Consider the following 142297-nt stretch of genomic DNA (forward strand, 5'->3'; position numbering starts at 1 on the left):
GAGAGAGAGCAGTCACGCTTCTCTGTACTGCTGGAAGGACAGAAATAAAGGCATGTAAATACATTTCTGTCTGTCTCTCCCCCCCCCCCCCGGGAATGGAGGGGAGGAGTGGTGTGTTCTTCTCACGTTAAGAAGGATCGCCGATTGAGATCTCGCCTGATCTTGCAAACAGGGAGGTCAACAAGGATTCAAGCCGGGCACCTGGAGGGTGGCCAATTCCTCTGACTTTTGGTTGACCATGAAGTCCAGTCACAGACGACTCTGGGGTTGCCGCTCATCTCGCTCTATAGGCTGGGGGAGCCGGCGTTTGTCCACAGACAGCTTCCAGGTCATGTGGCCAGCATTTCTAAGCCGCTTTTGGCAAACCAGAGCAGCTTCCCACTGCAGTGGTACCTATTTATCTACTTGCATTTTTTGGCATGCTTTTGAACTGCTAGGTGGGCAGGAGCAGGGACCGAGCAACAGGAGCTCACCCCGTCGCGGGGATTCGAACCACGATCTTCTGATCGGCAAGCCCTAGGCTCTGTGGTTTAGACCACAGCGTCACCCGCGTCCCTATTATTATTAAATAGGTTGGCCCTGTTTTCATTGGAGAAATGTTGAATGGTATGTGTACATTGACTAGTGAATTCGGGATCTGGAAAGGGGTTGAGGGGTTGTTGACAATGCAGGGCTGTTAATGTTTGCTTGCAATGCTGTTTCTTTTAGCCCAGGAAAGGAGAGGGATCAGGGAATCTGTACCTAAGATGACAGTGGACATCTATTTCGCTGTGCCTGAACAGGACATCTGTATGCACATAGCACATACACTTCATGTGCAGAAAAGCAAGAAGCACCAAGCTTGCCTTCTAAAGCTAAAGAGCTATTGAGAACAAAGTTGTAACAATTACATAAAGAGGCATACAGAAGAGCCTTTTCTGTTTTCTAAAAGAATTTTTAAAAACAAACCCACGGACATAGAAACATAATATCATTTCTTCCACCCATCTTTTTCATTTCGTTATCTTTCAGTAACTACCGCATTTCATCATTTAGCTGAGAAATTGGATGCCTTGGGGCTTGGCTTTTATCACGCACTAATAAAATGAAGAGAAACAGACCTTTTAAAAATAATCACCCAAATAGAGCCTGTCAGTAAGCATTAGATTCAGATGTGGCATCTGCTCAAAAAGGTTATGTTGCATTAGAATACATTAAGCTTATCTCATTCACTTCATGCAGGTAAAGTTGCCTATTGTTTACATATTTTCAGATTTCGGCAGGCACATTTTGGTTATTTTGCACTTTTAGAAAAATGCTGATAGGCTGAGAGATACTTAAACACTAGTAAAATATATGTTCCTAAAAGGCATGCCCAACTGGTAGATGGTCAGAGCCGTTTTGATTACACAAGAGACTATTTATCTCCATAGCTTGCTTTCTAAAGTCACAATCCTATATATACTAATATATCCTATATGTACTAATGCATGCTTACATGCCCTTAAAAGCTATAAGAGCTAAGCACAGGCTCTCCGTTTTGCACCTTCAATTCGGAATGCATTCCTTTGACCAACGATTGCCAACGTGCTATAGATGCCTTATGTGAAGAGCCAATGTGGTGTAGTGGTTAAGAGCGGTAGTCTCGTAATCTGGTGAACCGGGTTCGTGTCCCCACTCCTCCACATGCAGCTGCTGGGTGACCTTGGGCTAGTCACACTTCTCTGAAGTCTCTCAGCCCACTCACTTCACAGAGTGTTTGTTGTGGGGGAGGAAGGGAAAGGAGATTGTTAGCCGCTTTGAGACTCCTTTGGGTAGTGATAAAGCGGGATATCAAATCCAAACTCTTCTTCTTCTTCCATATATTAATGGACTCTAACGCCTGTCAGGCCGACACAGCATGGCCAATGGTCAGGGAAGATGAAAGTTGTAGTCCAACATCATATGGAAAGCACTACATTGGGTATCCTTGACCCAGTGGTGTGGCGTGGGCTGCTAGTGCCCGGGCAAGGTAAGTATTGTGCCCTGTAAGCTGTAGTTCCTGGTGGCAAGGGTGGCGAAGAAGGGTCTTCCCAGCAGAGAGAGGGAAGCTGGGGAGGGGACAGCAGCTGTGGTCGATTATATTATTTATTTATTTATTTAATGGAATTTTTACACCACCTCCTTCACACACACTTTTTAAAATGCACCATGTTCTGTATCTGATGGTGTGAGGCATCTCATTTGGTACTTTTGTGTGATACAGCCTGCATTTTTTTCATTTGTCAAATCACAAAGAAAATTATGTTCCTTGAGGGTTCTAGTAATAAGAGATAAAAATTTGAAATTTGGGAGGTAAAATAAATAAGGATAAAGTAGTAGGATACGAATTTGCTGAACTAATTGTTAAAAAGGGATATAAAAAAGGGAGGCGTGAGGAAGTCAGGAAAATAAGTTAATTGAAGATGAATAATTGGAAAAGAGTGATCTGTGTTTTTCTTATTCTACTTTTTGAGTGTTGATTGTCTTTTTTTGTTTTCTTGTTAAATGTTTGTATTTTATGTATCGTGAAAGTTTGTATTGTTGTGTTTTATATTTTCTTTGTGTTTTTATTGTTTTATTTTTCTATTGTTAAACTTAATAAAATATCATTTTTTAAAAAAATTATGTTCCTTGCTATTTAATAGTCATCCCAGTAATTATTTCAATGATTTTGGTGTACTTTTTGTTATGTATGTGTACATTGTATGCAGTCTTGGGTCATGCCTGAACCCATCTACACTTCACTTTTCACAGCTTGTCTCTTTCTCTCAGATGGATCTTCCCTTTTAAATACCAGACAGGTGGTGTGAGACCAAGATAGGGTGGGAAAAAACCTATTACACAGATGGATGTATCTATTTATTGCAAAGCACACAGGGTTTGTATTTCTCTGAACCGCTGAGGATTGTTTGTTTTATAGGTCACAAGAAAAGACAGCGCAAGTCATCTTTCAGCTGCCCATAGTCTTAGGAGGATGCCAGAATAACCCCATTTGTTCCGATGCTCCAGTTTAAGGAATAAGTTGACTTAAGCATCATAAGGAAAGAAATGGGTGCTTTGGTTTTGGACAGATATCTCTCAGTTTGTTTGAATGCCAATTAACACAACACAACACTGAAAGCACTGGAGTCATGAAACTGATTTTGGGCACACAACAAAGCGGTAGCTCCTGCAATGTATGTCTTAGCCAAATTCTTATAACGTGTACAGATATTTTAAGAGCTCAACACGACAGTGATCTCTGTTCCACAAATCTGTATCAGTTTTATCTCACTTAAACTTCCATGTAATTCCCCCCAAGAATTCTGGGAATTGTTGCTCAGTGAAGGTACTGAGAATTCTGTTAGCTAGAGATATCCCTAAGCCAGTGTGGTGTAGTGGTTAAGAGCGGTAGTCTTGTAATCTGGTGAACCAGGTTCGATTCCCTGCTCCTCCACATGCAGCTGCTGGGTGACCTTGGGCTGGTCACACTTCCCTGAAGTCTCTCAGCCCCACTCACCTCACAAAGTGTTTGTTGTGGGGGAGGAAGGGAAAGGAGAACGTTAGCCACTTTGAGACTCCTTAGGGTAGTTATAAAGCGGGATATCAAATCCAAATCCTTCCTCTTCTTCTTCTTCTTTTCATAGAACTACAAAGTTCTCTGCAGGGAAAAGAACAGGGTATTAAAAACCAGTTTGGATCTATAAGTGTAGATGTGCCCTGAAAGTTGATGGTGTGCTAAGCTGCCTTTGAATATTGAAAAATTAGCATTCGGATACACAATTTCCCTGACTTAACCCACATTTTAGTACATTTCAAAGAATATGTGAATTTGAGCTTTGGTGCTCAGTATAGTGGCATCTGCAGGATGTTATGAAGAGCACATAAAATAACATATCTTTAACCTCAGAGTTGGTCCGTGTTTATTCCTCAATCTCTCCCAGCAAAATTGAAGTCAATTGTGTAGCTCTGAGCAGATGTGATTTCAAAAGAAGTGCCTAGATATATACACACTTGGAAACTGCATGAAAGGGAAGCACATGAGAGGCAGTCAGGTTTCTATGGTAGAGAAAGATTGGATTCTCATGACTTTTTAAAAAGAAATCAATGCAAGGGAAATAACTTTTTGAGTAGATGTACGTATGTTGAACCAATATTGTGAATTAATCCAAATGTTCTGGAATGTGCTCCAAACCAACTTGTGATAAGATCATTATCATTAGTCAAATGGACTCAGTAATGGACTGTATCAGAGCCAATAGGTAAGGTAAAAAACAAAAAGTAAAGGACCCCTGGACAGCTAAGTCCAGTCAAAGGTGACTATGGGGTTGCGGCGCTCATCTCACTTTCAGGCCAAGGAAACCATCATTTGTCCACAGACAGCTTTCCGGGTCACGTGGCCAGCATGACTAAACCACTTCTGGCACAACGGGACACCGTGACAGAAGCCAGAGCTCACGGAAACGCTATTTAGCTTCCTGCCACAGCAGTACCTATTTATTTACCTGCACTGGTGTGCTTTCAAACTGCTAGGTTGGCAGGAACTGGGGCAGAACAATGGTAGCTCACCCCATCACACGGATTCGAACCGCCGACCTTCTGATCAGCAAGCCCAAGAGGCTCAGTAGTTTAGACGACAGCACCACCCATGTCCCTCCGTAATGGGCTGTTTCAGAGCCAATAAGCTGAAGCTGAATCCTAGGAAAACAGAGGCCCTGTGGGTGCTTCTGAGGTTTGGGAGATTGGTCAATTGTTCAGGATGGGGTTGCACACCCTCTGAAGGAATGAGCATGGAGCTGGCTTGTGGGCACTGCTTAAACTTTGTGTCTTCTCAGGTGTCTTCTTTGCCCAGGAATGCCTTTACTAGATACACTCATATCAGATAAACGTGTTCTTAGACAGGGATAGCTTGGTGATCATGGTCCATACATTGATAACTTCTGGGCTTCAGTACTGTAATGCCGTTTATGCGTGGCTGCCTTTGAATGTAGCCCAGAGGTTAAAGGTAAAGGTAAAGGGACCCCTGACCATTAGGTCCAGTCGTGGCCGACTCTGGGGTTGCGGCGCTCATCTCGCTTTATTGGTCGAGGGAGCCGGCGTACAGCTTCCAGGTCATGTGGCCTGCATGACTAAGCCGCTTCTGGCGAACCAGAGCAGCGCACGGAAACGCTGTTTACCTTCCCACCGGAGAGGTACCTATTTATCTACTTGCACTTTTACGTGCTTTCGAACTGCTAGGTTGGCAGGAGCAGGGACCGAGCAATGGGAGCTCACCCCGTCGCAGGGATTCGAACCGCCGACCTTCTGATCGGCAAGTCCTAGGCTCTGTGGTTTAACCCACAGCGCCACCCGCGTCCCAGCCCAGAGGTTAAACGAGTGCAAAACATTGCTGCTAGTTTGTTGTCCTTGGCTGCTGGCTGCCACTTTCCTACTTTTTAAGCAGAGGTTGGATGGCCGTCTGTCTTGGACGCTTTAGTTGAGATTCCTGCATTGCAGGAGTTGAACTAGATGACCCTGGGGCGGGAGGTCCCTTCCAACTCTACGATTCTAATGTCCCTATTCAGGTAGATGCATGGTTGTAAGAGAGCAGGTGGCGCTGCGGTCTGAGCTACTGAGCCTCTTGGGCTTGCCAGTCACAAGGTCGACGGTTCAAATCCCCACAACGGGGTGAGCTAACATTGCTCTGTTCCAGCTCCTGCCAACCTAGCAATTTGAAATCTGTGTACGTTGCTGTCTGTGGACAAACACTGGCTCCCTCGGCCTGAAAGTGAGATGAGTGCCGCAACCCCATAGTCGCCTTTGACTGGACTTAACCATCCAGGGGTCCTTTACCTTTTTCAATTTAGATACATGGTTATACTACTTGTATATAAAACTTTGATTGGTTCTGAACTAGGAATAGAGGAAGGAGTGATTCCATTCACATTTAAAGATAAATTTACCTAATTCACACAGTCCAAAACAATACGAAACACAGCCATCCTTTGAAAATCCGCACCTCTCTGAATTTTGCAATGCAGCAGCTAAAGAACATGTACAAAAATGCATATACAGTGGTACCTCAGGTTAAGTACTTAATTTGTTCCGGAGGTCCGTACTTAACCTGAAACCGTTCTTAACCTGAAGCACCACTTTAGCTAATGGGGCCTCCCACTGCCGCCATGCCGCCGGAGCCCGATTTCTGTTCTCATCCTGAAGCAAAGTTCTTAACCTGAAGCGCTATTTCTGGGTTAGCAGAGTCTGTAACCTGAAACGTATGTAATCTGAGGTACCACTGTATACTAGAGTGAAGTGTGCACCACAATGAATATATTAGTGAAAATAACAGAAAATGCATTCTATCAGGGACAATTGCTTGTACAAGGGTGTATAATAGTAAAAACCGCAGACAAAATTTGTGTTTGTTGTTGTTAATTAATTACTCTTTGATACATAAACTTCAGCTCCCAGGATGCTTTGGGATGGGGAAATGTGCTGTAAATGTATGGTGTATACGCAGCCTGAATTCCTTGAGCAGCCGTACTTGGCAGTGTCAGTGGTATAAATTAAAGGAGCCACTATCCAATGCAACAAAATGGCCTCCAGTTTTTTCTTCTTCTTAAAACTGTAGTATCACAGTGACTGTTTTATGTATAGCCAGAAGCTACTGCCCCTATAACAGGGAGTGCGGGACCATTTACATATTATTTTGCTCTCCCCTTAGTGCTTAATACTGCCATAGAGGATTATTTTCAAATATACTGAACCATCATGAGAAAAGCTACAGGTCCAGTGAGTGTCATCCCAGGTGCCTTGAAAAGAATCAATCGACTTCTGAATTTCTCCTACCAATTATTCTTCCTCCGGGAAACTCAGGACAGTAAAATAAAACAACATCAAAGTCGGTTAGAAGGGTTAGCTGCTTATAAGTCACCTCTGCTGTTTCATAAAAATCCTTACCTGTTCCTTTAGGGGGGGGGGAATGCAATTTAATGACAAGAGAGCTGTAAATTAAAATTTTAAAACCTGAAGTAAAATTCAGAAGGGATATCTCCAGTCTTCCTTACATAAAAATTTCTGGGACACAGAGGTCAGGCTGCTGGCTTCTGTTTTTAAATGAGACCTGAGAGTGACTCCTTCTCTGTCTCCCTTTTGTAATAACTATAAGCCACACTCCTGTGGTAATATAATATATAGTTTTTAATTCAAGGCTTTCCTAGCTTCTACGTTTATTAATTTGGGTTGATGAAAGACATTGCAAGCTTTCGACTTATTTCTGAATATTGCCATTTTCCACCCTCGTTATTATTGTCACCACCTGACATTTACATCTCGCCTTTCCTCCAAGGAGATCAAAACAGCGCCTCTGATCCTCCCCTCCTCCATTTTGTCTCCACAACAACCTGGTGAGGTAGGCTTAGCTTATGTATCACAACTGGCCCAAGGTCACCCAAAGAGCTTCATCACAGAGTAGTGATTTGAACCTATTTCTTCACAGTCCTAGCACAGATCTACACTCATGGTTTTTAACATTAAGGGAGGGTTAAGGAATGGTTTTGATAACACAGGTCCTAGTTTTTACGTTCATAATGCGTTATTGCCTTGTTTTTTTATTGCTTAAGTTTTAATCTTTTTATGCTGTTATATAGGTAAAACTCTGCTCATATGTCCCTATGTAGTGTTTTTCCTTTTTTTACTGTATTCAAACTCCGACCCCACTCCAATGGTATTCGAGGGGTGCAGATAACAAAGGACAGGGACGCAGGTGGCACTATGGTCTAAACCACTGCGCCTCTTGGGCTTGCCGATCAGAAGGTCGGCGGTTCGAATCCCCATTGCTCGGTCCCAGCTCTTGCCAACCTAGCAGTTCGAAAGCACACCAGTACAAGTAGATAAATAAGTACCACTGTGGCGGGAAGATAAACGGCTTTTCTGGTTTCCGTCAGGGTGTTCCGTTGTGCCATAAGCAGTTTTGTCATGCTGGCCACATGACCCGGAAAGCTGTCTGTGGACAAACGGCGGCTCCCTCAGCCTGAAAGCGAGATGAGTGCCGCAACCCCATAGTCACCTTTGACTGGACCATCCAGGGGTCCTTTACCTTTTTTTTACCTTTATAATAAAGGACACAGAGTGAGGGAGGAAGAATTAAAATGTGACACCAGAGGGCGGAGCAGAGCAACCAGCAGGGAAAGAAACAGCGTTTGGGGGAAGTGGCGTAACCAGGTATTTCTGACATTTGACCAAAAATTTTAAAAAGCCAATGTAAAAAAGTTTTAATTAACAAATATGTCCTGTGACATTTTAGAACAACATATCTAATAATGTCCTTATAGGGGGAAATAATGTTAAACAGGTCTGTGTAGATCCAGCCCTAGTTTGACATAGTAACCAATGCACCACACTGTAAAGATCTGTAGACTTGGATGTCGGTCTCATTAACAGTCCAATGCGGATTATTAGAATTACTTATGTAATGGAGTGCTCTTCCAAGGCTATGGCATAATGCCATTCTGTAATGTTATTTGATATAACAGTCTTTAAGAAATGCTTTTCAGATGTCATTCAGGTCAACAGTATGTGATTTTCATGGCATCGCTTCTGAACTTGCCGCCTTCTGTGCCTCGAACAGGACAGAATCCTAAATAAGGTGCAGAAGCACCTGTGCGGTTTCAGGTGTAACCGGATGAAAGAAGGGAGAAAGGTGACCTCCAGAACAAAGCACTTTGTAGTGGATTCCAGGGGAAAATATGGAGCCTGAAAGAAATTGCTGAATGTGACTACCTCGCTGTTATAGAACTTTTGCTTTCTTTAAAACGTCACACATGGCCATCCTCTGTTTGGTTCAACAAACAAGATGGCCTGGAACAGAGGTAACCAAATAATTCAATTTAGAGGTCTATATACTAGGCCTTGTTCAATCTCCAAGGTGATATTTCTGTCACAAATCTGAGGCTCTTGGCTATCATTTCAAAGTTGGCGCAAAGCCTTATGCACAGGGAAACGTGTCTGGAAGAATGAGACCATGTTTGACCCTGCCAACATGAATAAGGAAAAGAAAATAGCTACGCATAAAGTTTCTGTGTATGTTTTCAAATTTAGTGGGGCTTACTTCTTGAGAAGAAATCCTCCCAGTCCGTCAAAGTGTCCCTATTTTCCAGGGACAGTCCCAAATTCACAGAAGCCGTCCTGGTTTCTGATTTGATTTCCATATTTTCCTTAGGACAACCCTATTTTCATTGGATAAATGTTGGAGGGTATGGAATTACGTGATCCCCAAGCTAAGGAGATGAGTAACTATACCAACTTTAGAAGACATCTGAAGGCAACCCTGCATACAGAAGTTTTTTAATGTTTAATGTTTTTTATGTTTTCTTTATATGTTGCAAGCCGCCCGGAGTGGCTGGGGCAACCCCAACAGATGGGCGGGATGTAAATAATCAAGTTGTTGTTGTTGTGGAATAGGATGTCTCTATTTTCATCGAAGATAATTGTCAGCGTTCAGTGACACTTTCCAGACAGGCAAAAGCCCTCGAGAAGGATGTGAAGCATCAAAAAGGAGGTGAAGCTAGGCCAGTGAGAAGTGTGGCTTGGGGAGAGTCCCAGGGGCCAGATAGAGATGCTTGGAGGGCCACATTAGCAATGGCATAGCGTGGGTTGCCAGTGTCCGGGGCAAGGCACAAAAAAGCTGAGGCATCACCATGGGGAAGGGGGCTAGCATGTTGCTGTGGGTCCTTCTCTTCCATTTTTAGAGCAACCTCTGAGATGCAGGCTCTCCCGAGAGGTACCAGATGTGGACTCCAGCGGCCCAGCCACAGCCCCTTCTGCGCTGCAGCTCACCCAACACCAGCGACTTCATTTCTCCGTAACACACCCAAAGGAAGCTCTGCTGGTCTGGCCCAGGAACTGGTGCGCTGCCAGCCAAGGCCCACATGGTCGTCACTTTGTCTGCACCAGGTGCTCCAGTGGTGCCACTCTGTGCCTGCAGCTGCCTGCTCCCATACAAGGGCCTGGGCTGGGGGCACTGTGGGGGTCCCGGCCACCTCCATCCCCAAGCGGGGGCAGGAGGAAGCCAAGGGGGCCGTCCGGCACAGCAGCAACCCATTGCACCTGGTAGTAATGTCAGCCATGGCATGAAACACATGTGGTGTGTGTAGCCTGCGAGAGAAAAATGTGGACCTGAGGCACTGAAGGGGGCAGACAGTAAGAGGGGGGCTCCGCTCTGACAGGGGAGGGCCTGGCCAGCCCCCTGCTCCCTGCTTGCCCGGAAGATTGGTGCACTGTGCACACCACATGTTGACAGGCCAGGAAAAGAAGCCACCTTCCTCCAGGTTTTGCAGAACCTTCGGGATTGCTGTGGCCCAGTGGTATAGCGTGGGTTGCGCCCCTATGAATTTTGCACCCGGGGCAAGCGCCCCTGTGGCCCCCCACAGCACACCACTGCATGTTGGGGCCCCAAACCCGAGGTTCTCCACACCTATCCAGGCATAAAATGCTTCCTGTTCCAGTTCAGCCTTGCTTTTTGCTTGAAAAACATGGTCTTCCTGAACTCTGGCAGATTCTTGTATCCTTGTTTATTTTTTGGTTCTGGCTTGTGCATCGATCCTGACTCCTGCCTTGCCCTTCAGGTCTGATTTGCTCTTTGGAACTGATTTCCGGCTTGTCCTACATCAGGGGTCAGCAACCTTTTTCAGCCTTGGGCCAGTCCACGGTCCCTCAGACCATGTGGGGGGCCGGAATATATTTTGAAGAAAAGAAATGAATGAATTCCTATGCCCCACAAATAACCCAGAGATGCATTTTAAATAAAAGCACACATTCTACTCATGTAAAAACACACTGATTCCTGGACCGTCTGCAGACCGGATTTAGAAGGTGAATGGGCCGCATCCGGCCCCCGGGCCTTAGGTTGCCTACCCCGTCCTACATCTTCTCACTTGAGACTGCTTTCTCCAGAGCAGCAACGGTGGTATTATCCAGGGAAAACAGGCAGCTCTCAGGAGTCATCCTATGTCTGAAAAATATGCGAAGCAGACCGCTTGGATTGGGGTCTCGGAGGGAACGGTTGAAGCCTTTGTGAACAAGTCACTTCCCATTGTAGCGGGTGCCACGAACCAAGAAGAATTCTGTCATTTTGTTCTGCTTTCCATTGCAAGGACAGAATGTCAAGCTTTTGGTATTTACAGAGCTGCTGGGGGACGTGGCAGAAATTGATTCCCAACTTCCTGTGAAATATTTTGAGCAGGAGCTGGCTGGATTTGTGAAAGCGGGGAGCCGCTCTGCGCTGCAGAAGAAAATGTCAGCGATGGTGGCAGAAGTCAAAATGGCTGAAATAACATTTGCACAGCAGCTAACGAGAGAAAAAGGATTTCGTGTGACATTTGGGCTTTTTGACACATAATTGACACAGTAATGCCAAACATGCTGGCTAATGCTCTGGCTCTTGGGCAGAAGCAATTGGGCCCAAAATTGCAAGTCACATTTCCGGCCTTCACAGGGCCGCAAATCCTTCAAGAACTTGGTTGGTTTTTATGGCTATCAAATGACATTTCTCTGTAGGAATGTTCAAGAGCTCACTAGCTTACATTGGTGCTAATAACAGGATGAAAGAGAGCCATGTGTGGAAAGGGATTCTCCTTTTAATGAAGAGATTGCTACCTTGGTTTGACACTGAAAGCAGTTTAAAATGACAAAGTCAAACAAAAAATAGCTAGCTTTATTGCTCAGATGTTCTTTTCACACTCGTGGAATGAATTTGTGAAAGCAAAGTGGAATGGTGCATTGTTTTTTAATATATACAAAAGCGCATATCGCTTATAATAAATAAATACAAACAACAAAGTGATGAACGGTATAAAATCATAACCTATCCTAAAAGTACAAGGAGAAGGGGACGACAGAGGATGAGATGGTTGGACAGTGTTCTCGAAGCTACCAGCATGAGTTTGACCAAACTGCGGGAGGCAGTGGAAGACAGGAGTGCCTGGCGTGCTCTGATCCATGGGGTCACGAAGAGTCGGACACGACTAAACGACTAAACAACAACAACAATCCTAAAAGTACAATAAAACACCAGAATAATAAGTTTGGAATCAAAGGTGCATGGTTGGGCAACATTTCAGGAAAGTATGTTTAAACAAAAATGTTTTGAGTACGTGCTGAAAACTTTGCACGTTTGACACCTTCCTGATATCAATAGGGAGGGAATTCTATGATTTCTCTTTGTATTCGCTGCATTTACAGGGTCCCAGGTGGAATCTAAACACATATTAAAAAAACGCTGTGAAAATGCTCTCTTAAATTTTTTTTGAAAAATATATTGAATTTGCCATGAGCTCACCATCGCCATCTAGTGTCACATTGTATAATGCACTTAAAACGTTATATTTGCAGCTGTGTAGCTGAGTCCCCAGATTGCATGCTTTGTGCGTACAACTTGTATGAATCCAAACTTTGTGCATACAGGGGCAATGAAAACAAGTGGAGCACAAGGACATAGGAAGCTACCTTATGCCAGGTCATATGCTTCTAAATGATTTTATATTGCCATGTTATAACCTTAAAAACTTTACTCATTTATCAATAAGTATTACAACAGCAGCTGCAGTGTGGGTTTATTGCTAGGTCTGCAGGACATGCACAGTGGTCCATGCCAAATTCCCCAAATTATGCAAAATTATCAAAGCCAAGCAAGTTCAGCTGGATTTACTGAATACAGCTGTATAATACAGTCATACCTCAGGTTGTGTAACGGAGCATGTTACTTCCAGGTTTCGCTGCTTGCGCATGCGCAGGCGCTCAAAATGCTGTCACACACATGTGCAGAAGCGGCGAAAAGCGACACGCGCACGTGCAGACGTGCCATCGCTGGTTACATTTGCTTCTAGATGCAAACGGGGCTCCGGAACGGAACCCGTTCACATCTAGAGGTACCACTGTAATAATAATAATAATAACAATATGCAGTGAAGATCCCAAATCTCACTAATTCTCCAAATTTACCGGTAATCTTTTAACTAAGACATTCTAGCAGATCTGTTAACAGCCCACACAAGAAACCACCACACTGCAGTATTTTACTTATTTCATAAAAATGTATAAACCGCTTGATTGTAAAAATCCTCAGAGCAGTTTACAAAAGGAAACATGACTTTAGACATTATAATACAGGGAAACATTTAAATGTATTTTGCAACAGGGAGGATACATACTATTTGGATCTTCCAAAACGAATGCTGCCATTTTAGCAGAGTCTATTCTTGCAACGGCAGCAAAAAATGCAGTAGGTTTTAAAATTCATGTGATGGAGCATCTTCTCTGGCCTTCTTAAGCAGCACAGTCTCCCTGGGAAGAAGCTGGGGATAATTCTGCCTTCAGGACTAATATTTTCCGCAAGCAGCTGGTTCAAGTCTACATCTTCCCTACCAATTCACTGTTGTTTTTGCATCTCCTGCAAGCGCCAGCATCTCTGCTGTCAGATTTTCTAACACTGCAGCCTTGTTAATACTACTTACAGGACCTGCACTTTTTCAGCAGGGGGGCGGTCCACTGTCCCTCAGACCTTGTGGGGGCCAGACTATATTTTGAATGGGGAAAAAATGAACGAATTCCCACAAATAACCCAGAGATACATTTTACATAAAAGGACACAGCATTCTATGCAAGAGCACCGGGCAGGCCCTACAAATAACCCAGAGATGCATTTTAAATAAAAGGACACATTCTACTCAGGTAAGGCATCCCCCCCACACCGACTCTCCCCTCCCTTCTCCACAGCACCAGACGAGCCCCAGTGGCTGCTTACCTGTGTCTTGCGAGTGGCAGGGGCTGGCGGCAGCGGGACAATGAGCGGCATGTGAAAGGGCTCTGGAGTGGGGCTGGCACCAGCAAAGCCCAGCCCCCTTTCTCTTGGCTCTAGGCAAGGTGGGGAGAAGCCAGGAAGAGGGAGGGAGGAGGCGGCGCTGAACGCGCTCGCTGGCGCAGCCTGAACAATCAGATCCACGCCGATCCACGGGGGCGATTCGCGGGCCGGATCCAGACGGTAACTGGGCCGGATCCGGCCCCCAGGCCTTAGTTTGCCTCCCCGTGTGAAATATACTCAGAGTCGCAAAGTGATTTCATGCTCTTTATTCAGCTCATAGTGGTGAGGAGGAATGAATGAAAGCCCCCTCAAAGTATCTGCTTTATATACATTATTTACACAATGGGCTGCACATGATTGGCTAATTCCGGAATTCTACTGTAAGCCAATCAGGTTGTGGATTCACTTCTATCTGGAGCATGATTGGGTAGTTCCTGCCAACCAATCATACTGCTGCATTGTTCTAGGACCAATCAGACTGCTGCATTCTGAATCCTATTGTTCTAGGACCAATCAGACTGCTGCCTTTTGGATCCTATTGTTCTAGGACCAATCAGACTGCTGCAGTTTGGATCCTATTCAACTCAGTACATAACACCATGCATTAGGCAGTTGAATGTGCATGCAGCCTCTGTCCATTTCCCCAGGCACTGGAAACCCACAGTATGCCACTGCGTACCCTTCAATATTTTCTACTACGTAACTGGTCTGATCTTCATAGAACTGGTTCTTTCTAAAAGTCACCATGCTTTGCAAGCTGAGCCAAGGCTGCTGCCTTGTTTATGCAGGCATGGCCCCTCTCTTCATTGCAGTCAAGAATAGGTTTCTACGCTAAAGAGAAACCTCCCGAATCCTCAAAAAGACATTTTGTTTTTGCTTTTTACAATAGGTAAAAGGCATTTACATTCTATTAAATAATTAAGCAATCACTTTAAATCTGGACTGTTTCTTATTTGTTAAAAAAAATCTTTAATAAGATATTACGGCATAAACATTTTTAGGCATATGAATATTGCCCTCGCTGGAGACAGAACACTGGGCTAGCAGCTGTTGTGGCTTTTTAAAGTACTATTAGTCGACTGCCTCCTAAGCAGAATATTGGAACATGATTTGATATTGGTTCACAGGTGACATCTACTTATTTCTTTAATTCTACTTCTCCGAAGCTCTAAGCTTTCGTTTAGGAGACAGATAGAGCTTGCGACTAAAAGGACATGGCTCTCCAGCCCTCTAGTGGCTCTTGATACTAAGTGCAGCACGTTGGCCTCTAACCTATTTGCTTCTTTAAGTCTAAAGGTGAATGCCTGGCACTCCTTTTTAAAAAAAACCCTCTATAAACACTACCAACACCACAGTTTTCCTCAGGGGGCTTCCTAAGAAGTAGCTGTTCCTGCAGATTGCCGTTGATTTGATGGACTATGAAAACTCAGGAGAAACTGCCAAATTTATCAAGCCTGAACTGGCACATAAAGTCAGATTGTTTGACAAAAGAAGTCATGTGAAAGCCATTTTCGGGGAAACATTTGACAAGCTGACAGAGCTTTCTTTGAAGATGTACTGGGCAATGTTACTCAGGGATAAAATGGTGGTTGTGTTGTAAGAACTGCTGTCAGCTCTGGTCTCTGAATGCTGCTTCTCAAAAACTGCTGCTGGGTGCAGTTCAACCTTTGCAAAAATCCCGCAGATCACAGGCAAAAGGCATCCTCACTGTCACTTTGGTTTTATAGGAAAACTATGTTTATTAGGTTGACCTATTCTATGACACACCTCAAGCCTTAAGGCATATCATATAATAGGTCAAGTCAATTAGACTTAAGGTCTTCAACATTCAAGTTGATGCAACCAAGCTTAGCCAATGGGTGCCTTCAGATGACGAAACTTCCACCAGCCCTGGCCGCCACAACACAATTCAAAGTGTTGGCGCTGACCTTTAAAGCCCTAAACAGCCTCGGCCCAGTATACCTGAAGGAGCATCTCCATCCCATCATTCAGCCCGGACACTGAGGTCCAGCTCCGGGGGCCTTCTGGCGGTTCCCTCACTGCGAGGTTACAGGGAACCAGGCAGAGGGTCTTCTCAGTGGTAGTGCCCACCCTGTGGAATGCCCTCCCGCCAGATGTCAAGGAAATAAACAACTTTCTGACTTTTAGAAGACTTCTGAAGGCAGCCCTGTTTAGAGAAGTTTTTAATGTTTGATGTTTTATCGTGTTTTTAATATCCTGTTGGGAGCCGCCCAGAGTGGCTGGGGAAACCCAGCCAGATGGGTGGGGTATTATTATCACCAATTTTTATAGATTTCCACACAGGAAGTGACTTTTGTGTAGAAATGTTTAATGCATGAGGTGACCTTGTAGTCACTTGTCAGATGGTCTTGGTGATGGCTAAGCACAGGTTCTGAATGCAGTAATCCAAGTCTAACAATTGACTATGGAAGCTTGGTGAATCTTTATATGAGAAGAGATGTTCACAGGAGTCACTGGGCAATTTTAGAACCATGAACTTTTGATTCAGCCTCAGCACCTTTCCAGGGAAGGACAGAACTACATAATCAAGGACAGAACTACATAATCAGCCCATTTTCTGTCTCATGCCCCTGCTCTGCAGCCAAGGTAGATGTAATCTTCCTTCTCTGAATCTTGGTGGAGGCTTTTTAAATGTAGTTAAGGAGACTGTAATTACTTTTACATTGATTTAAAGGAAATGTATTATCTCGGTCAGACTTTTAGTTCAGCTTTGAGGTCTCACAAGGCCCACCAGCTGTTAACATCTTTTAGCTTTCATGCCAGGTTTATAAAATATTAAAACTCTACTATGGGGATTCTACTTCTTAAATGATCAATATCCCTAACTCCTTATTGTTCATCTCTTGCTCCTTGAAGAATTTAATCATCTTAATTTATGCCTTTAAACAAGAATGGCATGGTTCCTTTGTCCACTTTCAATAATGTATATTTATGTAACTATACATGTGTGTACCTAATTTATGTTTTATATAAGTATTGGGGGGGGTAAAAAAAAACCAAAAACCTGCATTTTCATCACACATAGTCCATGGCAACCGAAAGCCAGCTGGAATATTTAAAAGACAGACACTGCTTCTGGAAGATTCTCAGACACAAGTTTGGGAAAGTCTCCAGAACCAGAGATTCCACAGCTGGTATATGTGTATATGATATGAACAGCACTAAAGATGTAACTAAACATTGCAAAGGGGAAGAGAGGAGAGGTGTTAAAATACCTTTTTTTGGACTAGGTTCATATCTAATTAAAAGGAGAGCCACTGCCAGTCCAAGTCGATAACACTGGTCCAAATGTACCAGTACAGTGGTACCTTGGTTCTCAAACTTAATCTGTTCTGGAAGTCCGTTCAAAAACCAAAGCATTCCAAAACCAAGGCACGCTTTCCCATAGAAAGTAATGCAAAACGGATTAATCTGTTCCAGACTTTTAAAAACAACCCCTAAAACAGCAATTTAACATGAATTTAACGAGACCATTGAGCCATAAAATGAAAGCAATAATCAATTTACTGTATTATAAAATAATTAAGACAGTATTGTAGATGATAAAAATAAAAATTACGTTTTTTTTCTTACCTTCATTGATGACAATCATTGTTTGGATGGGGGGGGGGGCTTTAATCCATTTCTGCAGTCACACAATCAATCAATCACTCAGTAGCTGAACTGGGTTCCACACAGTCACAAAAACAAATTAACCGAAATAGCCTCATAAACAAAAACACAAAATAAATAGCAAAAACAAAAGCGCCAAACTTAATCCGTTCTGGAAGTCTGTTTGACTTCTGAAATGTTTGAAAACCAAGGTGCAGCTTCTGATTGGTGCAAGCGCCCCAGACACATTAGCCGACAGCTGCATCGGATGTTCAGCTTCCGAAAAATGTTCGAAAACCAGAACACTTACTCTGGGTTTTCGGCATTTGAGAACCAAAGTGTTTGAGTACCAAGGAGTTTGAGAACCTGGGTACCACTGTAACCCAATTCAGTTATAAGGTAGTTTTATATACTCAAACTGGGATGCTACTGAAAATGGCAACCCTGTGTTGAGTCACGCTGTCACCGTTGGGTACAGTATATTGCATGTCTTGATGTCATTATGCTCAGCGACAGCCAGTGATGTTGAATGGGAGCAGGGAATTGAAAAGAGTATTAGGTTCATTCTACCAGATGTTATGTTAGGGTGCTGGAGTGACGCAACTTGGGGTCGACATTTTTTTGTAACAGCTCTACCTTTCTGTTTGGAAACTTTTAGTTTCGTCCTGGTACATACTTGCTTTGCATTATCTGCCCTTATAAAATATATACCTGTGGTATATAAATTCAATAAATAATCCTTAATATTTTTCAGAGAACACATAGGTCTACAGACCTCCCCAGATTTACAGAAGCTGTCCCGGTTTCTCATTTGATCCTGGAATGTCCTGCTTTTCCTTAGGACATCCCTATTTTCATAGGGAAAATGTTGGAGGGTGTGGAGTTATCAGACCACCAAGTCATCTGAAGGCAGCTGTGTATAGGGAAGTTTCTTAATGTTTTATATTTTTATGTTCTTTTATATGTTGGAAGCCGCCCAGAGTAGCTGGGGCAATCCAGTCAGATGGGTGGGGAATAAATAATAAAGTTGTTGTTGTTGTTGTGGAATAGGACGTCCCTCTTTTCATCAGAGAACTATTGAAGGCATGGGTCTATCATAATCACATCAAACATCACTTCATCTTGGCACAATGCACTAGGAATGCATGCTGTGCCAAATTTATGGCAATGGCACATTTCATATACCCTTTAACAGCTCTGATAGAATCTGGAAGTAAGAATTGTTGGAGGAAATGTGGAGTGATGGGAAATGTATTGTCATATGTGGTGGGATTGTCCGTTAGTTAATGAATTTTGGAAACAGATTGGTATAGAAATATCGGGAATTGTGGGTAGGAAGGTGGGAATATCTAAATTAATGGTTCTTATTAGTCTGAGTAGCACCGAGTTAAAAACAAAAGAGGAATGTAAAGGGGTAAAATTGATGGTAGCTGCAGCCAGACAGGTTATAGCAAGTAATTGGAAAAATGCAGAAGCGCTAGGGGTGAACCAATGGAGGAAAAAACCTGAATAATATTATAATTTTAGAACATCTAACTGTGAAGATACACAGAATGAAAGGGTTTAAGATCAGTGAGAAAGAGGAGGATTGGTTGAGAAGATATTGAATTATTTGGGTAGGTTTGAATAATTTGGGGCAATTAAAATGTTAAAAGTTAAATAAACCTTGTGGATGGAGGAGTGTTAACGTATATAAAATTGTACATATGGTTGATTTGAGTATGTTATTATTGATGATGTATACCCAGCCGCCTGGGAGGTTTCACTGTTTGTGTTTGGTTGTTGGTAAAAAATAAAAATTTAATTTTTTTATATATATAAAAAAAAAGCTCTGGGATATGGTTCTAAGGAAGGCATCAGCTCTTGATTCCTGCCTGTCATGTAAAGTGAATGATTCCTCATTCTAGAAGGGTGCCAGCCCTAATCACACCCAAGCAACCCTAAGCAACATAGTGCATGCAGAAGCATGGAGAATCCCCAGCGATAAGGTCATCAAGCCATAGCAGTGCTCCGCTGACCTCCTCCCTAAGCAAACCTTTCAAGTGAATTCTGCTTTGAAGAACTCTACAGCCTTTGCAGTTCCATCAGATTCCCAGCTGGCTTCTTTCAAGGACATAGCCGAAGACAAAATTTTAACAAACGTGGCCGACCCAGCATAACTATTATCTTTACCGAGATAAAATGTCACAGCCGTGAAGCCCCTTTGAGAAAGATGTGTTTGACAGCCTGGAGTCGGAAAACCTATCAGAGCAGAGCCACAATAATATTTAGGTGAATCGTCCTCCTTTACAAGAACAGCAACACCTTTCTTGCCAATCAACACCTGCCCAAATGGAGACATCCAAGCTTCATTCAAATTATGAATTGGGGGTAAGGTGCTTAATCTGTATAGTGAACCTGCTAAAAACTCTGACAGTGGATGGCTATGGATGGCTATTCGGAAGTTCATTGAATTCAGTAGAATTCACTCCTAACTAAGCGTGCATGGGACCTCAGCCTTACTTACATACAGTGGTACCTTGGGATACATACGCTTCAGGTTACATACGCTTCAGGTTACAGACTCCGCTAACCCAGAAATGGTGCTTCAGGTTAAGAACTTTGCTTCAGGATGAGAACAGAAATCGTGCTCCGGCGGTGTGGCAGCAGCAGGAGGCCCCATTAGCTAAAGTGGTGCTTCAGGTTAAGAACAGTTTCAGGTTAAGAACAGACCTCCAGAATGAATTATTTAACCCAAGGTACCACTGTAGTTTCCATTTAAAATACGATGTTACTACCAGCCCCTAAACGTACATACAACATCAGCAAACCAGTGAAGCAACAGTCTAAGATCCACATTGCTTTTATGCACTTGGGTTGGCGCATTGTATTGTTGGGAATTCCATTCCACCCTTACGGCAGATATGTGGGATTGTTACATGTCACATGTCTGTTTACATTCCAGCACAGATTGCTGGAGTCCTGTGAGCAGAACATCTGCTCTGTATTGCTTTTGTTTTTCTCTCTCTCCGAGAAGAATGACAAGGAGCGAAGTCATGTTTTCTTTGTCCTGATTTATGTACAATAAACGTAGTCTGGTATCCACGCCTTGAGTCAGATCTGTTGTATGTTTACTCTGCTGAGTAATGTGTGCTCTTACATACACAGCAGCATGAGTCACAGGCGCACGTCGGAGGAGGACTGATGGATCTCCACAGCAGCAAGGCTGAGAAGGGAGACGCTCCGGCTGTGGCCAAGCCAGCTGGCTTTCCATCCCACAATTCCAACATGTTGTTGTTGATGATGATGATGATAATTTATTTATACCCCACCCATCTGGCTGGGTTTCCCCAGCCACTCTGGGCAGCTTCCAGCAGAATATTAAAGCACAATAAAATATCAAACATTAAGAACTTCCCTAAACAAGGCTGCCTTCAGATGACTTCTAAAAGTCCGATAGTTGTTTATTTCTTTGACATCTGATGCGAGGGCATTCCACAGGGTGGGCACCACTACCGAGAAGGCCCTTAGAAATGAGCCTTAGAAATGGCACAAATGGGAAATCATTAGTGAAGGCTGTTAGGGCTACTAACATTTACATTATAGACTTCATAAGTAAATAATAATAATAATAATAATAATAATAACAACAACAACAACAACAACAACAACAACAACAACAACAACAACAAACTCAGAGAGGATAGCACAGAGTCCATTAGTTAGCTACGAAGCCCATACTGCATTAATGTTCCATCTCTGGGCAACACTGCATGTTAAACAAGTTTATATGCCAACTTGCTTTGCTATGTCTGTAACCCCTGATGGATCATTGACAACCAAAGCTTGATGCAGGATTCCAAAATAATAGAAATTATAATGCCACTTGAGCAGATTTATGGGATAATTAGGCATAAAGCAGTACTAGGGGTGATCTTATGGGTTAGCATTCATGTATTTAGGAAGTCGGTGGCATTTCTCACACCCAGTGATATTCTCTTCTGGAAAAATAGGTGTCAGTACTCAGTAGGAAGTTGTTACAGTAAGCGCCACACTGTTTAACAACAACAAAATAGGTGCTGGTATTGCGTATCCTTGGGTGCCTCCGATAAAAAGCACAGCCCACGCCTCCCCCAGCAAAATTGAATGCCCAGTCAATCATCTAAATGTCTTGAAAATATTAGTAATTGTGACTAGAAAGTATCTTGTTAAGTGCTGGCTTGGATTTGATGCTCGTTAAACTTCTAAACAGCAGTTCGAAAGCACCCTTAAGTGCAAGTAGATAAATAGGTACCGCTTTATAGCGGGAAGGTAAACGGCGTTTCCGTGTGCTGCGCTGGTGCTGGCTCACCAGAGCAGCTTCGTCACGCTGGCCACGTGACCCGGAAGAGTCTTCGGACAACGCTGGCCCCCGGCCTCTTAAGTGAGATGAGCGCGCAACCCCAGAGTCGGTCACGACTGGCCCATACGGGCAGGGGTACCTTTACCTTTACCTTTAAACTTCTAAACTGTATAATGCACTTAAATTTTAGATCATAAAATGTTCAGAGTAAAATTACTTCGGGAGTGCAAACAGTCAGAGTGACTGCCATGCTCCTGTGCACATAGATAGTAGTGAGAAGTAAACGCCGATTTAATGTAGTCAACTTCCACCTTAAGATAAAATCAACTTTTTGAGTTCCATATGGAGTTAGCATGCAGCAAATTAAAAAATACTTTCAAAACCTCCGTTATCTGCTTTTGACACCTCAAGTCCAAAATTGCACTTTCTTTCCAAATAGACAATATATGCAAATAGCAACCTTTTTATTCAGTATCTGAATCTTTTGAAGGTACCTCGGACGATTCACAAAGACGGAATGACATTCTACAGTTCCCAAGTCAGGCAAAAAAATTACAACAGCAGGGTGGACATTGTCTACTGAAAACTCAAAATTGGCCTCAGGTATGTTGAACATCGGGCCACCCCAGAACAAATTTCTCATTGTCTTCTTACGTCTCTGATTTCATGCCACTGAAATAAAAAGAAAGCCAGTTTGCTAGGATCACCTGACAGGTTAATCATTCTGCTACTAGTTCGATTGAAGCATGTTGAATAACAAGGATTGTATCTGAAGAAGTGTGCATGCACACGAAAGCTCATACCAAGAACTAACTTAGTTGGTCTTTAAGGTGCTACTGGAAAGAAAAAAAAAATTTTGTTTTGACTATGGCAGACCAACACGGCTACCTTTCTGTAACAAGGATTGCTCCCGTCCATGACAACTGCTAACCTCATACACATGAAAAGCCCACCACAACTGATACTTATGGCTATATATGTTTTAAAACATTGAACTATAGTTATAAAGTAGATACACCAATCCTCTGAAATTTCCAGAACTAAATGGTGAAAAACCAACCATATTTAGAGAGTGGGAGGGAGTAACATTTAAATAGGCTTCTTGAAAAAATACAGAGAGAGTGGAAGACTACTTTTACGTGAATACAGTGGCACTTTATTGAATTTACTCATTATATTATTGGGTTTTCAGTTATTGTACTTTACTACCTGCATGTTCTTGCTAAATGTCTCGTGGCATAAGCACCTGTCATTATAACGGATGCACCACTGTACTATAGAGGAATTTTAAATATTAAATGTATTCTGTAATCCCATTTTGATTTTAATTAGCTGACATATAGCAGTTCTACATTTATTCCTGAGTTTGCAAGGAAAATAAAGAATTCATTGCTTCTAAACTGTTTTCTTCGTTCCGTTATTGTAAGCCCAGGATATGCATCACACAGGGACATTTGCTCAATGAGAAGCGATCTCATATATATATGTGTTTTCAGTAACCAATTTAAGGACACAGGCTGCTTCATCAGTGACAAAACCAAAAAAACTACTGACACTATTGAGACAGCTGAAGTTTTAGTACAAAGAACTATACAGAAATATCTTCTCAGCAAGGGAATATTACAACAGAATGCAGAGCAGTTATTATACCCAAAGATAGATACAAACAAAAACTAGACTATTGTTCATTTTAGCAGAGGGCTATTGGGACGACAAGATAAGATTAATTGAATCATTTGCGAGTTTGACAATAGGATGACACAGCTAAACTAATTAGGCAAGTACAGAAAGGCAACTGGAGGATAATTAGCAAGTGTATTAATTTAGCAAAGGAGATATCTCATTTTAAACAAAGACATTGATACTGCCTTAGTGTACGATGGAAAAAGCATTTTCAGATTTTAAATTAATGTTTTCCATTTCTCCTGAAGGACTTGAACCCAAATCTAATGAACTCAAAAAACCCTCTACTGATTACGAACCCATTTGGCACCATCGACCCAAAGCTAAGCATTGTCAAGTCCCATTGATTTCAACAGAAGAGTTTAAAGCACATACTTTGCCTCCACCCCAACTGAAATTAAATGGGACTTGAAAACCCTTGACTTTGGCTGGATGGTGGCTGCTGTGAGCAAGTTGGCTAAAGTGGCTTTGTACATGCTATGCATGCATTTAGCATAATCTGAAAATTGCTCTCACAAACTGGGAAGATACGCTACCATGATATGGTCAGTGCATTAGTTGTGCTCACTTCTTTTTTTTTAATAAATTTTTTTATTGATTTTCCAACATGAATTAAACACATTACAATTCACAATACATAGACAAACAAACATATAAACACGTATAATTTCATAACCTCTTTTTCTTAAGCCCAATTTCAGCGACTTCCCCATGCCTCCCTTTTCTGCATCCCTGTTTTAAACTTTTTCAGCAACCCCTGATTTCAATTAACTTATAATTCAGTTTCTTTAATCCTTCTTCTCTTACCCAATCATTTACCGCTGCAATTCTGTTTTACATTACCCATGACATCTTAGCACTCATTAATTTTACAACAGTTCTTAAGATAAACTTTGTATTTCTTCCAATCTTCTTCCACCGTCTCTTTCCCTTGGTCACGGATTCTGCCAGTAATCTCAGCCAGTCCCATGTAGTCGATCACCTTCGTCTGCCACTCTTCCAGTGTGGGTAGTTCTTGTGTCTTCCAATACTTTGCTAAAAGAACTCTTGCTGCTGTTGTGGCATACATAAAAAACGTCCTATCTTTCCTTGACACCAATTGGCCTACCATGCCCAGGAGAAAAGCCTCTGGTTTCTTATGAAAGGTGCACTTAAGAACCTTCTTAATTTCATTATAGATCATTTCCCAGAAGACCTTAATCCTTGGAGTTGTGCTCACTTCTATCTGGATAGCTCAGTTGGCTAGAGCATTGTGCTGATAACGCCAGGTTTGCAGGTACAATGGGATGACTGCATATTCCTGCATTTCAGGGATTGGACTAGAATCTAGATGGTCCTCAGGGTCCCTTCCAACTCTAGGATTCTTGCTGAAACACCTTGACAAAGGGTTGCAAATGCTTATTGATATAAAAATCAATTAACCTGAAAGAGCTACCCTTAAGCTGCTTCTATATGTAAGATATCTAAACAAACCCAAAACAAAAAATATGTTCATTTTTGCACCCAGAAGTTTAATTTGCCCAATTGTTGACTCTGGCTTCCATTTCTTGTACAGTGGTACCTCTGGTTGCGAACAGGATCCCTTCCGGAGCCCCGTTCACAACCTGAAAGGAATGCAACCCGCGCCTGCTCGTCTGCGCACACGCGTTGCGATTCGCCGCTTCTGCGCAAGCGCGTGACATCATTTTGTGCATCTGCGCATGTGCGAGTGGCGAAACCTGGAAATAACCCTTTCCAGTACTTCTGGGTCGCCGCGAGACGCAACTTGAAAAGACGTAAACTGAACTGAACGTAACAAGAGGTATGACTGTAATCGTTTAGGTTCTCAACCTAGAGTCTATCTCTACATAATTTTAACCTACCATAGAAGCATTCTGTAACTCCGTGCCAACACTCAATCATTTATTAGTGTCAAAAATATGGCCAATTTTCCAAGATAATTTTTTCCAGCTGGCCAGCCTACAGGACGCAGAACAGCAGTGCGTTCTAAGTGCCAAGCAGTGAAAGCCTGCTCCAAAAGTAGGGAACAGTTAACACATCCAGCCAATTCTGCCTTTTTAACCATTTGTGCTTCTTAAAAACAATTGTTTTAGACATACAATATAATAGGAAACATTTAACAGTATGCCAAGACTCATGAAGAGTTGTAGTGCGATGTAAATTTTACGTATGCTAATGCCAGATACTGCTACTTGGGTTAGCAGTCCAAATTCCAGATTCAAATGAAAAATATATATGTTGAAAGAACAATAATCTAAAGTCCAATGGCCCAAACCTAATATGGAGTAAAGCATGATTATGTCTACCTTTTGCCAGGCTTTGGGCGATCAGATCCCTCACACGGTGGCAGAAATGACTCAGAAAAACAGAGAAGAGTTCTTACCAATTAGTTTATTCAATAATCATAGCGAGAGACAAAGGAATGAGGTCTCTCTCTGGAAATAGCGTTGCTCCAAGGAAAGTCCCACCCCACTACATCGTCCCTTCACCCCTGCATCAGTTACCGTATTTTTCGCTCTATAAGATGCACCAGACCATAAGACGCACCTAGTTTTTGGAGGAGGAAAACAAGAAAAAAAGATTCTGAATCTTAGAAGCCAGAACAGCAAGAGGGATCGCTGTGCAGTGAAAGCAGCAATCCCTCTTGCTGTTCTGGCTTCTGGGATAGCTGCGCAGCCTGCATTCGCTCCATAAGATGCACACACATTTCCCCTTACTTTTTAGGAGGGAAAAAGTGAGTCTTATAGAGCAAAAGGTACGGTAATTTGAGCTTTCTGCTTCTGAGCTTTCTGTTCTACTACCCTCAATGCCTGCCTGGTCTTGGGAGGGGGGTCAGGAATGCTTTCCAAGGACACTGAGTCTGTCAGCTCTCTCTCCCCGGTGCTTCTTCTTCCTGCTGTTCCTCTTCTAATATTTCCCAGCTTCTCCACTCTGCAGCCTCTGAACTATGCCCTTCTGCAAACCACTGTTCTAAATCTATACCATCCTCCTGTTCTCAGGAAGGTTCAGGAGAAGTGGGGGGCGGTCCCCACCATTCCTCCTCAGTCCAGACTCAAGCAGCTTTAAGCCAATATCTCTGACATTTAGACATGGCTATGTGTTTTCACTTGCTGTGTTTTTCACTTGCTGTAACCTGCCCTAGGTTTTTATAGTGAAGGGAAGGCATGAAATCAATTTGACAACAGAATTCTAACTAAATGGACCTTTGTTCTAGTCAGTGCTATTTTTCTAGAAAACGTGGTGCCGGAACTCGCCATGAACACCTCCCTTGTTCTCTTAGAATGGGCACTGAGTTCCAGTGAGTACCAGCTGAAAGCAAAGCCCTGGACTAGTTGAGCAGGACTCTCCTTATGTTACTTTATGCCACAGAAGTCAATAGATGTCCTTTTGGGTGGGACAATCTCAGTCTAGGGGACTGCCATGGTTAGTCATCCAGGTGCCCACATGCTGTATATCTTTACATGCAATAAATCCATGGCTCTCGGGATTTTGTGACAGAGAAGCCAAATGACGTTTGTTCCTTTAGCATTCTCACCTTTTGGCAGTGGGCTGCCATATGTCCTACTTTTCAAAATCTTGCCTAGAATTAAGCTACTACAATCATGTTATGTTATGTATGGTACACCACTAAAAACTGGACTTTGAGTGATGCTGTTGAATGAATGATATGTATGCATCTCAGAAAAGCAGATTTTATTGTCCAGGTGTCTGCATGTGAATTTATGCACCTTCATATGTGTCAATTGAGATCATAGAACAAATCAACATCAGGATTAAAGGAAATTTTTCTTTAGTGCTCTACTCCTGTAAGAAACATGAAAGTATGGTTGCTTTCGGGCACCTGTTTGACAAGAATACTCAAAAAAGCATAGTAATGTTTTGGAGCCAAAGGCTGGGGAGAGAAAGAACAGAAACAGAACAGAACAGAAATAGGCTGCAACTCTTATTCTAAGGCAATGATAGTGCTCAGCTCATCTACTTAGTAAATGAAGGGAGGAATCCCACCCTGATTTAAATTTGGATCACTGCTTGCTGTAAACAGGGTCAATACCTGCAGCAACATCATGTGATCAGCACCAGGGCACCAGAAGAGTCCTGCAGCATCAGACCATAAGTCTACCTAGTGGCCAACCAGATTTCCTCAAATTTATATGGGTAGACAAGGGAAATACGAGTCATGTACCCCACATTGACAGCAGAGAGATGATCCTAAAGCTGTCTGTGACACTAGAGTAAACACTATCACAGCCAAAAGATTTAGTCAATCTACCGTAGTTGATGGCGGGAGTCAGGAACCACTGTGTGCCAGCCAGCATGTAGAAAGAGGGGTAAAGGGCCACAGGTGGCACTGTGGTCTAAACCACTGAGCGTCTTGGGCTTGCCAATCAGAAGTTCGGTGGTTCAAATCCCCGCAATGGGGTGAGCTCCCATTACTCTGTCCCAGCTCCTGCCAACCTAGCAGTTCGAAAGCACACCAGTGCAAGTAGATAAATAGGTACTGCTGTGGTGGGAAAGTAAACAGCGTTTCCGTGAGCTCTGGTTTCCATCAGTGTCCTGTCACGCCAGAAGCAGTTTAGTCCTGCTGGCCACATGACCCGGAAAACTGTCTGTGGACAGACGCCAGCTCCCTCAGCCTGAAGCAAGATGTGCGCCACACCCTCTAGTTGCCTTTGACTGGACTTAACCATCCATTTACCTTTTACTTACTTAGAGCAAGTTGGTTAGCTCATGTGCCTTCAGATAATGCCCTAATGAATTTATTGTAGATACTCTTGGCACATTCTTTGATGAAATCATTTCGTTTCCCTCTCCCTACGTTAGATTTATTTTGTTATTTACTTGTTTTTTATTTGTTTTCTGAACCATTAGGTCAATACAGGCTTCCTTGCTTTGCAGAACAAACTACTCCAACTCAATATGCTCACACTAAAACACACACCACATTTTAAAATTAATTTGGACATTTGATATGCCCCCGTGCTTTTGGTTTAATGGTTTTTGAATGCATTTGCCGCTGTGAGTGACAAGAGATTTCTTTTAACAAACAAAATATAAAAAAATAATCCATTTTGTAGAACCTTTTGTGACAGAGGGCTTTAAGCAAGCTTTTGCAATCAGAAGATTTCTAATAAGCATGTGGGAAATTTTTACCTATGGTACTGGTCCTCTACATTTCAGAATGAAACTTAATAGGACATTTCCTCCACTGACTTTCCTTGACAATCCTATGTTTCACAGTTGTGGTGAATGAAATAACAGTTGAGAAATAACTTGACCCTGGGTTCTCTACCTCCCAGCACTTAGAGTCACAGACCATGAAACTAAGTTTCAGTGCTTAGTGAAACTGAACTGATTTAATTCCTAACTGGCAGAAAAGGAGGACTAGACCAGAGGTCAGCAACCTTTTCCAGCCATGGGCCAGTCCCCCGTCCCTCAGACCATGTGGGGGGCCGGAATATATTTTGAAGGGAAAAAATGAACGAATTCCTATGCCCCACAAATAACCCAGAAATGCATTTAAATAAAAGCACACATTCTACTCATGTAAAATCACCAGGCAGGCCCCACAAACAACCCAGAGATGCATCTTAAATAAAAGGACACATTCTACTCATGTAAAAACACGCTGATTCCCGGACTGTCTGCGAGCCGGATTTAGGAGGTGATTGGGCCGGATCCTACTCACAGGGCTTAGGCTACCTACCCCTGGACTAGACATATTAAATATTTAGGTTCTTTGGAGCCATAAATTCTGGGTAAAAAAATAAGAGTTCATCTGCTAAAGATTTCATAATACATCATTACTCTGCCACGTTTTTGTAAGCATGAAGGTTTTCTTAGTGTCTTAAACAGTGTAATCCTATCCAACCCTACTCAGAAAAAAAAGCCTCATTGACTTCAATAGGACATACTTCCAGATTAGTGTGAATAAAATTGAAGCCTTAAATAGTTTAGCAGCAGACTGCAATTTTGTAGCACATCCATTTTGTTAATTCTGTTGAAAGTTAAAATGTAACAAACATCAAACATTGCAGTATGTGAAACTACATTGAACAATATTATTTGGTTGATTCCAGGATGCATTATCCTATGCATAGTAGATTAGATGTAAAACCAGCTGTAAGTGTAAGGCATGTGTATGGGATTGTAGCTTTCATTATATAAAGATGTTTATAGCACAGTCCTAAGGATGTTCACCGTATACGTACTTAAGCCCATGTCCAATGGGATTCACCCCCTACCTAGTGTGTTTAGGTGTGCAGTTCATAGATATAATATTGGGACGCGGGTGGCGCTGTGGGTAAAAGCCTCAGCGCCTAGGGCTTGCCGATCAAAAGGTCGGCGGTTCGAATCCCCGCGGCGGGGTGCGCTCCCGTTGCTCGGTCCCAGCGCCTGCCAACCTAGCAGTTCGAAAGCACCCCCGGGTGCAAGTAGATAAATAGGGACCGCTTACTGGCGGGAAGGTAAACGGCATTTCCGTGTGCTGCGCTGGCTCGCCAGATGCAGCTTTGTCACGCTGGCCACGTGACCCGGAAGTGTCTCCGGACAGCGCTGGCCCCCGGCCTCTTAAGTGAGATGGGCGCACAACCCTAGAGTCTGTCAAGACTGGCCCGTATGGGCAGGGGTACCTTTACCTTTACCTTTTCATAGATATAATAGAATCAGAGAGCTGGAAGGGATCCTGAGAATCATCTAATCCAGGCATCCCCAACCTGCGGCCCTCCAGATGTTTTAGACTACAACTCCCATGATCCCTAGCTAACAGGACCAGTGGTCAGGGATGATGGGAACTGTAGTCCAAAACATCTGGAGGGCTGAAGGTTGGGGATGCCTGACCTAATCCAACCCTCTGCAACGCAGAAATATGCAGCTGTATTTTTTTATTTTTTTTTGCAAAAGAAGGTTCAGAATTTGAGGACTATCTGGGCATTATTGCTAACCATGAGCTTGAAATTCTGAGAACATCCTGGAACAGCCAAAAAAACAACCCAACATTCTATTCTATTCTGCTACTAGATCAACTTAATTATGCATGTTTACACAAACCGAATACATTATCAAAATTACAGAGAGTAGGGAAATTATTTTATTCAACAGCCCAGCCATAAACATGCTTATGCAGAAGTAACTTCAACTGAGTTTAGCAGAACTTGCGTCTGAGTAAACATTCTAAGAATTTGGATGCAAGTTAATCAGATTTCATTCTACCCCTTTCATTAGATTGAACGATAATTGCAACCGTTTAAATACTCTTCTTAACAGCAACCCCCAAAGTAGATTAGGAATTCTTTCCTAACTGCAGATGGATGGGGAAAGAAAGAGCTATTTAATGGGCGAGACTGAACATAATTAAGTGGTGTGTGTTGGGATTAAATAATGATGATGATTCTAATTTCATACATGCATTGATGAGATGTGAACTGGCTGTAACTATTCAGGAAAGAAATTTTGGAGTTGTGGCTGATAGCCCTATTTTGTATTTTTATGCTGTGAACCGGCCTGAGATCTTCAGATAAAGGCAGTAAACAAATTTAATAAATAATATGAAAAGCTCAAATTTGTGTGGACTCTTTGTTCTGTCTTGTAACAGAATTATTATTATTATTATTATTATTATTATTATTATTATTATTATTATTATTATTATCATTATTTCCAGGTGGCTTACAAATTCAAAACAAATAAAAAAAAGTCCAGTAGCATACCCAGAACAAACTTAGTTGGTCTCTAAGGTGTTACTGGACTTTTATTTATTTATTTATTTCGACTGTGTCAGACCATCACGGCTACCTACCTGAATCGAGAATAAAAACAAGAATGGCTAAAAACACAGAAAGAAACTAAAATTAGTTTTCATTTTCATTTCACTTTTAATTTTATACTGCTTTTCTATATAACTATACCCAAGGTGGTTTTCAGCATCAACAAAATACACAGTAAAGAACACATGCCTAATAATAACCTGATCCAATACAGAAAGTCATTCTAAAACATAATATTCAACAATATTAGAATAGCATAACATGGACAGTTCAACGCTGACAGAATTAAAATTACACTATATATACATCTATGAGTAGATAAATAAATATTCCTGTCTTTGTGCACCCATTTCCCAATACAATCCTATGTATGTCTACTCAGGAGAAGCAAGTTCCAATGATGTCAGTAAGAATCTCATTTTTGCATTTCAACCAGTTGTTTCCATATAATTGGGTCTCCAGCTACAGAACTACATTTCCCATGGTCCCTTACCGCTGAGCCCGCGAGCTAGGGATCATGGGAGTTGTAGTCCAAAATAAAAAGAGCTGGAGGAACTCAAACCTCCCTCCGAACATCCGGACCAATCGTTTCTTCCCCCGCCCAAGCCTCAGAAACGCGGCTCGCGTTGCCTGGCGCTGCGGAGCTTCAGTTTAGCACATTGCGCGTGCGCCTGGCTCCGTTGGTAACTTCTGGGCGCCGCGAACCATAGAGAAGAACGAAGCCGGTGCGCACGCGCGGCCGGTAACCCACGAAGCGCTTAAAACGCCCCTCAGTCCCCGGGCCCGGTTTGCCATGTCAATAAGGCGAAGGGGTCGCTCCTGCCTTGCCTTCCTGTGAGGCCTGACTGGCCTTCAAGACCTGGGTTTGCAGCGGCAGCGCCATGCCTCTTGAAGAAATAAGGGGCTCCTTCAGGGTGTTTGAAAACTCTCTGCGGGGAAGCCTCCAAAAAGTTGGTTTCGAGCATTTGCAGGTGGGCTGTGACTGCGCCAGCAAGTATGTCCAGGTAAACTCCTCCTCCTTATTATTATTATTATTATTATTTATTTATTTATTTATTTATTTATTTATTTAATTTCCAAATATATTTTATCACATTTCTACAGATCCCGCATAGAATTCCAATTATTTTGTGTGTGTGTGTGTGTAAATGTATATATGTTTATCTCTTTCTCGACATATCGACTTCAGGTAAAGTGTTTTTTAAATAAAAAATTCCAAATATATTTTATTAAATTTCTACGCATTCCACATAGAATTCCAATAATTATGTGTGTGTGTGTGTGTGTGTGTGTGTGTGTATCATAGAATCATAGAGTTGGAAGAGACCACAAGGGCCATCGAGTCCAACCCCCTGCCAAGCAGGAAACACCATCAGAGCACTCCTGACATATGGTTGTCAAGCCTCTGCTTAAAGACCTCCAAAGAAGGAGACTCCACCACACTCCTTGGCAGCAAATTCCACTGTCGAACAGCTCTTACTGTCAGGAAGTTCTTCCTAATGTTTAGGTGGAAGCTTCTTTCTTGTAGTTTGGATCCATTGCTCCTTGTCCGCTTCTCTGGAGCAGCAGAAAACAACCTTTCTCCCTCCTCTATGTGACATCCTTTTATATATTTGAACATGGCTATCATATCATACACACACACACACACACACACACACATGCATATGCATGTATCTCTCCTCTCTTTCTGTCTCGACATAACGACTTCAGGTAAACTTTTAAAAAGTTTTTTTAAGGTTAAGAACAGACCTCCAGAACGAATTAAGTACTTAACCTGAGGTACCACTGTAATAGGCTTTATGTTGCTGCATATTTCTAGGAGAGACTGATGTTATGCTCAATTTTTGCTTGTGGGCTTCCTGTAGACATCTGTTTCATCACTGTGAGAACAGGATGCTAGACTAGATAGGCCTTCCGTCTGATCCAGCAGTGCTGTTCTTAGGTTATTTAATTAATATTTTATTGTTTCATAAAACTTACACACCGCTTTATTGGTAAAAACAACAACAACCCCCAAAGCTGTTTATCACTAGGTTAGTGCTGAGCAAGATCTAGTGACATTCTCAGCGACAGTTGCTTCAAATTTTCTTTTATGCAATAGTTTTGCCTGCCTTCTTTCTGTGGCCATCAGTTTCTTATAGATTTAATTTGGGTTCCATTAGTTGAACACTCCTGAGACTTGCTCCACTGATCTTCCCTGCCCTAAGGATGTGAAGGCTCCCATATATATGTGAACCACTCCTGATTTGTAGACGTTTTAAGCAGAAAAACTTGTAATTTTAAGTGCACTTCTCAATCACTTAAAAATTGTAACAAGGTACAGTGATACCTCGGTTTTCGAGCATCTCGGAAGCTGAACGATTTGGTACCCAAATTCCAAAAACCCAGAAGTAATTGCTTCCCTTTTTGAACACGTCTCGGAAGTCAAATGGTTTCCGCTGTGTGTTTTTCTATTTTTTCCATTGACTTGGCCAGCTGCCCTTTGCTCCTCAGTTGTCGAATATTTCGAAAGTCCAACAGTCTTCCGGAACAGATTACATTTGACAACCGAGGTACATACCACTGTACTTGTGAATGTTTATTTTATTTATTAAATTTGTATACTGCTCCCTGTCTATTCTCACTTCCTTTTTGGAGACATGGTAGCCCTACTCTGATAGTCAGATCCTGAACAAGCTTACTTGAAAGTAAGTCTTAACTGAGTGTTGCTAAAATTAAAAATATCCTGTGCTTTGTCTTATCTATATAGTCATAGCATGCTCTCTCTTTTTAGCATTGCTTTTTTATTACTGGAACCATTAGTAAACTTGGAAGAAAAATATAGATGGCTTGGGAGCTTTTCATTTAAGGCATAAACTTAAAAAAGTGTTGTGATAAAAAAATTTCCAGTCTGGTGACTTAATGGAGTTCTTTTTTCTTATAAAAGAATCAATGGAGTCTTCCAGATTTATGGACATTTTTCAAAAAACTGGAGGAACTGCACCACAATGTAACTTTTCTTTTTTACTTCCTCAACATAAAATCAGCACAGTTTGCAGCAATAATTTTCAGCTGTCTAGTAGCTGTTTCAGAACAAGGAATATACGCATTGTGTTGCTCCATCTGTGGCTACAAATGTGTTCTAAATTCAAGTGCTTAGTGCTGGTGGTACATTAGGCCTCTTGTATAAACTTTACAGAGTAGAACACATGAGACCAGTCTTCTTCAAATGTTTGCTTTAATTTGATGATGATGATGAATTTAATTTTAAAGCCTTTTATCATTACTGGCACTTGGGGATGTAAGCTGAGAATAGTACTGTTAAACTTGAATTTTGTATGCTGTGGAAAAAAGCTTTTCAGCGAGAGCATGCAATTCAGTCATCATTACTGTTTCTTTGCTACTTTTATCTCCATGTACAGCATAAAGCCAAATATTGTATTTTCCCGTCACAGCAAACTGAGGATTACAAAAGAAAAAATCAATACAACCTTTTACTCTTTATGTAGGGTAAAATGGAGGTTAAACAGCTGTACTGTTTTTAACACTGATTGGGAGCCGCCCAGAGTGGCTGGGGAAACTCAGCCAGATGGGCGGGGTATAAATAATATATTATTATTATTATTATTATTATTATTATTATTATTATTATTATTAAAAAGACTCGTGAATTTTTGTGATGTCAGGTATTTTTAATTCACACTCTTTTCTCCAGGAATACATTTTATCTGTAGTGCATGAAGATCACAGTAGTTATCTTCATACATTGGAGACATTCCTTGGATGCAGTGCTTCAGGAGAGGCATGGAGAGTGTAAGGAGGTCCAAGGCTCAATATCAGTTTTCTATTAATAAGCTGCAGTTTGGGAAGAGAGCTTTTTGACAATGACTGTCTGGCAACATATCAGTGTTTCAGCTGCCACTTCCACCTTCCTTCAGTGAGGCATGGAGAACGGTTGTAGGGTATACAGTGTGTCTTCTGCTTGGATTGAAAGCCACATGTTGCAAAAAGGGCTGCATCCTTCTTTCTTTCTTTTTTAACTGTGGCCACACCTCCCAGCATGCACGTCCCATCCTCCTGCTGGGGATTCAAGAGTGAACATGGCCCTCTGGTCAAGAAAAGTTAGTCACTTGCTAAGGGGGACATTTAAACAACCAGTGTTCAAAATTAGCCAGGTGCATTTTGTACCTGGTTTTTGACCACCTGTGACCAACTGAAGCTGCCTGGGCACCAGGATGGTGCCTGACATCTCCACCATCTGGAGGTGCATGCCTAGGGATAATTAGATCTTGACTGTTTTCACACACTCACACCCCACCCTGTAGAATTCTATCAGATTTATTTTATCTGCACTATCAGAATGAATTTCAGGAACCAAAATGCTTTTTCTGTGCAGCTTGAGCAGGAGTAGTCACCATTAGGAAAAAGAGGTCTGAATAGGACCTGGATCAGGTGACTTTTCTTCTTTAAGTTCTTTAAGTTCTTAACTTAGCTCAAGGTTATCATCTGAACTAGCCAGATGTTTAACTGAGAATTAATCACAGTTGGTCCATCATTTGAAAAATCAGGCCTTTGAGCTGTCTTACCCCAAAATAGTAACTAGACATTTCGTTTTGGCAACTGTAACGTTGGTTTAAGAATCCATTTGGCATCTAGCTTATATATATCTGAGTTTCTAACACTGCTGATGGCATGTGACACCCTTATTAAAACATCTGCACTGGCTGCCCATCTACTACTGAGCCAAGTTCAAAGTCTTTGTGTTAATTTACAAGGCCCTGTACAACTTAAGTCCAGGGTACCTTATGGGTCACCTAAACCCTTATATCTTAGCTTGTTTACTAAGATCATCTGCAGGAGAGTTGTTCTTTATCCCCCAAGTTGTCAAGGCGCATCTGACAACAACAAGAAACCAAGCGTTTAGTGTCATCAGCCCAGTCCTGTGGAATGTATTGGTACAGGAATATAATCTATGGCTGATTTCTAAAATAGATATGGGGCACCGAGGTGAAGGTGGGGGGGAGAATGCCGTTTAAAGTTGTTAAAGATCACTGCCACAGTTGGTTTGTGTTCAAAGAGAGGCCATTTCTCGTTGCGCTGCCGCAAAATATATGTTCAGTACTCCATTTGATTGTGATAGATAATTTCCTCCGAGGAAACTTGCCTCATGGTGAGGAGAGAATTTAATGCATCTGAAAGCTGCCTGAAGAAGCAAACAAACTAGGTGACTGTGAAGGGCTGGCACAAAGAACGCGGTTAACAAGGAAACTAGCTCTTGTTAATTTGACAGAAGCAGTTATTGGGGCATCTGCTAATGTGCCAGGGATTGCTCTGGAGGACGCACATCTGCTTTCTACCTGGAAGCAGCTTTCAAATATATTATGATGATCACAGTGGTTGTACTGCATATTTACTGTTGTTCAAGTGTGATTGCCGTGTAATACATAGGCTCAGAACAGACAAATATATCCTTGGTGTACAAGCAGAGATGCCAGAGGAAAAAAGGCAAGTTGTAATTCAGGCAGTTTAATACACAGGTCTGTTAACTACTCCTGACTCCTTCAGCTGTGTATAACATGTGCAGCATTCAAGAAATTCCGCTATTCTTGAGAGAGACAAAGAATATGCCATGTATCAAGCCAGGGGAGGAAAATTATTTCCGGATCTGGCCCACATTCTGAATTGGCTAGCTTGGAGCATCCCCACAGTTGCCTTGCTCTTTTGCAGTACTCCTAAGTGGTGTTGGAAGCTCATATATAAGCTAGGTGCTAATGGCTCCTTAAACCAGGGTTACAGTCGCTGAAACAGAATGCCTATTTGCCGTTTTGGGGACAGACTGATTGACAGTCGTCGTTTCTGTACAACTTTTTGGTTCCTGAAATTCGTTGTGCGGCTAAAGTATCACAGATAGAATTCTGCAGGATGTGTTGCTAGTACAGTGGTACCTCGGGTTAAGTACTTAATTAGTTCCGGAGGTCCGTTCTTAACCTGAAACTGTTCTTAACCTGAAGCACCACTTTAGCTAATGGGGCCTCCTGCTGCTGCCGCCACGCTGCCGGAGCACGATTTCTGTTCTCATCCTGAAGCAGAGTTCTTAACCAGAGGTACTATTTCTGGGTTAGCGGAGTCTGTAACCTGAACCGTATGTAACCCAAGGTACCACTGTATGTGAAAGCAGTCAAGATCCAAGGATCCCCAGGTATGCACCTCCAAGATAGTGCAGACATCAGGTGCCATCCTGGCACCCAGACATCTTTATTGGTCACAAGTGACCGACAGCCAGTTGCGAAACACGCCTGGCAAATTTTGAACACTGCTCCCAAGTACAAAGTGAAACAGATCTGCAGGGACCATATTTGCCCACTCTTCTGCCCCAAGGTTGGGATGAAAGGCTGGGCGCATCATGATCCGCAGAGAGCAGTGGAAAATTCACCATGGCAAGCTTAAAACTGTGGACTTTTGGTTGGTCTATCCTGAGAAATCATAGAATCTTAGAGTTGTATAAAATCTTTATTTTTTTTTAAAGAATGATAGAATCATACCATTGCAAGGGACACCTAGGGTCATCTGGCCCAACCCCCTGCAATGCAGGAATCTCAGCTAAAGCATCCATGACAGATGGCCATCCGACCTCTGCTTAAAAGCTTCCAAGGAAGGAGAGACCAAATGTAGAAGCTGTTTGGAGCCCAAATTTGTGGCATTGTTATGCTTATGTGATGCTCTGCTGAAGAAAGGGGAGATGATTTTTACACACTGCCCCCCAAAATTTGCTCTAGATTGTTGGGGGACCCTCCAGAACAGCATGGCTAGGTTTTGCTAGTCACTACAGAGTGAATCAGCAAAAATTAATTCCCTTGGACTTCGTTAAGTGGGAACTGCTGGGCAAATGTTCCTCCCACAAATGGAAGGAGCCTTTCCATTCACAGAACAATGACTCTAGATCCAGCCCAATGATTTTTAAAGATATTTTCTATAACAGTATTGAAACACGACACAGTTTGACAAACCATTTGGTTACATGAGAACTGCTCATGTAAATAAATAAACATTTACTGAATTTAAAACACCAAACTCCTTAAAAGTTAAAGGCTGCCATGGCATAGGTTCAGATGGGCCATATTTTTTCATATGCACAGGAATTAATCCTTAGTTGAGAGAGGGGGATATGCAGAGCAAGAAAGAGCAGTATTTCGGGCATTCAGGCTGAAAATTCTTGGGCATTTGGGCTGAAAATTCTTCGGCAAAAAGTGTGTAGACGGCTGGGGGCTCCTGCGCTAGACCCGCATCCTAACATCACAGTGTGCAATTAGGTGTGTACATTCTATTCAAACTGTCCTGCTTTGAGTGGGAAGGTCTGGAGTGGGCTACAAAGGACATTAAGCTGACCTGGTTAAAAGCCTGTTAACACACAGGAGCTCTGGTAATACAGCAGTGTTTCCCAAACTTGGGTCTCCAGCTGTTTTTGGACTACAACTCCCACCATCCCTCACCTGCTAGCTAGGGATGATGGGAGTCGAACAACAGCTGGATACCCATGCTTGGGAAACACTGTAATACAGGATCCCTGACTGTGGGGAAGCTCCTAAGCCAGGTATGAAGAACCTGTGGCCCTCAAGATGTTACTAAACTATACCTCCCATTGTCCTTGGCAGTTATTGGCTGGGGGTGATGGAAACTGTAGTTCGGCAATTTCTGAAGGGCCACAGATTCCCCACCTCTGCTCAAGACTTGTTCGACCAAACGTGCTTAAAAAGTCCCTTCACTTTCCCACAGGGATATTGGAGTATGGGGCTGGCACAAGGGTTGGGAATGGAGACTAAACACCTGAGGAGGGTTTAAGTTTGTCATGTTTTATGCAGAGCACAAATGAATATGGGATGTAGTTGGAGTGGCCACCATTCAGCTGGAAGACTAGCTTTTGTTGGTCAGCTGCAAACCATAAAAATGAATGTTGCCATTTATTTGGAAGTTATTGAGGATTCTCTTGAGAGACACAGGACTCTCTGTTCTACCAACATTCTTTGGTCCAGAAAGTAGTGGACAGATATTGAGTAGTTGGTCCCGCCATGCTTCTCCATTTGCAAAAGGAGACTGATGATTGACTGCTCAGGATTGCAGTTAGGTTGTTAGATACAGATGAAGAAAGCAATTATAGGTTTGTATATTTTATGAAGCACTTCGTTAATTGTTCTGCCACTGTAAAACCTGATGCGATGCTGCTGTTGTGGAGATATTGCACATAATCCGAAAGGTCTGGGTCAAGTAATGAATATGATTGATATTTTCTATTGGAAATATTTTCGACTTGCTAATTAGGACCCCCTCCTCCCCAAATTTCTCATTTCAGGGAACAGTTGCTGCTTCCTATCCATTAAGTAAAGTGGGAAACGGGACATCTTTCTTCAAGATTATACTTCAAGGTATTTTAACATATAGTTTTTGGTTGTACTACTTGTGCTCCACAGGCAAAAGTTGTGGGACTGTAATAATGGGGATAATAACAGATATAGTGGAAGATCTAAAAAAACAACAACCCAGTGTCATATGCTTTTACAAATGGGAGAGATGATTTATTTCAGGAGGCATCTGGAATTCTGAAGTCGAAGTATTTTGCAAATTATAATATTATTATTTATTTAACCTACCGTTCACTTTTTAAACCAAGTACCTCAAACCACTTTACAACAGAAAAAGAATAACAAATACAGTAAAACTAACATGACACTAAGAGAGCAAAATCTGAAGCATTCATATTTTTGAAAAAGGAAGGTCTAAAACATCCCATCCCACTAAAGGAGACCATGGATTATCAAAAACTAAAGGCCTGCTGAAAAAATAAATGCTTTTGCCTGGGCCTAAATAAATAATGGTGGCTCCTCCCTTGGGAGAGCATTCCATAACTGGGGAGTCGAGACTGAGAAGCCTGCTCTTTTGTCAATAGCTCCCTTGCAGGGGGCACACAAAGATGGGCCTTGAATGATAAGCTGTTGCTCTGGGTTGGTTCATAGGAGGAGAGGTGGTCCTGGAGTTACTGGGGTCCTGAGTTGTGGAAGGCTTTATAGGTCAAAACCAGCACTTTGAATCAAGCCAGGAAATGAATTGGAATCTTGCCATCTCACTGCTGAATTCGGCACCTGCTGTAATTTCCAAACCATCTTCAAAGGCAGCCCGACATATTATGCGTTGCAGCCGTCTATCCTAAAAGTTACCAGAGCATAGACAACAGAGGCTAGGCCTTCCTCTACCCTTTTTAAAAATTCACCATCCTTATCATACATCTTGTCTTTTGATGTTGGTCCTCGCCAGCAAGGTTATCTGGACTTTCAACTACAACCCGCTGCTGTGTGCTTCATTGATTGCCTAGTAGACTAGAGCTCATTTTGTGGTCCTTACTCTGGCCTTTCGGGAGCTGCCTTATGTACAGAGATTCCCCCCCCCCTTAGTTTCATAGCTCACAGGCATGAGTGTATTTTAATGTCCCTGGCCTCTCAGCATTTGCGATACCCTTGTGAAATCAGAGCTGCAAGGCTTTCCTTTAGTATATTCAGTTAAATGTTACAGTGTCACTGTTCCTGTGTGTCTTTCAGAGTCAGAAAACCCATGTTCTAAGGCCGGTGCTATCAATACTTATATGTTTGGGAAGTTGGCAGAGGATTGTGCCAGCGTTGTACATCAAGGGGTAAATGCTTTTATTTCTTTCATTCTTAGATGTTTATTTCTTCTTGTGAACTGTTTTTCTACTGATCTTGTTGACCTAAGTGTGTTTACACAATCAATGCATGCGGCTGCCTTTTTGACCGGGTTAAGGTGCTGACTGGTGTTCAAATGAGTAGCCTCTGTGGCCCGAAATCCCTGGGTGCTATTCACCCACGCATTTCGTGTATTAAAGCTGTGTTTGTGTTCCTTTTCGTCACTGGAATCTGATATAGTACTGTTTGCTTGAACAGCACTATGGCATCACCTAATGGCAAAACAGAAAGAAACACCTCTTCAAAATAGTACTCTTTGTCTTCCACCTCAGTGACAGGGAACCAGATGTTGTCGGATTCCAGCTTCCATCAGCCCCAGCCAACATGACCAGTGGTTGGGGAGGAGCACAAGTTTCCAAGCCTTGCTGTAGTTACTTACATACCCAACAGGTCACTGAGATCTGCTCTGCAGGACAGTTTTTCCTTCAAGGCCTATAGATCTCAGAAGCCTGCTCCACAGTAATGCATAGCAGGTAAATTTACAGCGTCTGAAAGCCAGCAGGGCGCATTTTGCTTAACGTCTGCACCATTTGGAGCTGCATGCCTTGGGATCCTTGGATCTCAACAGTTTTCACACACTAGCAACACATCCTGTAGCATTCTATCTGTGATATTCTAATGGTGCAATCGGAATGAATTTCAGGAACCAAAAAGTTGTATTGAAAAACATGACTTTTGATCCGTCTGGCCCCCCAAATGGCAACTAGACGTTCTGTTTTGGCGACTGTAACTCTGTCTTAAGGAGCCATTTGACTCCCAGCTTATATATTTGAGATTCTAACACTGGTTAGTGGGGCTGCCTGCTCCATGGAAGAGCATTCAGCAGACACCCATTATCTACACTTTCTGGAACAACTGGGGTTGCCTTTAAAACTGTTTTCCAGCTTTAACTACCTGACTTTCTATTTAGCCTCTCTTTCTGAAGTCCAGTATGAGCCATGGGTGGTCTTCAACTAAGTTCTAAGTAGACCCACTGAAATTACTGTCCATGACTAAGTTAGGTCTATTGATTTCAGTAGGTCAACCCCAAGAAAACTTCACTTACTTACTTACTTATTGAATTTATATACCGCCCTATACCCAGAGTTCTTAGGGTGGTTCACAGAAAAGATCATAATATATAAAATCAAAAGAAGAACAATAACCCAATAACACCCCCCCCCAATAGAGCCACATTTCAAAAGGGTATTGAATAGCTGAACACCCCTTTTCCCCCTAAATGCCCTTTATAAGTAAACATCTTAAGACTAGTTATCTGCCCAGTTGAAACTGTTAATTACCGGTCATGCCTCTGTCATTCTATTTAGTCCCCCCCCCCCATTTGTAATGAGCAGCTTTGCTTGCTGACTTTTATCCCAGCACAGCAAAAGATGTGTAAAAGGAAAAAAGAAAAGAAAAAAAAGGACCCTGTGGTAGTGGTGGTCTACCTGCCAGTATTATAGTATAGATTGGGCACTGCGAAATGATTTCAAGTTAACTCTTCTACCACATCGTTTAAAGTGTCTGAAACTTAATTAGCGCTTTGCGCCCTTCTTGATAAAAGGAGAAGTAGTAAAACAAGGCCCAAAGCACCAATTAGGAGATCACAGAGATCAGTACTGAGGACCTGTACTGGAAACTACAGCCCTTGAGCTGGAAACTTCAAACAGAGTTGAACTAGCAACAGAATATTCACACCTCCCTTGTGACTTGAGCCGTGGTTATGTGGACTTGTGCGTGTGGTTTTTAAGAGGCTTACTATGAATATGATAGAGGGAGGATAATCTCAGTTCCTTTAAAAAAACTCAAAATTTAGTGATCAGGCCATTTTAGCAAGCCTGTTGAACTTTCTTTCTTTCTTTTTAAAAAAGTCATTGATTTAAATAGTAAATTGCAATGCAAGGAATTTGGGGTTCCCCAATGGGAGACATAAACGGTAACATAGGAGAGTATATGCATATTGTTGCTCCTATGAATACCACTATTTTCAAAAAATTACAGTATATAGCACCAAATGTGCTTGATGCTTGCATATTAGGCATATGTAGAAGATATACCTGTGTTATGAATTTCTGTATTGGTAATGGGTGCATTTCATAATTTAGTGTTAAGAGCAAAAGCACCATTCTTGGTGTAAAACTTAATAAATTATTAGATTACATTCTGAACTGCTTCATTCTGCAGCAGTCTAAAATTTATCCCCATTAAATTGGGGAATTTAGTCTAGTCAGCTGTCCAATCCTGACTTGGCAACCAAATTCCAAAATAACTTGTGCGTGCAGTAACATCTCAAAATGCTGGAACGGGAATGAAATATCCAGGAGCATAGCTCTTTTGGTTTGCAACTTACTTTACACCAATTTTAGAAATGTACATTGCAGTTCTGTGTGTGGCTTTTCGGAACATATGCCCTGTTGAGTTCATTGGAGATTCCTCCATTCATTCTTTCAATTTCTATGCTGCCCATCATCTGAGGATCACAGGGTGGTTTACAGTATTAAAACACAAAAATACAAACTGTGGAAACAAGCAAAAACAACACACACACCCCAGTTTAAATGGCCAGATTGTTTAATTAGCCAAAGGCTCAACAAAAGACAGCTTAAAATTGCTTCTTTGAAATATCAAGCAGATATTGTGCCTGAGTTAGGTGCCTTTTTGATAACTAAGGAAGATTGTCCACAAATGCTTAAGGTTTTCCCTCCCCATTTCTTAAAGGCAGGTTGTGGTTCATATGTAAGAAACTTTACCCATGGATTTTTTAGTTGTTTTGTTACAGAGTTATTTCTCATTTTTTATTGAAAGGAAGATGGAACAGTGGCATAACTAACTCCCCTGCCCCCCTCCCAAAATGGTGGTACAGAATAAAATTCATTGCACCCCGGTCATTCCATTGCACATTAAGCTTTGTTGGAATTTGTTCTAATCCTTTTTAAACAATTGAATCTGTCTGTATCACTTAAGTTAGCAGTCTCCCACCCACCCTGGAAAACATTAAGGTTTGGGGTTTTCAGTCATTTAAAAGAATATCATCAGAGACTGCTGAAGTAGCAAAAAGAGCAATCATAGTGCCGCAGTTTGCTAAAAACTCAGCTTTAATCAGAAAGCTCTTTTATTTATTGTAATCAAATAAACACACGGACAAAAGACATGCAGTAAAAGCTAACGGGAGTGTTGTTGGTACAAGATTGAATGCAAAAAATGAAGCGCTGAGGCTAAAATGCTTCTCAGGAAGAGCACATCCATCTGGAAGTACTTAGGGGGCACAGGCAAAATTGAGACGGCACTTTAAAACTCAGACAATGCCAGAAATAACTAAGGTAAAGGAGCCTTTAACTTGCATTGCAATTCCCTGTGCTCAGTTTCATTTTCTCAGGTATCTAGCTTAGTTTCCCTGCCTGTCAGTAGTGCAGTCTATCAACCTTCTCTTTCACCCCCTCCCTGCTTCCATGTGAGTTTGCCGGGTAATAAGCTGAGGGATGAGAGGCAACGTGGATAGCTCTCTTTCCTCTTTCTTTCTCTTTAACCTGACTGCTAATGGTCTAATAACTGCTGACATCTGCAATCTTAGATGGCAAGTGCTGCATGCAGAAAATCCAGTACCTTTAACTTCTTCACTGCTGAAAGATATCCAGCTGCTCACTCAGAGCAAGCAGGTGGATCTGGGCCAGCACTGAAAATGTTAATATACAGGGCATTTGACTCTCAGAAAGGGAGAGAGAGAGCACTTAAATCTAGCCACCAGCTTGGCTTGACTTAACTAGAAACAGCATTGTTGCTGTAACTCCTTTGAGTCAATAGGGATAAACAAGGTGCTATGTTTGGACATAACAAGAAAGCAGTGAAACAGTCTTTCAGTAGTTTGATACCTTGCTTCTTAATTGCTTTTCTACTAAAGAAGGCTGACCCTGAGAAAGCCACAGTTCACATACGGTTTTCTAAACTTAGCAAGGACCCAAAGCCTGTCCCGTCAATAATTTTACCTGTCCAAGGCATGCTGAAATGAATATAGCTGTGCACTTTTCCAAAAGTTGCAGTTGGTGCTGGTGCAAGGTAATTTTCTGGGCGATCCTGAGCTAGGAAAGTAAGATCTTCAAGCAGTAATTAAAATTTGGGGCTTGCCTTTTGAAAGTTATGTCCATGTTTCTTAGTAACTTGGGAATACAATTATAGAATGTAAATGTATTCTCTACACATTTTCTGTTTAAGTTCGCAGGCTAGGAACCTGTGGCCCCTCTGGCTGTTACTGAACTACAGTTCTTTTCATCCCCGCTCATGCTGTCTGGGATGATTGGAGGTGGAGTCCAAGAACATTTGAAGGACCGCAGATTCCTCTCCCTGATCTGCATAGTCAAAAATCTATTTGAATGATGTGTTAATTTAACAGTTCTGCAGTTTGTTATTCATTTCCCAATATCATCAATATAAATGATATGTTACTACATTTGATTTTGATTATTCAACACGCCAGTCTTTGAGAGTGATAGTTCATTAACATTTGGCAAGAGAATGCTACCTGGCACGGATTGTAGTTGGGCGTCCAAAAACATCTGCCAAGCTACAGGTTTTCACACTTGCTTTAGATAATGGGTGGAGGTTTCTCTTTCCTGTTCTTGTTAAAAGTGAGCTTTAAATACCATATGCTCCCCAATTAGTGTTAGAAATTCAGATATATAAGCTAGGTGCCAAATGGCTCCTTAAACCAAGGTTACAGTTGCCAAAGCGGAATGCCTAGTTGCCATTTTGGTTCCTGAAATTCATTATGATTGTGCAGATAAAATGTAACTGATAGAATTCTGGAGGATGTGGTATTAGTGTGTCAAAACAGTCAAGATCCAATGATCCCCAAGCATCTACCTCCAGATGGTGGAGCTGTCAGGCACCATTCTTTCACCCAGGCATCTTCACTTGGTTGCAAGTGGCCAATAGGTGCTAAATGTGCCTAGCTAATTTTTTTACTGGAAAAACAAATATGAAGTGTTTTGTTTAAGCCCTCTGTGGTATAAGTATATATTGAATTTTGTGTATACCACCATCCCTCTGTGGAGTTGGAAAACCTAAGTAAATACTCTATGGTAGTTTTTGTTTTGTGAATGGTGCCATGGACCCCCTGGGTGGGATTTGCATAGCCATTGGGGTCCGCGGACCTCCAATCAGGAACCACTGCTCTATCATATCCCCCCATTTTTATTTTAAACTAAAAATATGCAACCCTCCTGAGTCTCCCTTTGCCATGTTGGATAGATCAGATAGGGACCTCATAATAACAGAATCAAGTAATAGTGATTTGTTAACTATTCTTTCTGATTTGGGCCACTAATCGGAGAGAGTGAATTTTGACTATGTTGTACTGAAATGAATCAGATTTCAGTGTAGAACTTATATTGATTTTAGTGGGGTGCATTTACCTAACTTTATGTAGATTACATCCCCTTTCTGACATTAGCTTCAAAAAAACATGCACAGAAAGAGTTTATCCTTTGTCACTTTCCTGTAGAAATCAGAAAATGTGTGTATGTGTTTTACTTTTCCAGTTTGAATAATAACTTTCTACACTATTTATTCTTGCAAACTGATACATAACCTCCACCCCCAATCTGGGACTATTTTATGCTAGTGTTATTCCATTATTGCTTCAGCTTAGATTTCAAATCACTGACATTTCTTTTTTTAAAAAAAAAACAAAACCCCCACACTACTTAAAAATGCTATAATGGAAAGTGCCATTACAAAAGTCAGTCTCCATAAAATGACATCTTTTGACGTTAACGTCAGTTTGGCTGTTGAGCAAATACCTTATTTGTATAGGAGGAAGCAGAGGGATTGCAGTAACTATTTTTCTTTCTGATTTATACAACTGGCAAAGAGACCTTTTAGAATTGAGTTTTGCACTCATCTCAGAATTTTTATAACAAATATCTTCTATAAGTGACTTAGATTTTTCATCACCTTTCAAGCTATTTGAATTTTTCAGCTTGCTAATATTGTTTTGTTGGAAGAGTTGTTGGTTTTTTACCCTAATCTTCACAGTACCAAAAAGGCCATTTTGCTCACTCCAGTAGTCAGAAATCAGAAACCAGTTCTTCGGTGCATTTTTCAAAAAGTGCCATTTAAGTTCCATATGATCGATCCTCTTGATTTATCAACTTCTTGTTTGTCACAGATAAAATATTTAGCTACTCTTTTGTTATGTAAATACTGGCAACATTCAGACCATGAAGCTTTGCCCCATTGCCCTAGTCTTATGAAAGATGAATTGTAAGTTTTCGTAATGCAACATTTAAGTTCACTGATGACCTGCAGATCATTGGAACACCTGTGTATGCTAAAATATGTAATTAGAATCATAGAATTGTAGAGTTGGAAGGGACCGCAAGAGTCATTTAGTCCAACCCCCTGCAAATGCAGGAATCTCAAGAATTAATTTTAAAATGATTGATACCATTTGATTTTTGACAGTGGGTAATATCTAATGCTCAGGGTAGATTCATTAAAATCTATAGATAGGTCCATTGATTTTAGTGGGTCTGCTCCAAATATGATTAACATTGAATATTCCCCCATGCAATTCTTGATTTAAACTATTTCGATGGAGATCACTTAAGGCCTTTGTTTTCCCCAAACACTATCCCTACTAAAGTTAATGACACATTTCAGTGGAAATTTTAGACCTGTACATAAATATTTCATATTGAAACTTTGGTTGCATCATACCTTTACATTTTTCTTTTCTTTTCCAGAGGCTTTCCTAATCAGCAGGGATTTGTCATATTTTCTGAAGATCCAGGGAAATGTTTCATCAAATGATCTGATCACTAAGGACTCCGAAAATATGATAACTAATAGCAATAATGATGCATGTTTCTCTCTCTATAGGACATCATGGTGGTAGCTGGATTCAGCATGGCTAAGTCCACCAGTGAAGCTGATGGGCATTGCTGTCGGCTAGAAGTCTCTGACGAAGCTGGGTCAACTATTTATGTATGTTTTTCAAGCTTTTCTTCTCTCCCTTCACTCCAAAACTTTCTTAATAAGAGAGTCTGAGAGGCTGTGGATTACTAAAAAGCACATCAAGGTCTGCTTTAAAAAGATAGAAGAACTTTACCATTCAGCATACTAATAACTGGGATTCAGAGAAAACCCTTGGCTACAGCTGAGTGTCTAAGGGGGCTTTAGACTTGCATTCGTGTATCAAACAGCAACCCACCAGAAATCTTAGAATTGGAAAGGGACCACACGGGTCTTCTAGTGCAACTCTCTGCAATGCAAGAATATTTTGCACAATGTGGGGCTCGAACCCATGACCTTGGGATTAAGAGTCTCATGCTTTACCAACTGAGCTATCTCTGGTGATAAAGAATCAGATGGCAGCAATCATAGAGTTCATGGCATGTGGAAAACTATTTTTGATACTGAACAGGGTTTCTAAGCAATCTGACACACTACGCGGGCGGCTGCTGCCCAAAGGGAAGAAAGTTAGCATTACTCAAATGCCTTAAAATGTGTGTAGCTGATACAGCTCTGTCTCTTTAGCAGTGTTTATAGGGTAGTTTTGGAAATGTGGCACTGTGGGTTAAATCATAGAGCCTAGGACTGGCTGATCAGAAGGTCGGCGGTTCGAATCCCCGCGATGGGGTGAGCTCCCGTTGCTCGGTCCCTGCTCCTGCCAACCTAGCAGTTCGAAAGCACCGCAAAAAGTGCAAGTAGATAAATAGGTACTGCTGCAGCGGGAAGGTAAACGGCGTTTCCGTGCACTGCTCTGGTTCGCCAGAAGCGGCTTAGTCATGCTGGTCACATGACCCGGAAGCTGTACGCCGGCTCCCTCGGCCAATAAAGCAAGATGAGCGCCACAACCCCAGAGTCGGTCACGACTGGACCTAATGGTCAGGGGTCCCTTTACCTTTACTTTAAAGTCCTATTACTTCTCTCTTTCTCTACATAAAAATGTAAGGCTGCCATTGCTGGGCCTCCATTGGAGGATTTGTAGAGCCACATCACAATCCTGGATTTGCATGATGTTGGGGCAGGGGAGCAAACACGAGGCAGGATTTAAGATGGAGTTTTAAAGAACAACAAAAAGTTTGAGTAAAACAGAAATAGAGGGACACAGAGGAGCTGGGGCAGGTAAGGGGCTTGAAGGGGCTGTGAAGGGAGTGCAGGGCTTGAGGGAGGGGAGCTGCAGAGCTAGAGAGGCCAGAGTTGCTTTGTGGGAATGGGGAGGCTGAAGGAGGCGATGGCGGATTCGGGTGATGAGGTATGAAGGGAAGGATGGGACTAGCAAGGAGGGTGGCAGCAGCAGGGAGCTGGGTAAGCAATGTGAGCAGGGGCAGAAGCATATATATTTACAATGGTACCTCTAGTTACGAACTTAATTCGTTCCGGAGGTCCGTTCTTAACCTGAAACTGTTCTTAACCAGAGGCGTGCTTTCGCTAATGGGGCCTCTTGCTGCCGCTGCACAGCCGGCACATGATTTCCATTCTAATCCTGGGGCAAAGTTCTCAACTTGAGGTAACTGGCCTGAAAGCGAGATGAGCGCCACAACCCCATAGTTGCCTTTGACTGGACTTAACTGTCCAGGGGTCCTTTACCGTATATGCACACACCCCTGGGAGAGTATTGGATGTTGCTGTGGGAACCCTAACTATTATGACTTGGGCCTATAAATCCAGTTGTGCTGTATTGAAGTACCATATTAACCTGAATATAAGCCGCACCTTTAAAATTGGAGGGGGGAAAGGAAAAACCACCCAAATATAAGCTGCTCCATTCCTCACTGCTCCTGGCTGCATACTTGGGGGGGGGAGCCATGCTGCATTGCCGGTGGCCTTTCCCCTTCCTTGCTGTCTCCCTTCCTGGCCTTGGGGGAAGGACGGGGGACTATGCGTGGGGCGGGCGCCGCTTTGTCACACTGTTTGCCCCACACTCCTGGCTGCATACCGTAAGGTCGCGAATATAAGCTGCACTTTAACTTTTCACAGTCGGAATTTGGGGGAAAAGTCAGGCTTATATTCAAGCCAATACGGTAGTAGCAATCTATAGTGATGCTGCTTTAGTTAAGGGGGAAAGGCCCCTTGCCAGATTTCCAATAGTATTAGCCTTGAATTGACATAGACTTGGAAAGTTTGAGATTGTGCTGAGTTGGCAGAGTACAGCGTATCTTTTTAATGCTTCGTGTCGTTTCTCTGGGATAGCAAATATGCTGTAAATATATTTACATAGTGATAGCTTTGTTTTGGAGAATGGATAAGAGAACTAATATTTCTATAAAGTCAATGGATTTTAGCTCTCATCTCAAAAAGTCATGTTACCATAAGCCCGTCTTATAGTACTTGGAGGGATGGTTTTTGTAATTTGTGTAGAATATTTGCCAAACTGAAAGGCAACTCGGATATTACAGCTAAACAACTAATTCTGCATGCCCAAAGAGAGATAAATTTCTCTTCAATTCATCATGTACTCTCTTGAACCTAATGTTTAGTTCATTATTTGCTGTGTAGTTAATTATAATTAGGATATGGTTGCGGCATGCCTTTATCAGCTATATGACAATCAGAATGTCAGAATGGTGAAGCTCCCTCAACATTTCCTCTCCACCTGTCGAGGGAGCTTCACCAGGTTGGGTGTTGGATAACTAGGTTGAAATTCCTTCCCTAACCTGGTGCCTTCCATATATTTTGGACTTGCATCATCCCCAGCGAGCACAATCAGTGGTCAAGGATGATGGTAGTTGTGGTCCAAAATGTTTTGTGGGCACAAGGTTAGGGAAGGCTATTAGTCATATTTTATTTTTATTAACATGGAACTTCTCACAAACCCTTTTTGAGAAAAATGAAAGGCACATGTGCTGTTTGCTGCCACCAATGAAAAGTTCATTTTAGATTGGAATTAAAGACCTAATCATGCTGTATTAGCTTAGCAGTATGAACATTAGGAGAACCTTTATTTTTAAAATGATTCTTACAGTTGCATGTATTCCTGGGGTTTGCATCTTTAATTTCCTGGGAGCACCCTGTGATGTTTTCTACAACAGTAATGTGTAACTTAATGAAAGCAGCCAGATTTTAATCATTTCATTGTTTTAAAAAGGCACTTGTGCAAGTCTGTTCTTACAAACGTTATTTCATTTAAACCAGGATTCATTCACCAGGGCTAAGCTATTTTCAGTGCCAGGGTTCAGCCATGGAACAGTTAACACGTGAAGTGAGTTTAAGGGCTTATCCACGTTTACCCTTTGCCCCTCTCTTTCCAGGGTAAAGTAAGTGTGGATCAGCCGTAAGTGTATGCAGAATCTCCACTGGGTGACCACAACCAGCTTACATACACCTGAAGGTCCCCATAAACAAATAGTCTGATATAAAGGCAGTCCGGAATTCTAGCGCCTCTTACTTTGGGAATTGTTGATGTTGGTTAGAGAAGCCACATGTTATCCTTTCATAAGATAAAACCATGAATACTGGGGGAGTTGGAAAACCACCAATAGCAGTGTGAAGCCTGTTTTGGCCCTTTGCCTGCCTGACAGACAGGTAAGGGTAGCCCCTAAAGTAGTTTTTGTTTCTAAACAATACAGATACAGTAAGGGTGGGATGGAGAGTTAAGGGAAGCAGATTACAGTTTGCAAGGTGCGGGGGAATGACAAGGGAATACTACAGCTACAGTCAAGTTGACCTGAGTTTAGGCATGTACTTAAGTGAATGCATCCCAGATGTCCAGATAAGTGTCTGCTGCTCAAAGTAAACTGCCTGTTCAAAAGTAGAAAGGATTTGGAAAAGGGATTCTCTCTCTGTTGAAGGATTTGGCTTCACATTCATGTGCGCCCATAAGATCCAGTTTGCTGTTTTACAATTCACAAAGCACAAAATATAGTTTGGGGAATGTAGGCATCTGTGAAGTTCAGTGAAGTCCCTAAAGCACAGTAATCATTCAGGCAGCTGGATAAGACATGCCTATCTCTAATACGATAGTGATTAAATTGGCACCAATGTAAAATCAATACCATAACTTGCACAAATCTTAAATGCTATAAAACGTATGAGTCCAGTATGAATACTCGTGTATTATCTTTATGAAATGTATTTAGCGAGGAGTGAAAACCTTGGGCAGAATTCCGTTGACTACAGATAGTGTTGCCACCTCTTTTCTGGTCTTGCCCTTGCACCTATCGGAGCAGCCTGAAACAATTTTGAGTAAATAAAGCTTTTCTTAAGATCAGGAGAAGGGCCAGTAAAAAAAGAGGCAGCTCTAAGTACCCAAGGATAAGTGGTTTTGACAAATGCAACTGAAAGATGAAAAATGAGATGCACACATTTTGTATAAAATTTAAATTTGAAATTCTTGAGGGATTCTCATTTGTGCCATTGCAGGCTGGGGTAGTTTTGAAGTCACTTTGTTGTTTTGTAGATAAAAATGAAGAGGAAAATTAAAACCAGAGAAAGCACCCACCAAGTAGGTATTCTGTTACTATATCTTTGTAGCATTGAGTGTTAAAAATGCTGATAATAAATTAATTCATATTATTTCTTAAAGACTTGTTTTAAATTGAAAGTGGATCCACGTGGCAGTGCAAAAAATAATAATACTATGGTTTGTTGTGTCGTCCAAACCTCGACCATGATTTGTTTTCAAACAAATCACTGTCTGGGTTTGTATCACATGACAAGCCATAGTATGGCTTGTTTGAGCTCTGTGGATGGGAAGAATTCATTCTGCGGCCAGCATGGCAGAATAAAGGCACATCCATTATTAACTCATAAACGAAGCCAGGTAAACTGGCTTGTCATGACATGCAAACTAGGTCCTAGGAAGCCATAGAGTACATTTGTGCAGTATGTTTTATAAAATACAGAAATTTAAATTACCAAGGGAAGAATTATCCCTCAATCTATCCCAGTACAGCCTGGGAACCTTTAGGAATATTTTAAATCCTACCCATTTGATCTGCCCTTTTGAGCTCAGGGCTAAGTTGTGAAAGGATGGAGGGGTTTTAGTGAATTTTCTTTACTCCAGTTTTATTTTGATATTGGCCATAATAGAAATGTGCATTATTAAACTATTCTGTTCTGTTAGTTTGTGTTTTTTTATACTAACACCAAATATTTGAGATAAAGTAGTCTATAAAAATATAAATGTTTGTTGATTAGAATTGTTGGTTTACATAAATATTTAGGTAGCATTTGCTATATGTTTGACATAAGACAATTCACTTAAATTGCAATGTAATAAAAATGCATACCTTTATTATTTCTATCTTTTAAGTTACCTATACATAATAGATTAACTTCCAGCATATATTTGTTCAAAGAACAAAGAATGTCCATCTTAAAATATTGGAATAAAAAATCTGAAATGATCCTTATTGTCTTCCAGTTTGTTCTAACAATCTTCAGTTCTGTTTTTCTCCGCAGGTGTGTACTAGGTCTTCCAATACAATTACTGGTTCAGAAACTGTAGCCATGGTAAGTTTTGTTTTGGTGTTTCTTTTATTTTTGTTTTAAATTGCAGAAGGCATCGCGAGTTCAGTGCCTGAAACAAGTTTTACAGCAACTTTAAGATGGTCTGTAGAAATGGCTATAGATCTCAAAATAATTTTGCATTAGCTGCTGTAGGGAACACAATTACAAAAGGAATAAGGCAGAGAATAGGTGTCCAGAAATTTTGAATAAATCCAAACACATGCTAGGTTTCCTCCTTTGGACATCTCTCTTTATACTGTGAGGCTGGGAATGCTTTATGATTGTGTTTTCCAGCTACTTTAATTTGTCTTACGTATATAGAAAAATTCTTTTCAAGCAGCCCCACTAAATAAAAAAATACACCAGGCTGTAGAGGCTCAGAAACTCTGGCAAGTGTGCTAATTTCCTGAACATCTTGGAGGTGGTCTGCAAGTATTATGACTGTTATTAGGCTAGCCAGCAGAACAAGGTGATGACAGAAATAATTAAAATGCCTGTGGCACCTTCTGCTGGTTGCTGGAGAAAGTACAAAAATTCATGTGTTCCAACAGCCTTTCCAAAACTTTATTAAAGCAAATTTGCTGTATCAGGAGAGGGCAACATTGTAGATTTTTTGACATGTGTACAACTGGTTGGCAAGATTCTATACTCACTAGGGCCAGACTGAAATTCTAATGTGTCAAAAATCAATTGGCAAAGATCTAAAATCAGTTGGCTTTCTCATTCTATATGTTGGACCCATGTGTTTTCTCTTCTCATGTAAGTAGCTTACACACTTATTCCAACCACAGAATGTACAGCAAATGGGTTTTTTAAACATCCTGTGAAATGATCAATCAACATGTGTGATAACTATTCAAACTATGGAAATTAATCAGGGGTATTGTACTAGAAACATTTAACTTAGGATTGGACCCGGTGGTTTTTTTCTGTTAAACTATACAGATGGTTTAGTTATACAGCAACATAAGGAATCTGTGTCATTGTATGGTGTTGGCAACAATAATTTTGTTGGCAGAAAAATGGAGATCAGCAACGATACCAACCATTAATAAATACAGAGAGAAAATGTAGGAATTTGCTTCAATGGCCAAGCTAGCTTGTTATGTCAGAGAACATAACAAGATGAATTTGCAACAAATGAGTAGGTGCTTATTAAATATAGGAAGGATTTAATCAAAAGATGTTGTGGTTTTACACTGTTTTGAAGTTTGGTTTGTTGAGGATAGTTAAACAAATTATTTAATTTATTCTTGTAGGTTATGTTATAGGTTCTGGTCTCTTTCTTTCCTTCACTTAGATTAATGCGTTTTGAAATAATAAACAAATTTGTATCTGCAAACGTTTTATAGCTTTAACTCTGCAGTTGTACTATTTAAACTAGAAAAGCAAAAAAAGCTAGTGTTTCTGGAATGGTCTGATATTTGCCGTTTGCCAGGAAATAACACTTGGCTGTCTCATAAGAAGAGTTCTGCTGGATCAGGTCCGCAACATATATAACAGTCCTAGCTTGCAGCAATTGATAGCCTTATATTCCATGAATCTGTCCAATCCCCCTTTAAAACCACCCAAACTGGTGGCTGTCTGCCTCTTGTGAGAGCAAATCCCATAGTTTAATTATGTACTGTATAAAGAAGCACTTTCTTTTTTCTGAGCTGAATTTCCTAACATTTGGCTTCATTGGATGGTTCCAGATTCTAGTATGAAAATAGTCACACACACCAACATCATTTTATACATCACAAAGCATATTCACTCCCCGCTCACCTTTTCTGTACAGTAAAAAAAAAAAAAAAACCCAAATTGTTATAACCTTTCCTTATAGGGGAATTCTTCCAAAGGAGGAAGGAGTATTCTGATGGAATGACCAGTAGCAAAGAAAAATGTTTTCTTTGATGTTCATAATGGACCTGATATCTAGGCCCTGTACATAAAGAAAGTTTTGGCAAAAGAGAAGAAGAGAGAGAAGAAGAAGCTTGCCACTTGAAAATAGCTACAGAATTTGACTTGAATGTGATCACTTTCTGTTTTGTCTTGTTAGTCTGTTGCCCCCAGCTATACATACACCCCTCTGAATCTTGTTAAAGGCGGGACTATTGTCAACCTCTATGGTGCTGTGAAATTCTTCAAGCCTCCATATAAATGCAAAGGAACAGGTATGTATTATTAAATATATAAAACTCACAAAGTGTTCTGCTTTTAAAAAAATGCTCATAGCAATATGAGCAAGAAGTCGATTATGGGTCATTGTATGATTTCTGATCGGCTTGCCGAAGGTCGGCGGTTCGAAACGGGGTGAGCTCCCATTGCTCGCTCCCTGCTCCTGCCAACCTAGCAGTTCGAAAGCACATCAAAGTGCAAGTAGATAAATAGGTACTGCTCCGGCGGGAAGGTAAATGGTGTTTCCATGCGCTCCTCTGGTTCGGCAGAAGTGGCTTAGTCATGCTGGCCACATGACCTGGAAGCTGTCCGTCGGCTCCCTCGGCCAGTAAAGCGAGATGAGCGCCGCAATCCCAGAGTCATCCACAACTGGACCTAACAGTCAGGCGTACCTTTACCTTTATGATTTCTAATAAACTGCTCAATGCTTCCTGGATGCTTGGATTCCTGCACAGCAGCCTTTCTCAACCTGTGGGTCCCCAGATGTTGTTGGACTACAACTCCCATCATCCCTGAGCTCTGGCCTTGCTAGCTAGGGGTGATGGGAGTTGTAATTCAACAACATCTGGGGACCCACAGGTTGAGAACCGCTGCTGTAAAGAATGCTTGCTCAGATTCACCTTGGTGAGCCACCTTGGTCTGTTCCACTCTTTCAGTAGCTTCTTTTATGACATTCCCGCGTCAACTTTTGGGTTCAGTGCTGTGTGCAATTGTGCACATATTGGTCGCGCCTAAAATGGGGTTTGCCTGTTGTGCTCAGTATTATCACTAACTCCAAATCAAAGATTGGAAATGGGAGCTTGTTGTATTGTAACTTGGAGTTTATAGTGGTTAGGGCAGATGAAACCCTGACCATGGTTAGCTTTGAAAAGGAAAGAAATTCATGCTAGCGTGGCTAGGAAATTAGGCAGCCCAATGTCTTCGGCAATAGGTGAAAGTTTTATTCATTTGTGGAGAAGCTGTGGAAACCTCCCTATTCATTGCACACCATTTGATGCAACGGTGAAAAACTCAAGAGAGATTTCTTTGCTCTTTGGGGTTGACAAATAGAGGAACATAGTCTTTGGTCATGGTGTTTGAAAATGGATCTGCTTCCTTCACTTCTTTTGTTTAAAAATGAACATGACTTTAGTCGCACAAACCCAACATAGTTTGTGGTAATGGTATTTAAACATAAAACTGTTGGAAATATTGAAAGATAAGTGTTTTCACATCCCAGTTAAGGAAAAAAAAATGAATAAAGCACCATGAGGTACAATAATTTATATGTCAGACCTTTAAAAAATGGATGGGGTAATTAAATTTGGTATCAAGAACTGGTAATGGTCCATCTGTTATTACAGATATTACACCATATGCTTTGTCTATTTTTCCACAAAATGAAATTAAAATGAATATCATTAGTTTCATCTCATATTCACTTATAAACTAAAATTGTATTGCAGGCATGAACCTGGAAAATAATGTGTCTGCTCTAATTTTGGAGGGAATGGAGCGATTTGCATATTGGTCGTTAGTTTTGTGATAATTTGAGCTGATGATAGAAGGCTTACTGTCATAGAAAGAACTTTCTAAACTGGTCAACTTCTTTCATAATGGTGATCTTGTATCTTGGCAAGGCAGACTGTGGCAGTAATGAAAATTACTTTTATCCAGAATTCCCAGGAAACTTTTTTTTTTTTTAAGTGAACCCATCTTATTCCTTTTGGGGAACAAAAGCAATACTTCTGTAGGTGATACGTTTTACAAACAATTTGTTAAGTTTGACCATTTGAAGAAATAGTTGTGCTGGGTTTTGTTTTGTTCTTTTTTTTTTTAAGGCTGACTACCTTCTTGTGATGGTAACCCTTTCTTTAATGGATTTCTTTAGAATGATTCAAGATCTTGTAAAACTGGAATGAGTTGCGTTGTAGCTTGTAAATTTCGTAAAAAGCCCACTTATCTGTTCCGCCATCATTGGATCACTGGGGTACTCATAAAGCACATCAGCTATTGCCATCTATCTCTTTTTGAATTAAATTTAGGAATAGAAATAGATTTAAAATAGATGTTTGAAAAATAGTGTTGCCATTATTAGGACACAATGATCTGCTTCAAACATAATGCTAAACCATAGCTTTAGCACTGTGTGAACCCTCCCTAGCAGCTTAACTATGGTTTGTTTCCTGACAACAATCTGAAGCCATGGTTTGCTGATTACCGTATTTTTCGCTCGATAACACGCACCTGACCATAACACGCACATAGTTTTTAGAGGAGGAAAACAAGAAAAAAAAATTCTGAATGAAACAGTGGATGTATCATTTTTGTGCTTCATGCTGCGGCCACAGACATGTGATTTGACGGTGAGTTTGGGGTAGCCCAATGCAAAGATCCTGAGGATCCATGTGGATCCATGCTTTGTAACCACGTTTTTGCACCATTGCAGCCCCAGGCAACAGTGGGTGCGTGATTTTTTTGGTGCAGGCTGTAGCCATGGACATGCTATGTGATCTGATGGTGAATTTGGGGTGACCCAATGCAAAGATCCTGAGGATCCATGTGGATCCATGCTTTGTAACCACGTTTTTGTACCATTGCAGCCCCAGGCAACAGTGGGTGCGTGATTTTTTTGGTGCAGGCTGTAGCCATGGACATGCTATGTGATCTGATGGTGAATTTGGGGTGACCCAATGCAAAGATCCTGAGGATCCATGTGGATCCGTGCTTTGTAACCATGTTTTTGCACCATTGCAGCCCTGTTTTTGCATCAGATCATTGCTATGTGATCTGATGGTGAATTTGGGGTGACTCAATGCAAAGATCCTGAGGATCCATGTGGATCCGTGATTGGAACCACGTTTTAAGTAGGGAGGGAAGGAAAAACATAGAAGCGACAAGGAGAGGGGTGTGCAGAGAAGCAGCTGGCTAAGAATGCAGGAGAGGGGTTTTACCGGAGGGAGGAAAGGAAGGCAAAAGTCCCCCCCCCACAAGCCAGCCAGCTCTCTCTCTCTCTCTCTCTCTCTCCCCCCCCCCCAACCTGCATGTTGCCTTCGAGTCCCAGACGCACGGAGAGGAATTAGAAGGACGCTCTGCTTGCCTGGAGGGGAGGGGTTTTCTCTGCTCTTTGTTCCGTTTGAGCAAACACAGTAAGGAAACAGAAGAGGGTGGGCAGTAAGACCCTGAGGCAGAATGCAGGAAAGCAGCAACTTCCTCCTTTCCTCCCTTCTCCGGACGATTTGATATTTGCCTGATTTATGCCTTCACTCGCGCTTGTCAGCTCCAGGGACCACACATTCGCTCAATAACACGCACAGACATTTTCCCTTACTTTTTAGGAGAAAAAATCTGCGTGTAATAGAGGGAAAAATACGGTATTTACAAACCTTCGTTTTTGTGAATTATGATCTGGTGCTATGTGTGAATGCAGCACCCTTCCTTAACCATGTTTGTTTGGCGAGCGTCTCAGGTGGTCAATCTATAAAGGAAGGAGTTTAGTAATTGGAAAACAAACTAAATTTTGGAGAAATAAGCATACTTGCCTGTTTGTGGGACAACTGTGGTTTCACTCATGGTTTGTTAAGCAAACCATGGCTTAGTGTTATGTGTGAACAAGGCCTCCATATCTTATATTGTGTCTGTGCTGTTCTCCTATGTAGTTTGTAGAAGATTAAGAAAAAAGTATGTAAAGCCAAATACAATTCTGGTGTACAAGTTATATCAATATGGTTAACATTTACTAGTTCTTTCTGTATAGGAATTGTCTTCCTGTAGCCAAGATGAAACTTTTAGATTCTTATACTTCAGCATCTTTTGATGCTTAGTTATGCTAGGTCTGTAGGTTTGAGAAAACTGCATTCACTGTGAGATTTTCAGTCTTTAATTTTAATAGGGATATTTTTTCCCCTTTTGGAGAGCTGCAGAGAGCTGAAAAGATTATGATTTTCTATCCTTTAGGATATTGCAGAAGGTGTTGCTGATTTTTAAAATGTTATTTCTGGATAGGCAGATATCCTCTTATTTCTCTTTCCTCACCACTTGTAGCTTTTAAATGTAAAATGGTCAAAACCAAAAGGGCATGTAGACAATCACTTGCAGAAAGGGCACTTCTCGACTGAAGATATCAAATGGAAATTTAAAGTTGGCAACCCCCTATTAAGATATCTGAAGACTTCACAGCTGATGGTAGAAATTTTAATCCATGAAATGGCAATTGGATCCAGGCTAGGGTCTCTAATGACATAGAAGTAACTGTATCTCCAACTACTGCTGTGAGGGTTTAATATTTCCCTGTTCCCTCTTTTGCAAGTTAAGCCAAGCAAGCTTACAGTAGCTGTTAAGTAATTTTTTGTCAGGTGTTACAACTTACTGCTTAAAGTCATTTCCATAGGTTGGTTTTTTGGTTTTTTTGCCATTCTCAAACAATGCTATTACAATTAAATTATTTCATGGTAGCATAAATTTGCGACTTGCTACAGAATAAACTAACTTAACCCAATTGATCTAAATCACAGACAATACAACCTGTAACTCTACAAAAGCCCAAACTTGTTATCGGTGGGAAGTCCACTGTTCTAAGTAAAAGGGCTTCGAATAAAGAAGATTTGAATATGGAATAAAGATGAACACTCACTTCCATTGAATTGATTGGTAAAAATACATAGATCAGCAATGGCTTGCAATTTGGTGTGGAGCTGCTACACTGACTTCCTGAGTCGCTGCTGCTTACTGGAAGGGCGATGTAATAGGAAAGTTGGCATGATCAGCAGAACCCATCCTGTCACCTTGCTCATGCTGGTAAGCAACTGTGATCCACTTGCTCGAAAGCTAGCATTGCAGATCGATCCCAGTTGGGAAGCTGCTTCTGGCATACATGTAAAACTGTAGATGTCTTATTGGTCTCAGTGGAAAGGCCCATAGAGGTTGGAAATAGAACATGTATTTTCATCTTTGCATATATGTACAGTGGTGCCTTGCAAGACGAAATTAATTTGTTCCGCAAGTTTTTTCGACTTGCGATTTTTTCCGTCTTGCGAAGCACGGTTTCGGGAAAGTTTTGGAAAAGCTTCAAAAATCACCAAAGTCTTCAAAAACCTCAAAAAAGGCTACCACACCGCGTGCTATGAGTTGCTCCTCGAAGTCAAGTCGCAACTGTATTAACGGTGTTAAGAAAAAGGAAACAAACTTGCAAGACGTTTCCGTCTTGCGAAGCAAGCCCATAGGGAAAATCGTCTTGCGAAGCAACTCAAAAAACCAAAAACCCTTTCGTCTTGCGAGTTTTTTGTCTTGCAAGGCATTCGTCTTGCGAGGTACCACTGTATGCATGTATTTTCAAACTGCTATAGCAAAACTATTAAAGTTTCTCTGTTTTTGGTGTGCTTGTCTACCCTGAAATCCATTCTGGATGTTTCCTAAATGGAAACTGCACCAGGTGTGTCATTCAAAGCTTCTTTAGCCACTAAAATACTAAATGTAGTTTGTGTTTCTTGTGTTACTGATTTCCATGTTGAATAGCATTTTGGACTTTCAATCTGTCTTGTGCTAGGGGCCATTTCATGCACTTTAGAATGTCTTTCCTAGAATATGTGCTTTCTCAGGGAGAAGTGTTTTGGGAAACATGTGTACCTATGACATACATCTTGCCTTATATTGTATGTGTGTGATAGGTGTATTAGAGAGTTCAGTGTCCCCCACTCACATATATGGAAGACCTATTCTAGTAAGTGTATGAACTAGACTCCCAGCACTGGTGGGTTTCACTTAATTTCCATACAACATGCCAGGATACTTTCAACATTTAGAACCAGGACATGGGTGGCGCTGTGGTCAAAACCACTGAGCCTCTTTGGATTGCTGATTGGAAGGTCGGCGGTTCAAATCCGCATGACAGGGTGAGCTCCTGTTGCTTTGTCCCAGCTTCCGCCAACCTAGCAGTTCCAAAGCACGCCAGTGCAAGTAGACAAATAGGTACTGCTGTGGTGGGAAGGTAAATGGTGCTTCTGTGCGCTCTGGTTTCTGTCACAGTGTCCCGCTGTGCCAGAAGCGTTTTAGTCATGCTGGCCACATGACCCGGGAATCTGTTGGTGGACAAACCACCGGCTCCCTCAACCTGAAAGTGAGATGAGTGTCGCACCCCATAGTCACCTTTGACTGGACCTTGAAAAATACAATTTCATATGCAGTAACAAGCCTAAGTGGATATAACTATTCCAGTCACCTGATGTGATAAGGTACCTGGGAGAGGCTAACTCCCTATATTCCAAATCATGAGATAGATTTTAACTAACAATTAAGGCATGAGAACATGATCTACAGACGGAGAGCAGTATACAAATATAATAATAATAATAATAAATAATGGTTGGAATCTTCATTTGGCTTTAGGTCTGTGAGCCATGCAAGCTTGTTTGCTTTCAAGTTGTTGTTTTTTTCTGCAATCCCACATGTTTTGAAACAAAAATGTAAGGTGAGATTATTAGAGCGCTAGGAAGAGCCTTCAGGCTATGGAAAGAAAGTCACCTTGGAGATGCATTCTATCCAACACATTATAAAAGAATATGGTAGAGTGAATTTTTATAAGCATTTGTTGTACTTCAGTGCCAGATTTTGGTAATCCATGAGGATGTATTAGCATTAGTTTTGCACTGTTGAACTGACACGGTTTCTCTCCTTAAGCGATGGCGAGATCCCATGTTTTGTGAAAGTATTTTACACTGTGTACTGTCTTGCTTGTCTGAACTGAGATAACCCTGTAGTGACGCACAGAGCTGTAACTTGAAGCAGCCTGTATATTTGTCGAGTTTTGAAAATATTAGATTTCAATTTGAGTTACCTTAGAACTTGTAGATCTTGCCAGCATGCAATTTTTCACCTTTTTAATTAAAGTGAGGTACACAGTATATAGGTTTAAAACAAGTTGTCAGATTTTAATGAGCTTGCTAAAATGTATTATTCCTACTTGCTTTTTACACCTCTGTGGCACACTTAACTGTACTTTGATGCTATTTCCTGAAGATAATTTGCAAAGTTAAACAAGCAGCTAATTCAGTATCATACTTCTTAGGCGTTGTTTCTCGGGACTAATCCTTTGAGAATAGTTTCTTTACAGTAAGTAAAAAATTAAACTAAAATATTTTTTGTAGTATTAGCTGTTGGCTGGTTTTTTTTATATAAAGATATTTATTGAGATTTTACAAAAACATAAGTTTACAAAATAGAAAAAAGTCATATAGAAAAAAGAAAAAGATACAAAAAAGAGAACATAGAAAAATACATTAAAAAGAAAAAAAGAATAAAAATACAAAATACAAAAAACAAATAGCTAAAAAAGAATTAAAAACAACTCCGTTTTTTGTAACTTTAAACTCATTAGCTTGTTTCCTTGGCCTCCTCACACCTCCCCTTTTTGTATTCCCATTTAAATAATCAAATCAGCAAATCCTTACCCTCTTTCGTTTATCTTAACTCTATATCTTAACATATTATAACTCTATATTTTCATCCATTATCAATTCATTTTTGCATATTCTTATTAACTTTGTTGCTAATGCCACTTATTTTCAATCCAACATCATTTTAACATTCATTAATTTTACAATGTTTCTGAAGATAGTCTTTAAATTTCTTCCAGTCTTCTTCCACCAACTCTTCTCCCAGGTCTCGGATTCTGCCAGTCATTTCCGCCAATTCCATATAGTCCATCACCTTCATCTGCCACTCTTCCAGGGTGGGTAACTCTTGTGTCTTCCAATACTTTGCAATAAGTATTCTTGCTGCTGTTGTTGCATACATAAAGAAAGTTCTATCCTTCTTTGGCACCAATTGGCCGACTATGCCCAGGAGAAAGGCCTCTGGTTTCTTCAGAAAGGTATATTTAAATACCTTTTTCATTTCATTATAGATCATCTCCCAGAAAGCCTTAATCTTTGGGCACGTCCACCAAAGGTGAAAGAATGTACCTTCATTTTCTTTACATTTCCAACATTTGTTATCGGGCAAATGATAGATTTTTGCAAGCTCGACTGGTGTCATGTACCACCTGTATATCATTTTCAATTAGCTGTTGGCTTAAAGCGCCTCATTGGAACTATTCCCTAACTATTTGTTGAACATGACATTCCTGTCTCAAAGTTAACTCATTTATACTGTAATCCTAGAGTGTGTTGTGCAATGGTGGCAGAGAATTACAAATAAGTATTTGTAATATACACTGTAGACTATTATATTCATGGCTTCTTTGATTAAAGGCTTGGCTTAGAGATACTAGCAGGCCTTGCAATAAAACTACAAAGCAATTTGCACTTAATCTTACAGAGGAAATTAGGTGAATTGCTCAAGATTGTTTCTAATACCTAACAGAAAGTTTAATTTTTCAACTCTTTACACATTAAGATGTAGTTAGCACTATTTAATCCAAAAATGTTAATGGTTTCCAGTATGATGGGCAAATCTAGTAAACTATATCGAAACTTGGTGTTGTTTTAGCCCAAAGGTTATACAGTGGTACCTCGGGTTAAGTACTTAATTTGTTTTGGAGGTCTGTTCTTAACCTGAAACTGTTCTTAACCTGAAGACCACTTTAGCTAATGGGGCCTCCTGCTGCTGCCGCGCCGCTGGAGCACGATTTCTGTTCTCATTCTGAAGCAAAGTTCTTAACCCGAGGTACTATTTCTGGGTTAGCGGAGTCTGTAACCTGAAGCGTATGTAACCTGAAGCGTATGTAACCCAAGGTACCACTGTATGTTGTTTCTGCCAGAGCCTGTAGAAATAATAGATTTGTCCTTTGCATTAGAAATTCGTTTTTTAAAGGATGGTGTCCTGAATATGAAAATTGGCATCGATACCCAATACTTTTATGGACTGTAGTGCTTAGAGGATCAATGATTGGGCAAGCGCTAACTAGGCTTTAGGAAGGAGGCGGGAGAACTCTAGGAACCTGGCAGAGTCCTCAAGCTTCCTTCCCAAAGCCCAGTGCCTCACTTTCCCAGCTTTGGGAAGACACCATGAGGGCTAGGGCATCAAAAGTTGCTGAGGGCTGCCAGAAAAGGGATTGAGGGCTGCTTGCAGTCTGAGAGCAATGTTGGACCACTCTGGGTTAGACTATTAGACTAAAACCTGGAACAGGGGTCAGCAAACTTTTTCAGCAGGGGGCCAGTCCACTGTCCCTCAGACCTTTTTTTTGGGGGGGGTGGACTATATTTTGAAGAGAGAGAAAAACACGTATTCCTATGCCCCACAAATAACCTAGAGATGCATTTTAAATAAAAGCACACATTCTACTCATGTAAAAACATGCTGATTCCCAGATCGTTCGCGGGCCGGATTTAGAAGGCGATTGGGCTGGATCCAGCCCCCGGACCTTAGTTTGCTTAGCCATGACCTGGAACACCTTCAAATCTTCAATCTGCCTTGAAACTCACTGGGTGACCTTCAGCCAGTCACCATCTCTCAGCCTAACCTAACTCACAGGATTATTGTGAGAATAACTTGGAAAGAGGGGCACCTTGAAGGAAATGTGGAATATAAATGTTATAATAGTAAGATATTTTTAGATGTTTTTATTGTATTTTTAATTAGTTTTTTAAAAAATCACTGATGCCTTTGCTGCTGTGTGCTCCTTTGAAAGGAAGGGCAGGATATTAGTGTATTAAAGTTATAAGAATTTTGCAGAACATACATGTTTCTCCCGACTGTTCGGTCTTCTTAAGGGGATTGAAGATATGTATCAATGAGGGTGTGCTCCGAACTTATTATAGATTTGAGTGCTGATAGAATCATAGAGTTGAAAGGGACCCCATGGGTCATCTTAATTCAACACCCTGAAATGCCTCTGTCTAAAGTCTAAACAGCCTGTTGCTTCTTACTCTGCATGAATAGGAAGTGGTTTAAGCCATTTGCCCTTTTAATATGGCTGTTTTAAGTGAGGGCAAAGCTAAGCAAAAGGAGACTTGCCACACAACTGGCAATTATTAGCTCTCCGGAGACTAACACCTAAGCTAGATTTGAAGAAATGGAGCAGTACCGAATGAAAATTGGACTGCATGCTAGGCAATCATTCCTCCTTGCCTCATGTCACAGAAGAAAGTGTCGTTGTCACCCTTGGCCAATTAAAGGGTTGGCTGACCATTGTACTTGATACCTTGAATTTAAATAAAATACTTTCTCTTCAGTGTTAAGATTTGTTAGTAATTTTATGAAAGTTTCAAACCCATTCACATCTGTAGACATGTCAAGATTACTGAAAATGCATGCGCTTTTTAAATATAGGTAGGTGTAAAATTTCTGGCATGGGTCATCTTAGGAAATTGTATTTCTTTCTTAAAAGCATATGGAATCCTATAATCTCATCCCTGAATTTATTCTCATGATGTTACCTGACATCATGATCCTTTATGTATTATTCTGTGCTTTTAGAAGTATGGTGCCAACTTTTTTACATCTATATTTTCTCCTTTACAGATTATTGCTCAGTGATAACCATTGTGGACCAATCGGATGCCAAGCTGATATGTTCACTTTTTAATGTAAACAGAGATGCCCTTCCACAAATCTACAAAAATGGTGACATTGTTCGATTTCACAGAATAAAGGTACCTTTGCTGTATTTACCATTCATTGTAGGGAGGTATCCATTTCTGTTTCTTCAGTTTTTGTCATCATATTTATCATGGACTTCTAATACTGAAGGTTGGTCCTTTCACATATCAGGTTATGTGGTGCATTTCCAAACAGACCAGGTTCTTTTACATGCTGCGGAAGATGGAGGAGACTTAGGTAGGTAAGAAGCAAGAGGAGCTAGAGGATTTGTTGTACAAAGAGGTCTTTGCAACCATGTTTCAGGAATGCCTGTCAGGGAATCCCAGTCTGTATTCCTTGGCCAGATACCCAAATATATTCTGTATTTGAAGGTACCTTCCCAACATCAAGCCCTGAGTATCCTGTTTGTTTTGTAATCCGGTCAAATGCAGAAGCAGTGCTACCATCAGTTGCCTTTCTGCCTTGGAATCTTGAATCCAACAGATTTGCGACAGTTTGAATTGGATGGCAGCAAAATTAGGCTGGTCTGTATAATCTCCCAGTCCTTTAGGTTCGGAAACAGATACTCCAAATATGCCAATGAGAGGAAAGCCACAAGCAAGGAAGGCATTGAACCCTTCTTCCTTCTCTTGTGACAATGCCCTCCCAAGTGGTAGAGGTACATCTTGCTTTCGCAATTTAGAGTTGTACTGTGTGTAGCGTTATAATAGAGGAATTATAATGAGCTGATAAATTGCAGAGTCTTAAGTCCCCACTTATGCCATGGTTTCTTTCCAGGCCCCTGTGCACATAAGCGACAATCGCATAAGTGGGGAGCACCCTCTAAAAAGCCTGTAAACACCCATTTTTCCTGCCCTCCAACTCTCTCTCCTGCTCTCTCTCTAATCCAGACCAAAATAGCTAGAGTTGAAGTTCTAGGGCTGGCTGGAGGATGTGTAGGAAAGTGGCTGTGGCAGCTGCTGTGCTACCCCATGCGCCAGCTGTTAGGCGGGGAAGCTGAGCAGCCTAAACAAAGCTACACTGCACCTCAGGGGCTTCCAGTTTGGGGCTTCTTTCACCTTCACTAGTGCCCTCTTCAGGCTCTGGGGTGGGTCTTCTCGTGAACCACAAGGACTCCAGCACTCCCGCCATTTCCTGGTATGAATTCCTATCCATTAATTTATTTCCCGATGCACAAGCCAATGGCGCATAAGTGTATGTATGCAGTTTCAGAAATCCCTTTGCTCATCATTCTAAAATAAAGTATTTCATAATAATAATAAAAAATCCACTTTAGAAAAAGAAAAAGACTTGGAGGGAAGTGGGGCAGGAAAAGAAACATTGCACCAACCCTAACCCTTCCATTCCCATAACATTGGATATAACCCAGAATTTAAGGCACAATGAAAGAAAACGCAACTTTGTTTTGTTGCTTTTAAATGGCAACAAATGTTGAACACTTTTAAAGCAGGGTGCTACACTTCATTTTTCTGTTCCGTTACAGTTCACATATTGTGTGTTCTTTATAAGAGAAGCAAAACATTTACAATAAATTGAGTTCCACCCATTAGCTCAACCACAATTGTTTGAATAAGAGCATGTGGAAAGCAGAAAAATATTTGCCAGCTTTCCTGCTGTGTTTCTAAATGTGTAGCTTTGGTCACTTCAAGGCAGTGGTATCTGGTTATGTATCTTGCAGCCATTTATCTGAGAGTACAATTTAGCTGCGGTCAGGGTTCAACTGGCAGCCAAATTTAGAATAGTAAAAGTTTAATTAAGCTACTTAAATATTATAGTTTTAAGCTGCCTAAGTAAATTATAATTTTCCTTCTTTTCAGTGCCTGAAAGTTACACGTAAAATATCTGCCCATTATTTCAGTTAATTAATGTGCTTCCAAGGCAAAATCTTTTTTTCTGTAATAGAATTTCTTCTTATCCCATTATCACACATGATCGTAAATCGCAATTAGAGCCAAACATTCCATTTTTAAAAGTACCTAGATTGGAGTGTTATTTAGTATGTTTTTAAATGTATAGCTTTAAATATGTTAATCCCAATCTATTGAGAAAGTTTCATTTTCTGGGATTCAGAACATTCTTCTTGCAATGAAAAATAAAAGGTTTACTTTGTCTTTAGTACATATATTTCTGAATGTCTTGTTTTTGTTTTTTTTAAAAGTCTATACAGTCGTACCTTGGTTCTTGAACAGAATGCGTTCTTGGAGTCCGTTCGACTTCCAGAACTGTTCAGAAACCAAGACGCAGCTTCTGATTGGCTGCAGAAGCCATGCCAGATGTTCGGCCTCCCAAAAATAGTTCGAAAACTAGAACACTCCCTTCCGGTTTTTTGTCATTCGGGAGCTAAAACGTATGACTTCCAAGGCGTTTGGCAACCAAGCTACAACTGTATTAGCTGTGATGGCTTGGTTGTGGGTTTGACTGCATGAGTTGTCCCTTCGTGTCAGTAAATTCTGTAAAATGCTTAACAGTAGCACCATAGATTGGTAGACCATTGACCCAGCTTGCTCAATAGGGTCTACAGTTTCCCATGGTCTCAAACCAAAGTCTCTTCCAACCCTACCTGGAGCTGGGACCTTTTGCATGCAAATCCCTGAGCTATGTTTCTTTATGTTACGTTCATAAGGCACATGTAATTAAGGTGGTATCCTTTAGCAGCGAAAATTGCAAGCTGCAAAGCCCTTGGTTAAAATATTGCCTCAGCTCTGACCTTGCTAGCCTTAGGGAAACCGTGCTCTCTGAACCTATAATTATTTCTCTTTCAAAGCTAACAGGGTTCTGTTCTGGCCCCATCAACTTCTCAAAATATAACTTAGCATTTTCACCTGTGTAATAAATTAAGTTTTAGTGTTTGTGTGTGGATATTCCACTTTAAAAGCACCACAGTAGTTTTGTGGGGTTTTTTGTGGTTTTTTGCTGCTACTATATCAAAACAAACAAACAAACAAACAAACAAACGCTCTGGCCTGTACCAAAAACAAATAAATCACAAAGCACTGCAGGGCGTCTATTATACCCCAGAAGTAAATTTTACCTTACGGGTTTAGTTCTGCTCCAGGTTGCTTTACCTTGATACATGAGTTAGTATTTTGCCACTGCAAATTTGCTGCACTGATTTCTTATGTGCAATGTGTGTGGGAGGGAGGGGAGGTTCGGGGACAAGAGCTTATTAGGTTAGGGGTTGCCAGTGTGAACATTGGTCCATCTTGCTCAGTGTTGGTCCATCTTGCTCTGACTACCAGTAGCTCTCCAAAGTTTCAGACAGAGGTCTCTCCCAGCCCAAGCTGAAGATGCCAGGGATTGTCTGCCATCTGTGCCGCAGTAACCGCCAGGGGAAAGGTAAAGGGACCCCTGACCATTAGGTCCAGTCGTGACCGACTCTGGGGTTGCGCGTACAGCTTCCGGGTCATGTGGCCAGCATAACTAAACCGCTTCTGGCGAACCAGAGCAGCGCAGGGAAACGCCATTTACCTTCCCACTAGAGCGGTACCTATTTATCTACTTGCACCTTGACGTGCTTTCGAACTGTTAGGCTGGCAGGAGCAGGGACCGAGCAACGGGAGCTCACCCCGTTGTGGCGATTTGAACCGCCAACCTTCTGATTGGCAAGTCCTAGGCTCTGTGGTTTAACCCACAGCGCCACCTATGTCCCAACCGCTAGGTTAGATTACTGCAGTGCATTATACGTAGGGCTGCCTCTGAAGACAGTTCGGAAACCTCAGCCAGTGCAGAATTCAGCAACGACATTGCTCACCAGGGCAAGACGGTATACAATGCTCCTGGCTCAACTGCACTGGCTGTTAATTAGTTCCCGAGCCCAATTCAAAGTGCTAGTTCTGACCTGTGAAGCCTTAGATGGCTCAGAACTGCAATACCTCAAGGACCACTCCTCTCCATAGGAACTGATCTGGACCTTGCAATCATTCTCTGAGGCCCTTCTTCATGTGCCTCCTCCACAGGAGATCCTGTAAATGGCAACAAAGAACTGGCCTTTTCTGCAGTGGCCCCTCGTTTGTGGAATGCTCTCCCTGAAATTTGGCTGGCACTTTCATTATACATCTTTAGGTGCCAGGCAAAAACTTAACATCCACTACCCTCTTAAATGTGTTGGAGGGGTATTGTTTTGTCTTGTTCTTGTTTTTATTATGCTTTTTCTGTTTTTTATATTGCATTTCTATGCTGTGAACCGCCCTGAGAACTATGGATGAAGGGCAGTATACAAATTTAATAAAGAAAAAATAAATTGGGACCGTCTACATGCAAGGCAGCTGCTCTTTTACTAACCTATGGCCTTCCCCTGTCATGCTTATTAATTTCAGTAGGGCACTGGGCTCCTTTGGGAAGGGAGGGCAGGGGGAAAAGAATACAGTAAGGGAATTGTGCAAACTCTGAGTGGGTTTTGACAAGCGTCTTGAGAGGAGAAGAGATGTAGCTCTACACACGTGTCTAGAGAGTCAGTTCGAACCAGGAGGCAGCAAAAGGGGGCAATTTATTTCAAATCTTATTGTCGCAAATAAATACATAAAGTTGATGAAACAAGACTTTGCTTTTTCTTGGTCAGTATACACTCCTGAGCGGTAATAGAATATATTGCTGAAGTCAGCTGAAGAATCAGAAGCTACCCATTTATCACAGCTTCACAATATTTGTTAGAGAAGCTGCTTTTTTGTTTTCTTTCTTTAACTATGTCAGAGATTGGGAGTAAGGGAGAGAGTTTACCTAGTTTACTTTACCTAGGAGTTAATTAATTTTAAAACTGCTATGTTTCTTTGAATATCATCTTTGATACTTTTTTTGAAAAATTAAAATATTCTGATCATTTGTTTATTAGAGTGGTCATGTATGAGTCAGTAATATCGGCCTTCTGAAGCTTGGGCACCCTTAGTAATTGACACACATTTGCTCACCCAACCATTCTGTACTATCCAGCAAATGACCTTCATAAAATACTCCTTACCATGCATTTGAAGCTTGAATAAACTGCAACGAGTTCACACCAAATAAGTTAGCAGTGTTTTCATTAGAGTCACATACATTCAAATTAAGGTTGGGACTAAGTAAAAAAGTAAAGGACTTCTGAAATTCTAAACCCAGTCAAAGGCAACTATGGGGTTGCAGCGCTCATCTCACTTTCAAGCCGAGGGAGCTGGTGTTTGTCCACAGACAGCTTTCCGGGTCATGTGGCCAAACCATGACTAAACCACTTCTGGCACAATGGGACACCGTGACGTAAGCCAAAGTGCATGGAAACGCCGTTTACCTTTCCTCCACAGTGGTACCTATTTCTCTACTTGCACTGGTGTGCTTTCGAACTGCTAGGTTAGCAGGAGCTGGGGCAGAGCAATGGGAGCTCACTCCGTCACGGGAATTCAAACCGCCGACCTTCTGATCTGCAAGCCCAAGAGGCTCAGTGGTTTAGACCACAGCGGCACCTATGCCCCCACCCGTTTGGGACTAACCTCCGGTTTGCATGGGTTGGATTCCACTTGGTGCACCCCAAGAATGTTGGGCAGCGGAGCGCTTTGCCGATCTCATATCTTGAAAGTTGAGAGTCAGGCTTTTCAAATACATGCCTGTTACAAAACAATGTGTTCAAAGATGGATGGACTGGTGTTCATTGCTTTCTAAGCTGGTACATGTCTTTCATCTTGTAATTTGCGATAATTAGTTCAAACGCATGTGATAATCATCCTACATATTGGCTTTCCCCCCACTGAGTTCTAAAAGCAGTACACTTTTATTTTTCCTTACGGCGTTGCCTTTTTGTTCTTGTTGCCTAGATCAAAGAGTTCAGCGGGCAGTTGCAAGGGATTAGCAGCAGTGGATTTGCAGCACTTACCTTTGATGGCACTGTAGGAACATCAGTGGTTCCTCGAACGTCCAGCAAATTATTCACATTTACAGATGAAGACAGAAAAACAATAGAAGACTTGCGCATTTGGGTGGCATCTAATCTTTTAAACTCTGCAGTCGCAGCAAAATTGTCTGGCATCCAGCCGCCTATGTATTTTGATCTCACTTGCCAGCTTGTAGGAAAAGCAAAACTCGACGGATCTTCCTACCTTCTCAAGGTTCGCTGATTTCCCCGCTCCCCCAAAAATGTGTTAATTCAAAAGCTCTTTCGTGTTAGTATAAAGGTAGTACGTTATAACTAATGCACAGTAAGTTTTCTCCCTTCTTAGCAGCACTGCCAAGAACCAAACAATACTTTCTACTCCTAGAGCTGCTATATTTGAATCTTGACATTGGAACTCTGTCATTAGATCAGTATGGGAAATTTATATGTATCTGGTGGTTTTTGCACATTTAACTTTCAAGTTCATGCCTTCGAACTGTCCTGGGAATGTTTGGCAAGGAGCAGAGGGAATAAGGGAAAGAGCATGGAGATTCAGCTGACCTCTAGAGAGTGTATTCTTGGCCCCTAAGAAAATGGTGGTGAACCTCTGTCTTGTAGGCCTAATTTGGCCAGGAATCCAAACCTCACCTGCAGACAGATAACTTCAGAGGACCTTGCTTTGGTGCAAGTCATCTGATTGGCTTTGACAGCAAGCCCCTTTTGAAGGTATCGCCTGACAGCCTAATGACATCAAATGATGGACAAGCGGGCAGCCCCTAACCACCTGTCAAAAATAGCTGGAGGAGGATGGCCAGATTCTCATCCAACCCTTGGACTGAGAAAAGGTTCCCCAAACCCTACCCTAAGAGGAATGGTTCAGCCAGCCATGCTTTACACGAATATAAGAAGCCGTAGTATTTGTTTTCACTGACTGGCAGTTTTCAGTAAGGACTCCTACCTGGTGCTATAAGGAGATGGTAGGAATTGAACCTAAGATCTTCTGCAGGGAACACATGTGCTCTGCCACTGAGCTATCGCTCTCCTTTAGCTTAATGTGTGAAGTATTTGAGCAGAACAATTCGTTCTCCCATCCACCACCTTTCTTCAAATCGTTTGTAGGGCGGGCAAGCATTGATCCAAATTGAAACCCTGGTGTAAGGAGAGGTACATAGGAATAACCCTTTGTCTTCCAGTGCAGACTGGATCATGCAATTAAAATTGCACTTGAAGGCCATGTGACTGGTGTAACATGTAGTTTTCCCATGAGATGCCACAAAACATCAGATGCATGTTGCACTGTGGGTGACTGACCACATTCAGTGCTCTGTTTCTGTGTTTTGGAACATTAACCTGACACATGCAGAAATTCCAGCATTTTCAGTGGTGATAGCCTCATTATTTGGGCATACATTTGAAAATTTCAGTACAGTCATACCTCTCCTCACAAACGCTTCATGTTGCATTTTTTCGGGTTAAGAACACGGCAAACCCGGAAATGTTTACTTCCAGGTTTTGCCTCACGCGCAGAAGCATTCTGCGTGGTTCACACATGCGCAGAAGCGTTCTGTGTGGTTTGTGCATGTGCAAAAGCACTCTATCGCACTTTGCACGTGCGCTGAAGCACTGCTCTGGTTGCGAACTTTTCAGGGTGCAAATGGCACCCCAGAATGGATCATGTCCGCAACCAGAGGTACCACTGTAAAAGATAAATTAAAAAAGGAATCCAGTGCTTGGCTCTTCAAACCAAAAGTTGTAAAGTACAGAGGAGGGGAGGCCGAAATTTTGCTTTGCTGAATGATTACTATTGATTAGATTATTAGGGTATTATATCCATTGTGTCAATGGATATTTTTATTCTGAAATTCACAAATGACCATTCCAATGAATAAGGGGGGAAATCAAACAAGATGCAACCAGGGATTTATTAACTGCTGGGGTTTATGTACTTTTAAAAGTAAATAAATTTGTAGGAACAAACAGCAGAAGATAAATACAGTTATCTAAAAGAGGTAATAATTTTGGAGGCAGGGGAACAGAGAAACCCATGAAACCCGATTAGTTAATTTTTACTTCACAAACACACTGAAGGTAATGTGATTAAAAGCTTATTTTTCCTTGTGTCTGGTCACATCACAGTGCTGGATAGTCCTATCACACTTTGTTTGAACTGGTAAATTGAAATATTGTAATGCTTAGGTAAGAGATGACCTTCCCTTCCCTTTGAAAATGCAACTTATTAAAAACTGGAATTATCACTAGCAAGATAAAAAAATATGGTTGAAAAAATATTTTGCAGGTCCTTTCTGTGTATATATTATGCATGTTCTAGTTATCTTTTTGGCTTCATTTTCAAGGTGAGATCCTAAGGGCCAAGTGTTTCCTTCCATGTGTTCACTGGAAGTTCTCGCCACCAAAGTTCTTTCCTGTACAATCATCTTGTAACCTAGAAATAAGACCCCCAGGAACCACACAAGGGCCTTCAGTCAGAAGTTGAAAATAGGGAGATTTCCCACACATGCATGGAAGGGAGCACTTAAGGTCTGTGTTCACAGATAGCACATACATGCATCTTTTTGATTGGGCAGAATGTTCACATCATGACACTGTTCTTTGCCTTTTGGCTAAGATCAAGTGTGGTATCATAACCAGATGATGTCCATTATTTGGATTGTTGGTCTTCATGACTTTATGACTCAGAAGATCCAGATAGTTGTAAGGGGATTACATAAAGCCAGTCTTCCCAAAAAATGTATTTATTGTATGAGGAATGTTACAATAGCAATACTAGCAATTATTTTTGTTGTTGTTATTTTATTTATACTCCACTCATCTGGCTGGGTTTCCCAGGAATATTAATATTTTAGGAGCTTATCACATTTTGAGAAATGCTACTTGAATAGGTGATTCATTCATTATTTAAAACCATTTATATTTCACTTTCAAACTAAAGAAAAATGATCAATTAGTCAGCCAAGTCTTTGTGTAATCTTGGTCCAGAAAAGCCAGGAAAGTGCAAGATGTATCCTTTGGGGCCAGTCTTGCACTAGCATTTTTAGATCTCTGCTAGACACGCCAGCAGCCTTCTCTGATTCCACCCTGTTGCCAACACTGTTTCAACCCTCAGCGCAGTGAGTTGGGGTGAGATCTGGTGAAGCCAGAATCTCAAAGCTCCTCATGACCTTCACAAAAGATAGTGAGATCAGAAGGGCCAATAAAACCTACTTCTCCACAATTTTGTGATTCTAAGCACAGTTAGTTCAAAGTGAACTCAGTTGGCTTTGGTCAACCCTTTTAAAACAAATGTTCTTAGAATTGCAGCCTTAATCTGGGAAAATAAAAAAGTTCCAGTTTTTTTTTAAATTCTTTTTATTAATTTTCAATAACCAAACAAAGGAAACAGATAAACAAAACAAAAAAGAAATAACACAAACGTTCCAGTTTTAAAAGGAGAATGAATTTTGTTTCATACCAGGTATGGGATGGCACAAAATGTCCCTTTTCGTATTGGAAGGTGGTTGTTACAGAAGATGACCTTGAAGGTGACAGTATTCTCATTCATCGACTAAGAAACCTGATAGTGGATGTTGTCGTTTACGATAATCATGTGCAGTTGGCAAAATCACTGAAGGTAAGTCCTCAGCAGTGCTTTACGTTATGTGTGTGATCTTACCAGAAGCTAGCTACCCAGCTCTATATTTATTTAAATTGTGTACTTTTATCTTGTTTAATCCTCCTAGTAAGTCAAACCTTCTAACCCACCCCCCACCCACAAAAGACTAATTGCTTTAATATGCCACATATAAGTGGTCTCCTAATTAAGCAGCTTTATTCCAGATATTGTGGTATCATGCAGTTGTGAACATATGCGAAATGTCTTCTGTGACTTTAAATTATTTCTTGTAAATGAGATAAAACATAGTTTAATTTGTAGTCCCCATTATAAGCAATATTTTTATGCTCTTTAAAAGCCTATTGCTCATTAAAACTGCCATTAATAACTGCTTGAATGTGCAGTCCACCATTTCTTAAGTGGCTTTGCAATATTGATAATTTTCAAGGAAGGAGAACAGTTTTAACTAACGTTGCTGAAGTGTATCTTGGCAATTTTGTGCTCAGCCGCCTGTCCTTAGTTGCTCTAACCTGCAGAGCTTAGTATACTCCTCGAAGGCATTTAGCCTGCGCCAGAATGTCGAACAGGCTAGATCAATTCTGGCTGCAAGAGAGAGGAGGCCCAACTTGGCTCTGAGGTGGGCTGCTGGTGTCCCACAGGAAAGCCCCCAAATCTGCCTCATAAATTTATTTTGTGGGATCTCTATTTCAGATTTAACACCAGTTCCCCATATCTCAGCCCCGTAGAGCATTTGGGCCATGATTTTAGAGACAAAGCTCTTAATAGCTGGGTTGATTAGCTGCCTGCCATTTGAATGGAAGGACCTATATAACTGCCCAGTAGAATGGCCAGATATTAGCTTAATTGCTTCCAGATGGGGTTTCCATGATGACTTCCCATCAATAAGTAATCCTAGATATTTAAATCTGGGTACTTGTTCTAGGGTGTGACCGTCTAGAGTTCACCTGGACTTGGTAGTCCTCTTGCCAAATACAGTGACCTTGGTTTTATCGTTAATTTTTAGTAGATGCTCAACTGTCCAAATTTAACCAACATCCTTTAAAATCTGATTTTGTTCTAAGATAACAAAACTTAAGTCGTCAGCCTAGAGCAGATTTGGCACTTTACGATTCCCAAGGGTGGGGGCAAAAAAGGAGGGGATGCCATATCAAGGATTATTTGTATAGTAATTAAATTGGAAGGGTGCCAGTATACATCCTTGTTTGACACCTCTGTTAGTTAGAATTGCCTGTGAGACGGCGCCTTAGAGGCCCAGTCTGACTTGCATGAGGTCCCCTCAATGCAGTTGATGAGTCAGAGAAGTCTTTTATCAATATTTGAATGCCCCCCCATATGGTTATTCCATATAAATACTTCCTATGTACAGACTATCCTTGCAGCTTAATGGTAAGATGCTTCTCATTATACATGTCAGAGCTCTGTATTAAGAATTCCCCGAGACCTCCAGGTATAGGGCGGTATATAAATTCTATTATTTATTATTATTATTATTATTATTATTATTATTATTACTACTACTACTACTACTACTACTACTACTACTACTATAACAACGACAACAACAGCAACAGTAATAATTCCAAACATGGACAGAGAACGCTGGAAGGGATAGAAATTATACAGCCCAAAGAAAAGCCATTTGCTTCCTTTCTCTGTCCTCAAATTTCAAATATCTTTAATACGGTCAGTGACCAGGAAGCAATTTATATATAAAAAAAATGACATTAAAAGTAGTATTGTGCTACAAATAACAGTAGAAATATGGCCAATTCACTGTCCTCTCTTCTCCCAGGGCCTTAGGCAAGCTGCCCCAGTAGGCTCTGGCCAGTGGCGTAGCGTGGGGGGTGCAGGGGGGGCCGGCCGCACCGGGCGCAACATCTGGGGGTTAGGGTTAGGAGGCGCAAATCCACGGGTTAGGGGGCGCAAATTACTTGCCTTGCCCCGGGTGCTGACAACCCACGCTACGCCACTGGCTCTGGCAGTGCCACCTTGCCAAAAAAAATCCCCTGGCATCATCTTGGCAACTGCATCACCCCCATTAGGGTTACTGGGCAAGAACTTTAGAGCCCGTTACTGAAAAGAGCTAGAGGGCTGCATCGCTGCCTTTTTCATTTGTCTGCAACTCCTCAGGGCCCCGACACAATGTCACTGTTAGGGAACAGGGCTCAAGCCATAGTGGGGCAGGCGAATAATAATCAATAGAAAAAAGACAGTCACGGAACTGAGAAATTGCACAAAACAAATGAAATACCGTGAAAATCCCTGAAACGAGAAGTAATCAACTAGAAATATTATCTTGTGGAAATCAACTAAGTAATAAAAATCAAAAAGCTTAAGGGAAAAAATTAGAAAAACCTAAAATAGAACAAAACCTTAACGGGATGCCGGCTACAAACCTTGTTTCACTGAACTATTTAGTTTCCTCAGAAGGAAATAGAAAAATCATAAACTTTAAATGACCAAAATTCAAACACGGCCTAGATGTTACTGCAGCGTTTCAGCCCTGTTCTTGAGTTTGTTTAAAATCTAAAACAGCTTTATCTTGTATTTCTTTCTTTAAATTTGTGCCATTTAGGTTTTTAAACCTTTTTGTAAAAGCAGCACTAGAATTTTCATAGTGGGGCAGGCAGGCATAAAGATAGCAAACATTTGCAGCTGCCAAGCTCAGTACAGTAATACCTTGGTTCTTGAACGGCTTAGTTGCCGAATGCCTCAAACCCGGAAGTAAGTGTTCTGGTTTGCAAACGTTTTTCAGAAGCCGAACATCCGACGCAGCTTCCACTTGAGTGCAGGAAGCTCCTGCAGCCAATTGGAAGCCGCACCTTCATTTTTGAACGGTTTCGGGAGTCGAATGGACGTCCGGAACAGATTAAGTTCAAGAACCAAGGTCTTACTTTACTTCCCTTTCCAGTGCCAGAATCTAATGTTCAGTACAGGATGTGTGCATCAGCACCAGTGAGCTATGCCACTCGCTTATGCTAGATGTCTTGCTCTACTTATTGCTTCATTTAGCAGGAGGCAGTGTTTCTGCTCCCTCCAGCCTTTTCTGCTTCTTCTGGGAACGGGACGTGGTTCTTGCATGGTAGCAAGCCTCCGTCATACTTTTGTGTTGTTTTTCCAAACTGGAATATGCATGTTAAACTGTTTTCCTGAACAAGGGCCACAGCCATAGGGGTGGTTTTTAACCTCTTTTCTGCATTTGAAATTTCTTCAGGATTGAGTTGCTGTGTAAATTGTTGGTCAAATGGCAGGTGACTCTATTCAATAGCATCATGTTCATTTTTGCAGTAACAGCTGGAGTTTGGAAGTGGTGGTTTAACGTATAAATCTGCTTTGTGCTTTCTTGCTGCCACAAAGACAATAGCGACGTCTGTATGAAAATGACATGTTTAATTTTATTTTTAAATTATACATATTTGAAAACTTGGTGCTCAGTGTGAAGGCACATAAGTAGCAGAAAACATTGGAAAACTGGGTGGTGGAAGTACATTATGTTTCACTTAATAACAGCACAGTGTGAAATTTATATCTCTGTGTTCCTGCCAACAGCAGTTTGTCTTAAAACACTGCATATTTTTTCCCTTGAATGCAATACAAAACTTTAATTTCACTAAATTGCATGCTACTTGAATGGTAAATTATGTTGCTGCTTTTTATTTGCTACTGATGAAAATAGGTTAGTGGTATTGATGACTATATTTACATTTCAGGCTTTGTATGTTTTCCAGCCTTGTGTTGCATGGCACCTGGATACGCTGTACACCAGAATAATACTTATTTGTTTTAGTATTTGTAGAGCATGCTTCAGCATATGCTCATGCTGTATACAGATGTTAGTATTTATGTATCATTGGCAAAGGCCGCTTGTAGCCAACACCTTCCCAGTCCCATCCCAAACAGCAAGGCCAGTAGTCAAGGGTGATTAGATTTGTGGTCCATTACATCTGGAAGACCTCTCCAGTCTTTTTGGACCAGCAAGCCCATTTTGAATTTTCAGAAAATGTTGTGGGCTGCACTCACAAAATAGCTGCAGTGGGGATGTGGCCCTAATGCAACATGGGGCATGGCATAGTACAAAATGAGAGAGAAGGCACCAGACAACCTCCATGGGAATTCAGCTGTGTCCTGCTGGTTCTAAATGTGGAGCTCGCACAATATTCTCATAGAATTGTAGAGTTGGAACGGTCATCTGGGCCAACTTCCTGAAAGGCAGGAATCTCAACTAAAGCATCCATTCCTCACCCACCCTGCAACGGTCTGCGGCCATTCCATGCCCACTGACTGTGCTCAGTCCTTCAACTGTTTTGCTTGCATGGGTTCCCCCTTTTTGGCTTCTGTCAAAGAGAACATGGCTGGCTGGCTGGAGCAGCGATCCTGCCAAGCATACTCCACATTGCCAGATTTTGTTTGACATCCCATTTAATGTAACTGTAGTAACAACCTGAGCTAACTCTTCTGCCTGGCATTTGTGCAAGCATTTGCGGAATAGCACTGGTGGTTATTGTCTTTGCATCCAACCCAATTTTTATATGGATGTTTAAACATAAAACTAGCTTGCTTTTGTGTGGGTGGGTGTATGTAGACTCATGATTAGAATTTGCTCTTTACAAACCAGACGTATACAATGCTGCCCTCCAACGGAAAATACTTATATTGCACATACTGTTACATGACTACAGCCTCTGCTGATTTGCTCGGCTGTGTGAACATATTTTTTTAAAACTCTGATTGCATCAGCTTTGCTTAATTAGATGTAAACAAGACATAGCAAAAAAGATACATACAAAACATTTATTTCTATTAGAAATAAAATATAATTTTATTGTTTTATAGTTTGAACGATTATTCTTTAATAATTGTGAATTCTCAATGTCGCACAGCAAGTATCTTCCGAAACTGAGTGGAGCTTCAAAAGCAGTTCGTGTTGTGGGGCTTCTACTATTTAAAAATGGGGAGGCATTAAAATGGAGTGCTGGATGTGATTAAAGAAGCTCTTCAATTACTTATCCATCTCCTGGAAAAAAGTAAAGAGCAGCCAGGCCAGCAGATTCCAGTTAGGCTCCAGAAGGCCAAGTCCCCACCCTGTAAGAGCAACAACCTCCTGCTGCAGACCCCTAAAGGAGGGCTGAGCAACCAAGCCTTTTCTCAAGGGCCCAACCAGGCCTGTTTTTAGAACTGTGAGCAGTCTGTTTCCACCTCAGTTGATTAATATGAGAACCTGGTAACATAAGTTTGCTTGATTTAATCTTCCCTTCTCTCCCCTTTTTTTAAGATTGCACTAGTTGGTGCTTACCAGTTAAATTGATGTGTAAGCTGTTTGGGGAGCCTTTCTGGCTGAAGAGTCGATATAAATACTTTGAATGAATGAAGTTTTATAGGCTAGGGTCCAGAGGATTACCTTGCCAGGGTAGCAAACATCGTGCTCCCTACCACCACCGGTTTTGTTGAATTACAGTGCCCATCCTGACCGTTAGACCTGTTGTCTGAAGATGATCAGATGTTGCTGAGCTCCAGCTCCAGCAGCTTATCCTGCAAAGCCCCAAAGCAGGCATAGGCAAACTCCCAAAAATCTGGAGGGCCGGAGTTTGCCTATGCCTGCCCAAACGTTTCAGGGAGATTATCTCCACTTTCCATGCACCAGTAGGACTTCGACTTCCCTTGCCCTATTGAGTGAAAGAAACCTATGCCAAACTGCTTATGAAACCCCCCTGGCTTTTAGAGATGTTTGCATGCCACATGGGGAAAATGCTACATTTAGTTTGCATCCCCTTACACACATGGAACTAATTGCATGGTTCTTTGCCTCAGAGTCATAGATTTCGATAGAGACAAACCTCTCTCTTTGAGTTATGCTGCCATAAGATGTGCTTTAATAACATTGCCGCAAACTTCCATTTTCAAGGCCTGCCCGGTAGCTATAAAGATCACCCTTTAAGGATATTTATTTTGTTCTACCGCAGGAATTGTCCATAAAGTAGGATTTTGGAGTAAAAAAAGCCAGTTGCTCAAAATCCAAGCGTCCTAATTTTTATGTGGTTTTATCTCTGCGAGGCAGGGCATTCTGATCTCACTGAAATGCAGGAAGTGTCTGTGATACATTAACACCATCTAATGGATGTTAAAGGAAGCAGCAGTAGCTTTGAGAGAGATCCCTTGGCATGGTGCTAAAAGGGGGATATTCACCTTTATTTAGGTGACTAAGAATCCACCACAACAATAAATAAACATCTCCAGTTAATTGATGCAATTTCGAGTAAATAAATGTTTACTAGACACCATCCCTGACCATTGGCCTTGCTTGTCCAACAACAACTAGAGGACCATGGGCTCCTAAAGGAACTGTTGGAAGCTGACTTGAGAGAAGAAAGTTGAATGAAAATTGAATGAAAAATTAGCAGACTGCTGCTTGATACATAAAAGACAGGGACCTTTCTATTGCACCCTGGCTGTGAATCTTATCCACAACTATAGAGATTCGGTTGGTCCTTTCTCCTTTAAGTTTTAGGTGAGCTTTTATTTTGTTTAACCGACCGTCTACTGTGGGGTGAAAATTCTGCACCCCTGTTTTTATACTGAGTTGTTTTATCCCGCTCCTGGTTTTGACATGCAAAATCAATTTTCTACCGTATTTTTCGCCCTATAGGACGCACCGGCCCATAGGACGCACCTAATTTTTTGGGGGGGGGAGAATAAAGGGGGGAAAAATATTTTCCCCCCCAGCCGCGGGGGAAGCCCGAGCTTTTAAAAACGCACCTACCGTAGTTTTTAGAGGAGAAAAGGATATCTGCCCGAAGCGCGGGGCACTCTGCTTCAGCGCGCTCCGGGCAGCAGGCTGCGGATGTCTTCCCGAAGCGCGGGGCGCTCTGCTTCAGAGTGCCCAGCGCTCCGGGCGGCAGGCTGCTATCCGCAGCCTAGGGAGCCTTGCGGGAACTCCCGCAGGGCTCCCTAGGCTGCGGATATCTGCCTGAAGCGCGGGGCGCTCTGCTTCAGAGCGCCCAGCACTTTGGGCAGCAGGCTGCTATCCACAGCCTAGGGAGCCCTGCGGGAACTCCCGCGGGCTCCCCAGGCTTGCTGATAGTTTCTTGAAGCCTGGAGAGCGAGAAGGGTTGGTGCGCACCGACCCCTCTCGCTTTCCAAGCTTCAGCGAAAGCCTGCATTCGCCCCATAGGATGCACACAGATTTTCCCTTCATTTTTGGAGGGGAAAAAGTGCATCCTATAGGGCGAAAAATACGGTAATTTGAACTGTTTTATGGTGTGCTAATGTATTTTACGTTTCTTTTTTGTAAGCTATTCTGAGTTTATTTTCTAAAGGGTGGTGCGATATAAACTCGTGGTATTTTATTTTACTCACTTGCTGGTTTTGAACAAAAAGTTCTGAAAGCAATTTGTATGCTAAAAAGGAGACAACGTGTTCAGAAAAGTTGTCTCTGGCACAGTGCGGTCTAGTTGCACGGCATCATCTTCCTTAACTCTCTTTTATAGATGAAAACAACGAGTCTTGCTTTGCCTTCTGAAATAACTGTTTTATATATTTCAAGGTTGGAAGCTTTATTAGATTGTACAGTTTGCATGCAAAATTCCAAAGTCCGGAAGATGAGCCTGATGTTTCATATCTACAATTTCATCTTCATGGTGGTACTACGTATGGCCGTGGGATTACAAGCCTGCCAGAAGGCCACGCTGATGTTGACGATTTAAAGAAGTAAGTAAATAGAATTCAAGATAGGGTTGTGCCATATGCCCCAAATTTCCTGGACATAGCTGGAATACTGCAGTCGGAAGCAGTGTCCAGGCAGAAATCGCAAAAAGGTCCCAGGAAATCTGGACGTATGGCAACCCATGTTGCTTTTGACGATTTCCCTAAATTGCTCAACGACTTTGGCAACCCTAATTCAAGACAGCTGTCATTTGGAAGAAGAGTAGGGAATGAGAGAAGCCCTTCATGTTACTAATGGTCAGCCTTTGTTTCCCAGTATTCCGAGTGATGGTTAGTTCTAAACTCTATACGCATGTTATTCAAATGAATCAATATGCATAAGAGTCATTGTTGTGGTATGATCGTGCATAGAATAAAAATCAAGCAACATTAAGGAACCACAGAAAAATAGCTGTGTTTCAAGGCCCTGTCTTTTAGGGGGATGCTATCATTTTATCAGTCACGCCAGTACTACTTTGTATTTATAAAACTCAAGTCCAGCAGTGCTAACAATCTGGCTGTATTCACATGTGAATTCAGGGAGTCATTGCAGCATGTTCTAATTCTGTTATTGAACATGGTCCCATCGCAATGGAATGAGAAGCACAAAGTAGATTTCATCTGAGTTAAACAAAATTCCATCTGCAAGGCCATTTATTTGTTTACTTCTGTGTTTTGATTATTTTCTTCAAAACCTTTTTCATTTTCAGATTTCTGAACTCTGTAGACTTGATGGAAGATGAGTCTTCAGAAAGTCCTTCAGAACCCGAGAATGCTTACTTTACATGTAAATAAACTTGAAAACAACACTCAGCTCTGTCTTCCTCGCTTTATAGTATAGTACTTCCATGTTCTTTTTATGGAGTTGTCTACCGTTTCTTTTAACGCCAGATGAAAATATTCAGAAAACCCAAAAAAATGTGTAGATGTGCGCTTTGGTCCATCACTGACTTCTTTGATCTCAACAGCTGATAAAAAATGGCTGAATTACGCAAGATAGTTTTGCTTTCTTTGTTTATGTGCAAAATTGTTTTCTCTGTCATCTCGGGTAAGAAAATATATCCTAAGATTATAGAAAGTTTAAGTGACAAGCAGGTGGCAACATTTTGCACCTCATATCAGGATATTTGGGACCACATTACATTTTGTACCAAATGGAATATGTAATCTACGTGTGAAGCATGATTGATCATATCTAAAAAGATCTATTTTTTCCATTTTTTAAAGATTTTATAATGTTATTATGTTAATGATTTCATTGTACACTATCATACTTTTTAAGAACAATAGAATTGTACCATTGCAAGGAACTCCAAGGATCATCTAGTCCAACCCCCTGCAATGCAGGAATTATTTAATGAGTTGGAATTTTAGAAATACTCTTATAAATAAAAATTGAGTGATAACACTGTAAGTAGTCAAAGCTTATGGATGCTGCTGCTCAAACATACAGCTAGCTTGTCATCTTAAAACAAGACATTTCAGTCAGTGTTGAAATTCGTTGTGGCATATTGATGTCTCTTGCAGTTTACAGGGAAATGTAAGTGGGACAAAATTAATTCCCCCTTTCTTTTCTTTTTAAAAGTAGGATCTTGCTCAGAAGCATGCCAGCAGTTATCCGTTACAGGTAGGACTCACAGATGCAGTATACCTTTGATCCAAAGAAGCTCTTCTTGCACAGTGTTTCTTGCTCGGTGTTCTCCCCTGAAGCACTCTGTGTTTCACCAAGCCCACTTTTCCAGGTTGTACCCCCTCTAGAATGGCTCAGAGTGTGGCATGGGAAACTGCAGCAGAATAGAAAATCAGTAGAACTAACATTCTGCTCAGCTAAGGCATCTTTTGTATTGATAGTAGGGAGGCCTGAGATATTTGAACTTTGCGAATTTTGATAGGTACTGACCTGATCCACATCTCCCTGACTAACATGCTTATCGAAATGTAATATCCATCAGATTTATGCTTTCCAAATAGCCCAGCACTGTCCTCTGCTCAAAACGTATCACAATACGTTTTCAAAACGCACATGAAAATATGTTTTGAAATCCACATTTTGAGATGGAAAAAGTTTTAAACCCTTATTTAGGGTGGATTAAAAAAGTAGCAGATGAGATTGCATATACAGTCTTATGAATGAACACATGCACAACTGACATGGATCAGAAATAAATTGGTTTTACCCATTGAAACACTTCATATTTCTGCCTGTTAGGCCATCAGTTGTGCAGATCAAGGGTGTGCCCAGTCCTATTTTGGTAAAGAGCTGGACACAACAGATGTGTGTATTTTTAATTTCAAAACATGAAGTGTCTATTCACATAAGTGCATATTCAGAATTGTCACATCTAGACCACAGAATGAATCCAGAACTTCCAGCAATTTAATAAAGCTTTGTTTAAATTTACTTCCGAGCTGCTATTTTCCTCTCATTTTATGTTTGTTCACATCAATACAAGCCTTGATATCTTTGTGTTTTACAGTGCTGAGAGATCACCAGCATTTTGAAGTGACTGCACTGAGTACTATTTTGAACAGCAGGAGTCCTCAGCCGTATCGCATCAGAGCTAAGCTGAGACAATTTGAACCTGAAAAGCTTCATCAGTCTGTTAAACTTCATTGTCCCCAGTGCAATTTGTTGTAAGTGCCATGATACATTTTTCTCTCATGCTGCTTTGGAGATGTTGCTTACATAGTTTCCTAGATTTTTGGATCAGTGGAACTTGGATGAACAGCAATATCAAGGGTTGGTTATCATATCCTTTTGTCATTATATATTCCACCCTAAAAATGTGCTAAAATGCCTGTCTAGATAAAGGAACATGATATTAGCACTTTAAAAATTCGCTGTTGTTAAAATATAACGGGCACAGTAGAGATTTGTTTATTATTAACAAATGTTCAATTTGCCCTTGCACAAATAGCAAGTACAGTCGTACCTCTACTTATGTATCCCTCTGGATACAGAATCTTTGGGTTACGGCCACGGCAAACCCAGAAGTGTATACTTCCAGGTTTCACCGCATGCGCAGAAGTGCTCAGTCACGCTGTGTGCAGAAGCGCTCTTCCATTTACTTTATTTTTGGAGTGTGAACGGACCCCCGGAATGAATTAAGTTCGTATCTGGAGGGTCCACTGTATCACTTTTTTTTTTTACTAGGTAAGGTGTTTTTGCTTCATTGTGTGGTGGGTGACATTTATGGTATCAGGCAAATTGACTGACAGACAGGAGAAGCTTGCAAGTATTGCAGGGTGTTCCCTTCCCCCATTTTTTTATTGAGAGACTTCCGTATAGAAGGCAGAGAATGATTCCTCCATCCCTAATATCAGCTTGGCTTCTTAATTACTCTACCTTATTAAGTAGCAGTCTTTGCTCTCACTTTTATAAGCAAAAGCAAAAGAAGCTGGGGTGATCACTTTGATTCATGTTTAGTCCTAACTTCCTTTTTAATGTGGGATGCTCCAGTACTGAGTAATATAAGGCCCTTAAAATTCCTGCAGCGTGCAGAAAGAGGGTTGGAAAGCACCACAAAGCATCAAAACAAAGAAGAGATCAGGTTCCAGCTCTTAGTGGTACAAGGCTTTTAATTTACCTCCACGTATTTTGGACTGCAATACTCCTTCAGGAACATGAAATGCTTACAAGTTCTTTCAATTTAGAAACACCTTTTAATGAAAATCTGAGCTATTCCTTTACCCACTCTCAGTACCACTATTCACTGCGGAGATGTGGAGAAAATAAAATGGAGTCTTAAAGCTTGTTTAAAAGATAATTCTTAAGCTCAGATTTTCAGAACAAGGCGTTTCTGAGCCTGTTCTCCGCTTTCTTAAAGGACCGCAGCCTCCTTTCGCCAATTACCTTGTGTCTAAGCATGCACGCGGAAAATTCTAGCCAGTGGCAGAGCTTCATGCTCCCCCCGCCCCCCTCCTCCTCCGCCAGTGAGTCTAGCTATTGTAGGATATCTGTCGGGGCTGACAGAGCCGCAGCAAGATTCTCCCAGCAGCAGAGTCAGTGCCACTTACCAGGAGGGGCAACTTGGCAAGGTCAGGGCTGTGTTGATGTGCCAGCAGAGCCAACTCAGCTCTTCAGCCAGTGTGCCCACAAAGCCCTCACTTCATTGCCACTGAACCCCTTCCAGTAACAGGCAGTGAGTCCCCTGGGGCAAGCTACTCCTGAATTGCACGTTCCGTTAAAATATCTAATATGTTGTTGTTCAGTCGTGTCCAACTCTTTGTGACCCCATGGACCAGAGAACGCCAGGCACTCCTGTTTTTCACTGCCTCCCGCAGTTTGGTCACACTCATGCTGGTAGCTTCGAGAACACTGTCCAACCATCTCGTCCTCTCTCGTCCCCTTCTCCTTGTGCCCTCAATCTTTCCCAACATCAGGGTCTTTTCCAGGGAGTCTAATCTTCTCATGAGGTGGCCAAAGTATTGGAGCCTCAGCTTCAGGATCTGTCCTTCCAGTGAGCACTCAGGGCTGATTTCCTTCAGAATGGATCGGTTTGATCTTCTTGCAGTCCATGGGACTCTCAAGAGTCTCCTCCAGCACCATAATTCAAAAGCATCAATTCTTCGGCGATCAGCCTTCTTTATGGTCCAGCTCTCACTTCCATACATCACTGCTGGGAAAACCATAGCTTTAACTATAAATCTAATATATTCCACAACATCATTTTGAGCAGGCTTCCGTAGATTGCTTCAGACTGTATTTTTTTTTCCCCCCAGGCAAGAGGTTCCGGATGGGAGTGAGCTTGATCTAATTATACAGGAGGCTTCAGCTACATGTCCAAGGCCCGATTTACAAAATACATCCTTCTGCGAATCTGTTGTTTGGGATACTGAAAACCAGGGACAGCGACGTGTGGTTATTCATTTTGTAAAGCATGATGAACTACTGCAAGACCCAGAAGACAGTTTGATTATGATAGAAGGTTAGTTAATACAGCTGTATGTAAGAGATTGGATGGTATGCTACAAAATATCTTAGTCTTTTTAAATAAAGTTTAAGAAATACTTAACTATTTTAAAAAGTTTTGATCCTGATAAAAAGTATCTGTCTCTTTCTGTTACCCTCGTGTGATTCCACTAAACCAGAAAAACCTCACAAGAGAAAATGTTTGCAGCATATATATACAAGTTTTCTTTTCAAGTTGATTTGTGCACTTAAAATCAATTTGTGAGCGAACTTCATGCACTATGGAATAGTTGTTAATTGGCAAGCCTTGTATATATAATGGACTTGTGCATAAAACACATTGCACGAATCATTTCCATGAAGTCTCTTGCCTCTTCAAAATCTTACCTTGAATTTTGCCCCCAAATAAATCTGCTTTCTTTCTCATAGTTCTCTAAAATACTTAATGGTGTTTGTATATAGGGGTAAAATAGAAAAGGGGAAACTAAGCAGGAAATTTAGGTAGCACTCCTTGATTTGAATCTGTGAAATACATTTAAACATGAGAAGAGAAATGGGGAGGAGAAGAATAATCTTAGGAGAGAATTGCTATATAGCGAATTATGAATGAGACTGAATAATAAATCCAAAGTTTTATTTCTTTTCTTTTACAAATGTCTTTGTACAATTTACCTTTGGTTCCATTTTAGTTGGAATTCATATCCTGCCCTCTAAGAAAGTATTTTACTTTTTCTAGTAGCTGGATAATATACAAACCCAAAAGCCTTTCCTGTTGCAAACGTACTGTACTTAGTCATCCTCTGGATGTCAGTGTTTTCACAGAGATAAAGCTGTGCTACTGTGAGAAAAGCAGTAGGCAAGCTATGTTTTGTTTTTATTCATGAGCCATACCTCATGTATTTTGGGCACACGAGCCTCTTAAATGAATGGCATCACCCCAAGAAAAGGAATTACTCAGCTGGCATTCATTTTGTGGGCTTTTGCGAGAGAACCTCCTAGTGGACTGTGCCCATGTGTTTCTATTATAGCTTTTCAAACAACAGATGTTTGTTCCAGGAGCTCTATATTTTTGTGTGAAAAATGCAAGTAACAATGATTGAAACAGATTTGATATTAATTTGTATAAATATTTATGAATCGCCTCTCAGAGCATACTTCACCTTCTAAGGTGGTATTCAAAATACAATATAAAACAAAACACGTGAAATCAACAACTATTATCAGCTTGCTTCACAACTGGACTAAGCAAATTGACCTATGCTGAAAGCTAGACAGAAGAAGTACTGTATTTTTCTGTCTATAAGACTCCCCCATGTATAAGACTATTTGGGGGGACTCAGATTTTTAAAAATGGGGGGAGATGTATCCGTGTATAAGATGCCCCCTAATTTTCGACATTATTTTAAAGGAAAAAGCCTGGTCTTATACACGGAAAAATACGGTATGTCCCTCTTGGTTCAGCTGGATTAATTAATTGGTCCTCGGCTGCCGAGTCTTGAATTTGCAACATACCACTCACTGGTATCTTCCATGAAATACATTTCATCATGTTTGCCACTTTATGAAATCCTAATGAACCGTATCGGACGTTTGTGTATTTTATATTTTTAAGCTTGTATTCCATGCATGGTGTAGAGCACATTTATTTCAGTTATTTCTATACTGCCTTCAGGATACCAATCGTCCTAAGGTGGCTTATAAATAATATGACTGTGTTCTACTTCCGCTGTCTGAACACCAGTTGCTGGAAGCCACAGGAAGGGTGACTGCTGTTGCACTCGGGTCCTATTTGCAGACTTCCCATAGGCATTTTGCCACTCACTGTGAGAACAGATTCCTGGTAATAATAATAATAATAATAATAATAATAATAATAATAATAATAATAATAATAATAATTATTTGTACCCCGCCCATCTGGCTGGGTTTCCCCAGCCACTCTGGGCAGCTTCCACAAAGACAAAAAATAAACTAAGATGTCACACATTAAAAACTTCCCTGAACAGGGCTGCCTTAAGATGTCTTCTGAATGTCAGGTAGTTGTTTATCTCTTTGACATCTGGTGGGAGGTTCCCTGTAGCTTTGCTTCTCGTAATGAGGGAACTGCCAGAAGGTCCTCGGCGCTGGACCTCAGCGTCCAGGCAGAACGATGGGGGTGGAGACGCTCCTTCAGGTATACTGGGCTGAGGCAATAGAATTGTAGTTTAAGAAGACGATTGTGATTTTTTTTCAGGATCCTTTCTACAGAGTAGTTGGTGGTAGGAGCCCTGGTGCTGGTAGTGGGGTACAGACCAGCAGGAGCAGTTCCTGGGGTCATCTTAACCTGGCTCCTTCTGGCTCCTGGAATCCTTTGTCCAGCTGGAACAGACTTTCAGGTGGACTTTGCCCACCTGCCTGCTTATTGGCTGGATAGCTCAGTTGGTTAGAGCATGGTGCTGATAAAGCCAAGGTTACAGGTTCAATCCCCGTACGGTGCATATTCCTGCATTGCTGCAGATTGGACTAGATGATCCTTAAGGTCCCTTCCGATTCTAGAATTGTATGATTGTCTGTCTTTCTTGGGATCCAAATACATATGTACACACATTATATACACAAGGATGGTCAGGGATAAATTTGATAACTTGGCTCACTGCTGTTATTTAACGTGTTATCAGAGTATTAAAGTAACCTAAATATAGTTATTTCTGTTTATTAATAGGAGGGACACTGGAGGAAATCTTGAAGCTCTCGAAAAAATTTAAAGGAATTATACCCGTAAGAGCCACGGAAGACGATCTTGTGTTGCTGGATCTTTCAGCTCCATTTATTTGGCAAGGGAATATACCACACTATGGGTAAATCTAACACACACACAGGCTACAATATCAAACCTGGCTTCTTAGCTCCAGTTCTGATGCTGATGTTAGTCCTTTGGAAAATTAGTTACTTTATCTGTCCTTATATCAAATAATAAAATTGAAGAAGACAGGATGATAAGTTCCTAGCTGGGTCCAAATTTCCACGCTGGTGTTATTTTTACCCCCATGCTATGGGCAGGATAGCAATCTTACGTGTGCAAAGTGCACAACTTCTTCCTCCTTTGAATTAAATCGGGAAGTTGTTTCATCGGAAAGTTGTGCATGTGTTACCAATACTCTCAGATGTGCCACGTGCCACTAGATCACTGGGGCAGGATTTAATCCGTGGCAACAAAACCTGCAAAGATGGTAAAGGCCTTTTTATGGAGGCATTTCTAAGCCATGAAAGGTAATATTGCATTAGTTGTGCCTCATCTGTAATATTGTGTCCACCTCTGGGCAAAACCATTTGAAGAAGTTGTTCAGGATGACAGTGATATCCATATGGAAAGCAAGTCCTATAAGGAAAAGGTTGTGGGAATTGGATATATTTAACTGCCAGAAGAGAAGACTACGAATGGCCATTATAGCACTGTTCAAATACTTGAAATACATGGAAAGGGCGCCAAGTCTTGCTTGCTACTGCTACCCCAGAGGGTTAGATGTACGTAATGGGTTTCAGTTATAGGAGGGTAGAATTTTGTCAGACATTAGAAATGGTAACAATGGAGCCAATTTCTTGAGGGAAGAAATTCTTTGCTACAAGGGAAGAAGTCAGTGGAACTAATGAAACTGAAGTCACAGTCTTAATTCATCTTGACTTAGATCCAATTATATTGGACAATAACATTCACTTTCTCTACACTAACAACACTTGGTTTATTTTCTAGTCATCAAAAGTTAAAAGATGTCTTTTTAAGCATGCTATACAAGCATTTGCCTTCTTTTCCTACCTGGAAAAATAGTTTTGTTGCAGCTCTCTTTTTAAGACGTACAAACACCATTTTTATGTTGATGATTTTTATGGCTATAAAAATGTTCTAAGTTCTTTTTTTAACATTGCCAAAGTACTAAAGAATAAAATTATTCACTCGTCAGGGCGTGGTTAAATTATTAATTCAGTCGTGTTTTAGCATATTTATTACTTCTATCGCGTGAAGCAGTTTTGTGTCATTAAATAACAAAGAGCAGTGTTTAGAAAATATATGCTTAGCAATGTATCAGTTTGCCTGACATTCTTCAGTTCAACTGACCAAGGAATTTATTTTTGTTGACAGTATCTTATAAAAGGCATTAAAGTTTACTGCTTTTCTAGGCCATATAAAATATCTGTCTATAAAACAGCAGGAAAATGTTCTTCTGACAAGTTTGATTCTGAGAAAAGCTAAATATACAGAACAGTTAATGCTATTGTTTTGTTTCAAACATCAGGTGCAAACACTGTTCAAATCCGAAGGCAATAGCAAGCTTGAGTCCCCTTGCTGCACAGAAAGATCCATTGTGGGAGCCCGCTACCATAGCACAAGGTTAGTTTATGCTATTATCCATATTTTTATTCAGAAGTATTTTTATTCAGAAGTCCTGAGTGTAAATAAAACCACCCAGTAATGTCTGAGTAAGGAGAAAGCTGCATAAATCTGAAGATTTAAAAAGTTATTGAGTCCAGGAGAAAGAGAAAGACTTGCAGCTTATTCCAAAATAATTGTTATTTTGAAGATGCTTCTCTCATCATTTGTGCCTTGTTCACGTAGGAGAGCAAAGTTATATTAAGCTGAATAAAGAGTCTCTGACATTAATCTCAAATTAGATTGATTTAGGGTACTCAAAGCAGCACATTAGGCAGTGCTCAAAGCCTGCTCCCCTTTGTGAACAGGCCTCTTCTTGTTGTTTAAATAAGGGCATCATTGAGACGTAATAAATGGCTGAGTTGGTAGAGCATGTTGGTAGACTCTTGATGTTAGGGTCCTATGTTTGAGCCCTACATTGGGCAAGAAATTCCTGCCTTTCAGAGGGTTGGACCAGACAAGATGATCCTCGTGGTCCCTTCCAACTCTACAATTCTATGCCTGCAAGAGGCAATTTGAGTTTAGCATACGGAGCTTTCCTGGAATCTCAATCTGATACGTATTAGCCTGACATCTGATGCATAGGAAATAAAATATGTAGTTTTAAAGTTCTACAGAGTCCAGTGCTATTATTATACACACGCCTCCAAAAAAGATCCTGCAGAATCATTTGATCTGAATTAAGTAGTAGGGCTTTTCTGCTATCCCCATAGCAGAGTGCAATGGTGTGTAAGTATTATTATTATTATTATTATTATTATTATTATTATTATTATTATTATTTATTATCATTATTATTATTATTATTTTATAAGGGACTTCCAGGAATGTTTAGGTTCCAAACACAGCATTTCGTGCTGTGGTCCCTATGCATAGATCTGCACCCCCATGGAAGTGTGTTATGCGAATTCCCGAATTTCTGGAAGTAAAATAAAGCATGATTAGCTTCATCACAAGCAATAAATGCAGGAGAAGCTGATTTTGATAGTTGATTTATGTAATTATTCACAAATTATCACAAGTTCCATTTAGGGTGGCTTTTGTTCTCGAGAAATGACCTTGATGCTTATTTATGTAAATAAGAACAAATGCTGGTTTCTTTGTTGCATAGCAGTCACCTTTCAAGAGATCTGCATTTGAGCAGGCAAGAGGAGCTCAATTGCTCAGTCTTGCTCCATGCTTTCACTATATTCACTCGTATGAATCTTGTCCTAGCAGAAGACATAATAGTGAAACACAACCAGCAGCTTTCTGTTCTCCCGCCCCACTGTAATCTACCTAAGCAACAACAGCAACAAAAATGAAACCAGAACCAGAACATGGAACCAGAAAACTTAATTCAGTGGCTGTTCATATCTTCATTGGACTCTGCTTTAAGAATTTAAACTATACAAAATAAATTGGTGGGTTATTTTAATGGGATATGTAGCAGAACAGATCTCTGCAGGGGACCGTTCTTCTACCAAAGAATCAGTAGCTCTTTCCCTTTCAGATTTCCTTAGGAATGGAACTGGGCAGAACAAAATGAATCCACAATAATGCTGCCAAGATGTCTACTGGCTATTGGGAAATAACTTACAAAGCCTACATGAAATTAAAATTTTCAATGGACGCAATTGTGTATGTAAATGCTACTGAGCATCTTCCACAGCAGTGTTACTATGTTACGAAGGTGCAGTATAGATAGCTTGTGTGCACATCACTGCACAATTCACTTCAATAGAGGGAGCCGTTTAGTTGGGAGCCGTTCATTCACACTGGAATCCTCTACAGCAGAAATAAATCAGTGCATGACAGTGGTGTTTAAGTTGTCTGTATTTCACCGATAATATATTTTTAGCTTTTTATTCTTCGCTTATATTGAGTAATCTCTAAACACAACTACTTATTTTCCTCCTGCTTAGCTTTAGGACTTGTGCCCCTTGAATATGTCTTTGTGATGAAGTTTATGCTGGACGATGGAACAGGAACCCTGAATGTGTATCTCATGGATTGCGTAAGAGACCAAAGCATTGTACTCTGAAAATGTTCAGTTTGAATATAAGTATATGGCTGTTCTCTTAAGCGACATGGAGAGAGGGCAGAGTTGCAGTAGAAGCAGTAAGAACTATGATCTAGTTTAAAAATGATTTAGTTAAGCTCATGTGAAATTGGATGAAAATAGCCACTTTCAAACCTTGATTTTTAGATTAAATACAGCAGCAGCAACAGACGTATCAGGCCCAACATTGAGAGGGCCTGATCTCAATGCTAAATGCTAGACACAAGCAATTGAGCCTGTTGTTCTTCTTCACACTGGATGACCGCTAACTTTTCTTTGCCCAGATTTGGAACATTTTGGAGCATCTGTTGTTTTAATTCGCCCCCAGTGTCTCTCTTTGGTGCTATGACATGCCACCATTCTGGAACTACAGTGCGACACACACTGTACTTGATTCCTTTTGTATCCTTCTCTCATCCTCCTCTTCTCTTTCTCTTAGTTTCTCTCTCCTCCCTTCCTTTCCAGCTGAAGGAAAGGGCTAGAAAGAGTTCCTTAAAAAAGTACTTCGGGAAGCTGCCATGGGATGCAGTGGTGGCCTTTAAAAGAGAATCAGACTTGGATGGCTTTAAAAGAGAAATTAGACAAATTCATGGGGGGAAGGGCTATTGATGGCTACTAGCCATGGTTTCTGTGTTCTGCCTCCGTGGTCACAGGCAATATATCCTTCTGAATATCAGCTGCTAGAAGCCACAGGAGAGGAGTGAGTGTTCTTGCGCTCAGTAAACCTACAAGCATTTGGTTGGCTACGATGAGAACAGGATGTTGGGCTAGATGGGTCTCTTGCATGATCCAGCAGACTCTTCTTGTGTTGATTTAAAATTCTCGGGGGGGGGGGAGGAATAATAATTTGTGGCCCCTTTCTACTTGGGGACAGTTTGCCCATCACTAGTTAGAATTTAAGAGGGACACGGATGGCGCTGTGGGTTAAACCATAGAGCCTAGGACTTGCCAGTCAGAAGGTCGGCGTTTCGAATCCCCACGACGGGGTGAGCTCCCGTTGCTCGGTCCCTGCTCCTGCCAACCTAGCAGTTCAAAAGCACGAAGTGCAAGTAGATAGATAGGTACCGCTCTGGCGGGAAGGTAAACGGCGTTTCTGTGCACTGCTCTGGTTTGCCAGAAGCGGCTTAGTCATGCTGGCCACATGACCCAGAAGCTGTACGCCGGCTCCCTCGGCCAATAAAGCGAGATGAGCGCCGCAACCCCAGAGTAGGTCACAACTGGACCTAATGGTCAGGGGTCCCTTTACCTTTACCTAGTTAGAATTTAAGCAAAGCCAAATCAGAAACAAGATGAAACAATGTTCTTCTATAAAAAAATGATAGAATGGCAGTCAACCATCTCACAGAGGAATGTGGGAAGCATGTAAAAACTTGTCAGTCTTGACATGCTTGAACAAAAATGAAAAAGTAAGGTTATTACATATACAGTGGTACCTCGGGTTAAGTACTTAATTCGTTCCAGAGGTCCGTTCTTAACCTGAAACTGTTCTTAACCTGATGCACCACTTTAGCTAATGGCGCCTCCTGCTGCCGCTGTGCTGCCGCCGCACAATTTCTGTTCTCATCCTGAAGCAAAGTTCTTAACCCGAGGTACTATTTCTGGGTTAGCGGAGCCTGTAACCTGAAGCGTGTTAACCTGAAGCGTATGTAACCCAAGGTACCATTGTAGATGGACATGAAAATTACAGGGGGAAATGTTTTAATTTCTCTTTAACTTACCAGTTCTTTATATGGTGAAGCATTGCAACAAGGTACAGCAGTTTAACTTCCGAAAATATTTAGAATCTGAACTCTTCAATTACATAGAAGCTATAAAACAGAGATAATGTGATTACATCTACTCATACCAAATAGTACTAATTGGCACCTGTAATTTCTGTTATTTTTAACTAAGTGTTGATACGCGGGTTTATAGTGTAGTAGACGAGACTACAGAGTATTCTGTGAGTTAACTGCATATTGGTGGTAGAAATTGCTCAACATACACTTGAGACATACATTCATGTTTTATTAAGATCTAGCCTGTACAAATGTGGTAGATTATTTCTATTTTAGCTGTGAATTTTAATAAAGCTAAGGCTGGCATGAATTCCTTTGAGAGGGTGAATTTAGATTCACTTATGAATTGGATTAAAGTGAAGATGTTTTTTAAAAGGTGCTCCTTCTTGTTATACCAGAACGTTAAAAACAGATTTAAATATTAGGCTGCTTATGTGAATAAACAATGCTACTCCCTTCTGTTTTTCTTTATTTGCATTGTGTTAAAAACATGAAGTGTGAAACATGTTTTTGTTACATGTAATTTTCATTTCTTTGCCAAATATCTATTGACTAATTTAATTATATCTGCATCATTTTTCCTGTTCTCCAGAAAGATTTCTTCCAAATTCCAGCTTCTGAAGTCTTGATCAATAATATTTTTCAAGAGAACATAGAAAGGATCATGAACAAACTTTGCCCTTCAGGCACAAAACTAGGTAAGATAATTATCATAAATTTGGAAGCATGGTTAAGATCTACATAAGTTTATCTTTTTAATTTTTACACTCTATAGGAAAGAGAATTAAATTACATATTTTCCTGCTGTACCACAAAATTACACTGGTTTGTAGCTCTGTTCTTTTTAAAGATATAGATGTATCATTTCTCCATTGGCTGCAATAGTCTAAACAGAGAATTTGGTACAAAGGATAACTATTCTGTACAGCATGGTATGTTTAAACTGTATCCTTAAGGAGCAACCTAGCACTTTAGCAGCACTGAAAGGTGTCTTCAAATGAAGTCACAGATGGTATACTTCAGTGGCCCTTCTGTTCTCTTATACATGCTGAAACCTCATGAAACTATCTATAAAGCCTTAAGGACCTCTGTACATTTGCCAGCCACATTTAATCCAATTGGTTGCCAGAGTAATTTAAAGTTGCCTTTTCCTGTACGAGAATGTGACTGCCTGTATATACTTCTGAATTAAAACTATTTGTGTTTGTTGATGACAAATGCTAGCTTCTTGTGCCTGTGTATTACTGAACCCGGTTTCATTGTATGAGAATATTGTGGATTGTTTTGAGATTTTTTTCCTCCCTAATAGAACTTGAGAAATACATTCTGGCCTTCGGAATTTAACTGCGCATAGTGCAAATATCTGATAGACTCAGCAACAACCATGACACTTTATTGATTTTATGCCGAATTTGGGGGGGGGGGGAGGAGAAATGAGAAAAGTAATATCTGCCATGCTAGCAAACACAGGAACATTGATTTCACTTGGCAGCGGTTCATGTATAAGGGACATTTTTTCGATGCAGAGTGCTTCAAACAGAAGCCCAGCTGAATTTTTCATGACTCACCTAACCAAGTTTTTGTTTCACGTGAAGTAGGATAAGTGCTTTCTTTGGCATCTTAAATATGTATACAGTCATATCTTGGATCCCGAACGCCTTGTGAGTTCAATGTTTTGGCTCCCGAACGCTGCAAACCCGGAAGTGAGTGTTCCAGCTTGCAAATGTTCTTTGGAACCTGAATGTTGGATATGGCTTCCGATTGGCTGCAGGAGCTTCCTGCAGCCAATCAGAAGCCGCACTTTGGTTTCCAAGCATTTTGGAAGTCGAACGGACTTCCGGAATGGATTCCGTTCAACTTCCAAGGTGGATTGTAGTGTCATGGTTAAGACATTGCAGTCCATGGTGCTGTTCCTTTCTGCGCTACATGAATACCCTTGTATTATAGCCACACTGTATGTGCCACTGTTTCTGTCCCACTGCTGTGATTCTGATATATGCTTAATGTTTCGAGGTCTATACAAGTTTTGTTTTTTTGGTCACAATTCTTGAATACAGAAAATGCACATTAAAACCAGTCATTTGCTTTTGATTGTAGACGACCTGCCATGGCTGGACTGTTTTATCAAATCCTACTATGTCACGGATGGAAGAGAGCATCAAATTTGCTATCGGGTTTTTGACACTACGATTGCTGAAGATGTCTGATATCCAGCTACTTGGAATATTTAAGGGTTTGTAATGTTTGTCGATTTCATTTGAATATATAAACGATCCAGGGGGTGTTGTAAGGTGTTTGCTTTTTTATTCAATGTGTAAAGAAGTACTTTGTTCTGAATCAACATATAACTTAAAATGGATTTTTTTATATATACTGTTGTTTGTCATGGAAAATTCACGTAAGTTCTTTGCAGTTATCCAGGTAACACACAAGTCATAACTCACAATTCCCACCCCCTCAAATAAGAGCTTATTAGTTTGTTATCCTCTAGTCTAGCATGACTTTCAGAGTCAAACAAAAGTCCTTAAAGTCCTTAAACTCTTGAGCCAATCCTAAAAGCCACAGTGTGGGGCCCTTCTCTAAAATGGCACAGGCTGTCTTTGATTAGAAAATATTGTTGCAGTGCGATAGTCCATGTGCAAAAAGCTTTGCGTTATGCCACAATACAGATAGGATTTTATTAGCTTCTTATCACTGTTGAAACATATAATACGATGCCTTCGCGTTCAGACAGATAAGAAAATATCAAGAATATCAGGCACATGCATGCATACAGTACAGTAATAGTATTTGAATCTGGACTATTCTGTACATACAAAATGAGCAAAAAATACCTACCAGCTAAGTGCTGTTTGTGATGGCACTTTCAATTGTGTTTGCCCCTCAGATCATGTTGCACGTGACCCAGACAGCTAAATTTGGTGTTGGCTACACACTCCAGCTGATCTTCTTTTCTCCTTTGCATAATCTGATTTGGGAACCGGTTTTAGAGCCGTGGAGTTTCAGGCTAGTAAGTCACTGTACTAATTAGCTCTTAGAGTGAAACAAATTGCTCTGGATTTCTTTATCTGCAGTCCGGTATACATATGCTCATGCAAGACTTTAACACACAAAGTTTTCATCCAGTGGGCAAGAATTGTATCTTATTAAAATGTATTACATGCTGGCAGCTACAACACTGTATTTCAAGCCATGTAAAATATTTAATATAGTCTTCATAGTAAAATTGTCTTGATGCATATCATGTGGCTTATTTTTTTATTTTTTAGATAATTAAGAATAGATGGTTCTTGCAGTTGTTTGTGGTCTTTTTCTATAATGGACATTATTTCTGATCCCCCAAAGCACTTAACTGCAAATCTACTAAATATAAGGGCTTTGAGCTTAGTTCTTTGCCTGGGAATGTATGACTGGCAATATTTCTCAAGGCATCTGTTACTCAGCACTGTAAAAGCAATGAGAAATAGGAAAAATTAATCAGTGGGAATTAATTCTTGCAATGGAGGGGTCTTAAAATCTAGCCCTGTTGCAAGCACTTTAATCCCATTGAAATAAATGGGATTTAATGCTCGGATTAGTCAAGGGCCACAATCCCAAACTCCATGCAAGCAGACTGTCCTATTTATTATAGACTATCTGTGCACCTGACTAAACCTAACATTCCTGAAAGTTGGAAGAAAATGGGACAGACCCTCTCTGCATAGAGCTCCGATGTATGTCAGAGCTGCTGTGCGCACAGTGGAATCAGTGGAGTAAAAATCAATTGTGCACAATTTATGTCTGTGGAATCAGGTCCAAAAAGCTCATTTCCAAATATTTATTCCTTTGTACTTGTGCTTAATAGCTTAAGTGGATTTAAGTACAGCAACCGTAGCTTGTCAAGGCAAGCAACCTTCTGTTGCAAACGTTTTGTGTGCCTGCAACATTATTTCCTCTTGTGTTTTATTAAATGGATTATTTAAAAGCATTATTTGGCATACAATTCAGTGTGTTTTGTGTTGACTTTGTTAAACCTTTTCAGATTTATGTTTGTGTAATATAAGATTTGGGTATGTCGGGATGTTCAATATTGTAAATATGCACGTGTTTAATAAACACTTTTCATTAAAAAAATTATTAATGTCCTTTTTAATGTTCATCTTAGATTTGTAATCTAGTTGCTCTTGGCAAATGAAAATGGTCTCCAAAAGGGGAAGTTTATGTAAATGGAAGAAACTTGGTTCTTTTTCCTCCAGGCTATTGATGTAGAAATGTGTAGATGGGTGGGCTAGTAATATTTCATATTCTTATATGCCAGATAGGGGCTATTTGAGAAATAACTTTGTTCATCAATCCTACTGTCAATCTGCAAATGCCTGTTTTTCCTCTGAATGCATGCACTGGGAAGTGAAAACCCAGATCACTCCATGTGCCCAGACTTCAATAGGCACTCAAATCCCTGCTCACCCACTATAATCATGCTGTTATCAACACATGTATTAATAACAAGGGGAAGTAGGACATAAAACAGCTTCACACTTGTGAAGAAAACTGGTTTATGGGTTATATTCTGGCATATGGGTTTCTCAAGTGTAGAGACAAAAAAAATGCTTCTGCTGCTTAGTATATGCTGTTGGGCCAAATTCAATGTACATAGAAAGCCTTATGCGGCTTATGACCCACATATCCAGTGGAATGCCTTCTCCCCCATTTGTGGAGCTCCTTCCCCCTTCAAATGTGATTGGTGTTGACCCTCATTTTCAGCACAGATTAAAAAACGTATATTTTCACCCAGACCTTTTGCTGAGCTCTGCCTCCTTTGCACAAGCACTTTGCTTTTGTCCCTATATTGAATGCTGTTGATTGTGATTTTAACTGGGTTTTTTAATCTGTGCTGAATATTTTTGTGATGCTGATGTGAACCACTTTGGTAGACATACCGTATTTTTCGCTCTATAGGACGCACTTTTTCCCCTCCAAAAATTAAGGGGAAATGTGTGCGTCCTATGGAGTGAATGCAGGCTCCTTGGCTTCAGCAATATCAACACGAGTGCTCCCTCTGCGCTCTGGAGGCTTCGCGTTGCTTTCGCTGAAGCCTGGAGAGCAAGAGGCGTCGGTGCGCACCGATCCCTCTCACTCTCCAAGTTTCAGGGATAGCCCCCTGAAGCCTTCGGAGCGCAGCGTGAGTTCCTGCTGCGTTCTGGAGACTTCAGGTTCCTTTCGCTTAAGCAAGGAGAGTCTTGCTCTCCCGGCTTCAGCAAAAGGAACCCGAAGCCTGAGGAGCGCAGCGGGAACTTGCGCTGCACTCCGAAGGCTTCAGGGATAGCCGCACGCAGCCCCTCTGGCAGGGAGAGGTTGCGCGCAGCCTGTACGCTGCTCTTTGGTGCTGGGGGAAAATAAGATTTTTTTTTCTTGATTCCCCCCCTCTAAAAACTAAGTGCGCCCTATGGTCCGGTGCGTCCTATGGAGCGAAAAATACGGTACTGCCTGAATGGTCATGATTAGTATTAGTATTTCACAGTGTCCTACACTTCTAATCGACAAGTTCACACAGAGGGCATTACTGACTATATTCCTTGTGGAGCCTGTTGCTTTGGGGCATTCAAAGAAACTTGCCTCTAAGCAAATGCATGTCAACATTTTTCAAAAAATACCTTAGATAGGCTGATTTGCCTTGGGCTGTGGGAGCTTCATTCAATATTTTCCTTCCGTCATGACAGTGTTCAGCTTTTTTAAAAAAGAAAAATGAAGCTTTCCCTCTTTGCCAATTCTCTGCAAACTCTATTTGAATCAATGTCATTTGAACATCAGTTTGCATGTAAAGGGGAAGATTGTGTGTTTACATGTCATCTCACTTTAAGACAATCCAGAATCAATGAGTAGCAATGTAGTAATGTATTCTGAAATGGATTAGTTTAGCAAAAACCACAGCAAAATTGGAGCCAGTAAGGCATTATGGGACAAGATGGAAGGGATAGAAAGCAGAACACAGTAAAAGAAGGAAAACAGCCAACACCTCACTTTCCTGGCTGCAGGAAAAAATCTGCACGTCGCCAGTGTTGTACCTTAGTAACAGCCACTTTGGGAGGAGCATGCAAAGGCCGGGGAGGGGGGAAATTTGGAGAGGAAAGACACTGTTTATTTGGAGACCTGATAAGTAAAAGTGGCATGGCAGTTCTGTACTGTAAAGCAGAGATAGGGAAGCTGTGAACCTCCATGCATTGGATTCCAGTTCCCATCAGCCCCAGCCAACATGGTCAGTGGGCAGGGACTATGGAAGGTGTAGTTCAGCAATACCTGGCAGGCCACAGTTTCCCTGTCCCTGATGTAAACCCTGCAGGATATAGTTGGATTTACTGACTACAATAGGGTTGCAGGACCCTAAGTCAAGCAGGCTGGAAACAATCTAAAAAAATTCTAATGTGTTATGGTGACACCATCAACCATCAACAGGCACATCCTTTGAAGAGCAATGAAAATAATGTTCGGTAAAGGTAAAGGGTCCCCTGTCCATTAGGTCCAGTCGTGATCGACTCTGGGGTTTCGGCGCTCATCTCGCTTTATTGGCCGAGGGAGCCGGCGTACAGCTTCCAGGACATGTGGCCAGCATGACTAAGCCACTTCTGGCGAACCAAAGCAGCGCACGGAAACGCCATTTACCTTCCCGCCGGAGTGGTACCTATTTATCTACTTGCACTTTGACGTGCTTTCGAACTGCTAGGTTGGCAGGAGCAGGGACTGAGCAACGGGAGCTCACCCCATCGCGGGGATTCGAACTGCCGACCTTCTGATCGGCAAGTCCTAGGCTCTGTGGTTTAACCCACAGCGCCACCCGCGTCAGTAGACTCTAGTAATTCTCATTTTATAAAAAGTTACACAGTCCTAAAACATTACTGTACGATTTTAAAAAGTTGGAAATTTTCCGTTTTTCTACTGGAGAAAAGGGGGAGAGGTTACCATCCAAAGGCAAAATTTCAAATTTCTTGGACTTTTGCACAAGTTCCAGCCCTTTACCACTCAACCACATCCCTGGGGACATTTGCTTTTGACGTCTCTTAATGACATCATGCCTTGCACCAAAATAACAGTGTGCCCTGTAACACGAGTCTTTGGCTTTGGGATGTTGGGAAACTGGGCAGCTTCGGCTAGGAATCCCTTGTGATATGATAAGCATCCTTACCACACCTGAAATTTCCACGTGAATAGCAACTAGCTCGCAGTGTGTTTGGTATTGCCAGTTAATAGCAAACTTTCTGACACTTTGACCCCAAAGTCAAAAGCAAAAGCAGTGCTTTTTTCTAGGGACTGCAGGGGTACACATTGTTGGTGATCGGCCCCCTCGGGAAAGGCTGACTCCTCTTCCCAGGCACTTGGGCCTCTTGCTGGTGGTCAGCCTCTGGCAGATCTCCGCTCTGTCCAGAGAGACTGGTGATAAGCGACACCTCCCTTTTGAGAGATGCACACTCACTTTCCCCTTTCATCTCAGCAGAAGAAAGAAACAGTCTGAAAGTAGACTATCATCCTACTTTTATTCACAGACTGTACACTGTACACAGAGCTAGTACAAATCATGTCTGCTCTCTCACTAGCCTCCATACAACTCACTCCACCCTCCTTTGCAGCAACAACAGGAAGGTCTCAAGTTACACTGAGAACACAACCTTGAGAAGAGCGTAGGACATCCTGTCTCACGCTCAGTAACATCAGAAGTATCACATGATGTAAACAATGTGCTGCTATCACGCAGCTGGTAAGCACACAAATCCCAACACACATACCCCTAAATATTTTACGAATCTTTGTACTTTTGTCCATTTACTGTATTTATTTTCCCCGATTTGAACTATAAAATGGTGATTTTCTTGAGTCAAAATGAGAGTACCCCTAAACTGAGCAAAAGTACCATATACCTTATCAGCTAATTTCAAGACGTCTGAACAGCTAATATAGCTAATGGTGAATTGGGTAATTCAAAATGCAACACTGAGCAGTAGTGTAAAGGAAGAAAAATGCTCAAATGAAGCCAGAATGGTTCTCTGAATGCACACCTGTATCTGCTTCCGTGTACAACGTCAGTGCCATGTTTAAATAACCACACAGTAAAGGACATTTGATTATGACTACAAATATTATGAACGGCAGCCAGCCTAAATGCAGAGCATTTTCCTTTTGATGGGCTTTCGGGCACCAACACATTACCGAAAGCTTAAAGAGCATATTTGTCCTTTTAATACCTGCACATAATTTCACCTAGTGGGCAGCTGGCTTTAATGGGATTTAGACATTTTCATCAGGAAGAAAATTTAGCATCCAGGCCTAAAGTCCACAAATAATCCACCTGACGTACAGAATGGAACATAAAAGAAGAATCTGAATGCCAAATCACAGTTCCAGAAATGAGAAAAACCTGTTGCTATTTATTGCCAAGTGATGCTTGCAAGATAGAAACAGAAGCTGCCTTAGCATCATTTCTCTAGGTATTTGCCTTGCGTGGAAATTGTAGAATACCGATCCATTGCAAGAGAGATTTCTTTATTTACTTGCGAAGACACAGTGGCAGAGCTGTCCAGCATGCGTGATCATTCTGTAAGTCCAATCACATCTTGCCACAGGGAATGCTTTTCAAAAAGATTCTCTCAGTTCTCTGTTTACAGAGCTTCTGGTCTTGACACCTTCACACCTGTAACTCCGAAGCAGCAGGGGAAATTGCTCTAAAGGAAAATATGTATATAACTTCCAGGTTTGTGCTAGATACCGAAACCTCTCAAAAGCTGTATGTGGCGTTTCCCACATAGCCTGTACATCTAGTATACAGCCAAAACAGTATTTTCCCCTTCTACAGAATCCCAGTGTAGCAGGAAACCCCCCCCCCCCAATCATTCAGTTTGTACAAACTTCACGCACACTCACACTCACTACATACGCTACGCTTCTGTTATAAATTCATAGAAAATCAACCATACATCGGATTTGCACTGTTCCACTTTTATTTTACTCCATGAAGGAAGGACTACAAAACGGGGAAGGTTTGATACAGGGCAGCCATAATCCCTTCAGCATACCAGCACATCCACAGGAGCCCTGCCCAGTTGCTATGCCAACCTTGATGGTCCTAGACAGAAGACCATCAAGGTCACAAAGAACTTGCGTATGGGAGTGGATTCAGCACAGACTGGAACAAAGGCCAATAATCAGCTCTTCCCTCTGGGGGCAGGAAACTGCAAACTCCCCTCTGTCACCTGGAAAGTACTCATGGGGAGGGGGAAAGGGGGAACCAGCCAGGTGACAGGACACTCAGGTTACCACCACAACTCCTCCCTCAACCCCTCCTTTCTGTGATGTATGCATGATGTTTCTGGGGGTGGGCTTGATCTACAGGATGGAAATTTCAAAATCTTTATAAGACCTTGCACACCATTTTTCTGTCTTTCCTCTCTCCTGCAAGTGAGGGGAGCACCCTGTTGCAACAGTTCAATAAAGGCCAAGCCTACAGGCGGCTGTTTTGCTCCAAGTTATCCTGGTTGGTGTCTTTGTTTTTGTCCAAGGGAGCCCTCGGATTTTTCCGGTAACACCAGGAACGGTTGTTTGTTAAGGGTGCTGTGAGAAGAAATTGACAGTTCCCGGGGTTCAGGGGGTGCTTAAAGGTGCTTTAAATGTAAATGTATTGGGAGCAGCTGCCAAGACCACGTAACACCGGTCTTGAAAGACCTACCTTGGCTCCCAGTACATTTCCGAGCACAAGTGTTGGTGCTGACCTTTAAAGCCCTAAACGGCCTCTGCCCACTATACATGAAGGAGCATCTCCACCCCCATCGTTCAGCCCGGACACTGAGGTCCAGCTCCGAGGACCTTCTGGCAGTTCCCTCACTTTGAGAAGCGAAGCTACAAGGAACCAGGCAGAGGGCCTTCTCGGTAGTGGCATCTGCCCTGTGAAACACCCTCCCATCAGATGTCAAAGAAATAAACAACTATCTGACGTTTAGACAACATCTGGAAGCAGCCCTGTTTAGGGAAGTTTTTAACGACTGATGTTTTAATGTATTTTTAATATTTTGTTGGAAGCCACCCAGAGTGGCTGGGGAAACCCAGTCCAACAAGTTGTTGTTGTTGTTGTTATGTGTACACAATCATAGTTTGCTCCTGAGTGCCAACTTTTCCTTCAGCAAATTGCCAGTGCGGGCTGTGGTGGGGAGAAGGAAAGGAAACAGAAATCTGAATTGGGACCCTGGCATAGGATGGGGGCGGGCTTTAACTCTTTGCCTTTCCTGTAGTTGCGATCCAGACTGCGCCCTGGGCCTGCAGGTTCCAAATGAGGGGGGAAATTGCCATCAGTTCTAATGGCAAATTTCTTCTAATTTAAATGGCAGAGGCAGCAGGGAAGGCAATTTTGGTGAGGATGTTCATAGCTCAGTGACTAACAAATGGATTCCTTGCAGGACCACAGTGATCCGCTCATTGCGGCCTTAGTAGCTTCCTTGGGAAGTACAATACAATGGCTCCTTCTGACATTTCTAGATGTGTCCCATAATAAAATGTAATAGAAAGTATCATGTCACTACAACAAAGCAATACAGACAACAGTTCATTCTGCATACATCAACATTTGTTGTTGTTTAGTCGTTTAGTCGTGTCCGACTCTTCGTGACCCCATGGACCAGAGCATGCCAGGCACTTCTGTCTTCCACTGCCTCCCGCAGTTTAGTCAAACTCATGCTGGTAGCTTCGAGAACACTATCCAACCATCTCGTCCTCTGTCGTCCCCTTCTCCTTGTGCCCTCCATCTTTCCCAACATCAGGGTCTTTTCCAGGGAGTCTTCTCTTCTCATGAGGTGGCCAAAGTATTGGAGCCTCAGCTTCAGGATCTGTCCTTCCAGTGAGCACTCAGGGCTGATTTTCTTAAGAATGGATAGGTTTGATCTTCTTGCAGTCCATGGGACTCTCAAGAGTCTCCTCCAGCACCATAATTCAAAAGCGTCAATTCTTCGGCGATCAGCCTTCTTTATGGTCCAGCTCTCACTTCCATACATCACTACTGGATATCAACATTTAAGTGAGCTCAAAGCTCACCAGTAGGTCAGGTAAACATAACTATAATAACTTCACATCCAAAAGTAGCCCCAAAGCTCTTTTGGCCTGGAACTGATTGGTGTAAAAGTAATCTCTGCATATAAGCTTCCAAACCCACACAGCCGTGTTGGACTATAAAGGAGCACATTAATCATATTTCATGTTGGCTGGGATCCAAAGAGCTACTCTAGATTCACACGAGGGTCCTCCAGCCCTGTAGAATTGTTTTAATAGCCCACCACTGTGCCACACTGCAAACTTGTTTTTGATATTCTCAGTTTCAAAAACAGCTTGCCAAGGATACTGTTCAGGAAAAGCAAGATGTAAAGCTCCTTTTGGGCTCGCATAACTAGTTTCATGGTTTTTGGATCCTGGCAACTGACTCCAGTGAGTCTGGACTGAAAGTTCTCATTCAAATCCTCAGAGAAATGCAAAAAAACTTCTAATCAGAGATTTCCTGTGCTTTATAAGATGCAATCAATTAGGCAGCCTTGGAAGTGAACAGTCACTTCACCTTGAGTATCGACACACACACAAGTAACTGAAAATTGAGGGATGGCATAATATTTACATAAGCAATCATCTGAAATGTAAATGAAAGGTAAGCACTTCTATCAAAAATGGCTGCTTGAAAACGAATCATTCCTTTCATATGCTACCCCAATGTATGTTGGGACTCAAACTCTGCTGAGAATGTTAAAAGTCCATCAAATTCCTCAGTTGCCTCGGTGAAAAATTCATTTCCAAGGCAGTGGAAGAAAAAACAAGGGAGATCATCTCTCTTAGACCTGGGCCTCACCAACAGGGAGGAGCTTATTGATGAAATGAAAGTACAGTGGTACCTTGGTCTAAGAACAGCTTAGTTTATGAACAACTTGGATTAAGAACGCTGCAAACCCAGAAGTAGGTGTTTTGGTTTGTGACCTTTGCCTTGGAATAAGAACATGTTCCGCTTCCTGTTGAGTGTGTTCCATTTGTAAATTGAGTCCCCCGCTGCTATGGGAAAGCACGCCTTGGTTTAAGGACGCTTTGGTTTAAGAACAGACTTCCGGAATGGATTAAGTTCGTAAACCAAGGTACCAGTACACAAGGAACCTTCGGAGGAAGTGTTCATGTCCTCTTGGGTTTCATTATACAGAGTTAAGGGATAGCTGACTGTAGCTGGACATCCACTTTTGCATTTACAAATGAACTGAGGTGTAAGAAATGCATGCATCAGAAATGGAAGAAAGAAGGAAAGGTATACAGGAGTCGCCAACAGTTGCAGGGAGAAGGTCAGGTGGGCCAAATCTCAGAATGAACCCAAGCTTGCAAGAGATGTTGAAAATACAGTGGTACCTCGGGTTAAGTACTTAATTCGTTCCGGAGGTCCGTTCTTAACCTGAAACTGTTCTTAACCTGAAGCACCACTTTAGCTAATGGGGCCTCCTGCTGCCGCTGCGCTGCTGGAGCACGATTTCTGTTCTCATCCTGAAGCAAAGTACTTAACCCGAGGTACTATTTCTGGGTTAGCAGAGTCTGTAACCTGAAGTGTATGTGACCTGAAGCGTATGTAACCCGAGGTACCACTGTAATAAGAAAAGTTTCTTCGGCTATGTTGAAAGCAAGAGGAAGATCGAGTGAGTAGTAGGTTCCTTGCATGGAGAAGATGGAGAAATGCTGTTGGGTGACAGAGAAAAGGCAGAGCGGTAGAACGCTGACTTTGCCTCTGTCTTCACCCCAAAGGGAAGCAGTGCTCAACCTGTTGATAACAGAAATGAATGATGCAATGAGGGTGCTAAAACCAAAGCTAGAAAAGGGATGGTAAGGGGACACATAGCTACTTTAAATGAATTCATATCTCCAGGGCCTGATGAGCTGCACCCAAACCCAGAAAGATGGGCGGGGTATAAATGATAACATTATTATTAAAATTATTGTTATTAAAATAGATCTGGTGCAGGCCTTCAAACTAGCAGAAACTACTGTCAAACAAATAATTTACTTCTTTTACTCGTGTTAATTATCCACTTGTCAAATAAAGTTCCCTCCACCTTTTAAAATACTGAAGTATTTAACTAGAAGTACATAAAAAGCCTTTTAGCAAGTGTAGGAGCCAAGTTGTGGGATAATTCCTTCAAATCAAAACCTAAGTAAGGTAAGCTTTCACATTCCACAGATGACTACCAACAGAATGTTAGCCTAATTTAAAGCTTTGATGTTCAATAGCAAAATTAAAGAGACTTCTTTTTATGCTATCCAACAAGTGACAATTGGGACTAAAGGAGTTTGTGGGTGTAATCTCAGAACCTCTGTCTATAATCTTTGTGCAGAAGAGGGTGACCATGGTGATCAAGGGTCTGGAAACCAAGCCTGATGAGGAATGGTTGAAGGACTTGGGTATGTTTAGCCTGGTAAAGACGAGATATGATGGCCATCTTCAAGTATCTGGAGGATTGTCACATGGAAGATGGCGCAAGCTTGTTTTCTCCTGTACTAAAGGCTAGGACTCGAACCGAATGATTCAAGGTACGAAAAAGGAGGTTTTGACTAAACATCAGGAATAACCTGCGGACAGTAAGAACTGTTCGACATTGGAACAGGAAATTGGTGATGGACTCTCCTTCCTTAGAGGTTTTTAAGCAGAGGTTGGCTGGCCATCTGTCGTATATAATCTGGTTGAGATTCCTGCATTGCAGGGGGTTGACTAGATGACCCTTGAGGCCCCTCCCAACTCTACAATCCTGTGATTTTATGATTCTATGCTACTATCATATGTACCTTTCCCTGCCCACGCCCCTTTGCAAATGGTCTACTTTCATTTTTGTGGTTGTTGGCAAGCGATTCCACTTCCAGCAGAAATCAGCGGCCACAACCCAGCATACATGGACAATCTGGGAGCAACAAACAGAGGGAAGCAATTTTGATAAGAAAATATAGGTCATGTTCATGTTGTCTGGTGGTTGTTAGGGGCAACAGAAATGAAGATGAAGACAATCACGTTGATAGGTGACTTCTTAATATATATAAAATGCTTTTTCTTCGCCGGCCCCATTGTTGAAGCTAAGGTAAATAGGTTTTTTATTTCAGGGCAATTTCATTTCCCTGCTACATCTGAGCGCCAGTCTAAATTGTCTTCAAAACCCTCTTTAAAGCTCAATTGGCTTCTCTATTGAGCATATTGAATGTTGTGGGAAAACATCAGAAATGTGTTAGCGCTAAAAGTGTTTTTAAGCTAGAAATATGTCTCTCTCTCTCACTCGCACTCTCTCTGCTTTTCCCTGAGCACCAAATGTTATATGGAAGCAAATGCTATTTATTATCTACATACAAATAACTCCGATATCATTCTACAATTTAAAGCCTTTACCGGCTGAGGGGAAAAGTGTTATGGCCTTGTGGAACAGATTCATGCTCAGTTTTTGCTGTTGTAAAATTATATTTACGTACAGTGCCTGACATGGCGTTGTTTTTCTGCGAGGGCTGCAGCAAGTCACTGAGTTTTATGAGAAATGCACTATAGCAATGTTTTGATTTTGTTTATATATTTATTTACTTCCTTTTGCATTTTGGTTTAAAAAGAAAAATGCCAGTCTGCGGAGCGAGCAAAAATATTTCCCCCTGTTGAGGTAAAATCAGTGAGGCTGGTATATAGAAAAGGGGGAGAAAAATCTTCCTTGCTAATCGTACTGACTTTTGCTCTCTATGTCAGTCCACTCATGATAATAAACATGTTTGTTTCCGAGACAGTTCTGTTACAGAACAGAGAGGACAAAATGGCATGCTTCATAGTAATTTTACCACATCAAATTGTCTGTCAGCCCTGTGACTGTAAGATGATGAATGGGACCACGATGGGAAATGATCGCTTAGGTTTTGGAGCAAATTGGACTGCATGAGGTGGCAGACAGACAACACAATCTCATGGATGTGCTGAGTTCAGCAGAGCTTACTTTCATGGTGTAACAGAGTAATCCTACAAGGCTGGAGTTGTGATGGGCAAATTGCCCAATCCAAAGCCCTGTAGGGCTTGGGCTCTTAGGCCGGCCCATGCAGAGCTTGGCTGAGGCCTGGGGCAAGAGTCTTGTTCGAATAAAATTATAAACTCAATCTGAAAAGCAGCCAGTCCCTGGAGACCCATGCCTGGCCGGCTCAGCCCTCCAAAGCCCATGGCAAGTGTACTTGGCTGCTCCCCAGCTCTGCTGGTACGAACATAGTATAGCACAGGGACGTGGGTGACGCTGTGGTCTAAACCACTGAGCCTCTTGGGCTTGCTGATTGGAAGGTTGGCGGTTCGAATCCCTGCGATGGGGTGAGCTCCCGTTCCTCTGTCCCAGCTCCTGCCAACCTAGCAATTTGAAAGCACACCAGTGCAAGTAGATAAATAGGTACTGCTGTGGCAGGAAGATAAACAGTGTTTCTGTGCGCTCTGATTTCTGTCACAGTGTCCCATTGCACAAAAAGTGCTTTAGTCACGCTGGCCACATGACCCGGAAAGCTGTCTGTGGACAAACACCAACTCCCTCGGCCTGAAAGCGAGATGAGCGTTGCAACCCCATAGTTGCCTTTGACTGGACTTAACCATCCTGGGGTCCTTTACCTTTACCTTTACCTTTAGTATAGCACAGTTTAGGCTGTATCTATCCCTGCACCCAACACCATCATTGAGGAGGAAAAATAAGTACACCCATCTCAGGCCCAGTGTACTTTCCACCCTGTCATTTCTCTGATGTCCTTTTCCATTATTATTATTATTATTATTATTATTATTATTATTATTATTATATCCCACCCATCTGAATGGGTTGCCCCAGCCACTCTGGATGGCTTCCATCATATAGAAAAACATAATTAAGCACTAAACATTAAAAAGTTTCCTAGCAGAGAGGAATGGCAAACCAAGCTGTTGGCCTATGCCGAAATGGCAAAACTGACCGGAAAGCTCAGGGACCAAGAAGACAAGAAATTCTAGAAAGTATATAGTTTATGTAGGAGATCACTGTCAGCAGATGAAAATATTAGCAGGGTTTTAATCTCACTTGTAAATGTAACAAATACTATGGACAATATGGACAGATATAAAATATAATCATCACAGTTATAACAAATAAAGGCTTGACATATCTCACTTTGCCTGTCATGAGTCTATCTCATATATTAGTTTCACCTTTTAAGTTGAATTACTGAAATAAATGAACTTTTCCATGATATTCTAATTTTTCAAGTTTCACCTGTATGCAGTTGGAAATGTTGACAATAGGAGCCATGGAAGGGGGTGGGGGAAAGTCTCGAGATTCAGCATAATCTCTTTATATGCATGTGTATTTGGTATGGTTATAAATTTATATTTGTAAAATCAAATAAAAATGATTATTTATAGATGATATAGATATAGATATAGATATATAGCTTCCCTCCACAGGGCTGCCTTCAGATGTCTTCTAAAGGTTGTGTAGTTACTTATCTCCTTGGCTCACAGGTCGCATAACTCCATGTGCTCCAAAATTTCTCAGATGAAAATAGGAACGTCCTGAGGAAAAGTGGGACCTTCCAGGATCAAATCAGAAACCGGGAAGGCTTCTGTAAATCCAGGACTGCCCCTGGAAAGTAGGGGCACTGGGAGGGTCTGTCCTGTTCACATGAAATTCTAGAGTGTTAAGGTGTATTTTCTCTTGTTCATGGGGAATGGGGTGAGGAGCTTTTGGGGTTTTCATGGGGTGTGTGTGTGCTGGGAGTAAGATGGGTTTGGATCCCAGAGATCTGAAACCTCTCCTGATCCACTCCAGGAATGCCTCACCCACAACAGTGGGCCTTCCCACAGTGGCCAGAAGGCTTCTGAAACCAGGGAGGTCTCTGGGGACGTTATGTTCACTGAGGGACTGTAGGATTGTGCTGGAAATGTGCACACAATTGCAGCCACAAGTAGTAAAATGTCGAGCCTTATCAGCTCAGTCTACAGCTAGGTGCCTATTAGAATGCCTAAACAGGAATTCTGAGAGCATATTTGTGTTTTCTGTTGAAAGGCGGAGATCTGCACACATTGACTTACTGCCTCCTTTCCCTTGGGGTAAGCATTTGAATGAAATCCACCATTCCCCCCCCCCAAAAAAAGGTAAGAAATTGCTAAAGCTACAATAGAGGAGAAAGCCTATCCAAGCTAACATTTTGTCTTGACAGTTTTTAGGTGAGATCCCACTCAATTTGTTCCGCTTCTCTTCCCCGAAATGAAAACGAAGTTAAAAGTTTTCCTGTGAGGAATTTATTCCATCAGAAGTGGCGGGGCGAATTGTCCATGTGTTTCCATTGTCTCAAACTATATAAATCTGATTTACTTTCAAACCTCCCTCTCTACACCGTTCCACTTTAAAACCAGACATAAATTAACTGGAGCCAGCTGGGATTACAGTGGCATAAAGCAGGTGCTGTCTTCTACCACAAACCTTCCTTTTTCCTTCTCTAATAAGAGACTGCACTAAACGAATATTTATCTGGCTGAGGCTGGGTGAATATTGATGGTTCGTTTGCAGCAGCAAGCCCAGAATACACGGAGGAATGATTGAAAAGACACTCTCCAGAAAGGTTGAGCGAACATAAGAATCTACCTTTGCAGGAGCGACTGGCGCTGCATTTCCACTTACACTCTCAGCTGCAGAGGTCAGTCAAAAAGACAAGAGGGGCGCAGGGCAGCCCCACTGGAGAAGGAAAGCAACTTAACTGCTTGGAGGATAAAGGGTGTGGCACTAGAGAGAGTTCTAAGCAGGGAGGAAGCAAGGATGAGGAAGAAGTAGCAGAAAAAATAAAGACTAGAGAGCTAGGCTATGGCACACTGGCTAAGAACACAGTGTGGAGACCGGGTCAAATATATGTTGGAAATGTAAAGAAAAAGAAGGTACTATGTATCATATGTGGTGGGAATGTAGAGAAGTAAAAAAAAATTGGGAAATGATATGCAATGAATTGAAAAAAATGTTTCAAATGAAATTTGTAAAGAAACCAGAAGCATTTTTGTTAGGGATTTTAGGACGAGACCCGCCAATAATAATAATAATAATTTATTATTTATACTCCGCCCATCTGGCTGGGTCCCCCCAGCCACTCTGGGCGGCTTCCAACAAAACACTAAAATACAATAACCTATTAAACATTAAAAGCTTCCCTAAACAGAGAAAGAAAAAGAAATAAAAATAAAGAATCTATTTATGTATGCTACAACAGCGGCAACCTAGACAGCATCTTAAAAAGCAGAGACATCACCTTGCCAACAAAAGTCCATACACGGTAGTTAAAGCTATGGTTTTCCCAGTAGTGATGTATGGAAGTGAGAGCTGGACCATAAAGAAGGCTGATCGCCGAATAATTGATTCTTTTGAATTATGATGCTGGAGGAGACTCTTGAGAGTCCCATGGACTGCAAGAAGATCAAACCTCTCCATTCTTAAGGAAATCAGCCCTGAGTGCTCACTGGAAGGACAGATCCTGAAGCTGAGGCTCCAATACTTTGGCCACCTCATGAGAAGGGAAGGCTCCCTGGAAAAGACCCTGATATTGGGGAAAATGGAGGGCACAAGGAGAAGGCGACAACAGAGGACGAGATGGTTGGACAGTGTTCTCGAAGGTACTAACATGAGCTTGACCAAACTGTGGGAGGCAGTGGAAGACAGGAGGGCCTGGCGTGCTCTGCTCCATGGGGTCACGAAGAGTCGGACACGACTAAACAACTAAACAACAACACAACAGCGGCAAGAGTCTTGTTAGCAAAAGGATGGAAGAAGGAGGAAATCCCAACGAAAGAACAATGGCAAGAAAAACTGATGAGTTTTGCAGAGTTGGCAAAGTTGACACATAAACTACATCAGAAGGACAATCGTGACTTCAAGGAAGATTGGGAACTTTTTACAAACTACTTAAAAAACAACAAAATGACTTGGACTCCTTGGCAGGTTTTGAATAAACATTCACAAATTTATTAATAGAATACATGACAGATAAGGTAATGATGTGTACAATTTTTAACATGCAGAGACTAATGTGTGCAAATAAATCAGAGAGGGGAGCTGAGGGAAGTCTTTTGTGGGGGGGGAGAGGGAGGGACGGGGGGAATAAAAAGGGGGGTAGGGATTTAAGATGGGGCATTAGCTGAAGGTGGAAGGCCTTTGGCTACAAAAGGCAGATAAGCATGTAACCAGTATGTGTGTATGTATGTATGCGATAGGTTAAAGAGAATGGCTGTATATACTGATGGATGAAGAGAAAGGATTCAGAATAACAGAAAGGGGAAACCAGAAAATAAAGATGATTTCCAGCTCAGATTAGTAGTGAGTGGACAAAAAGCACTAGCAGAAGCTATTCACTGCAACACACAAGACTAGTATGCATTCAACAACAACAGATTAATGAAATATTAAATATTCACACACCTTCTTTAGCAAACGGTTAGCCACCTGTTTGGATTCACAGCAAAGAAGAGTGGTTTGTTTGTTTGTTTTTGTCCATCACACACGCAGAACCAAAATAGACCAACAGAAATGCGCACAGATTTCTCTACAGGAAATACTGGATATTCATTATCTGTCCGTCAGCAACCAGATCTAGCAGCAAGTGAAACACAGACCCCTAGAAATGTTGTTAGGAGTGCAATCCTATGCACCGTACTCAAAGGAAAGCAAGCATTAGGTGCAGATTCCCTTTTTACATCTTAAAAATAAGGAGCAGGGGAAGGTTGTCCTGTGTGGCTAATGTTGCTATAAGACGTCTGAAGCACATTTACATGGGAGTCAGCCCCACTGAATGTAACGAGACTTATTTCTGAGTAAGCAGGCATAGGGTGGCATGGGCAGTGTTTTGACAAAAGTGCTGTTAAAATCCACTTCTTGCCTTTTAATCAAGAGCAGCTGCTTATGGAAAGCTGCCTCCCTTCTGCTCTCTAAAATTCCCAAAAAGGAGCCTCAGCCTTTTGTTTTGAGCATGAGGAAGTTTCAGCTAAGAGAGGGGGGGGGGACAGGAATTGAGCAAGGGAACAGTGGTCCCATGGTGGTTATTCGTGGCCCAGCCTGGCCTGACCATCTCCTCTCATCTCCTTAAGATGGTGTTACAGCTGCCACGTGGTACCTTTTTGGGGAATGTTGTGGGTAGCAGGAGAGGATATATTGATTAAATATTATCCTTCCTAACTCATGCTAGTGAGTGAATTCATACAGCAGAGTACATTCCCCCCTTTTACACAGCAGGAAGCTAGTTGCAGATTTGTTAGAATCTCTTTACTTAAGCGATCCAATCTGGCTTTTCAGATTGGGTTTGGTTGCTTGTAAGTCCCCTTTTATCCCTCCTAAAGAGAATAAAGACACAGGAAGCTTCTTTTAAAAGTAATAAGAAGTTTACTCACATTCAGTTCACAGTTGGGTCCCTGAAGGCATTCTTCAGTTTAGAGTTACAGAAGAGGGTTTGAGTTCATCCCATATGGGTATGAGTCTATGTCCTGGTGGCAGAGAGCCAGCAGCCAGCAAAATACATCAGTATCAAGAGAGCATGGCATCACGAGGAAGAAGAGTCAAGAGAGAGGATGATGGCTGCGTGACTGGCCCTTTTGTTAGGTCTGGAAGGGCCACGCCCACCTGCCTGGTCACATGCAAAGGAAGGATGCTTCCAGAGCAGGTGTAACAGGAAGTTCAACTGGCTGGACCAACATTCCCCTGCATGTCCACTCTAGGCAAACAGGAAATGTTGTATTTGACTGCTTATATTACATCTCACACCTTTTTGGACCTCTCCTTTCATGTTAAGGTCTTCTTTGAGACTTACAAGGCTGTGCTCTCCATTGCACAACAGTTCAGCTGCTTGAGACACACTTGCACAGACCACACAGCTGATCTGCAGGAGATAAAGGCATCAGGACCCAAGATTCAGGGCTTGGATTCCCCCAGGCCCAACTCTAATGATGACTCTACTAGAAGCTTGGCAGGCATAGCCAGTGCTTGCTGGCCACTGAGCTACTCTCCCTCCTCCCTTTCTATTGTTAGTAATTATGGCCCTATGCTGCCAACATCCTCTGGCAGGTAGCAGGTAGGGTTATTGAGTCCCATCAAATGAAAATTTCTGCCAGGGGTGGTTTTTCCCATCGCTTAAGCCTCTGTGATTTGGGGAACTGGGGAAATCCTGTTTCTGTGCCACCCTTACAGTAGCAATCAAAGAAACAGGCCACACATTCAAACATCGCCTCCGATCCCTTAGTGACAGGCAGAGCCCGTGGGCTTGCAAGGACCAAGCAACCCTATGTCTGTGCTTCAGAATTTATTGTGTTGCTCGGTCGTTCTTTATATTTTCCCCTCATAGCTGTTATCACGCTTGCTGCCCAACCAGCCAGCAGAGCAGCCGTAATTGTGGGAAAGAGGTGGAAAATGTCATCTCCTAAATAAAAAATCCTATGACAATTGAGTAATGGACGAGTTTTTCCTCCGAGGCATTTAATTCCTGGGAAATAATGTAGTAGAAACTCATGCTCTCCCGAGGCACTTCTGAAAGGGCCTCTCTCTGTGAACACGCCTGATCAACAACCATGTTTAGTGAGAATATGCGTAGCATTACAGCACTGAGTGGAGCAAGAAGACATTATCTCTCTTACTTATGCCAATATGTGTCATGATACTCCAACTGAGAACTAAACTAGAAGTGATGTTTATTGTGTGCAAGAAATTAACACACACATTTTTGAAGGTTAAATAGCTGCCATGGAGGGGGCAGGCAGGGCTCCAAGCAAGACCAGGAGTATAGGGGGAGGGAAGTTAACCCTTTTCTGGTGCTGATGAAAACCTCCTGACACCACAAAGCTGTTCTTAGACCTGGGAGAAAGGCTTTCAATGGGTCTAGTGAGAGCTTCCACCCTGGAGGTAAATTTTGGGGTGAATTTCATGTCCTGATCCCCTGGACTACCTGGCAGACAGACAGTGTGCTGAGGTGAAATTCAGAGGCCAATCCACACAAAGTCCAAAGATCAGGAAACACAGTCTGTCTGGGGTCTGTCCAAGTAAGCCAAGATAGAAGTTCAGCAGTCAGGATACAGTCCGGAGTCAATCCCGAAATAGAAACCCAAGAAGGAGAATCCCTGGTGACGTCCGTCAATGTGGGCAGTTGAGCAGACCCAGCACCTCAGTTCTGTTGCCTTCTGATGCTATGCCTGCTGATTGCTGCATCTGGCCTGGTTGGGCAGGTGACCCTCACCTGCTCTCAGCTTGCCGCAGCTGAGGAATCACATGTCTCCTTCCCCACCTGGCCAGCTAGTGAACTAGGCTGCAGGTCCTAGCCTGCCTCTGCTTCCTGGAGTGCCCCACCCACTGTTCCCTATGTCTTAGGACCCGCCATGTTCATGGGGTGGGGGCCTCTCTGGTTCTGGCAAAGGATGCTGCTGTTCGGCTTCTTGTGCACTGGCCCCTAGCCCCTCACCATCCTCTTTCTTCCCATGAGTACTATCTACACTGGATGCGGGTGGCGCTGTGGTCTAAACTACTGAGCCACTTGGACTTGCTGATTGGAAGGTCGGTGGTTCGAATCCCCATGATGGGGTGAGCTCCTGTTGCCCTGTCCCAGCTCCTGCCAGCCTAGCAGTTTGAAAGCACACCAGTGCAAGTAGATAAATAGGTACCACTGTGTCCTGAATGTAAACAGCATTTCTGTGTGCTCTGGTTTCCGTCATGGTCATCTGTTATGCCAGAAGCAGTTTAGTCATACTGGCCACATGACCCAGAAAGCGCTATGTGGTCAAACGCCGGCTCCCTGGGCCTGAAAGCAAGATGAGCGCCGCAACCCCATAGTTGCCTTTGACAAGACTTAACCATCCTTTACTTTTACTTTACCTTTTTACTATCTACACCAACCTCTCCTTCTCCATCCCCAACTTGCTCCTGTGTGACCCACTCCCAGCTACACCCCTCGCTGGGATCCTCTTCCGCCTCCCCAAAGTCCTGCCAGTTCAGGACATTTCATCAAGTGAATTTCATCAGGTGATGTGAGACCAGAAGAGAGCCAGTGTGGTGTAGTGGTTAAGAGCGGTAGACTCGTAATCTGGGGAACCGGGTTCGTTTCTCCGCTCCTCCACATGCAGCTGCTGGGTGACCTTGGGCTAGTCACACTTCTCTGAAGTCTCTCAGCCCCACTCACCTCACAGAGTGTTTGTTGTGGGGGAGGAAGGGAAAGGAGAATGTTAGCCGCTTTGAGACTCCTTCGGGTAGTGATAAAGCGGGATATCAAATCCAAACTCTTCTTCTTCTTTTAAGCCTCTCCACTCTGGTCCCAATCCTACTTGGCCATCCCACAATGCCTTTTTCTTAATGCACATTAATTGCTCATATCAATGAATGGCTGTTTTGACGCTATTTGACTCTAGTTTGACACTGAGAATCAGGGTAGTGTTTTGCCTGGATTGTTGGTCTGCATATGTGAAACCAAATCTCCCATCAGCCGTGAAATGCACCGGAGGCTTTGAGCAAGTCAGATTCTCGCTCATCCTAGCCCATCTCACAAGGCTGTGGCAATCCTATGCAAATCACCTTCCGTTCCCTCCTGGAAGGACAGGATAGAAATGTGATTAATCAAATCGCACCAGCTTTCTGTTCAGGAAGAGAAAGCCACAGGCATATGAGCACAGCTCTTTTCTGAGAAGAAAATTCAAATATATTTTATTCCTGAATGTTTGCTCATTATGTTCTTTCTCCTCCCTTCCTTCAGGGCTCAACTATTTACATAACCTACCTGCTGCGTCTTGTCTGAAAACATTGTACAAGTATATTTTATTAGAAATGAGCATTTGATTTCAGTACGGTGAAGGTCAAGATCTCATTGAGAGTTCTCAAACTCCACAGTCTTAAGGAAACCCACCCCCAAAGTTTTCCTTTCCTCATACAGTGGTACCTCGGGTTACAGACGCTTTGGGTTTCAGACGCTTTGGGTTACAACCTCCGCTAACCTGGAAGTGGTTGCTCCAGGTTAAGAACTTTGCCCCAGGATAAGAACGAAAATCGCTCACCAGCGGCAACAGGAGGCCCCATTAGCGAAAGCACACCTCAGGTTAAGAAACATTTCAGGTTAAGAACGGACCTCTGGAACAAATTAATTTCTTAACCCGAGGTACCACTGTATATATTTTTCTTACCTATATCTCCCTACCCACCTGTGGAGCTTCTTGGGCTTCCTGACAAATATTTATTTTAATTTAGCGGTACCTCAGAAATTCAGGGAGTGGTGGTTCAGTATAGCGCATTCTCTGTGGCAATCCCTAATCTGTGAAATTCCCTCTCCACAGAGGTACATCTGGCACCATTGCATAGCTTTCATCACACTCTGAATATGTTTACCTTGGACTTTATATGGGTGTGTGTGTCTGTGTGTTGCACCTTCCATGTTCTTTAATTGTAAATAGTTCTAAATGATTTTAATTTTGCATTTTTGCACCGCTGTAACCTGCCCTGGTGAGGTTGAGCAAGAAATGAGCGACAGAGAGGCTAAAAGTTTATCTCAAAGTGAAGCCTGTTACTTTGCATTCCAACCTTGAGGTGAGCAGCCTGCCAAATGTCAGTTATTATTATTTTTTCTCTTTACAAACTTTATTGAAAAATTTAAAAACAATTACCAAACACAGTTGTCTTCCAAGACAAATACCTGTACAGATGTTAAAGCTTGCATGTAGTCCTCTGCATGGCATCAAAGCAAACTTGGAAAATCTTTTTACATTACAGATTCAGCTCACAACCGCAGGGTATACTTCAATCTAAAGCATTAAGATAATTTCTCCATAGTGGCTGCAGCAACTGAGACAGAAAAGGAGATTACTGTACTCTTGCTGATAAACGATCTAAATCAAGCCCATACAGAGCCCAAACCCACATTTCTTTGTTATTCTTCTTATCACCCTCCAATGGTGAATTAAGCATTCTGTAAGTGCTATATTGTACTGGGTCAAAGTTTCTGTGGTGGGAGAGGGGTTTTTTCCTCCCAGTTGGAAGCAACCATATGTCTTGCTGCTGTCACAAGAAAGAAGACCAATTGTTTATGCTTAACATTTTTATTGGTATCGTTTTCCAGTGACAGCAGGGCTTGCATGGAATTGGATTCAAGATGGTGCCCCATAATGTTGTTGTAATTTAATCGTTTAGTTGTGTCCGACTCTTCATGACCCCATGGACCAGAGCACGCCAGGCACTCCTGTCTTCCACTGCCACCCGCAGTTTGGTCAAACTCATGCTGGAAGCTTTGAGAACACTGTCCAACCATCTCGTCCTCTGTTGTCCCCTTCTCCTTGTGCCCTCCATCTTTCCCAACATCAGGGTCTTTTCCAAGGAGTCTTCTCTTCTCATGAGGTGGCCAAAGTATTGGAGCCTCAGCTTCAAGGGGCTTGAATAACTCAGAGAAGCTATGAGCTATGCCATGCAGGGCCACCCAAGATGGATAGGTCATAGTGGAGAGTTTTGACCAAATGTGATCCACCTGGAGCAGGAGCTGGCAAGCCACTCCAGTATCCCTGCCAAGAAAACTCCATGGCCAAAGTGCCCCGTAATTGCAGATGGCAATGACAAAGTTCAGAAACACTGGCAACTGTCAGGTAGACCCCTACAGTTATCTCCAAGTTGTCCATAGGCCTTACTACTTCACAGTTAGACCTGCTAGTTTATATGCTGGCCAGGAAGGAGGACTCAAAAGGCCATGTTTTGATAGGCCAGCTAATGAACATTATTATTCATTATTAGGTCTCACTGACTTATAAATATAGGCTAATGGGCTGGCAGATATAGAGAGATGGCAGAAGGTCATTAGTCAGAGAGTTTTGACTGAGAAAGTATAAAATAGCCATAATAACAATATTTAGCATCAGTGGAAACAGTTTGGTCAGTGTTTGCAGATTTACACATGGAAAACCCCGAGCTGGCAGCAAAGCCTAAGCAAGAAGCTGAATAAGAAGAGTTTCTGGGCCAACTACAAAAACTGTAGCTAATGTGTGCACACAGGGGCAGGGGCGCAGCATGGGTGAACCACAGGGGTGGTTGCCCCAGGCACAAAATTGTTAGGGGTGCAGTTGGAGGATGGATGGTGGCTAACAGATTGTGGTTGAATCTTGACAAGACAGACGTACTGTTTTGGGGGGACAGGAGGCGGGCTGGTGTGGAGGACTCACTGGTCCTGAATGGGGTAACTGTGCCCCTGAAGTCATTCTGGACTTACAGCTGTCCATGGAGGTGCAGGTCAACTCTGTGCCCAGGGCAGCTGTTTATCAGCTCCATCTGGTCCGCAGGCTGAGACCCTACCTGCCCGCAGACTGTCTTGCCAGAGTGGTGCATGCTCTAGTTATCTCTCACTTGGACTACTGCAATGCGCTCTATGTGGGGCTACCTTTGAAGGTGACCCGGAAACTACAACTAATCCAGAATGCGGCAGCTAGACTAGTGACTGGGAGCGGCTGCCGAGACTACATAAAACCGGTCTTGAAAGACCTACATTGGCTCCCAGTATGTTTCCGAGCACAATTCAAAGTGTTGGTGCTGACCTTTAAAGCCCTAAACAGCTGTGGCCCATTATACCTGAAGGAGCGTCTTCACCCCCATCGTTCTGCCCGGACACTGAGGTCCAGTGCCGCGGACCTTCTGGCGGTTCCCTCGCTGCGAGAAGCCAAGTTACAGGGAACCAGGCAGAGGACCTTCTTGGTAGTGGCACCCGCCCTGTGGAACACCCTCCCACCAGATGGCAAAGAGAAAAACAACTACCAGACTTTTAGAAGACAGCTGAAGGCAGCCCTGTTTAGGGAAGCTTTTAATGTTTAATAGGTTATTATATTTTAATATTCTGTTGGAAGCCGCCCAGAGTGGCTGAGGAAACCCAGCCAGATGGGCAGGGTATAAATATATTATTATTATTATTATTATTATTATTATTATTATTATTATTATTAAATTTCAACACCCAGTGCTGCCTCAAAACAGCTGTGGACTTCCATAACTGGGCTCAATTGAAAATGATTTCTTCATGAGAACCAGGAAATGGCCTCTCCAGAACGGAACAATTCTTCTTTTCTTTATCTCTGCCGCTGCAATCTCCTGGATGATGTGGACGCTATTAGGCAGTAGAATGTTACTCTGTACATTTTCCTCCCACCCACCCACTCCGCATAGCCCCCTGGGCCCTGGCAACCCATGCTATGCCACTGCTCAGAGGCATACCTAGACATTGGCCAGGTTGGCCCCCATCAAGGGTGCAGGGCCAGGGGGGTGCGAAAGTCAGAGAGACAGAGAGAGACAGTGATTGCCAAGGGTGCAAGGTACACCTCTGTATGCACTCACTTAATGGCAGAAGATGGGCAACTACTTCTTCTGCTGGATATATTTTGACATCTGCCTTAACATGCACATCATTCAGAAAAGTAGCCATTTTGCTTGTGGAATGTGTGGGTCGTGAGTTTGCTATCTTGCCCCAGGCTTTGGCAGATTGTTGCTAATGTCAAGTTTTCTTCACAGTACCTACAAATCCCTAATATCTAACCTATTTTCAGAAGTGAGGCAAAGATCCCATGGCATGACAGTTATGCTGAATCTTCCTATTTCATTTGTTAAGCTGCTAGAGCAGGAGAGATGCTTTTTCAACTGGCGGCACTGCTTTTTTTTAGGTCGGTATGAGAAGGTTACTGATAATGTTACTGAAAAGCTGTCATTCCTTCACGGGGAGGTTATCTAGATCTATATAGGTATTAAGGAATATTATTAATATGTATATTTTGTGAGACACCCTTTATTTTACAACACTTTATCTCATCAGAAAAGCCTAAGCTGCTGTGTGATTTTTAGAAGTCCTTATGAATGAATGGTAAGTTATAAAGTCATTAGAAAGTATGTGCCACTTTTCATTCATCGCTTATTAGTGATGTCGTGCACATTTCACTTCAATGTAGCTTTTTTACCAAGTAGGTGAAAATTGAATAAATCCCAGCTCTTAAGAATGAGTGACATAATGTCTTGGTTAGTCTGTTTTTTGACTATATTCTAGAATATATTCTAGAATCACAGACCCACAAAGGTGTTTTTTTTAGGTTTGTTTCATGTTTATTTTTATTTTGAGGCTTGGGATTGTAACTTGAAACTACTGGCAAAACTTTCACAATTTTTGCAGATCAATACCCCTGGTCACTAGAGAGGAGCAAAGAGCCACTTTCAGTTCCTCAATAAGTTAAATCTGTTTTAAAAGGATGGAGATTTTTCAACTCAATATGTGTTCCCTGGTTGTCCTTGTTTCTAAAGCTTTATTTGAACAACGGGCTTAATGATGTTTTCTGGTTACTGGCACTGCATATAAGTTATGGAGAGAACTCTACTGCTCTTCAATCCCATTTTCAAGATTCAGTTTCTAAGACCGTAAGAGTCAGAAAATTAAATACACGCCTTAGGCTTACAAATAAATGTTTAATACATGTCTACATGAGTAGGACGCGGGTGGCGCTGTGGGTTAAACCACAGAGCCTAGGACTTGCCGATCAGAAAGTAGGCTGTTCGAATCCCCGCGACAGGGTGAGTTCCTGTTGCTCGGTCCCAGCTCCTGCCAACCTAGCAGTTAGAAAGCATGTCAAAGTGCAAGTAGATAAATAGGTACCACTCCAGCAGGAAAGTAAACGGCGTTTCCGTGTGCTGCTCTAGTTTGTCAGAAGCGGCTCAGTCATGCTGGCCACATGACCCGGAAACTACGCTGGCTCCCTCGGCCAGTAAAGCGAGATGAGCGCTGCAATCCCAGAGTCGGGCACGACTGGACCTAATGGTCAGGGGTCCCTTTACCTTTACCTTTTCACTGTAGGAGTGTTCAGATGAGGGGTAGGTGGGTCATGCATCCCTATCCACATACACTGGCTACACAACCCCTCAGGCAAGCATTCAGTGTACATATGAGGAGGATGATTCCTAAGGGTTTTCTGTTAAAAAGTTGAATTATCCCTCATATGGACAAGCTGGAACTTAACAGCTTAGTTGGGAGACTCACAAAAAAAACCCCTGTTATCAGGATGCAACAAGTAAGAACTTGTCAAACTGTTTCTGGAAATGTTAATTAGTTGCATTTGCAAACAATGTGTAATAAAGTGCTATTGGCTTGAATGGAAAGACTATCCCATTGGCCAAGGAAAATCTCATAGCCCCACACACTTTACTATCCAAATATATCATGACACGTAGGAGTCATATATACAGCAGAATGAAATCCAAGCAGCAAGACTCATGCAAACCAGCCCTGGCTCCTGGCTCCATTCTGTACAACATAGCAGTTTGATGATGCTAAATAAAGGTTATAAATGTGAAAGCAGAGATGCATAACCTCAGATGTTGCAGAAAAGGCTTTGCAGGAGAGAATGGTGTTTGTGTGTGTGTGTGCATTATTATTTTTGCTGTTCCAATGAAATAGTCAAGGTGAACTATTCAGCCACACATAGAGATATGAATAGCAAGGTGTGTGCCCAGTCTCCATGGAAACAGATGGCTTCTGCCAAATTGCTAGCCAGGTACCAAAACAGAAAGACCTTGAGTGTCCAAAAGGAGTCCTAGAAATGTGATATGAACACATTGACCATTTTTTCCTTAGTCACTGCATGAGATTCTAAAAGTGACATATACTACTTCTGCAGTCCCCTCAAATGCTAATGCCAGACTAAAGCACAACGATTAAACAAATATATTCAAACATGTATGAGTCTTCTCCTCCTCCTCCTCCTCCTCCTCCTCCTCCTCCTCCTCCTCCTCCTCCTCCTCCTCCTCCTTCTTCTTCTTCTTCTTCTTCTTCTTCTTCTTCTTCTTCTTCTCCTCAATGACAGGTGGGGCTTTTTAGCACCAGACACAGACTGTCCTGAGCTGAATAATTCTAAAGTTCCCCATAATCTGAGAATGTGTTCCCAGGACCCGTGTATTTTGTAACCCAGGGGGACATTCCTTAGGATCTATCTTTCCCACACAACCAGATCCCTCTGCAGCTGCTAAGCTCTGCTACGCCACACAAAATGTACTCGCAGAACTTCAAAATGCATTTAAAATGCAGAACCGCCTACAACCCAAAGTATGCCTTGTTAATATTCCTGATTAATAGATAAAACGTTATCTACGGGTGACTTTGCAACCACAGCACATAAAATTGTGGCCGCTCATAGCCTAGTTATGAACTCTTGCTGTGGTTATTACATGCTTTCCTGCAGCTCTGAAACGGAGCTAGACTGAAGAGGCACAGGCGTTTAGAGGAATCCACTTAGACAGAAGTGGTCAAGTCCATGCAAGGGGGATTTGCAGCCTCATTTTTGCTGAGCACAGTTTCTAACAGCCAGTCCACAGGATCGTTTCACATGGGCACATTTCAGCTCCAAATGCTCTTAGCAGGAGCACAGAGAATATATTGCTAAAGAGGCAAAAATCCCTGTATACAAATGAGAATCCAACAGGAGATTTTTGTCAAGAACTCCAGATGTACGACAATAATAATTTCAGCCAACGGCTTGGATCTTATTTTGAAATTTGCTTTGTTGCTCTTCTTCTTCCCCCTTTTCTTTTAGGGCACTGTTCTAAAACTGAAATCATCATTGAAATGTATTGCTTAGATTGAAATGTAAACATTTCATTATTTTGGTTGAATATTCTTATCTATTTACAGTAGTACCTTGGGTTACAGATGCTTCAGGTTACAGACACTTCAGGTTACAGACTCTGCTAACCCAGAAATAGTACCTCGGGTTAAGAACTTTGCTTCAGGATGAGAACAGAAATTGGGTGGCGGCGGCAGCGGGAGGCCCCATTAGCTAAAGTGGTACCTCAGGTTAAGAACAGTTTCAGGGTAAGAACGGACCTCCAGAAGGAATTAAAGTTTTTAACCCGAGGTACCAGTATCTTTATTTTTCAAGCACAAGAACCCATAATCTCCCTGTGATTCCATCGTAGGCAACAATGCAAGAATTCTGGCTTGCTCTGGGCAGAATTTCTGGTGAGAACTTTTTTGGGGGGGAGGGGAGGCTGATAGTATGAGATCCTAGCAAGTTAGTGCGTCTCAAGAAAAAAGGACCCCGATTGGCTGGAGTGGAGATGACATTTCTCTGATCTTATGCAAGTTACCCTGCAAAAAAGATTGTCTGCACTGTGTCCCTTCCCCTTGCTGCTGCAGCAGAGCTGCTTTCTTGGTTTGGTTAGGAATATTATGGGCTGCTGCCCTGTGGAAAGTAGAGTAGGAAAGGATGAGCGTTTTATTTTTGTTTTGACATAAGCGCTACATCACTTTAAAACTAGGTCAGGGATAAAGGATATGCTTAAGTCTGTGTACACACACCATACATTTTAAACACACAATGATTCTGAGAACTGCACACTGTCAAGGATTATGGGAAGTGTAGCACTGTGGAGGCAAACTACAGTTCCCAGGATTCTTGGTGAGAATGTGTGGGATGCGGGTGGCACTGTGGTCTAAACCACAGAGCCTAGGGCTTGCCGATCGGAAGGTTGGCGGTTCGAATCCCCGTGACGGGGTGAGCTCCTGTTGCTCGGTCCCTGCTCCTGCCAACCTAGCAGTTCAAAAGCACATCCAAGTGCAAGTAGATAAATAGGAACTGCTCCGGCAGGAAGGTAAACAGCGTTTCCGTGTACTGCTCTGGTTCACCGGAAGCGGCTTAGTCATGCTGGCCACATGATCCGGAAGCTGTATGCTGGCTCCCTTGGCCAGTAAAGCAAGATGAGCACCGCAACCCCAGAGTCGTCCACGACTGGACCTAAGGGTCAGGGGTCCCTTTACCTTTACCTTAAGAGTAACTGCTGCATGCAGTGAGAGGACATTGCTGAGGGAATTGGGCAGTTGTGTTCGTCCAAGGCACTTCCTTGAAGCAAAATGTCTTATGGTGTGGCTTTAAGAGAGAGGAGAAGACAGGGAAATGAAGTTGCACCCCACACCTTCTCAGAATGAGAATTCAGAGTACAAAAAAATTGATGAATGATGAAGCACTGGGTTGAGGACTGCAAATTAAAAGCCAAGCAATACTAAACATTTCTGAAGAAGGTAAGTGCTGCCCAGGGATGGAGGAGAAATTCAATTCAGTTTGCATTTAAATGCAAGCTTTCTGGAACAACAATGTGAACCAAAGCACAGTCAGTCTTTGAAATTTGCACTTTATTGAATTTTGCAATGCAGTTCTCCAGCCATGTAAGGTGTACAAGAATGCCTGTAAGGTATGCATATGGATGCTTATATTGGTGAAAATAACATACACAATGCATTATATATGGGTAAATTGATTTACAAAAAGGTGCATACAGTGGTACCTCTGGTTAGGAACTTAATTCATTCCCGTGGTCAGTTCTTAACCTGAAACTCTTCTTAACCTGAGGTACCACTTTAGCTAATGGGGCTGCCACTGTCCACTGCTGCGCAATTTCTGTTCTCATCCTGAGGTAAAGTTATTAACCCAAGGTTCTACTTCCGGGTTAGTGGAGTCTGTAACCTGAAGTGTTTGTAATCCGAGGTGTTTGTAACCTGAGGTACCACTGTAATAGGTAAAATTCTGTACAAAAGTGTGTATACCAGGAGAAATTCACGCTAAAATTATGAAGAATTTTCATGGAGAATGTTTTCAAGACACTGCAAATTTCTGACTGGAGGCTGAACAATCAGGAAAGCGAGAGAAACATTAATTCACTCAATCTTAGCTCTGACAAGTGCTGACATTGAGTAACCAGCTTTGCAATGCAGCACAGTTGTTACTAACCCCACAACTAGCCCTATGGATGGATGGGAGAGAGCTGGATGCCCCTGACCATGTATGCTGCAAGAACTCAGTGCATTGAGAAAGCATATTTGTCCTCTAAAATAAATAAAAAAATGATCTAAAATAAGAAAATGATCTAAAGACTGCTGGCGTGGTTAGAGACTTGGAGGGGAGATAAGCCTGGGAAAGGAACAATGGGAGAAAATTGTTACTACGGCAGCAAAGAGCCCTCATGGTTTTTTAATATAATAACACTATAAATATAAGACAGTGTGCCAGACACCGAGAGTCGGATGTCAGGATTTCAACAGCATTGTCGTGTTCGTGTAATTTCCCCTCCGCTCATTGAAATTCTGTACACCAGAGAATACTGACGGAGTTTGCGATTCATCTGTCCTTGAGAATGCATCATATACTAATAACAGTATTATCTCAGAACTCCTTGTAACAATCCTAGGGTAGGCAAGTATTATTATCCTGAAATGGTAGATGGAGGGGATAAGAACGAGAGATAGAAACTTCGCCTGAACCAATGGCAGAGACACAGTTCCACTTGTGTAGTATAGAGGGTTACATTCAAACTTCAGATACCTGTTCTCAATACAGTCCTCATCCTTAAGCTACCTTGATTAGCTTGTTTGTTTTCATTTACAGAACAAAAAGGTGAAAACCTTTCTTCCGTGGTATAACTCCAATAGTATGTACAGTGGTACCTCGGGTTAAGAACTTAATTAGTTCTGGAGGTCTGTTCTTAACCTGAAACTGTTCTTAACCTGAGGTACCACATTAGCTAATGGGGCCTCCCAGTGCCGCTGCGCGATTTCTGTTCTTATCCTGAAGCAAAGTTCTTAACCGGAAGTACTATTTCTGGGTTAGGGGAGTCTGTAACCTGAAACATCTGTAACCTGAAGCATCTGTAACCTGAGGTACCACTGTATAGGGATCCCAGGAATCCCATTCAAAAACTGACCAGATGTGAGGATAAATATACCAGTTGTGGGGAGGGAGGGGGTCGCGACTCGGCAGAGTCAAAGGGAATGTATGGTGCTATTACAATTTGTTGGAAAAGAATATGTAAGGAAAACAATAAAAATTCACTTGGGGGAAAAAAACCTGACTAGATGTGGAGCAGGACGTCTTTGGCAAAGTTACTGCATCATATGCTTTCAGCCATCAATTGTTCCTTTTCAACTAAGTGTTTACCTGCCCTGCTCCTGATGTCACAAATGGATGATGGGGGGCAGGTGGGTGTGGTTTGAGGGAAAGAGCCTCATGGTCCATGTTAGGATGCCACTGGGCTTAATTTGGTCTGCAGGCAGGATGCTCCCCAGTGCTGCTTTAGCCCATGCTTCTCCCATCCAGAGATGCCGAGTTGCGCCCAGCATTGAGGTGGCCCGTCATGTGCATGTGATGTCTCACGCATGAGATGAGAGGAGGCGGACCACTGGGAAGTCCCACCTTTGCCCTGCACATACCTTTGACAATTGAGAAGGAGTGCTGGTGATCACAAGGGGATGCACAGGGTCAAGGCGCTTCGCCCTGGCACACCCCCTTTGACCCCAACATTCAGAGGGCTCGGCCCCCTGCCCACAAATATTGAGGGGGCCGAAGACACCTCAGCCCCATGGAGTTGGTGCACCTGCTCCCAATTTAACAATCCTAATCCCTGATCCACTCCACTGGGAGGGGTTAAGATACAGTTGAACGGCACCAGTGGAGCCCACTGCAAGTGCAATTGGGGAGAAGCTACCACCAGCTCTATCACTGCCATCTGTAGCCAGCAGACACCTCCAAAATGGAGGAAGGGAGGTGGCAGAGTTAGACCAGCCAAGGGTCCTCTGGTCTCAGGAGTCCAGGTTACCAACTTGATAACACAGTAAGCATAGCTAATTAAAAAGGAGGATTTGTTGCAAAAACAAACAGATAGCTCCGGACGGCTCTAACAAAGCATTCGGCATCATTACGCAAGATGACCCTTCTGAAGACTTCTTCCGGCGTCTCCAGCAGATATTGAACTTATGACCCTGACGTCTCTTGTTTCGCTTCCTATCTAACAACCCTCCCGTTCGCCAACTACTCAGATTTATTGGATCAACTCCAACCTCTTCCGGTTCTGAGAGGCTGTCTCTGAGTTTGTTGGTTCCTGATTGCGCTTCCGGCAAGCTTTGGCTGTGTTCTAACTTGCTCTCAGCTACTGCCTTATCAGCCTCTCCATCAAGGTCAGGAAGAGCCAAAGTCTGTAGCTGCCGGCTCTCCCCTGCCTAACTAAAATCAAAGCCTCTCTGTTCCTGGCTGCAAACTTTCACTTGGAGCTGGCTTATTCCTGACATCTGGATCCTAAGCCAGCCAAACTACTGAAGACAGGCCCAATTTGGGCCTCTTTGCTGTGCCAGCCAGGAGCTTTCCCCACACACAGACTCTGCCGGTGTTGTTGGCCAATGTGAATGGCACGGCTTCATATGACACAGTTGTTCTGTCACCCTGTGCATCATGACACATGCACACTCAGAAATAAGTTATACTGTGTTCAACGAGGCTTACTCCCAGGTACTTATGCATGGTATTGCAGCCTATGTACCTCAGGGGCCCGAAGCAAAATCTGTGAGTGCTATCACTGTATGCAATATATTTTATTTACCTAGACACTTTTCTTGAACATTCTGTGTACCATGTAATCTGCATGGCGCACATTTGCAGAGTGGGAAAGAGGAGAATGCATTGTATACCCATATATGTAATTTACGTCAATATATAATGGGTAGAATATCTAGTGCTCAGGGGATAAACTTGATGGATTTGCTCTGACAGATTAGGCAGTGCGTACAATGCCTTATCCCCAAGAAATCAGCTCTCCTGCAGCGGTGGCTCATGGGATACTGAGATCATCGCCATTAGCAACCACGCAGTGACAACATTTGCGAACACAGACATTTAATTTAGAAATGACTTTTATTTCTATTTTAAACGTATCATAGGATATGCTACAAAGATGCAAACTGGGAATAGTAATTTGAATTCTGGTATCTTACTATATTCACTATTCCCCACCCCCACCCCAGCTACGGCCTTTCCATTTTCCAAGAAAAGCTGTTCATTGCAACAGCCCTTCCGATAAGGGAGACCTTCCCCAACACACGCCCTGGGTATTTAGCCTCTGCCTGTCGGAAGTCATTAATCAATAGACCTTTAGCAAAGTCAGGACATTCATCTTTACCAATAAATTAATTGTATACATCTAATGTTTGTTTTCCTTCTGCTTGTTAAATCCGGCTGATGCCCCACAGGAGATAATGGTCTGCTTAATGTCATTTTCTGCCACAGAAGAGCATGTTGCTCATGCAATGTATTTCAGTCCTCTTTGCAAAAAACATGATGATTAAAGACAGCTGGAAGGGTTTCGCAGACTCCTATGTAGCTGCTTCATTACCAGTAATGAGAGAGTTATCTTCCCTGCTTTGGTCTTTCCCCATCCTCTGGGTTGGGGCAGAGGGCTTCTTACTGTAACAGATCTCTGTGCAAGTTTCTCATGGGGTAGATCTGCAGAAAGCAAGGCTAAGAAGCATTGCATGAACCTGGCGCACCCTGTTTAAATCAGAACAATCTGGCAATCTATGTTGTTGTTGTTGTTGTTGTTTAGTCGTTTAGTCATGTCCGACTCTTCGTGACCCCATGGACCAGAGGATGCCAGGCACTCCTGTCTTCCACTGCCTCCCGCAGTTTGCTCAAACTCATGCTGGTAGCTTCGAGAACACTGTCCAACCATCTCGTCCTCTGTCGTCCCCTTCTCCTTGTGCCCTCCATCTTTCCCAACATCAGGGTCTTTTCCAGGGAGTCTTCTCTTCTCATGAGGTGGCCAAAGTACTGGAGCCTCAGCTTCAGGATCTGTCCTTCCAGTGAGCACTCAGGGCTGATTTCCTTCAGAATGGATAGGTTTGATCTTCTTGCAGTCCATGGGACTCTCAAGAGTCTCCTCCAGCACCATAATTCAAAAGCATCCATTCTGTGGCGATCAGCCTTCTTTATGGTCCAGCTCTCACTTCCATACATCACTCCTGGGAAAACCATAGCTTTTACTATATGGACATTTGTTGGCAAGGTGATGTCTCTGCTTTTTTAGATGCTGTCTAGGTTTGTCAAAACTCTCCACTATGACCTGTCCATCTTGGGTGCCCTGCTCGCCATAGTTCATAGCTTCTCTGAGTTATTCAAGCCCCTTCACCACTGCAAGGCAGTGATCCATGAAGGGAAGTGAGGAGATAGGAGGACACCTGCATGTACCATAACCATAACCTGGCCAAGGGCCTGAAAGACAAACCAATCAGGGATATTGGGAAGAGGAGAAGCAAGGAGACATAGTAACAGTTGAAAATAGACATATTTTAAAGATTTGTCTTCACCAGCAGAAGGAAGGTCTGGACACTTAAATATCAATTAGAAAATGCTAAGAAAATAGGGATGCGTTAAAAGAACCAATCCCTATTTTCAGCCTCCTTGGAATGAATGGCGAGGTCAGGAAGAGAATGAAGCTGCTTTTATCCATCTAGAGGACAGTGGATCAATGAGTAAAGGCAGCAGGGGTTGATAGAGTATATGTGGCAGATAAGAGCAGTGGCGTAGCGTGGGTTGTCAGCACCCGGGGCAAGGCAAGTAATTTGTGCCCCCTAACCCGTGGATTTGCGCCCCCTAACCCGTGGATTTGCCCTAACCCCAGATGTTGTGCCCGGTGCGGCTGGCCCCCCCTGCACCCCCCATGCTACGCCACTGGATAAGAGTAAATGTCTTTTAAAAAATAACAAGTCCCAGAAACAACAAATGAGAAAAAGCACAGTGTTATTTTAATATAGGATTTGATGCAGCACTTCACAAAATGAATACAAATTGCACATGAGAGCCATCATGTAGGCAGATAAGGATATCATAAACAAGAGGTGTTGATAAATAAGAACGCTGTATGGGCATTTTGGGGAAGATTTTTATGGTGCATTGCTGTGCGGTTCCACAGCAGGTTTGGAAGAAAGGAAAAGGAGCAGGTGGGATGGAAGTAATGTGGTGTTAAAAAGGTAACAGTATAACTGAGTCTTGAAGTAAGTAAACAATGCTAAAATATCAATTGGTAACACGGGAAAATCAGAACAAAATATCCCATGTAGATTTAAAAAACAGAAGACAGCAGGCAGTGAATAATCTACACCTGAGAACTATGTTACCAGAGGAGACTCATTATTCAGTGATATGAGATAAATTGATATGTGTGCAAGCATTGCATAACGCCTGCTCAAAAAGCTTTGTGGTTCCAAACGCTTGTGGAAAGGCATGGAAATGAATGTTTCTATGTTTGCCATAGGACGCGGGTGGCGCTGTGGGTAAAAGCCTCAGCGCCTAGGGCTGCCGATCGAAAGGTCAGCGGTTCGAATTCCCGCGGTGGGGTGCGCTCCCGCTGCTCGGTCCCTGCCAACCTAGCAGTTTGAAAGCACCCCCGGGTGCAAGTAGATAAATAGGGACCGCTTACCAGCGGGAAGGTAAACGGCGTTCCGTGTGCTGCGCTGGCTCGCCAGATGCAGCTTTGTCACGCTGGCCACGTGACCCGGAAGTGTCTGCGGACAGCGCTGGCCCCCGGCCTCTTGAGTGAGATGGGCGCACAACCCCAGAGTCTGTCAAGACTGGCCCGTACGGGCAGGGGTACCTTTACCTTTACCTATGTTTGCCATGCTGCCTAGACCGCAGGGTTTTGCTGGATTCCAGGCATGCCACCCATGTCCATTTGTTGGACTATTAGGAAAGGGGAAAGGCTTCCTAGATTTGGGCTGTGTAGTTCCAGAGATATCGGGGAGCGGGGGGAATATGCATACAGTATTCCTCTGAGCAACTACTCAGTAAATAAGTGAACCTGTTCCTGCCATCAGACATTATACCCACTCTGTAGAAGCTACTAGGAAGGCTCACACAAGCGTCCACACACATACGCAAATGCCCAAAGAGGAAAGAATTGTGTCTGCTGGAATGATAAGCATGACCCCTGGTGCTCTGCATTTGGCATCACTATGACAGGGCTGTATGTGTATGTGTATATGCAGGTAGTGCTGTGGTCTAAACCACTGAGCCTCTTGGGCTTGTTGATCAGAAGGTTGGAAGTTCGAATCCGCACAACGCGGTGAGCTCCTGTTGCTCCGTCCTAGCTCCTGCCAACCTAGCAGTTTGAAAGCACACCAGTGCATGTAGATAAATAGGTACCACTGTGGCGAGAAGGTAAACAGCATTTCCGTGTGCTCTTGCTTCCATCACGGTGTTCTGTTGTGCCAAGAGCGGTTTTGTCATGCTGGCCACATGACCCGGAAAGCTGTCTGTGGACAAACTCCGGCTCCCTCCGCCTGAAAGCGAGATGAGCACCACAACCCCATAGTCGCCTTTGACTGGACTTAACTGGGGTCCTTACCTTTACCCTTTTACCTTTACTGATGTACACAAGCAGGGCTTCTCCACATGTGGCTGAACCCTGGTTGGCTCAAGCTTCCTCCCTGTGTGGAGGAGCCACACAAGCATACATCTGAACCTGGCTTGCTTGCTTGGCTGCTTGCCATCACCTGTTGGTTATTACCCCAGCAGACATTACTATTTTTGTAGCTTAGGTAGGGCCTTCGTATTTACGGGACCACCTCTCCTGGTATGCCCCGCAGAGGACCTTAAGTTTAGAGGTCTCGGGCCCTAAGTTTAGAGGTCTCGGGCCCTATAACCATAGTTTAGAGGTCTCGGGCCCTAAGGAAGTCAGACTATCCTCCACCAGGGCCAGGGCCTTTTCAGTGATGGCTCCAACCTGGTGGAATGCCCTGTCCCATGAGACTAGGGCCCTTCAGGATTTAACCTCCTTCCATCGAGCCTGTAAGGCAGAGCTATTCCACCTAGCCTTTAATTTGAATTCAGTCTGATCTTTTATTTCCCTTCTCTTCCCTCTCCCTCCCCTTTTATGAAGATCACCCGCTCTGACACCCCACAGCTAATTCTCCCCTGGCCTCCTCGCTGGCCCAAGTAGGACTAATTCATACAGCTAGCCCTGGGGATTATCTAATGTTTATTAGATGGATTTGCCCTAAATTGATTTCTGAACTTTCTGAAATTTTATTGTTATTCATGTTTTTATAGTGTATTTTATGCTGCTTTTACAATTAAGTGTTTTAAATTTGTTGTCAGCCGCCCTGAGCCCGGTTTTTGAACCGGGAAGGGCGGGGCATAAATAAAAAATTATTATTATTATTTATCTCTCGCCCCTCCACTGTAGGTAGCCTAGTTGTGCTGTTTATCACACAAACAGCAAAAAGGAGAGGTCACGAGATGTTAGGAGCCTGTCTCATCCTTGCTGGTTTCCAAGTGATCAAAATGTAGGTAAGATGCAGAACTTGAGCCCTGGTGGACTGCAAAGTGGTAGAGGAGAGATTTGGGAGGAAACTTACTCCCGGGTTAGGAGTGTCTAGGACTGCAGTATTAATTTTCTGCTTTCCACACTACAGTGGTACCTCGGGTTACATATGCTTCAGGTTACAGACTCCGCTAATCCAGAAATAGTACCTCGGGTTAAGAACTTTGCTTCAGGATGAGAACAGAAATCGTGCTCCGGCGGCACAGTGGTAGCGGGAGGCCCCATTAGCTAAAGTGGTGCATCAGGTTAAGAACAGTTTCAGGTTAAGAATGGACCTCCAGAATGAATTAAGTACTTAACCCGAGGTACCACTGTATACTGAAATAAAACACTATGGAGAACATTAATTGCTCATCCAGATTCCATTAGTTCTTCCACTCGGACCAAGTACAGTAGATCTCACAAGCAACACCACACCATAGCAATTCCCAGAGAAGTCCATTCATTAAATAAATATTAATTATTTGTATTACTTTAATTAGCTGCTTAGTTTTGAAAATGAGGAAATACAGTAGTTCTAAAGAATGCTCTTCTCTTGTGCTCCTATAAAATATAAAGCAATTGGGAGAAATTACCAATCCCCTTAATTTGCATGGATTAAATGGATTTGGGAGTTGGAAAATGGCAACCCGATCTGTACCTGAATCACAGAAGTGCATACTATGAATGTGGAACCCTGATCATTTGGCAATTGTTTTCAAAACAGTTTTTGAGAAAACCCTATGATTGATGGAGTTGTTGGGTGGAGGGTCAGTAAGAACTGGAAATATAAACAATGTGGATTTGACTTTCACTCCAGTTGGAACCAGTAAAATCTTGATTGTCTCAAAGACCAACTGCCAGTTTTATATGAACAAAACTACCAGTGGATTTTTCTAAGGTAATCTGAATTTGAAGCCTCAATAAGCAGGACCATCCGCTCAATAAATCTATGAAATCTATGCTCTTTTTCCGAATCAGTCTATGTAGTCTGAATTACAGCATACTTCATGCAGAAAGAGAAATAAATTTTAGTTTCAGGTATGATTTATTATTAACCTATTTGGGTATGTATTTGGGAGATTTTTTTTCTCACACAGATCTCAAGCACTCAAGTTTGAAATATATTAAGAGTTTTCCTATGAAAAAATACAACTTGAGATCTACAGTTAGATCCTAAGAAGACATTGTTTGTGGAGATTTTATCCACAGATCTGTGTTAAGGCTAAACTAGTCAGTTTACTCAAGATAAATGATATGATCAACCCACTGACACCATAAAGAGCAAGCGCCAATCAACTTAGTTTGATTCTGCCCTATGGAAATCAGTGAAATTACATTGCAGGATGGTAGGTTTTAAATATCTGTTCTGGAAAGAGAACAGGGTGATTTCTGATATAATGTGATTTATACAACACAGGAAAGGGTGACACACAGATGTTAACAAGAAGGGATCTAGTAAACAATGCTAGCAAGGTCAGAAGGGATGATTTTGCTACATAAAATTTGCTTCCCTTCATTTATCTCCTTGCCATTTAGTTCTTACATGGAAACAAAACAGGACCGCCTCTCCCCATTTGTACTGACTCAGACTCTGGGATCATCATCTGAGGTCCTTCTTTGTGTGCTTCCTCCACAACAGTTCCAGAGGGTAGCAACATGAGAAGGGGCCTTTTCTGTGGTGGCTCCCTGCTTGTGGAATGCAGTCCCCAGGGAGGATCGCCTCATGCCTTTGTTACATATCTTTAGGTGCCAGGCGAAAACATTCCTCTTCTTCTGGGCCTTTGGCTAATTAAACAGTCTATGGCTTTTTAAACTATTGCTTTTGTTTGTTACTATGGTGTGTATTTTTGTGTTTTTGCATTATAATTCGCCTTGTGATCCTCAGATGAAAGGTGGTATAGAAATTTAATAAATAATAATTTCTTTCTTTCTTTCTTTCTTTCTTTCTTTCTTTCTTTCTTTCTTTCTTTCTCAATAGCTGCCAGTAAAACCATTTCCATGTTACAATTTTAACACAGTACCCTGCCAGACTACCGGAAGTGTGGCTGAGAGTCTGTCACAATGAGTGGAACTCCCAGAGAATAATGGAAACATATTCTGACTTTGATCATCATATAAAACGACTCCTGTGATCGGCAATAAGTAGCATGTTATTCCTTCTAAAACACAGAGAGAAAGAAACCTAAGCAAGCAGCTAGAATAAACCTGCAAGTTGGCCTTCAAGACAAACAACAGTCTGAGCTGGTAAAAGGGATACTTAACGCTGATTTCTGTTCTGACTCATGCTGATTGCATGCAGTGCTGTTTCTTTTTCACTGCAGTTTGACTTCCGGGGAAAGCTGCATTAATCATCTCACTGTCCCCCGTGGCATAATTTTTCATAATGAATTGTGTAATGCATTATGTAATGATTACATTATTCTACACCATTCATTTCAATGCAAAGAAAACAATGCAAACAGGAGGGAGAAATGTCATCAACTGCATATCATTAGCAGAGTGAAAACAACAACAACAACAAAACAACAACAACAACAGGTTGTAGTCAAGGGATTGATTTCCATTCTGGACTTGGGATGAAAAAGTAAACACTGACAATCGCCACACCTGTTTCTGTTGGAATTATTTGACACTCCTGGCTGGGAATGGTGGGGATGAAGGAAGGGTACTATTCTGATCAACCACAATATTTTCTACCTGTCTAAACAACCCTCTTGACCAAGATTTTGCTCCCTAAATTTGAAATTTGTTAACCAGCTCTCCTGCAAGGGATGGGATAGCAGCTCCTTTGAAATGAAGTTTAAAATTTATGCTTATGTTTCTTCTCTCTTCCAGATAGAATGAAAACTGCCTCTGACCCTAGCAGATGGACTTTCTCTGAATCAAAACTGTAGGGATTTTAGATTACTTAAAACAAGCATAAGAGCCAGAGACTAGTACCTGCTGCTTCTTTCAATGGTGCTTTGAGAAAGCAGCTTCCATTGTTTTCTTGGTGTTTGTGCAATCATTCACTAGTGCAGGAAAACCCAATTGTCATGTGATTCCCTCCTATGCTGATTGCATAGCTCACATTAGTTCTGCGTCAGGTGTTGCAAGAACAGGTGCATAGGAAAGTGTGAAATTATATTTACCGAAAGGGAATGGATGAATCCATGCCTCCCTTCAAAACTGCACCTTATAAAACTGTACCCTGCAACCATTAACCAGAAGCCTTAATATCAATGATTCTGCTATAGTCATAGGAAACTATTTGTGCATACCAATGGCAGGTGCCAGAGTTGCATAGCCACTCACATCTAAAGGATCACCCAGCCTCCATGGGGCTTGGGTGAACAATACCTTGAAAGCTGGGGTGCACATATAGATGTACATTCACATTAGCAGTACAGGGGGGAGGCTGTATACGTCTGAGATCTGTCTTGCTGATCAGGGCAGCACCCTCTCGGAAAGAGTCACACATTTATCATATGTATTTGCAAAGCCCCTTTGGGAGCCTGGAGGAAAGGCAGCATCATAAGCTCATTATGATCATTACCTCTTTTCATGCCAGCTGAGCACAGAGAAATCAGAGACAACACACATCACACTCTGTATATTTCTTTCTGCTTCCTTCTTGCTGGGTTGTGGTTGGTTTTTTTTATGCAAACAGAGGTGGGGGTTAAAGTGTGCATTGTATGCACAGAAAGGAGTCACACGGCACCCACAGACTAACCCATTTATAGTGCAAGCCTAAACACATTACTCAGATGGAATAACACTTGTAATTTAATGGTGAATTTTGGATGCAATGGAGATGTAAAAGGTTTGGATAATTATAAAAGATGCAGGAGGAAATGACTAACAAAGGGGAGGAGGGGAGTCCAGGAGATTCTGTAGAATCTTGTTTTTATGTTGTACATTTGATATGCGATCAAAAAACTTTAATTTGAAAAACACATTGCTCAGAAGTTAGCCCCATTGAACACAATGCCTGTGTTACCAGGTGAACATGCATAAGACTGGATCCTTATTGAGGAATGAGTTCTCAAGGGCAAAATCCTTTCTCAGATACCTAATAATAATAATAATAATAATAATAATAATAATAATAATAATAATTTATTATTTACACCCTGCCCATCTGACTGGCTTCCCCACCCACTCTGGGCGGCTCCCAACAGAATATTAAAATACAGTAATCCATCAAACATTAAAAGCTTCCCTAAACAGGGCTGCCTTCAGATGTCTTCTAAAAGCCTGGTAGTTGTTGTTCTCTTTGACATCTGGTGGGAGGGCGTTCCACAGGGAGGGCGCCACTACCAAGAAGGCCCTCTGCCTGGTTCCCTGTATCCCCTGCTCCATATATTTCCCATAGTCAATCCCATAGATTTTGCTGTCTTCAAGAAAGCACGGTACTGCAGAATATTAGAACATTGGTGTAACTCTAGAAGTCTTGACAAAATGTTATGTTTTCGTCACTGATCCCCTTCTGACAGAAAAGTGATCAAAGCTGTTCTATATTTATCTTACGTATAGCTGCGTTCTCTGCTGTATCTCAGCCATGAGCCTGTTGTACAGACAAAACATGGTCGTGATGAGAGGAACTGGATATGGCACTTCTGGGTCATGTGGCACCAGAGGTGATGCTCTGGTCTATGAGTCATCCTGTGTACAGCATTTGGCACTGCCTTGCTGAGGAAACTGGAGTGATGGATACATTTTGGGGGTATTTAATGTCGAGTCGTGGGGCTGGAGAGGAGCAACATAATACAGCCCTGGTAAAAAGGAAGGCGAGGCGATGATTTATGGAGGAAATGTATTCTCAAAAAGGAAAGATTTGTAATGGTTGGGTTTGAAATGTCCTTGAAATGGAAATCTTACTGTATCTGCCCAATCTTTAGAGTGTTTACAACAGGGGTACTCAAACTTTTTCAGCAGTGGGCTGGTCCACTGTCCCTCAGACCTTGTGGGGGGCCAGACTATATTTTGAAGGGGAAAAAATGAATGAGCGATGATGAGCGAAAAGGCTCCGGAGAGGGGCTGCTTTAAATGGCGGCCGCTTGAGAGGGGCACTCAGCCAACCATGGCTCCTGTGTCTTGCGAGCGGCAGGGGCTGGTGGCAGCAGAAGGACGATGAATAGTGCATGAAAGCCCAGCCCCCTTCCTTCTCTAGGCAGGGTTGGGAGAAGCCAGGAGGAAGGGAGGAGGCGCCACCTGCGCTGCCACCGTCTGAGAGGGAAAGAACACGCACGATGGTGATCCACGTGCTGGCTATCCACACGTCAATTCCTGGACCATCCGTGCGCTGGATTTAGAAGGCAATTGGGTCTGATCCGGCCTTAGTTTGCGACCCGTGGTTTACACAGCAGCAAGTCCCTACTTCCATTGAAGTGACTACAGGATCGCAACTACTGACACATAAACGCTATGCAACTCAGGAAGCCGACTTATGAATAAATACAGGTGGAAGTTAGGATTGCAGTTGGAATAAGGTTACCAGACGTCCCCGTTTCCCCGGGGACAGTCCCCGGATTTACAAATCAGTCCCCATACAAAATCCATTGAAGTTGAAAAGTGTCCCCGGATTGATTGAAAAAAATCTGGTAACCTTACGTTGGAAAGCAGTGCATTCTGTAAGAATTGGTGCAAAGATTGCGAGGAACTGATAGAACATAGGGAGAATTTTCTAATAACAATAAAAGAACAGGACGTAGTAAGGTAAAAGGAGCATTGCAGGGGTACGCATACCCCTAAACATTTTGTGAATCTAAGTTTGGCCTCATTGCGGGGCAGTATTTCAATATGAGTAGGAAAATGTAAAAGGTAAAGGGACCCC

At 42.0% G+C, this 142297-nt stretch overlaps 1 protein-coding gene across 8 annotated transcripts; it reads left to right on the plus strand.

Moving 5' to 3' along the window:
• Positions 1-32057: 32057 nt before the first annotated feature.
• Positions 32058-100435, plus strand: POT1 (protection of telomeres 1). Of its 8 annotated transcripts, none has more exons than XR_008332363.1 (20): positions 32058-32199; positions 39525-39597; positions 40765-40856; positions 47782-47886; positions 52304-52348; positions 53290-53358; positions 55397-55511; positions 65953-66083; positions 71808-72098; positions 75336-75491; positions 83035-83198; positions 83903-83979; positions 84778-84819; positions 85670-85826; positions 87915-88120; positions 90806-90941; positions 92376-92470; positions 94414-94505; positions 96925-97026; positions 98426-98523. XR_008332363.1 is itself a non-coding variant. In XM_053404745.1 (20 exons), exons 1-20 carry the CDS (start codon positions 32077-32079, stop codon positions 98533-98535), a joined length of 2385 nt encoding a protein of 794 aa, XP_053260720.1. In that variant the 5' UTR covers positions 32058-32076; the 3' UTR covers positions 98536-100435. The 8 variants fall into 8 exon arrangements, 7 of the variants coding, with proteins under 7 accessions (XP_053260720.1, XP_053260721.1, XP_053260722.1 ...); XM_053404745.1 differs by having other exon boundaries at positions 96921-97026; positions 98426-100435; XM_053404746.1 differs by having other exon boundaries at positions 53308-53358; positions 96921-97026; positions 98426-100435.
• Positions 100436-142297: the final 41862 nt, after the last annotated feature.

Source organism: Podarcis raffonei, chromosome 10 (genome assembly GCF_027172205.1).
Source record: "Podarcis raffonei isolate rPodRaf1 chromosome 10, rPodRaf1.pri, whole genome shotgun sequence".
Lineage (NCBI taxonomy): Eukaryota > Metazoa > Chordata > Lepidosauria > Squamata > Lacertidae > Podarcis > Podarcis raffonei.

Excerpts from the sequence above, each read along its gene's own strand:
- POT1 (XM_053404745.1), top strand. The coding sequence starts at position 32,077 with ATGCCTCTTGAAGAAATAAGGGGCTCCTTCAGGGTGTTTGAAAACTCT. Across the intron at positions 94,506-96,920 it reads ATGTGTATCTCATGGATTGC|AAAGATTTCTTCCAAATTCC; the intron begins GTAAGAGACCAA and ends CCTGTTCTCCAG. Across the intron at positions 97,027-98,425 it reads CCCTTCAGGCACAAAACTAG|ACGACCTGCCATGGCTGGAC; the intron begins GTAAGATAATTA and ends TTTTGATTGTAG.